This window comes from Oncorhynchus mykiss, chromosome 13, assembly GCF_057628025.1.
Source record: "Oncorhynchus mykiss isolate SJ-2025 chromosome 13, ASM5762802v1, whole genome shotgun sequence".
Lineage (NCBI taxonomy): Eukaryota > Metazoa > Chordata > Actinopteri > Salmoniformes > Salmonidae > Oncorhynchus > Oncorhynchus mykiss.
Window position 1 is genome coordinate 70,149,775 of NC_143034.1, and position 144,179 is coordinate 70,293,953.

The 144,179-nt window shown below is 43.5% G+C and overlaps 4 protein-coding genes across 6 annotated transcripts; all 4 read right to left on the reverse strand.

Moving 5' to 3' along the window:
• Window positions 1-8,635: 8,635 nt before the first annotated feature.
• On the reverse strand, window positions 8,636-54,454 carry LOC110487052 (transcription factor MafG). 2 transcript variants are annotated; one of them, XM_036939161.2, is made up of 3 exons: window positions 53,376-54,164; window positions 16,574-16,646; window positions 8,636-15,958 (listed from the first exon to the last, which is right to left on the reverse strand). In XM_036939161.2, exons 2-3 carry the CDS (start codon window positions 16,607-16,609, stop codon window positions 15,503-15,505), a joined length of 492 nt encoding a protein of 163 aa, XP_036795056.1. In that variant the 5' UTR covers window positions 16,610-16,646; window positions 53,376-54,164; the 3' UTR covers window positions 8,636-15,502. The 2 variants fall into 2 exon arrangements, with proteins under 2 accessions (XP_036795056.1, XP_036795057.1); XM_036939162.2 differs by having other exon boundaries at window positions 13,006-15,958; window positions 54,020-54,454.
• Window positions 54,455-59,529: 5,075 nt separating this feature from the next.
• On the reverse strand, window positions 59,530-68,548 carry pycr1a (pyrroline-5-carboxylate reductase 1a). The gene is made up of 8 exons (XM_036939163.2): window positions 68,292-68,548; window positions 67,981-68,066; window positions 66,835-66,905; window positions 66,242-66,421; window positions 63,047-63,268; window positions 62,363-62,455; window positions 61,566-61,729; window positions 59,530-60,775 (listed from the first exon to the last, which is right to left on the reverse strand). Exons 2-8 carry the CDS (start codon window positions 68,045-68,047, stop codon window positions 60,610-60,612), a joined length of 963 nt encoding a protein of 320 aa, XP_036795058.1. The 5' UTR covers window positions 68,048-68,066; window positions 68,292-68,548; the 3' UTR covers window positions 59,530-60,609.
• A 3,223-nt stretch (window positions 68,549-71,771) lies between these two features.
• Window positions 71,772-76,608, reverse strand: myadml2 (myeloid associated differentiation marker like 2). Its single transcript, XM_036939165.2, has one exon. The coding sequence runs from the start codon at window positions 75,234-75,236 to the stop codon at window positions 74,313-74,315; it is 924 nt and encodes a 307-aa protein (XP_036795060.2). The 5' UTR covers window positions 75,237-76,608; the 3' UTR covers window positions 71,772-74,312.
• Window positions 76,609-77,336: 728 nt separating this feature from the next.
• notum1a (notum, palmitoleoyl-protein carboxylesterase a) lies at window positions 77,337-108,283 on the reverse strand. 2 transcript variants are annotated; one of them, XM_090197369.1, is made up of 11 exons: window positions 108,200-108,283; window positions 102,399-102,803; window positions 88,500-88,648; window positions 83,288-83,348; window positions 83,140-83,198; window positions 82,668-82,770; window positions 82,216-82,407; window positions 81,426-81,523; window positions 81,126-81,273; window positions 80,643-80,690; window positions 77,337-80,279 (listed from the first exon to the last, which is right to left on the reverse strand). In XM_090197369.1, exons 2-11 carry the CDS (start codon window positions 102,722-102,724, stop codon window positions 79,973-79,975), a joined length of 1,491 nt encoding a protein of 496 aa, XP_090053495.1. In that variant the 5' UTR covers window positions 102,725-102,803; window positions 108,200-108,283; the 3' UTR covers window positions 77,337-79,972. The 2 variants fall into 2 exon arrangements, with proteins under 2 accessions (XP_090053495.1, XP_036795061.1); XM_036939166.2 differs by lacking the exon at window positions 108,200-108,283 and having other exon boundaries at window positions 102,399-103,099.
• Window positions 108,284-144,179: the final 35,896 nt, after the last annotated feature.

Here is a 144,179-nt window from a genome sequence, read left to right on the forward strand (position 1 = left end):
AGAATATACACATTTAGAATAAAATATACACATTTAGAATCAAATAAAATATACACATATACCTGTAGAATATAATAAAATATAAATGTATATAATGAAATAGAATATAAACATACAGAAAATAATATACACGTATAGAATATACACATATAGAATAGAATATACATGTATAGAATAGAATATACACATATAGAATAGAATATACACGTATAGAATAGAATATACACATATAGAATAGAATATACACGTATAGAATAGAATATACACGTATAGAACAGAATATACACATATAGAATAGAATATACATGTATAGAATAGAATATACACATATAGAATAGAATATACATGTATAGAATAGAATATACACATATAGAATAGAATATACATGTATAGAATAGAATATACACATATAGAATAGAATATACACGTATAGAATAGAATATACACATATAGAATAGAATATACACGTATAGAATAGAATATACACGTATAGAACAGAATATACACATATAGAATATACACATATAGAATAAAATATACACTTATAGAATAAAAAATATTATACACGTATAGAATAGAATATACACGTATAGAATATACAAATATAGAATAGAATATACACATATAGAATAGACTATACACATATACCTGTAGAATATAATAAAATATACACGTATATAATGAAATAGAATATAAACATACAGAAAATAATATACACGTATAGAATATGCACATATAGAATAGAATATACATGTATAGAATAGAATATACATGTATAGAATAGAATATACACATATAGAATAGAATATACACGTATAGAATAGAATATACACATATAGAATAGAATATACACATATAGAATAGAATATACACGTATAGAACAGAATATACACATATAGAATATACACATATAGAATAAAATATACACATATAGAATATACACATATAGAATATACACATATAGAATAGAATATACACATATAGAATAGAATATACACATATAGAATAGAATATACACATATAGAATAGAATATACACGTATAGAACAGAATATACACATATAGAATATACACTTATAGAATAAAACATAGTATACACGTATAGAATAGAATATACACGTATAGAATATACAAATATAGAATAGAATATACACATATAGAATAGACTATACACATATACCTGTAGAATAGAATATAATATACACCTATAGAATATACATATATAGAATAGAATATACACATATTCAATAGAATATACACATATATCTGTAGAATATAATAGACAAAGAATAGAATACTATATACACATACAGAATGGATACTTAAATGTCCCCCACACAACCTCGAAATACACACATGTTGAGAGGCACGAGGTCAGCCAATGAGCAGAGCCCCTGGCTGGAGAGCAGTTTAGTGGTGAGTGCCTTGCTCAAGGGCATAACGACAGGTCAATAGACGATTCAATAGCCTGTTTCTCTCTATTAGTTTCTAAGCCCGGATGGGGATGCTTTTCATTTTCTCATCCATGGTGTATTCACAACTAAACAAGTGAGGATTTGCAGCAAAACAAGTGATCATTTTGCTACAGTGTGTAGCAAAACGTTTTTGCAAAGTAAAAACTTGTCATATTGGACAAATTAAAGATAGTCCCTCCCTGTTCCGCAAAGAAATAAATAATTTGGTACCTAGTGAATACACCCCAGGGCCCAGCCCACCGTTGTCACGTTCTGACCATAGTTTTGTTATTCTTTGTTTTAGTATGGTCAGGGCGTGTGTTGGGGTGGGCAGTCTATGTTTGTTTTTCTATGTTGGTTTTTGTGTTCGGCCTAGTATGGTTCTCAGTCAGAGGCAGGTGTTGTTAGTTGTCTCTGATTGAGAATCATACTTAGGTAGCCTGGGTTTCACTTTTGGTTTGTGGGTGTTTGTTTTCCGTGTGAGTGTTTGGTCCACACGGTACTGTTGTCGGTTTTGTATATTCACGTCATTGTTTGTTGTTTTGTTCAAGTGTTCTATTGTCTTTATTAAAAAACATCATGGACACTTACCACGCTCCGATCCTTCTCGCTACTCCTCCTCAGAAGAGGAGGACGAGAACCCTTACAACCGTGTTTCTAGTAAATACACCCCAGGGCCCAGCCTACCGTGTTTCTAGTTAATACACCCCAGGGCCCAGCCCACCGTGTTTCTAGTAAATACACCCCAGGGCCCAGCCTACCGTGTTTCTAGTTAATACACCCCAGGGCCCAGCCTACCGTGTTTCTAGTTAATACACCCCAGGGCCCAGCCCACTGTGTTTCTAGTTAATACACCCCAGGGCCCAGCCTACCGTGTTTCTAGTTAATACACCCCAGGGCCCAGCCCACTGTGTTTCTAGTTAATACACCCCAGGGCCCAGCCCACCGTGTTTCTAGTGAATACACCCCAGGGCCCAGCCCACTGTGTTTCTAGTGGATACACCCCAGGGCCCAGCCCACCGTGTTTCTAGTTAAAACACCCCAGGGCCCAGCCCACTGTGTTTCTAGTTAATACACCCCAGGGCCCAGCCCACTGTGTTTCTAGTTAATACACCCCAGGGCCCAGCCCACTGTGTTTCTAGTTAATACACCCCAGGGCCCAGACCACCGTGTTTCTAGTGAATACACCCCAGGGCCCAGCCCACCGTGTTTCTAGTTAATACAACCCAGGGCCCAGCCCACTGTGTTTCTAGTTAATTCACCCCAGAGCCCAGCCCACCGTGTTTCTAGTTAATACACCCCAGGGCCCATCTGCCTTAGTCTTGGTTACGTTGAGGGATAGGTTGTTATTCTGGCACCACCTGGCCAGGTCTCTGACCTCCTCCCTATACGCTGTCTCGTCGTTGTCGGTGATCAGTGTCAAAACGCATATCCAATGAGATTTTGTTTTACTACAATGTAAAAACACTTTAAACTGAGCCATGTTGGTTTAAAAAGCTGACTCTTTCAAATGAAAATTGATCACTGTTATGTCGTCAGCAAACTTAATGATGGTGTTGGAGTCGTGCCTGGCCATGCAGTCGTGGGTGAACAGGGAGTACAGGAGGGGACAGAGCACGCACCCCTGGGGAGCCCCAGTGTTGAGGATCAGCCTGGCAGATGTGTTGCAACCTACCCTCACCACCTGGGGGCGGCCCGTCAGGAAGTCCAGGATCCAGTTGCAGAGGGAGGTGTTTAGTCCCATGATCCTTAGCTTAGTGATGAGCTTTCAGGGTACTATGGTGTTGAACGCTGAGCTGTAGTCAATGAATAACAGTCTCACATAGGTGTTCCTTTTGTCCAGGTGGGAAAGGGCAGTGTGGAGTGCAATAGCGATTGCATCATCTGTGGATCTGTTTGGGCGGTATGCAAATTGGAGTGGATCTAGGGTTTCTGGGATAATGGTGATGACATGAGTGCTACGGGTCTGTAGTCATTTAGGCAGGTTGCCTTTGTGTTCTTGGGCACAGGGACTATGGTGGTCTGCTTGAAACATGTTGGTATTACAGACTCAATCAGGGACATGTTGAAAATGTCAGTGAAGACACCTGCCAGTTGGTCAGCACATGCCCCGAGCACACGACCTGGTAATCCATCTGGCCCCGCAGCCTTGTGTATGTTGACCTGTTTAAAGGTCTTACTCACGTCGGCTATGGAGAGTGTGATCACACAGTTGTCCGGAACAGCTGATGCGCTCGTGCATGTCTCAGTGCTGCATGCCTCGAAGCGAGCATAGAAGTGATTTAGCTCGTCTAGTAGACTCGTATCACTGGGCAGCTCGAGGCTGTGCTTCCCTTTGTAGTCTGTTATAGTTTGCAAGCCCTGCCCCATAAGACGAGCATCGGAGCCGGTGTAGTATGATTCAATCTTAGCCCTGTATTGACGCTTTGCCTGTTTGATGGTTCGTCGCAGGGCATAGCAGGAATTCTTGTAAGTTTCCGGGTTAGAGTCCCGCACCTTTAAAGCGGCAGCTCTACCCTTTAGCTCAGTGCGAATGTTGCCTGTAATCCATGGGGAACACCTTCCTAATGTTGAGTTGCAACCCCCTCCTTTTGCCCTCAGAACAGCCTCAATTCATCTGAGCACTCTCTCTACAAGGTGTTAAAAGCGTTCTACAGGGCCCATGTTGACTCCACTGTCTCCCACAGGTGTGTCAAATTGGCTGAATGTCCTTTGGGTGGTTAACAATTCTTGGTACGCATGGGAAACTGTTGAGCGTGAAAAACAGCAGCAGCATTGCAGTTCTTGACACAAACTGGTGTGCCTGGCACCTACTACCATAGCCAGTTCAAAGGCACTTAAATACTTTGTCTTGCTCATTCACCCTCTGAATGGCACACATACAATCCATGTCTCAATTGTCTCAAGGCTTAAAAATACTCCTTTAACCTGTCTCCTCCCCTTCATCTACACTGGTTGAAGTGGATTTAACAAGTGACATCAATAAGGGATCATAGCTTTAACCTGGTCAGTCTATGTCATGGAAAGAGCGCCTAATATGTTGTCCACTCAGTGGGTACTGCTTCAACATGCAATAATTTCCCTCTCCCTCTCTGCACTACCTATCCATGTCCGGCAGAGGGAGCAAAGCTCCACCATATATTGTACACATGCTATCACACTATGTAGGTACTCAGAGTAGAATGTAGATTACTTGAACATATTGTGTTCAGTAAGCACATTAAATAATACATCGATTTGTCCTTGCCTTTATTAACACAACACATTATGAAAACCTAAATGGTCCATAGTTTTTGACTGCTGGATTAGAATAGACTATATTTTTTTCCATGATATCCATTTGCAATGATAAAGGTATTGCTGACACAATACCCAACACATTACACACCGAACACGACAAGCTAGGGAGTAGCACAGCTCCAGCCACAGCCCTCCCTAAAAAAAAAATCTGGATTGCACTGGCATTCGGTTTGCACCGGCAACCCACTCGAACCTCAAGGCTACCACCACCCCCAAGAGCAGAACCAGACACCATGGGGCTTGAAGTACTATCTACTGCCTGGACTGCTGATGTTTTGTGCAGCTATCCGTCATGCAGCACATTACCAAAATAAGTGAGTGGATACCAGTGAGAGAACATTCAAAGAGCTTGTATTATTCAATGTATACTGACCTAAAATATAAACACAACATGCAACAATTTCAAACATTTTACTGAGTAACAGTTCACATAAGGAAATCAGTCCATTTAAATAAATGCGTTAGGCCCTAATCTATGGATTTCATATGACTGGGCAGAGGTGCAGCCATGGGTGGGCCTGGCAGGGCATAGGCTCACCCATTGGGGAGCCAGGCCCAGCCAATCCGAATGAGTTTTTCCCCACAAAAGGGCTTTATTACCCCCCACCCCCCTCGGACGATGCCACAGGTGAAGCAGCTGGATGTGGAGGTCCTGGGCTAGCGTGGTTACACGTGGTCTGAGGTTGTGAGGCCGGTTGGACATACTGCCAAATTCTCTAAAACGACTTTGGAGGCAGCTTATGGTAAAGAAATAAACTTTGAATTCTCTGACAACAGCTCTGGTGGACCTTCTTGCTGTCAACATGCCAATTGCACGCTCCCTCAAGACTGGAGACATCTGTGGCTTTTTATTGTTCCCAGCACAAGGTGCACCTGTGTAATGATCATGCTTTTTAATCAGTTTCTTGATATGCCACACCTATCAAGTGGATGAATTATCTTGGCAAAGGAGAAATGCTCACTAACAGGGATATAAACAAATGTGTGCACAACTTTTCAGAGAAATAAGCTTTTTGTGTGCATGGAACGTTTCTGGGATTTTTTATTTCAGCTCATGAAACATGGGATCAACACGTTACATGTTGCGTGTATATTTTTGTTCCGTGTAGTTTGCCGTTTATGGACAACCCTAATAATAACTATTTTGAATAGATTTGTCCTCTAAAACGATGACATTTGGAGGAAGCGGCATGCTAAGCTTTGGCAGAGTCGGGCATGGTGGTAAATTAACACCACGGCTCATGGGGATGATGGTAACATTAATTGTGCGGTCGGTGGCAGCGGGCATCAGGCGGGTTTAGGATCTAGGACAGTGCACCTGCTACACAAGTGTCCTAGATTGCCCACCAGATCACTTTAACCCAACCCGTCAAATTAATCAAGTCTTCAGAGGCCACAGAGCCTGTTTGGGGCAGCCATCAGGGGAGGGGGGAAGGGTGGGGGAGTGAAGCATCTGATGAGGACAGAGAGACCGTCTGGGCCGCCATCAGGGGAGGGGGGAAGGGTGGGGGAGTGAAGCATCTGATGAGGACAGAGAGACCGTCTGGGCAGCCATCAGGGGAGGGGGGAAGGGTGGGGGAGTGAAGCATCTGATGAGGACAGAGAGACCGTCTGGGGCAGCCATCAGGGGAGGGGGGAAGGGTGGGAGAGTGAAGCATCTGATGAGGACAGAGAGACCGTCTGGGGCAGCCATCAGGGGAGGGGGAAGGGTGGGGGGAGTGAAGCATCTGATGAAGACAGAGAGACCGTCTGGGCAGCCATCAGGGGAGGGAGAAAGGGTGGGAGAGTGAAGCATCTGATGAGGACAGAGAGACCGTCTGGGGCAGCCATCAGGGGAGGGGGAAGGGTGGGGGGAGTGAAGCATCTGATGAAGACAGAGAGACCGTCTGGGCAGCCATCAGGGGAGGGGGAAAGGGTGGGAGAGTGAAGCATCTGATGAGGACAGAGAGACCGTCTGGGGCAGCCATCAGGGGAGGGGGAAGGGTGGGGGAGTGAAGCATCTGATGAAGACAGAGAGACCGTCTGGGCAGCCATCAGGGGAGGGGGGAAGGGTGGGGGGCTGAAGCATCTGATGAGGACAGAGAGACCGTCTGGGGCAGCCATCAGGGGAGGGGGAAGGGTGGGGGGAGTGAAGCATCTGATGAAGACAGAGAGACCGTCTGGGCAGCCATCAGGGGAGGGGGGAAGGGTGGGGGGCTGAAGCATCTGATGAGGACAGAGAGACCGTCTGGGCAGCCATCAGGGGAGGGGGGAAGGGTGGGGGAGTGAAGCATCTGATGAGGACAGAGAGACCGTCTGGGCAGCCATCAGGGGAGGGGGGAAGGGTGGGAGAGTGAAGCATCTGATGAGGACAGAGAGACCGTCTGGGCAGCCATCAGGGGAGGGGAGCATCTGATGAGGACAGAGAGACCGCCTGGGCAGCCATCAGGGGAGGGGAGCATCTGATGAGGACAGAGAGACCGTCTGGGCAGCCATCAGGGGAGGGGGGAAGGGTGGGAGAGTGAAGCATCTGATGAGGACAGAGAGACCGTCTGGGGCAGCCATCAGGGGAGGGGGAAGGGTGGGGGAGTGAAGCATCTGATGGAGGACAGAGAGACCGTCTGGGGCAGCCATCAGGGGAGGGGAGCATCTGATGAGGACAGAGAGACCGTCTGGGCAGCCATCAGGGGAGGGGGGAAGGGTGGGAGAGTGAAGCATCTGATGAGGACAGAGAGACCGTCTGGGGCAGCCATCAGGGGAGGGGGGAAGGGTGGGGGAGTGAAGCATCTGATGAGGACAGAGAGACCGTCTGGGCAGCCATCAGGGGAGGGGGAAGGGTGGGGGGAGTGAAGCATCTGATGAGGACAGAGAGACCGTCTGGGGCAGCCATCAGGGGAGGGGGGAAGGGTGGGGGAGTGAAGCATCTGATGGAGGACAGAGAGACCGTCTGGGGCAGCCATCAAGGGAGGGGGAAGGGTGGGGGAGTGAAGCATCTGATGGAGGACAGAGAGACTGTCTGGGGCAGCCATCAGGGGAGGGGAGCATCTGATGAGGACAGAGAGACCGTCTGGGCAGCCATCAGGGGAGGGGGGAAGGGTGGGAGAGTGAAGCATCTGATGAGGACAGAGAGACCTGTATGAGCTGTTAGGAGGGAATGGTTGTACAAAGAAGCAATGCTGGGTTACACATGACAGTTACACCCTGTTGGCACCATCTTCCTGACCCCAACCACACTGTGCTGGTGTGGATATGTACCTTTCACTGTGCTTTACATCACAGTTCCCACAACTACAGTGGATGGATGTGTAACCAGGCCAGCGCAATACCAACAGCTCTGCTCAGTTTGGTTCAGCTCAGTAGCCTAGTGGGGAAAAGGTATTAGTCTAGACTCTAGACAGAACCATTAGTTCTTTGCTAACCAGGTTCCCCACATAAAATATGTTTTGAATGTGAGTCAAGGTATAGACATTCATGTGATGGGTGATGTCTGATGTGATGAACCATGTGTTAACACTGAGGGACCCAGGAGGCCCCGAGGGACAGGGGATGACTAACTCACTACTCTTCCTAATCTAGGACAGCTAGGCACACCGCACATCCTTCATGACTCTCATGTTTTAGTCGTGTTGGGCCAAAAATATGTCCGCCGAGGTTAGTCAAACTGGGTCGCCCGCCCGACGGCTTTTTTTGGATCACAAAAAAAAAGAAGTAAATTGTGCCATCTAAATGATCTCCGCCTCCTGAAAAGCCACCCTGGACAGCAAAAAGCCTTCCCCGTCAGTTTATTTTTACTAGCATCAAAGTGGGTCAATGACGCCACAGAAAAATATGACGAAACCTCATTTCAACATTTCAACAGCGTCTGAATGGGCCACCACAGGAAGAGAGGGTCACATCTAATAGTCCTTTTCAAAACCTTTTTATTGGTCATATAGAAAATAAAGTAAGCTGTATCAACAAACATACTATATATACACACACACATCAATAACTTAGACATTTCAGAGAACCACGGTTAAAACCACAGTCATTATATATGAATACATCATATTACTTATCTACAGATTGCAAAAAAGTACAATAATTTACAAATAGTTACAATTAACTATTCTCTGTTTTCCATACAAAGTACTGCAATATCTTATTACAACCCATACAGAAAAATAACAAAAACAGTTGAATAATAACTTGATATACCATTCAGACACTTCCAACAGCTTTATTTTCAGACTTAATACCTTTGAAACATAGACCTATACTCGAGTGAGAAATACCTGCACAGTCAAATGTTCACCAAGCATAATTTGATTGAAAAAAGCCTACATATCTCTACTAGAGCTAGCAAACCGTCACACAAGTGCTGATAAGTTATTCATCCTCTCCAATACAATTGGCTTTTAAACAAAAAGGCATAACTAAGTAAAAACGAGATCCGCTGCAGAACAAATTAATTCCAGTGTTTTTAAAGATCAATATCAGATACACATTCAACGAACAAAGACAAACAAATTGAGTTTCAGGAGACAATGAGCAGTAATGATTGAATTAGCAGCATGGTAGGAACCAAACTAATCAAACCACAAATGACAACAGAAATTGCAAGTGGCCCTTATGTTACTCAGGATTGTGTTCCTGGTCACTTCTTCTACTTCAGGACATAACTTCCGCCCTGTTTTACAGATTGTATAATCACACATCTATAGACTGTATAATATCTGTAGGTTTAGTCTTTAGGACAGGTAATACCAGTCTTCTAATCTATGTAGTGATATTTGTGACAACAGAAATTCAATTTGTAAACACATTCAGTTTCTGCTGGTTCTAATATCACTCCATAGTGTTCGGGTTTAGGGGTTTCTGTCAGGGGAAGTCTACTGTTAGAGAAGGGTTAGTCAGGCATTGGGCTACTTCCCCTAGACTAGAATCCCTTTAGACGGGCATCACAGTGAGTGAACATCTGGGGTGTGTCCAGTGAGGGTGGAACGCTCAACAACGTTGCAGATACAAATATAAACGAATGGATCTGACACAATTCCCAATTCTATCATGACAGGTAATCATATCTGTTCTACACAATGTATTTATATCTGAACAGTTGTACCCTCTAGCAGTTCCCATGGTTTTCATTCTCCTTAACCAACATAAACTAAGGGCCAACTGCAGTTTGGTGTGTGTGTGGGGTAAAAGAACAACGCCACAAGAATTCCAATCCAAAACACAAGAGCTGTTGGTATAAAAATCATTAGACCACAGTCACTATTACAACAATATAGACTACTCTTCTAGCTTTACTCTCACGCCTGTCCACTGAGTTTGCATATGTATAAGGGTCACTTTTTCACGACGGTCAACACTACCTACAGTAGCTACCTACTATACACCTGTGTGTGTGTGTGTGTGTGACTCCCTCTCCAGAAGAGATACATGTACAGTGAGCACCACATTGGACAGTGACCATTTTTTTGTTATTTGGTTCTGTACTCTAGCACTTTGAGTTTGAAAGGATACAATGACAATGAGGGTGAAGTGCAGACTGTCAGCTTTAATTTGAGGGTATTTTCATACATATCGGATAAACCGTTTAGAAATGACAGCACCTTTTGTACATGGTCCCCCCATTTTAAGGTAGTACAAGTGTTTGTTGAATTGGCTTCACAGATGTGTCGTTAGGCAGGTGTATTCATTGGTGTCGTTAGTGAATGCAGGAGAGCTGTTGATGAATAGTATTGATTGTAGACTTTGCTATTGCCTTTGGAGGTTGTTGTTGGGGTGTGACATCATGAGGAAGAGGGCAGTGTCCATGCAAATGAGGCTGGCCGTCATAAGGCTCAGAAATGAAAATCAATCAATCAGGAACATTGCAAAAACCCTGGGCATGCCCAAGTCAACCGTTTGGTTCATCATTAACAAGAAAAAAATTAACCGGTGAACTAAATTATGTCAAAAGACCCGGTTGTCTGAGGATGACCACTGTAGTGGATGACCGGAGAATACTCTCTATTGTGAAGAAAATCCCCCTGACAAAAGCCCAACAGATCAGAAACACTCTCCTGGATGCAGGTGTAGATGTGTCAGTCTACCATACGTAGAAGACTACACCAGCAGGACTACAGAGAGACTACAAGATGCAAACCACTGATGAGCCTGAAGAACAGAAAGGCCAGATTACAGTTTGCTAAAAAAGCACCTAAAAGAGCCCCAAGAGTTCTGGAAAAAAAGTATTGTGGACAGATGAGACAAAGATGAACATGTACCAGAGTGATGGAAAGAGGAAAGTGAAGGAAAAAGACATGCCCATGATCCAAAGCATACCACCTCATCCGTGAAACATGGTGGAGGGGGCGTTTTGGCTTGGGCCTGTATGGCTGCCAGTGGAACAGGCTTCATCGACAATGTGACTGCAGACAGAATTAGAACAATGAGTTCTGAAGTCTACAGAAATATTTTATCTGCTCAGATAAAACCCAATGCCTCCAAACTCATTGGACGGCACTTCATCATGCAACAAGACAATTACCCTAAACATATTGCTAGAACAAAGAAGGGGTATTGATGGCCAAAAAGTGGAAAATCCTTGACTGGCCGAGTCAATCACATTGAACATGCAGAAGAGGAGACTGACGGCAATAAGTCCCCGAAACAAGCAGGAACTGAAGATGGCTGCAGTACAGGCCTGGCAGAGCATCACCAGGGAAGATACCCAGCGTCTGGGGATGTCGATGCATCGCAGACTTCAAGCAGTCATTGCATGCAAAGGATATGTGATGAAATATTAACAATGATTACTTTATTCTACATCATGTTAAACTGCCCAATGTTTTTTGGTGCCCGAAAATGGGGTTGACTATGTACAAAAACTTCTATAATTTCTAAACAGTTCATCTAATATATATGAAAATACCCTCAAATTAAAGCTGACAGTCTGCACTTCACCCTCATTGTCATTGTATCCTTTCAAACTCAAAGTGCTAGAGTACAGAACCAAAATAACAAACAAAAAATGTCACTGTCCAATGAATTATGGTGCTCACTGTACATATGCGAGAAAGGTCATAGGTCAGGATGCCTTTTTAACATTGTGAAGACACAATAAGGTTCACTCCACAAGACTGCCACAGCAACAAGAACGACAACACCCAAACTGGGGAATGTCAAGAGTCATATATATCCATGAATTATCTTCTAGTCAATGGAAATATCTAAGTGTGTTCAGAAGACATAGTGAGGATGTTTTAGCGTACATACACTATATACTAGGGCTGTGTCTGATGGCACCCTTTTCCATATATAGTGCACTGCTTTTGGTAATGCAGGGAAGTGTCCATTTCAGATGCCCCCTGATCTGATGTGAGCTCAGAGGTGTGGGGAATAGCATATTAGACACTGGAGTGTAGACCTATTCTCTCCTGTTCAGGTCTACCTACCATACAACTTCAAGTGCTGTGGGTTCCTTCTGCCTTCCTGGACTATTCTAGCTATAGGCTAACAGTCTGGGTCCTGGATCATTTGGACATATTCAGATCTCTGCTTCCTAACCTTTCCTCTCAGCTGCTCTGTTTTAAAAGGATATGTTCAGTAATTCACAACTTAATGCTGGTGGTATCCTTACCCTGATAGACGTCTATGAGCCAGGAGAAACTGTGATGATTGGTTTTTACGTTACTTAAAGGTGTTCTGGCATCACTTTTTGAACATTTGCCCCCCATCACTCCCATTGATTTTTAGCTGGCAGAGGATCAAGTTAGGTGAAGTTTATATTGGTTTATTGTTTAAAGAAATTCAAACCATGGAATACAGTTTCTCCAGGCTCATATAGATATATTCAGGGCGAGGAACCATCTGACATGAAGTTGTAAAATACGGAACATATCCCATGTCATTACATAGATACTATCACCTTTTAAAGGTAAAACTGCTTACTGATAAATCCCTCTTACAGGGTCAGAAGACAGGGTGACCACTTGGCCTGTAAGCAGCATTACTGGCAGCAGGTTGGTCTTCCAGATCTTCATTTGGTGTCTGAACAAAAAGTCCTTTTAGAAAAATTGTTAATGAGCGACTATCAACAACAAGTGCCATCCCTAACAGCTTCTTCTCAGAGCTGCAATGGTTTATTTTTTTAGGGCAAACTTGTTTTCTCCTGAGCAGAACAAGCTGGAGATTAGTGCATGTTTACCCTCACAAAAACCATGAACACAACCTGACAGTCAGGAGATGACCTGTTATTAGTCACCTGTATAAAGCTGCATGCTGAGCCTCCCTTCTCATAGTTAGAATGAGAAGAAGTTATTTATTCAAGGAGAGCTTTTACAATGCTTGGCTACACGGTAAGAGAGTGTCAAAGATTTTGATTTTGCTTAGTCTTTGAAAAAGTCAATTGTGAGGCTATTATCCCTTCGCAAATTGCAAGTAGTCCTCTTTGGTAAATGGATAAGACAATAACAGTTGAATCTAAATCAGAGGTGATGTTCCCCTGGAATTGAAACCAACGAGAGGGGAGGAGGGCCACTTAACTGGGATTCAAAATGAACCAAGGGCCTTATCTTACCCCTATGCCTGCTCGGTCGACAGTAATAACGTCGACAGTAATAACGTCGCAATGACAAAAACATTTGTGAATCACAGCTAGTGGAAGAGATATCACAGATGCCAATATGGATGAAGACAATAGATGATGTTTACACCAGCTATATTATCTCTATTACAGATTCCTATAGAAAATACCACGGCATGACATCTATACAGTGAACAACACTGCCAACTGTCACTTATACACATCACGTCACGCGCTACCCCACACAGTACGCGCCTAGTCACTAGAAAAAGCTACCAGCCTCCAATAGTAAGCCACTTTTGGTACAATTGCAAAAAAGGATATCACAGGTTTTTTTGTCTGAAGTTTTCTTTTCCAGTGTTTCTATAAACAACGGCAGATGCTCGTCTATGCATCAATGCAAATCAAGAACTCTTAAGTCAACGACTTCTAGAATACACACACGTTGACTAAACTAAACTAAACAGTAAAGCTCGTTGTGTGAATATTATTTTGGAATATGTGACCAGCCAGTTCACATGTTATTACATACGCACAAAAAAAACTACTTATTTACAAAACAGTTCCAACTTATTTACTCGATGGAGCACAGATTGAGTTTTAAATGTTTTGAGGATAAAAAAAAAAATTTCCTCCACAAAACATAATCATCACAAGATCTTGTAAAAACATTCTGCTTCTCAGATACTGGAGAAAGAAACAATCTTGTAATCCTGGAATGGCATTGTCAACTCCAACATCACACCTATTATTATTATTATAATTATCATCCCATACCAAGTAGGCTATCGTATTATTTTTCAGATCAGATCGACTCATTCCCCTTACATTACACTATGTAACTTCCTATTTGTCAGTGCATGTGTGTATTATTGCATCTCCTGTTGGTCAAATTCTGTGACAGGCTGACCTGAACCTAAATAAATGCTCAACTTAACAGAATTTCCTGTTTAGTTTTTTTTTACCAACTAAAATCACATGAACTGGTCTGATGGGTGAGTTACTAGTCCTTACTGAAGGTTGCTCACAAGACATCAATACCATACAGTGCATTTCCCTCTTCTCATAGTCAGTGTATTCTAACAGGCCCAGGCTTGTTGCTAACTGCAATCACTCTTTCTCCACTTGTGATACGGAGAGAGGGCTAAGAACTTGAAGCATAATGCCAACCGGGTGTGGCTAGACTGTTGGTGGCTAGTAGTTATGAAAGAGTGCATTTCCACATCACAACCCTGTGTCGGGACGGAAAAGACTCAAAGAGGGGCCATCTGTAGGAAACAAACAAACACTCAAACACTTAGTACCATGTACAAAAACACACAACTCCATCGAGAGCTCCAATTCCAACACCAGATGGAGTGACATCAATTATGGATTGGGCTACGTCGTACGACCTTCCTGGACTCACGTGACCTTTAACCTTTTGGAATCAGTATGTGAAAATACACTATAGAGGAAGGATGTGTATAGTCCAGCGGAGGCTCATTGTAATGGATGGAATAGAATTCATGGAACAGAGTCAAACATGTGGTTTCCATGTGTTTGATACTGTTCTATTTATTCCATTCCAGCCATTACAATGAGCCCGTCCTCCTATAGCTCCTCCCACCAGCCTCCTCTGGTGTATGTATTTCTGCTTGCCAAGGCAGAATGGAAGTATGGTTTATACTACTAAAGGCTGTCTGATAAGGGTTGGTGCCAAGGCAGAATGGAAGTATGGTTTATACTACTAAAGGCTGTCTGATAAGGGTTGGTGCCAAGGCAGAATGGAAGTATGGTTTATACTACTAAAGGCTGTCTGATAAGGGTTGGTGCCAAGGCAGAATGGAAGTATGGTTTATACTACTAAAGGCTGTCTGATAAGGGTTGGTGCCAAGGCAGAATGGAAGTATGGTTTATACTACTAAAGGCTGTCTGATAAGGGTTGGTGCCAAGGCAGAATGGAAGTATGGTTTATACTACTAAAGGCTGTCTGATAAGGGTTGGTGCCAAGGCAGAATGGAAGTATGGTTTATACTACTAAAGGCTGTCTGATAAGGGTTGGTGTGGCCTCTGCTGCTGGCCAATTGAAAGAGTGTTACTAGCTGGTACAAAGGTCTGGGGGGGGGCCCAAAAGACAGACAAGGGAACTAATCCTGTGCTCCATGATGATACACTGACTATAGTACACGTTGTTTCATTAGTCTGATAACTCTCCACGCAGCCCAGCCCCGATACTACGACCTGGCTCCCGTCTTGGACTTGATGATGGTGATGACGCTGGTGGCCGTGGCCACCTTCCCAGGGACCAGGGGCCCCATGACCCCCCGACCCCCTGGGGTTAAGGCTACGGCCGGGCTGCGCGCCACAGTCCTGGCGAAGCTCTGCAGGGCCTCGTACTTGGAGCGCAGCGAGTCCAGCTCCACCTTCATGGTGGCGTTCTCTGTGGCCAGCTTGTCCACCTCCAGCTGCAGCGCTGTCTTCTGCTTCTCTAGCTCCTCCTTCTGGGTGACCCGCTTGACGCGGCAGCTGGCGGCGTAGCCACGGTTCTTCAGGGTGCGGCGCCGCTGCTTGAGCTGCAGGATTTCGTCCTTGGTGAGGCCGCGGAGGTGAGCGTTGAGCTCCCGGACAGACATGGTCACCAGTTCGTCGTCCGTGAGGCTGGTCCCATTCTCCCCTGGCTCCTTCTTCACCTGAGAGGGAAGTGAAGGGGGGGGGGGGGGGGGGTGATTTGATTCATTTTGGAGGTAAAACATTTTTCAGAAAAAGTACAAAGCCCAGAGGATAACTCATGAAAGCATTATACAGCAGTTATTTTCAATGTGGTCCAAAGAGCAGGGGAAAGGGAGGATATGTGGTCAGGAGGAGGAGGAGGAAGGGGGGGGACAAAGAGCAGGGGAAAGGGGGGGGATGTGGTCAGGAGGAGGAGGAAGGGGGGACAAAGAGCAGGGGAAAGGGAGGAGATGTGGTCAGGAGGAGGAGGAGGAAGGGGGGACAAAGAGCAGGGGAAAGGGAGGGGATGTGGTCAGGAGGAGGAGGAAGGGGGGACAAAGAGCAGGGGAAAGGGAGGGGATGTGGTCAGGAGGAGGAGGAAGGGGGGACAAAGAGCAGGGGAAAGGGAGGGGATGTGGTCAGGAGGAGGAGGAAGGGGGGACAAAGAGGGAGAAGGAGGAAGAGGGGTGATGACAAACAAACAAGTATGACTAGAGTACAGATGGTAAGAAGAACATACCTTTTCTCCCCACACTGACAGTGTAAGAGAGACAAAGGTTAAGGTAGGGGTCTATGTACTTCTTTGGTTAGTTTACCTTCAAGGCTTTGTTTCCCTTGTTTGTAGTAGTCATGCCACGAGAGCCGCTTCCAACAACACCACTTGTTGGTCTGTGGAAGAGAAGAACTTAAATAAGAATCCATATAGCCAGAGGAGAAGAACAGTGAGGTTTCACGTCAAATAGAGAAGAACATGAGAAGAACAGTGAGGTTTCACGTCAAATAGAGAAGAACATGAGAAGAACAGTGAGGTTTCACGTCAAATAGAGAAGAACATGAGAAGAACAGGAAAGGTGTTCAAAAAGATCTGTTCCTCAAACTCAGAATCCAATGGAGGAAAAGGTCATTGAGGAGGGACCTTGGAAATTCTCTAATACGGTTGAGAAGGAATCAAGGAGATTGTGCAGAATAGAGGAAAGGCAAATTGTGACGGAGCCATTCGTTTTCAGAGATGGAGCAGAGACTTCAGCTCTTCCTCTAAAAGTAACAGGCAGGCCAATCAGTAACAGGCAGGCCAATCATTTGTGCAACTGTGAACTAAAGGACAGTTGGCATTTGACGGTTTGGCACAACTACAGCAGTAGCGACTGTCACTTTGATTTATTAGAAAACAAAACCATCAGCGGGGAACTTCCTCAACGAGCAGCCACCAGGCAGGAAACACCTCAACTGAAAAAGTCCCCATCTTACTGTATGTACCTCAGACTAATACCTCAGACAAACAGCTCTAACACACACACACACACACACACAGAACCTACTGTATGTACCAGTCCTGACACCTCAGACTAACAGCTCAAACACACACACACACTTTAGAAAGAACTCAGTCTGGGGAAAATGTTTAAAACACATGTAAAAGACAAGTGTTTATTATTCGACAAGTTCAGGTAGTCCATCCCCGTTTGGTGACTGATGAATAAAAGATGACTGGGGAGGGAAACTGTATTTTAGTCAAGTCCATCCTATTCAACTATTGCTGTACATATACTATTCTAACCTACGTATTCTTCAAATAAAATATATATTCTATCCACAGTGTCTATACATCCCATCACACACACATACAGTGCATTCAGAAAGTATTCAGACTCCTTGACTTTTTCAACATTTTGTTACATTAAAAGCCTTATTCTAAACTGGATAAAAAATATTTAAAAAATCCTCAATCTACACAAAATACCCCATAATGCCAAAGCGAAAACAGGTTTTTAGAATTGTTTGCAACTTTTTTTTATTAAAAAACAGAAATACCTTATTTACGTAAGTATTCAGACCCTTTGCTATGATACTCGAAATTGAGGCCAGGTGCATCCTGTATCCATTTATCATCATTGATGTTTCTACAACTTGATTGGAGTCCATCTGTGGTCAATTTAAATTAATAAATGATCGGACAGGATTTGGAAAGGCACACACCTGTCTATATAAGGTCCCATGTTAACAGTGCATGTCAGATCCAAAACCAAGCAATGAGGTCGAAGAAATTGTCCGTAGAGCTCCGAGACAGGATTGTGTTGAGGCACAGATCTGGAGAAGGGTACCGAAACATTTCTGCAGCATTGAAGGTCCCTAAGAACAACGTGGCCTCCATTCTTAAATGGGCCTTTGTCAGGGACATGACCAAGAACCCAATGGTCACTGACAGAGCTCCAGAGTTCCTCTGTGGAGATGGGAGAGCCTTCCAAAAGGACAACCATCTCTGCAGCACTCCACCAATCAGGCCTTTATGATAGAGTGGCCAGACGGAAGCCACCACTCAGTAAAAGGCATATGGCGGGCCAGCTTGGTTTGCCAAAAGGCACCTAAAGGACTCTCAGACCATGAGAAACAAGATTCTCTGGTCTGAGGAAACTAAGATTACACTCTTTGGCCTGAATGCAAAGCTTCATGTCTGGAAGAAACCTGGCACAATCCCTACGTTGAAGCATGGCGGTGGTAGCATCGTGCCGTGCGGATGTTTTTCAGCGGCAGGGACTGGGAGACTAGTCAGGATCGAGGGAAAGAGAAGAAATGGGAGAAACTCTCCAAATCATATCCAAGAAGACTCAAGGCAGTAATCGCTGCCAAAGGTGAGAGTGCTAGCCTACTGGTGGTGAAGAGATAGAAGACAAAGAGGAAAAGCAGGAATCCATAGGAACAGAATATTACCTGTAGTAGGGTTGCAAAGGGTCGGAAACTTTCCGGGAAATTTTCCATGGGAAGTTAAGCCCTGGAATTTTGCAAAAATTCATTTTTCTTTTTAAGTCAGCTTATAACAGTGAACCTTTGTGGGATACACATAAGGCAATTCCAGATCTTGTGGCATATTTTGGTTAAACTATCCCCGATTCAATGGAATTGCAACCCTCTGCATGCACAGTGCATTCTTCCATCACATGTACAGCTGATTCTCAATATCTTGCACACTAATAAGATGCTATTGTGTCCACACTAATACACTGTCTGAGCCAAGGACTAAATGCTTTCTGGTAAGTTTTGATTACAATACTGTATGGGGTGAATATATTTTATGACATATATAATTTATTTGTTAACTAGTAAAATAGTAGCCTTCAGCAATGTGTGTTCAAATCATTTCTAACTTGTGAACAATTTCTGCTAGCTAGTTTTTGCTACCATGTGGGTTCTAGCTTGCTTGAGCCTGCTGAGGAGTGTTAATTCACCTGTTTCCATACACGTTTTATTTTTAAACAACTCCTTTTGTAAGATTAATGTTTTATCAAACTGCTTAACTATTTATCTACATGGAATTGTAGTTGTTGTTTTTTTTCCTCATTTTTTTCTAATCTTTACAGGAAAATGCCACAGGCACTATCTGATGTGTGGAGACATTTCCCTGCAGCTAATGTAGAAGGAAAAGCTGAGTACATTTGCAAATACTGTGCCAAATCATATGTGAAGAAAGCAACAAATATGCTGTAACGCACATTAGGCGTAGTGGGTGCGGAGTCAGGCGCAGGAAGCACAAGGTAGAGAACAATGTTTTATTCCGGCACAGAGAAAAATGGTCACGCCAATACCGGGCACACATACGAGACCGGCCCAAAACCAGGACCCAACCCGTCCGGAGGAAAAACAAAGGGAAACGCACCACCACAAACATACACAGAGGACGAATAAGCCCGCACAAAGAGCAGGCGGGCCTTACCGGCATAAATAGCCCAACTAAAAACCTAAACAAGAAACAGGTGAAACCAATAAGACAAAACCAACAGAAAAGGGAAAAGGGATCGGTGGCAGCTAGTAGACCGGTGACGATGACCGCCGAGCGCCACCCGAACAGGAAGAGATGCCACCTTCGGTGGGAGTCGTGACAGATGCAGAATGATCTGGCCAAGTGCATTAAGTTCCCTCAGCAATCACAACAAGCAACCTCTGACAAAAGTCCCTCTACTTCTATTCAAGGTGGAAATTATGAATCAGGCACCTTATCGATAGCAATAGCTTATGGTCCTCCTGGAAAAATATGTTTTTTTGACTCAATGGAGGAATGTAGTCAGAGAAATGCTAATGGATGTCTTGCTTGAGCTGTGTATGCAACTGGTTCACCTCTGATGCCTACAGGCAATGTGTATTGGAAGAGATTAATGAATGTTCTTCGCCCAGCATACATCCCTCCAACCAGACATGCTTGATCTACTCATTTGCTGGATGCAGAGTTCAACTGAGTTCAAGTGAAGGTCAAGCAAATTGTAGAGAAAGCAGACTGTATTGCAATCATCTCTGATGGGTGGTCGAATGTTTGTGGGCAAGGAATAATTAACTACATCATCTCCACCCCTCAACCAGTATTCGACAAGAGCACAGACACAAGGGACAACAGACACACCGGTCTCTACATTGCAGATGAGCTGAAGGCCGTCATCAATGACCTTGGACCACAGAAGGTATTTGCACTGGTGACAGACCAAGCAGCCTTCATGTTCGCTGCATTGTCTAAAGTGGAGGAGTCCTACCCTCACATCACACCCATTAGCTGTGCTGCTCATGCATTGAATCTACTCCTCAAGGACATCATGGCACTGAAAACAATGGATACACTCTACAATAGAGCCAAGGAAATGGTTAGGTATGTGAAGGGTCATCAAGTTATATCAGCAATCTACCTCACCAAGCAAAGTGAGAAGAATAAGAGCACCACATTGAAGCTGCCCAGCAACACCTGTTGGGGTGGTGTTGTCATTGTGTTTTACAGTATCCTGGAGGGAAAGGAGTCTCTCCAAGAAATGGTCATATCAGTCTGCCAATATGGACAGCCCCATCAAGAGGAACCTCCTGGATGATGCATTTGGGGAGAGAGTGGTAAGCAGCCCGAAACCTATAGCAGTAGCCATTGCATGGATTGAGGAAGACAATGCCATCCTGTCTGATGTTCAGACTCTGCTTGCAGATGAAAGAGAATAAATCCGTACTGCCCAGCCCACTTCACTGTCGCTCCAAGCAGAGGAAACTGCAGATCTGAAATGCATCAAAAAGAGTGAAGACTTCTTCCTGAAGCCCATACACGCCGCAGCGTACATGTTGGACCCCAAGTATGCTGGCACGAGCATCCTGTCTGGTGCAGAGATCAGAAGGCCTATGGTGTCATCTAGAGGTCGACCGATTATGATTTTTCAACGCCGATACCGATTATTGGAGGACCCAAAAAATGCCGATACCGATTAATCGGACGATTATTTTATATTTTTTATTTGTAATAATGACAATTACAACAATACTGAATGAACACTTATTTTAACTTAATACATCAATAAAAATCGATTTAGCCTCAAATAAATAATGAAACATGTTCAATTTGGTTTAAATAATGAGAAAACTAAGTGTTGGAGAAAAAAAGTAAAAGTGCAATATGTGCCATGTAAAAAAGACAACATTTAAGTTCCTTGCTCAGAACATGAGAACATATGAAAGCTGGTGGCTCCTTTTAAAATGAGACTTCAATATTCCAAGGTAAGAGGTTTTAGGTTGTAGGTAATATAGTATTTACAGTGGGGCAAAAAAGTATTTAGTCAGCCACCAATTATGCATGTTCTCCCACATAAAAAGATGAGAGGCCTGTAATTTTCATCACAGGTACACTTCAACTATGACAGACAAAATGAGAAGAAAAAAATCCAGAAAATCACATTGTAGGACTTTTAATGAATTTATTTGCAAATTATGGTGGAAAATAAGTATTTGGTCAATAACAAAAGTTTCTCAATACTTTGTTATATACCCTTTGTTGGCAATGACAGAGATCAAACGTTTTCTGTAAGTGTTCACAAGGTTTTCACACACTGTTGCTGGTATTTTGGCCCATTCCTCCATGCAGATCTCCTCTAGAGCAGTGATGTTTTGGGGCTGTTGCTGGGCAACACGGACTTTCAACTCCCTCCAAAGATTTTCTATGGGGTTGAGATCTGGAGACTGGCTAGGCCACTCCAGGACCTTGAAATGCTTCTTACGAAGCCACTCCTTCGTTGCCTGGGCGGTGTGTTTGGGATCATTGTCATGCAGAAAGACCCAGCCACGTTTCATCTTCAATGCCCTTGCTGATGGAAGGAGGTTTTCACTCAAAATCTCACGATACATGGCCCCATTCATTCTTTCCTTTACACGGATCAGTCGTCCTGGTCCCTTTGCAGAAAAACAGCCCCAAAGCATGATGTTTCCACCCCCATGCTTCACTGTAGGTATGGTGTTCTTTGGATGCAACTCAGCATTCTTTGTCCTCCAAAAATGACGAGTTGAGTTTTTACCAAAAAGTTACATTTTGGTTTCATCTGACCATATGACATTCTCCCAATCTTCTGGATCATCCAAATGCTCTCTAGCAAACTTCAGACGGGCCTGGACATGTACTGGCTTAAGCAGGGGGAGATGTCTGGAACTGCAGGATTTGAGTCCCTGGCGGCGTAGTGTGTTACTGATGGTAGGCTTTGTTACTTTGGTCCCAGCTCTCTGCAGGTCATTCACTAGGTCCCCCTGTGAGGTTCTGGGATTTTTGCTCACCGTTCTTGTGATCATTTTGACCCCACGGGGTGAGATCTTGCGTGGAGCCCCAGATTGAGGGAGATTATCAGTGGTCTTGTATGTCTTCCATTTCCTAATAATTGCTCCCACAGTTGATGACTTCAAACAAAGCTGCTTACCTATTGCAGATTCAGTCTTCCCAGCCTGGTGCAGGTCTACAATTTTGTTTCTGGTGTCCTTTGACAGCTCTTTGCTCTTGGCCATAGTGGAGTTTGGAGTGTGACTGTTTGAGGTTGTGGACAGGTGTCTTTATACTGACAACAAGTTCAAAAAGGTGCCATTAATACAGGTAACGAGTGGAGGACAGAGGAGCCTCTTAAAGATGAGGTTACAGGTCTGTGAGAGCCAGAAATCTTGCTTGTTTGTAGGTGACCAAATACTTATTTTCCACCATAATTTGCAAATAAATTCATAAAAAATCCTACAATGTGATTTTCTGGAATTGTTTTTCTCATTTTCTGTGTCATAGTTTAAGTGTACCTATGATGAAAATTACAGGCCTCTCTCATATTCTTAAGTGGGAGAACTTGCACAATTGGTGGCTGACTAAATACTTTTTTTGCCCCACTGTATGTTGAAAACGTTTCTGGGAGATGCAATGGATCATTGGGGATCATTCAATATTCCCTTTCATTTGTTTTTCAGTGAAATCATCCCATGTGAAGAGTCAACTCATTTAATTAAAGTTCAATTCGTAACTGAATTGGTTTTTTTTTTCTGTTGAAAGGATTTGAATCATGTCTACTTATGATAAGGTAAAATGTTTATGTTTCTATATGATATGGTAAATATATCCAATGCAAAAAAAACATAATTTAAATGCTATTAATATTAATTTGCATATATTTCTGTTAATTCCCATTTTTCCCGATAATTCCCATGGAAAATTTCCACCTATGAATATTCCCCAAAATGTGCAACCCTAATCTGTAGTATTCCGGAACTCCTTCCAGCTGAGCTGGTCCACAGTTAGTGTGAGCCTTGTCACAGTGTCAGAGGGTAGCAGAACACACGCTTGTGACTGAGTAGAGCAGTGGCCCTTGACGAACTGCTTTACTCAACACAGAGAAAAAGCTGTGTCAGCACCACGGCATGCCGAACACACACACACACACACACACACACACACACACACACACACACACACACACAAACAATAAGCTCATTTACACAGGGTGTGTGAGAGTAGCGCTTGGCTGTGTGTGTGTACGTGTAATCGTGATGGCTAACACCTCAGTTTTGCAAATAGCTGTAAATATGTGAGATGAAGCGTGAGAGGATGTGTAGACTACACACAGCAGAGACGATGGAGAAACAGAAAAGGCCAGAAAGAGAGATGAGTAGTCGTTCTGAAGTGCGGCCAAGACGTTGCCATGGCAACAACGGGGTGGAGGGTGGGTGGGGGGCTACAGGTGGAAACGACAGCTCACCTGAGCCAAACGGGATGAGACGGGCCACTTGTTAAAAATGACCTGGATACGACACCACCACACAGGCAGTGGAGGAATGGAACACAGGGTCACATTGTGGCTCGCATTCTTGATGCTTCCCTTTCAAATACCCGCATGGAATAGCCTAACAGTGTTCTCTCTCCACTAGCTAGTAGGCTAACCTCTGGGTCTCGACCCCGCCCTGTGCAACTGGGTACTGGACTTCCTGACGGGCCGCCCCCAGGTGGTGAGGGTAGGTAACAACATCTCCACCCCGCTGATCCTCAACACTGGGGCCCCACAAGGGTGCGTTCTGAGCCCTCTCCTGTACTCCCTGTTCACCCACAACTGCGTGGCCACGCACGCCTCCAACTCAATCATCAAGTTTGCGGACGACACAACAGTGGTAGGCTTGATTACCAACAACGACGAGACGGCCTACAGGGAGGAGGTGAGGGCCCTCGGAGTGTGGTGTCAGGAAAATAACCTCACACTCAACGTCAACAAAACTAAGGAGATGATTGTGGACTTCAGGAAACAGCAGAGGGAACACCCCCCTATCCACATCGATGGAACAGTAGTGGAGAGGGTAGTAAGTTCCTCGGCGTACACATCACAGACAAACTGAATTGGTTCACCCACACAGACAGCATCGTGAAGAAGGCGCAGCAGCGCCTCTTCAACCTCAGGAGGCTGAAGAAATTCGGCTTGTCACCAAAAGCACTCACAAACTTCTACAGATGCACAATCGAGAGCATCCTGTCGGGCTGTATCACCGCCTGGTACAGCAACTGCTCCGCCCACAACCGTAAGGCTCTCCAGAGGGTAGTGAGGTCTGCACAACGCATCACCGGGGGCAAACTACCTGCCCTCCAGGACACCTACACCACCCGATGTCACAGGAAGGCCATAAAGATCATCAAGGACAACAACCACCCGAGCCACTGCCTGTTCACCCCGCTATCATCCAGAAGGCGAGGTCAGTACAGGTGCATCAAAGCTGGGACCGAGAGACTGAAAAACAGCTTCTATCTCAAGGCCATCAGACTGTTAAACAGCCACCACTAACATTGAGTGGCTGCTGCCAACACACTGACTCAACTCCAGCCACTTTAATAATGGGAATTGATGTAAAATATATCACTAGCCACTTTAAACAATGCTACTTAATATAATGTTTACATACCCTACATTATTTATCTCATATGTATACGTATATACTGTACTCTATATCATCTACTGCATCTTTATGTAATACAACTATGCCACTTTGTTTACATACTCATCTCATATGTATATACTGTACTTGATACCATCTACTGCATCTTGCCTATGCCGCTCTGTACCATCACTCATTCATATATCTTTATGTACATATTCTTTATCCCTTTACACTTGTGTGTATAAGGTAGTAGTTTTGGAATTGTTAGCTAGATTACTCGTTGGTTATTACTGCATTGTCGGAACTAGAAGCACAAGCATTTCGCTACACTCACATTTAACATGTGCTAACCATGTGTATGTGACAAATACAATTTTATTTGATTTGATTTAACCCCTAACAGTGTTCTCTCTCCACTAGCTAGTAGGCTAACCCCTAACAGTGTTCTCTCTCCACTAGCTAGTAGACTAACCCCTAACAGTGTTCTCTCTCCACTAGCTAGTAGGCTAACCCCTAACAGTGTTCTCTCTCTCCGCTAGCTAGTAGGCTAACCCCTAACAGTGTTCTCTCTCCACTAGCTAGTAGACTAACCCCTAACAGTGTTCTCTCTCCACTAGCTAGTAGGCTAACCCCTAACAGTGTTCTCTCTCCACTAGCTAGTAGGCTAACCCCTAACAGTGTTCTCTCTCTCCGCTAGCTAGTAGGCTAACCCCTAACAGTGTTCTCTCTCCACTAGCTAGTAGGCTAACCCCTAACAGTGTTCTCTCTCCACTAGCTAGTAGACTAACCCCTAACAGTGTTCTCTCTCCACTTGCTAGTAGGCTAACCCCTAACATTCCATTCTACAATCAGTAGAAATAGATAAGGCGTATTTCCATCTATAAATAATAGACAGTAACAAAGACACACACCAGTAGTTCCTCTACTGAGTCCCTACCAGGAAGCCTTTCAAAATACTACAGAGATAATGGGATATAGAAATATGATTAGGGTTGCAAAGGGTCGGAAACTTTCCAGAAATTTTCCATGGGAAGATAAGCCCTGGAATTTTGCTTAAATTCATCAACAACAACAAAAGTTAGCTTATAACAGTGAACCTTTTTTGTGGGATACACATAAGGCAATTCTACAGAAAGTTTCCACCCCTGAATATTCCCCAAAATGTGCAACCCTAAATATGATGCACAGATAGACTAATGGATGATGAGAGACAGTCAAGTAGCCTACAGTCCTAGTCTCACTGGCCCAGGGTACCTTCTCTTTACAGCTGGTGTAGCTTGGCTGTACTAGTAGGGTTAGTGATGAGACTAAAAGTGAAAGGCTGCCACATCTACAATCTGTGTCCTTTTGCACAGGTAACATTGTTCAAAAGCAGAGAACAGAGCAGAATTGCCTTGAAGGAAACACAAGTGGACAACTCTGTTGGCCTGGTTTCCAAGTTGAGGAGAATTTCGTGACACAGCTGTGCAGGGTGACAGGCCAGCACCTCATTCAGCCACACAGCTGCAGGGTGACAGGCCAGCACCTTGTTCAGCCACACAGCTGCAGGGTGACAGGCCAGCACCTCATTTAGTCACACAGCTGCAAGTTGGCAGTGAATTTGAAAAAATGTATGGAATAATTCCACTAAAACTGGCCGGCTAGCATACAGTGCAGAAATATTATTCAAATTAATTTGACACAATATCTTATCACAGCACTGGCAAACCATGGTTGACCAACTCCTTGACCAAAATGGTCCTTTAAACCCCGTCATAAGAAGGTTCATGTCCAATCTAGTATTCTAATTCCATTGGTCCAAATGACCTAACATGGTAGCACAACAAAAAGTGTGCGCGCATGTGCATTCACACACACACACACACACACACACACACACACACACACACACACACACACACACACACACACACACACACACACACACACACACACACACACACACACACAAAAGACAGCAAGTGATTGGACTGGGACTAGGCGGCAACCTTGCATCTGACAGGTTCACCCTCTAACATTCACAGCAGAGGACGGAGCAGCGGGCACCGACGTCCTCCTCACACACAAATGTATTACCTCCCATAAACGATTTCACCTCGTGTGTAGGCCAAGAGAGAGAGAGAATGGAGGCAGAGCCACGGCTCAGGAGTAGGGATGGGGGTGGCAGGGGAGGGGGAGGGACGGATGGGGGACACGGAGCGTCTTATGTAGGCGCACGCTGCATTTTTATGAATCGCCCTGGAAGAATGCTGACAAAACCAGAGCTGATTGCTTGTTGCTCGTAGAGGAGAGACATCACACCCACAGGAAATGGAAAGCGCTGAGTGTGGCCGCTCAACCCCAGTGAAAGGAGGAGAAAAAGAGATTGGGGGAGGAGAGACAGAGACACTGAGCAGAGGAGCGAGAGAGAGAGACTGAGGAATAAACAGTCTTGTGAAAAATGCACTCTCAACACATTTGGAGGAACTGAAAAGAAGATAAAAACCCTGATCTCAGCAAGGACCGACCAAGGAGCCAATTAGGACAGTTAAAGAAGTTGAACTAGCACGACCAGAGCCATCGCATATATCCCAAATGGCACCCTATTCCCCATGTAGTGCACTACTTCTGACTAGGTCCCATAGGGCTCAGTTCAAAAGGAGTGCACTATGTAGGGAATAGGGTGCTATTTGGAACACCACCAGTCCAACCTTCAAAACACCCATCAAGACTGTCTGCTCCTCCCTAAATCTCATCATCTCTGCATCGTATGATCACTTCTGTGACAGGATTTCCTCTGCCTGCACACGTTCCAACAGCGCCTACAGGAATCACAACCGCGCTTTGTGGGTTGTTTGGGAATAGCACCTGTACCTGTCCCTTTAGCTGCAATGGGAGCTATTTTGGTAGCTTGGGCCGCTCTCACACCAGAGAGCAGCATGGGCACACACTGCACACCCTTGGGTAGGACTGACTGTGTGTCCGTCATGCTATCCATATGCTAGTCATGTAGAAATTACCTATTTGTTTTTAGCTTGAAGTTCAGATTGCAACTTCTCTATTTTGCGCTCTGATGTCTGGGACTTCACAGTGGTATCAAGCATATTAGTCGCTAGTTTGCTGTGTCGCAATTCGCCCCCCGAGTAAAAACACAACAAGCTCTATAATTTGCTTCTTACATTGTTTGCCAATATATTGTCTAATCGAATCTAATGTAAGACCATTCTTCACTTTTTTGATCAAATTAATAATGAGATGATTGCCATAAGTCAAACATATTAATTCCTTGCATGTTCGTCATCACGTAAGCTACATATTCTGTTACATAAATCTGTGAATCTAATGGCATAAAGTGACATTTTGTCAAAAATGAAAGCATGTTGTGTTCCTTTGCCTCGCTACCGCAGTAAACAACTATCAAGCAGTGGTCCTGCAGTTGCAGTGCATCCTCACATACTTGACATTCGCTAACCTAGCATGGATCTCAAAGTCACGACTCATCACTGGGTCTCGGATTCACTTTAGATGTCCACACTCACCAAGAATGACATTTGGTAGTTCATTACAGCAGGCTTTTCGCATAGTTTTAGCATCACTGTAAAGCAGATTTAAAAAAATGTATAGCCAGAGCAATGTGTTTCCTAAGCTACAGATCCTGCTAACTTTACAGCAGCAAAGGGAGCATGTTGAAGGAGGAAGGAGATGGAGTCACAGATTAAGGTAGAAAAACATTTGTTCATAATAGTCCATTTACACCAGAGATCGACCGATTAATCGGAATGGCCGATTAATTAGGGCCGATTTCAAGTTTTCATAACAATCGGAAATCGGTATTTTTGGACACTGATTTTGCAGATTTTTTTTTTTTACACCTTTATTTAACCTTTATTTAACTAAGCAAGTCAGTTAAGAACACATTCTTATTTACAATGACGACCTAGGAACTGTGGGTTAACTGCCTCGTTCAGGGGCAGAATGACAGATTTTCAGATTGTCAGCTCGGGGGATCCAAACTTGCAACCCTTACAGTTAACTAGTCCAACGCAATAACGACATGCCTCTCTCTCGTTGCACTCCACAAGGAGACTGCCTGTTACGCGAATGCAGTAAGCCAAGGTAAGTTGCTAGCTAGTTAAACTTATCTTAACAATCAATCATAATCACTAGTTAACTACACACGGTTGATGATATTACTAGATATTATCTAGCGTGTCCTGCGTTGCATATAATCTGACTGAGCATACAAGCATCTAAGTATCTGACTGAGTGATGGTAGGCAGAAGCAGGTGCGTAAACATTCATTCAAACAGCACTTTCGGGCGTTTTGCCAGCATCTCTTCGTTGTGCGTCAAGCATTGCACTGTTTATGACTTCAAGCCTATCAACTCCCGAGATGAGGCTGGTGTAACCGAAGTGAAATGGCTGGCTAGTTAGCGCGCGCTAATAGCGTTTCAAACATCACTCACTCTGAGACTTGGAGCGGTTGTTTCCCTTGCTCTGCATGGGTAACGCTGCTTCGAGGGTGGCTGTTGTCGATGTGTTCCTGGTTCGAGCCCAGGGAGGAGTGAGGAGAGGGACGGAAGCTATACTGGTACACTGGCAATACTAAAGTGCCTATAAGAACATCCAATAGTCAAAGGTTAATGAAATACAAATGGTATAGAGGGAAATAGTCCTATAATTCTTATAATAACTACAACCTAAAACTTCTTACCTGGGAATATTGAAGACTCATGTTAAAAGGAACCACCAGCTTTCATATGTTCTCATGTTCTGAGCAAGGAACTTAAACATTAGCTTTCTTACATAGCACATATTGCACTTTTACTTTTCCAACACTTTGTTTTTGCATTATTTAAACCAAATTGAACATGTTTCATTATTTATTTGAGGTTAAATTGATTTTATTGATGTATTATATAAGTTAAAATACGTGTTCATTCAGTATTGTTGTAATTGTTGCTGATGCTGAAACATAATTACAGCCATTGTAAATAAAATAAAATAAAAATCGTCCAATTAATCGGTATCAGCTTTTTTGGTCCTCCAATAATCGGTATCGGTGTTGAAAAATCATAAATCGGTCGACGTCTAATTTACACTACTGCTAATGGGTATATTATATATATTTTATATAAAAAGTAATACAAATATTTTCTAAAATGTATTAGATTAGGGCCATGTTGATAATGTATTAGGGCCATGTTGATAATGTATTAGGGCCATGTTGATAAACCTACAGAGGACAGCGAGTGGTGTAAGGGGGTCGGCCATGTTGATAAACATACAGAGGACAGCGAGTGGTGTAAGGGGGTCGGCCATGTTGATAAACCTACAGAGGACAGCGAGTGGTGTGAGGTGGTCGGCCATGTTGATAAACCTACAGAGGACAGCGAGTGGTGTAAGGGGGTCGGCCATGTTGATAAACATACAGAGGACAGCAAGTGGTGTGAGTGAGGTGGTCGGCCATGTTGATAAACCTACAGAGGACAGCGAGTGGTGTGAGGTGGTCGGCCATGTTGATAAACCTACAGAGGACAGCGAGTGGTGTGAGGTGGTCGGCCATGTTGATAAACCTACAGAGGACAGCGAGTGGCGTGAGGGGGTCGGCCATGTTGATAAACCTACAGAGGACAGAGAGTGGTGTGAGGGGGTCGGCCATGTTGATAAACCTAGGGAGGACAGAGAGTGGTGTGAGGGGGTCGGCCATGTTGATAAACCTAGGGAGGACAGAGAGTGGTGTGAGGGGGTCGGCCATGTTGATAAACCTAGGGAGGACAGAGAGTGGTGTGAGGGGGTCGGCCATGTTGATAAACCTAGGGAGGACAGAGAGTGGTGTGAGGGGGTCGGCCATGTTGATAAACCTAGGGAGGACAGAGAGTGGTGTGAGGGGGTCGGCCATGTTGATAAACCTAGGGAGGACAGAGAGTGGTGTGAGGGGGTCGGCCATATTGATAAACCTGATGAGAAAGAGTCCCAATTCTCTGTCCTTTTTCTAGATGTGTGCACTTGCACACGCCCCGTCATGTATTTAAAAGCATATGATTGGTGTAAGCATTGGCAGGAGTGAGTTTCCATTGTTAGGCTAAAACAAGTGTACACTTTGGGAGAAGGGTGGAGAATCGGGACACAGCCATAAATAAATGTTGATGAGACATGATTGGTCCCCTGTCCATCTGGCATTTAGCCCCATGCCTTTAACGATGTCATCCCTTTGTAGGTGGGGCCTGGTTACAGGGACTCTCCAGGGGTGTGCCGAGGCGGAGCGCCATCAGCTGGGAGAGGGGCTTTGTTCAAGGAGCTATTGGTTACCCTACACAGTATCTAGCCTACACCATGGCGCCCTTGATGAAAATGTATCACTGTCATTCCCTGTGTGTGTGTGTGTGTGTGTGTGTGTGTGTGTGTGTGTATATATACGCACGCGTCGCTCAACACATGTGTGCGCACGTGTGTTATAGTGAGTCAGCTGTATGTACATACAGTATGTTGTGTGTATAACTGTCCATGGAAAAAAAAATATATATATATATATTTTCCATGGACAGTTATACACACAACATACTGTATATATATAATATAATATATATATATATATATATATATATATTGGTCGACCGAGAGTTGTCTGTTCTATTAACCAAATCGATTGGTAGAAATTGTTAAACGTGTTTTGTTCCAAATATAGGCACATTCTGTGTTTTAATCAGATCAACAACAGAATATGCACAGAGCTTGTCTGACGCTTTAAGCGCACTGTTTGATTAAAATCATTAAGACACAAATGACTAGAGGGAGTCCGACTGCAATTGATTTGATTGTGCTCAGACTTGCTGCGCTGTGTTTTAAAACAAAGAAAAAAGGACAGCGTGTGACTAGCACCCATCGTCTCTCTCCTCCACGCTGCAGCACCACTACAGAGCTTCAGTGTTTATCACGATGTTCATGTTGCTGATGCTGAAACATAATTACAGCCATCTGACTGAAAAGTTCTGTTACCAAAATCCCTCATTTGTTTAAGGAAAAACATTCCCTATTCCCTCAACCCTTGCTCTTTTTATGCATCGCATGCACGTGACCAATAGGGCCTGACCTATAGCATACCATAATCACATCAATAAAGTGTTTATAAACAAACTCCGAACACGTGACAGCAAAATGGATGCAGAGGACGTGACAAAAACAGGAAACGGGAATGTTTACTGGTTGCTTAGGAGATAAAAGGGGAAGTCAGATTTGTGGGATAAATGTGGCGAGTTGTGGAAAACACCAAAGATCAAGAACAATAAGGTGAGGAGCCAGCGCCAAACAGGTGCAGTTAGATTACAATATCATTTATCTAACCATTTGGAACAATGTAAACACTAAATAAATAAGCGTACCAGAGAGTCTGTTGTAACGTTGAGTTTTTTTTGTAAAGCCTTTATGACGGCAAAGACTAAAAAAACAGTCGCATTCATTCGTGAATGCAATTTACAAAATGGAACGGTTGATTTATTGTTTAAGCAAATTATTCAAGGGTCGCTTTAACTTTTTTTTGTTACGAAAATGCTTGAATTGCATTTCAAATCATGAATGACTCATATGCTGTGTGATGACATGAACAGATAAATGACTGATACAGTAGCCTATAGAAGGCCTAGAAGTTATGGTATTTTGGCCTACAGCTCGATGGTGGTTATACAAGGCTGCTATATTAAGCCTACTAATGATAGCATGACTTATCAAATCAAATTTTATTGGTCACATACACATGGTTAGCAGATGTTATTGCGACAGCCCGACAGGATGCTCTCAACTGTGCATCTGTAAAAGTTTGAGTTTTTTTTACAAGCCAAATTTCTTCAGCCTCTGGGGCCCTGGGACCCCACAAGGGTGCGTTCTCAAATTAAAACAACTTCTTTGCTCGCTTAGAGGACAATACAGTGCCACTGACATGGTCCGCTACCAAAGTCTGTGAGCTCTCCTTCTCCGTGGCCAACGTGAGTAAAACATTTAAACGTGTTAACCCTCGCAAGGCTTCCGGCCCAGACAGCATCCCTAGCCGCGTCCTCAGAGCAAGCGCAGACCAGCTGGCTGGTATGTTTACGGACATAATCAATCCCTATCCCAGTCTGCTGTGCCCACATGCTTCAAGATGGCCACCATTGTTCCTGTTCCCAAGAAAGCAAAGGTAACTGAGTTAAATGACTATCGCCCTGTAGAACTCACTTCCGTTATCATGAAGTGCTTTGAGAGACTAGTTAAGGGCCATATCACCTCCACCCTAAATGATACCCTAGACCCACTCCAAGAGGTCCACAGATGACACAATCGCCATCACACTGCCCTATCCCATCTGGACAAGAGGAATACCTATGTAAGAATGCTGTTCATTGACTATAGCTCAGCATTCAACACCATAGTACCCTCCAAGCTCATCATTAAGCTCGAGGCCCTGGGTCTCAACCCCGCCTTGTGCAACTGGGTCCTGGACTTCCTGATGGGCCACCCCCAGGTGGTGAAGGTAGGAAACAACATCTCCACCCCGCTCCTCAACCCACAAGGGTGCGTTCCCAGCCCTCTCCTGTACTCCCGGTTCACTCGTGACTGCGTGGCCATGCACGCCTCCAACTCAATCATCAAGTTTGTAGATGACACAATAGTAGTAGGCTTGATTACCAACAACGACGAGACGGCCTACAGGGAGGAGGTGAGGGCCAATGTCAATGTCAACAAAAGAAAGGTGATGATCGTGGACTTCAGGAAACAGCAGAGGGAGCAACCCCCTATCCACATCGACGGGATAGCAGTGGAGAAGGTGGGAAGTTTTAACCTCTAGTGACACCCCATCCCGTGAACGGGACCGTTGTCATCATCTGACACTAATTAGCATAACGCAACGGACATAAATATTCCTAGAAAATATTCCTATTCATGAAAATCACAAATTAAATATATTGAGACACAGCTTAGCCTTTTGTTAATCACCCTGTCATCTCAGATTTTCAAAATATGCTTTACAGCCAAAGCTAGACAAGCATTTGTGTAAGTTTATCGATAGCCTAGCATAGCATTTTGTCCAGCTAGCAGCAGGTAACTTGGTCACGGAAATTAGAAAAGCAATCAAATTAAATCGTTTACCTTTGATGAGCTTCGGATGTTATCACTCACGAGACTCCCAGTTAGATAGCAAATGTTCCTTTTTTCAAAAAAATCTTATTTTTGTAGGTGAAATAGCTCCGTTTGTTCATCACGTTTGGCTGAGAAATCGCCTGGAAATTGCAGTCGCGAAAACGTCAAAAAATATTCCAAATTAGCCCCATAATATCGACAGAAACATGGCAAATAATGGCATAATCAATCCTCAAGGTGTTTTTCAAATATCTATTCGATAATATATCAACCGGGACTGGTGGCTTCTTAGTAGGATAGAGAGAAACAATGGCCACATTTGTCCTTTACGCACCAAACACTGAGAGACTTCAGCTGACCACTGACGCAATGTTGATATTTCAGGCTCATTTTTCAAAATAAAAGCCTGAAACTATGTATTGTGACACTAGACACATTAGGGAAACCATAGCAAAAGTAATCTGGTTGATAGCCCATTCACTGCTCAATAGGGACGCATAGGAACGCAGAGCCTTCTAAATAAGAGTCCCTTCCTGTTTTGATTTTTCTCAGGCTTTCGCCTGCAACATCACTTCTGTTATACACACAGACAATATTTTTACAGTTTTGGAAACTTTAGAGTGTTTTCTATCCTAAGCTGTCAATTATATGCATATTCTAGCATCTTGTCCTGACAAAATATCCTGTTTACTACGGGAACGTTATATTTCAAAAAATGAAAATACTGCCCCTTAGTCACAAAAGGTTCAGTTCCTCGGCGTACACATCACTGACAAACTGAAATGGTCCATCTATACAGATAGTGTGGTGAAGAAGGCGTAACAGCGCCTCTTCAACCTCAGGAGGCTGAAGAAATTTGGCTTGTCACTTAAAAACACAAACTTTTACAGATGCAATCGAGAGCACCCTGTCGGGCTGTACCACTGCCTGGTACGGCAACTGCACCGCCCTGAACCGCAAGGCTCTCCAGAGGGTAGTGCAGTCTGCACAACGTATCACCGGGGGCAAACTACCTGCCCTCCAGGACACCTACAGCACTCGATGTCACAGGAAGGCCAAAAAGATCATCAAGGACAACAACCACCCGAGCCACTGCCTGTTCACCCCGCTATCATCTAGAAGGCGAGGTCAGTACAGGTGCATCAAAGCGGGGATCGAGAGACTGAAAAACAGCTTCTATCTCAAGGCCATCAGACTGTTAAACAGCCATCACTAACAGAGTGGCTGCTGCCAACATACAGACTCAAATCTCTTGCAACTTTAATAAATTGATTTAATAAAGCTATCACTAGTTACTTTAAATAAACACCACTTTAATGTCTACATATCCTACATTACTCATCTCATCTGTATATACTGTATTCTAACCCATCTAATGCATCTGGCCTATGTCGCACGGCCATCGCTCATCCATATATTTACAGTGCCTTGCGAAAGTATTCGGCCCCCTTGAACTTTGCGACCTTTTGCCACATTTCAGGCTTCAAACATAAAGATATAAAACTGTATTTTTTTGTGAAGAATCAACAACAAGTGGGACACAATCATGAAGTGGAACGACATTTATTGGATATTTCAAACTTTTTTAACAAATCAAAAACTTAAAAATTGGGCGTGCAAAATTATTCAGCCCCTTTACTTTCAGTGCAGCAAACTCTCTCCAGAAGTTCAGTGAGGATCTCTGAATGATCCAATGTTGACCTAAATGACTAATGATGATAAATACAATCCACCTGTGTGTAATCAAGTCTCCGTATAAATGCACCTGCACTGTGATAGTCTCAGAGGTCCGTTAAAAGCGCAGAGAGCATCATGAAGAACAAGGAACACACCAGGCAGGTCCGAGATACTGTTGTGAAGAAGTTTAAAGCCGGATTTGGATACAAAAAGATTTCCCAAGCTTTAAACATCCAAAGGAGCACTGTGCAAGCGATAATATTGAAATGGAAGGAGTATCAGACCACTGCAAATCTACCAAGACCTGGCCGTCCCTCTAAACTTTCAGCTCATACAAGGAGAAGACTGATCAGAGATGCAGCCAAGAGGCCCATGATCACTCTGGATGAACTGCAGAGATCTACAGCTGAGGTGGGAGACTCTGTCCATAGGACAACAATCAGTCGTATATTGCACAAATCTGGCCTTTATGGAAGAGTGGCAAGAAGAAAGCCATTTCTTAAAGATATCCATAAAAAGTGTTGGTTAAAGTTTGCCACAAGCCACTTGGGAGACACACCAAACATGTGGAAGAAGGTGCTCTGGTCAGATGAAACCAAAATTTAACTTTTTGGCAACAATGCAAAACGTTATGTTTGGCGTAAAAGCAACACAGCTCATCACCCTGAACACACCATGCCCACTGTCAAACATGGTGGTGGCAGCATCATGGTTTGGGCCTGCTTTTCTTCAGCAGGGACAGGGAAGATGGTTAAAATTGATGGGAAGATGGATGGAGCCAAATACAGGACCATTCTGGAAGAAAACCTGATGGAGTCTGCAAAAGACCTGAGACTGGGACGGAGATTTGTCTTCCAACAAGACAATGATCCAAAACATAAAGCAAAATCTACAATGGAATGGTTCAAAAATAAACATATCCAGGTGTTAGAATGGCCAAGTCAAAGTCCAGACCTGAATCCAATCGAGAATCTGTGGAAAGAACTGAAAACTGCTGTTCACAAATGCTCTCCATCCAACCTCACTGAGCTCGAGCTGTTTTGCAAGGAGGAATGGGAAAAAATTTCAGTCTCTCGATGTGCAAAACTGATAGAGACATACCCCAAGCGACTTGCAGCTGTAATCACAGCAAAAGGTGGCGCTACAAAGTATTAACTTAAGGGGGCTGAATAATTTTGCACGCCCAATTTTTCAGTTTTTGATTTGTTAAAAAAGTTTGAAATATCCAATTAATGTCGTTCCACTTCATGATTGTGTCCCACTTGTTGTTGATTCTTCACAAAAAAAATGCAGTTTTATATCTTTATGTTTGAAACCTGAAATGTGGCAAAAGGTCGCAAAGTTCAAGGGGGCCGAATACTTTCGCAAGGCACTGTATATGTACATATTCTTATTCATCCCTTTACATTTGTGAGTATAAGGTAGTTGTTGTGAATTTGTTAGATATTACTGCGCTGCCTGAACCAGAAGCACAAGCATTTCGCTACACTCGCATTAACATCGGCTAACTATGTGTATGTGACCAAAACAATTTGATTAGAATTTCCTAAGGACTAGAAGCGAGGCAGCCCTCTGTTGGCGTCATCTTAAATCATAATGATAATCATAATAATAACAACAACAAGGAGATGAAGAAAAAGGAGGGTTATTATTGGAAAATGTTTTTCTGAAAATGTGTTAGTGTTTAAATAAGTAATACCAGAGGCTGTTCAAATCACACACAAAAAGTTAGTCTTTATTAGACAATAGCCAAGATTAAAAACAGCCAAATTTGTGAAATAGTTTATCCGACATGTGGTTGTGTGAGGCTTGGTGCTCACAGAATCAGTAGGCTATTAAACACTCAACCAGCCAACAGAAGCAGGATCTGTCTTATTTCTGTAGATATACAATCTATACACAATAATCCCATAATCACAAAGCAAAAACAGGTTTAGAAATGTCTGCACATTTATAAAAAATAAAAACAGAAATACCTTATTTACAGAAGTATTCAGACCCTTTGCTATGAGACTCGAAATTGAGGTCAGGTGCACCCTGTTTCCATTGATCATCCTTGAGATGTTTCTACAACTTGATTGGAGAACACCTGTGATTGGAAATGATTCGGAAAAGGCACATCTGTGTAGATAAGGTACCACAGTTGACAGTGCATGTCAGAGCAAAAACCAAGCCACAAAGTAATTGTCCATAGAGCTCCGAGAAAGGATTGTGTTGAGGCACAGATCTGGGGAAGGGTACCAAAACATTTCTGCAGCATTGAAGGTCCCCAAAAACACAGTGGCCTCCATCATTCTTAAAATGGAGGAAGTTTGGAATCACCAAGACTCTTCATAGAGCTGGCCACCCGGCCAAACTGAGCAAATCGGGGTAGAAGGGCTTTGGTCAACGAGGTGACCAAGAACCTGATGGTCACTCTGACAGAGCTCCTCTGTGGAGATGGGAGAACCTTCCAGAAGGACAATCATTTCTGCAGCACTCCACCAATCAGGCCATTATGGTAGAGTAGCCAGACGGAAGCCACTCCTCAGTAAAAGACACATGAAAGCCCGCTTGGAGTTTGCCAAAAGGCATCTAAAGGACTCTCAGACCATGAGAAACAAGATTCTCTAGTTTCATGAAACCAAGATTGAACTCTTTGGCCTGAATACAAAGCGTCACGTCTGGAGGAAACATGGCACCGCTCATCACCTGGCCAATACCATCCCTACGGTGAAGCATGGTGGTGGCAGCATCATACTGTGGAAATGTTTTTCAGTGGCAGAGACTTGAAACTAGTCAGGATCAAGGGAAAGATGAACAGAGCAAAGTACAGAGAAATCCTTGATGAAAACCTGCTCCAGAGTGCTCAGGACCTCAGACTGGGGCAAAGGTCCACCTTCCAATGCAGGAGTGGCTTTGGGACAAGGCACTGAATGTTCTTGAGTGGCCCAGCCAGAGCCTGGACTTGAACCCGATCGAACATCTCTGGAAAGACCTGAAAACATCTGTGCAGCGACGCTTCCCATTCAACCTGACAGAACTTGAGGATCTGCAGAGAAGAATGAGACTAACTCACCAAATACTGGTGTGCCAAGCTTGTACCCAAGAATAATCAAGGCTGTATTCGCTGCCAAAGGTGCTTCAACAAAGTACTGAGTAAAGGGTCTGAATACTTATGTAAAAATGTGATATTTCAGTTTAAAATGTTTAATACATTTGCAAAAATTTCTAAAAAACTGTTTTTTTCTTTGTCATTTTTAATCAAAGTCATCAATTTTAAAATAACGCTGTTTGTGTTTCCCTGCTACTCACTTCTTAACAGCACATGCCTTAACTGTTTTCCTCAATACCGATATGCTGGTTAACTTTGCTATCATACACATAGCAACATGGTCTAGGAAAAGGCGCCAATTCTACAGCGCACTGATGTTTCAGAACCGCTGACAGTGACCACTATCCAACGAGGGAGAAAGCCGAGTAGTCCACTCTGACGGGCGAGAATCAGACAGGTGTCTTGTACATGATGAAATGATTATTTTTTGCTTCTGCTCGACTAAAGACTTCTGCTTGACCAACAGCATATAGACCAAACATTAGACTAAATGTGATCAGCCCTAGTTGTGTGTCCATTGAGCAGAGACACACCAAGAGACATGCAGGAGGGTCATTCTTCAAGGATACCTCCATCATCTGGACTGCTGGCTCAAAATGGTGGTGCTTGGGATGGGGGGTTAGGGAGGTGGGGTTGAGGGTTAGGGAGGGAGGTGGGGATACGGTTGAGAGGTTGGGGGAAAGCCACGTCTTCCACTTGACAGCAGTGTAACAAGATTATCAGGGCTGTAAGAGCAAACAAAAACCTGCGGCAACCCGCTTTGGAATCCAGATTACAGCAGCACCTCCCTCTCTGAATACTAAGCGACACTGAGGGGGACTATCATAATGGGGGCGCGTGCTTTGTTCAGATGCCTAGAGAAGACGTTATTCGTAATAGGCCTATAGAGACTCAGCCGATGGACTCACCAACACACACACAAAAATATTCACTACAGAAACATGCACACAGACAAATTGTATTAAAACAAACAGATGACTCACTAAAAACACACAATGCCTGCACACAAACATTACATGCACACCCACCCACCCAATGATTTAGCCTGTCACTGCTGATTCCTGAAAGGAAGCGTGGCGGCGCTAGGCATCGGCAGCTCCCTAATGAAGTGGATAAACTAGGCAGTGGAGGTGCATGCTGATGAAAGACCAACAACCAGCGCCACAACAGACCAACAGCCAGCGAACGACACAACTACAGAGGCAGTAAAGGTCTGAGAAATGAACAGCTATCTTAAATGATAGGTTCAATAATGATTCTCCACACCTAGGTAATAAGATCACCTGCTTAAGTTCATGCTTGTAGATACTTTAAAAAGGTAGACTCATATGACGTAGATGCACAAAAAACAGTGGGTCAATGTCAAAAACAAGTAAGAACGTTGAAGCGCAACGCTAAATTTGACCTCTTTTGGTCCAGATGCTTCCACACTGTGTGAGAGCAAAGTCTTGCATCTCACAATATCTATGGTGCTGCTTGTGGCAACGTCATTTCGGTGAGTCTACCTTTAAGATATAATTATCTCACCTGCTTAAATTCATGCTCCACACTGAAGATAAAATGATATTGCACCTGGCAGCTTAAAAATCATGCTTCTCCGCATCAAACTTAAAATAAATCTCACCTGGACAAAATCATGCATTAAGACAAGATGAAATGATCTCACCCGTTTAAAACCACTGCTTCTCCAGCATGTGTACACTAGGCCTAGACCATGTGGTCTGCTCCACCACATTACTGGTTTTGTTCCTCCCGTACGTCCTCTAAAGCACTCACACAGTGCATCTGCAGGTTACCACAAGCAGCAGGAAGAACAGAGACTATTGCAGCGCGATGCAAGAAGATGCACTCACACAATGTAATGGGTAGTTGACACTATGCTACAACAAGGTGATAGCTGCCAGACAACAGCAGCAGAGGAGTTTAGCCTCGCGCTTCACGCTCTTAGTTGCTGCAGGAGTCTGTCCGGTACTACTGTTTAGAGAGTCACTGACTTTTCCTTTAAGTATAGTCAACACTACATGCCTGATAGGAGTGCCACCAGTTCCCCTCCCTCCTTTAAGTATAGTCAACACTACATGCCTGATATGAGTGCTACCAGTTCCCCTCCCTCCTTTGAAGAAAATTAGAAGATATTCTGACCTAATCATCCCTCCCTTCAGCTGAGTGAAGTCAATTATCAACCAAGCTGCATGTGTCGAGAGCCATTTAACTGCAAATGAAAAATCTGACTCTGCTGGTAGCTCAGGAAGAGTTACCAGGAGTCTGGCTCAATTTATGCATATAGGAAAGAAAGAGAAAGAGGGGGAGGGAGAGAGAGAGAGAGAGAGCTGTTATTCAGAGCGTGAAATAAGAGTGACAAAAGAGAGAGGGTAAATCGTTCAGCGGCTTTCAAAGGGAAAATGTGTGAGGCGCTATCAATGGTGGGAAAACATTAAGCCAACACCTTTTCCCATTAAGAGGTTGGAGTGATGAAGAGACATTTCCTAACATAACCAGAAATTGTTTGCCGAAATGAGGATGGCACCTTTTACAAGGACTGTCCCTGTAGTAGAGGGCCCTTGTATAATGATGATATGTCACCTATGCTGCCCTGCTTTCCCATGGAATAAATGAGTGGTTGATTGCAAAGAATTTAAGGGGACATTCTTCCTACTGCCTCTGAAGATCTAAATGAGTTCTAGAACCTGAGCTTGTAGTGGTTTATAAAGCGTCTCAGAGTAAGTTCTGCTGATCTAGGATCAGGTCCATCCCAGTCCTTGACCAATGTAGGCTAATCTTATTCATCATGATGTACAAGGCAAAACTGATCCGAGAACAGCACTCTTACACGGAACCCAAACCGGCTGTGTGCGTGTGCCATCGTGCATAAATTGATTTTGTCCCCCTACACCAAACTCGATAACGACACGCAGGTTAAAATACCAAAACAAACTCTGAACCAATTACATTAATTTGGGGACAGGTCGAAAAGCATTAAACATTTATGGCAATTTAGCTTGCACTTGCTAGCTAATTTGTCCTATTTAGCTAGCTTGCTGTTGCTAGCTAATTTGTCCTGTTTAGCTAGCTTGCGGTTGCTAGTTAATTTTCCCTTTTTAGCTAGCTTGCTGTTGCTAGCTAATTTGTCCTGAGATATAAACATTAGGTTGTTATTTTACCTGAAACGCACAAGGTCCTCTACTCCGACAATTAATCCACACATAAAAACGGTCAACCGAATCATTTCTTGTCATCTCTCCTCCTTCCAGGCTTTTTCATTGTTTAACTTATATGGTGATTGGCATCTAAACTTTCATAGTATTACCAGAACAACCGGCAACGGTTCGTCTTTCAATCAATGAGGAGATGGCGCGTGGGCACCTGCTTCTATAAACCAATGAGGAGATGGGAGAGGCAGGATTTGCGGCGCGATCCGCATCAGAAATAGGAATTACTTATATTTTAGCCCGTGGGAACACAGACGCTCTTTGACGCGCAGTCAGACTATCAGTCTGAGCGACTTTATGAATACAGTCTCTGGAGTCCATCAGGCATGAGGCTCACGTGAGTGGCCGAGGATAGACATTTCAGAATCATAGCCGAGATCTAATCTGATTCCCAAGAAGACTGTTTATTTAATATAAGATTTATTTGGATAGCTCTCAAAAGTCTGTCAGAGTTGGGGCCTGTGGTGTAGACTAATGTGTCCCAAATGGCACTCTATTCCCTATATAGTGCACTATTTTTGACCAGAACCCTATGCAGGGAATAGGGTTCCATTAGGGATGAACCCCATGATTACTAGAAACTGAGAACACGTCATCACACTTCAAATTGAGGAATAAGAAACGTTTCTCCACCTGAAAGAGGAACGACTGAGTCTTGACATACAGAACAAACCTTATCTAGAGTAAAAATACTTCCTGTGTGCTGGTTGTTGCCATAGATGAAGAAATACTCAACATGTTCTTAAGTTGTAAAGCTTTTTTAAAACATAGGATCTGCTGTTTTAGCAGAATCAACATGTAGAAGAGTTGGAAAAGTAACAAAACGTCAGCCGATATTCTTGGCTCTTGGTTGCAATCTGCTGTCCATCATTCAGTGTTGTACTTTAGGCCTACACCCAAGCTACACCACAGATTAGGCCTAGACAACATTTTTGTGTGAGGAAGTTCTGTCAGTTGTTCAGCATATATGTTGAAAGAAAACTGGAAAGCAATTTCAGCACACTCTTAGTACCTGTGATTCGGTGTTTTCTAAAATAAGCCAAACTTGGCTAGGCTTGTTTCCAAGTTGAATACAGTGCCGTTGTGGTCTATTGAATCGATATTGTGTCGAGAGCTGCAGTGGGACTCGGAGGAGAGCGAGGACTTCATTGGCCTTCAACGCTCTATCTGCCCGGAGGACTTGATTAAAAGGGAATCGCTCTTGATACATCAGCAGCCATAGCCTAACGCTGGCAGAGGGAGGCAGTGAGAATTGCAGGCAGCCCACACACACACACACTGGTGAAATGTTTCAATCCATGAACTACCATTACTGGATCCTATATGTATTACTGACCTTAGGACTACAATAGAATACAACTGTATTGTCCATATTGAACAACGGAAATGTGTCCAGTTTCTCTACATGAGAGTAGGCTTCTCTGGAACAGGAACAGGTCAGTCATTTGTAGTTAATTGTCTCTGTATGGTTAACAGCTCATCAGTGTCGTCACAGTAAGCAAACAGAAAGCTAGGCCTACTCTGTCTGTCCAATTCACTGCTGCTTTGGTAGACTCGTTAAACAACAAGACAATGTCGTTCGGCTACCACTGTAATGTTATGCTACAAAAATCAACTCTGCTATTTGTAGGGTTTTCAGTGATTTAGTGGACCATCAGACAACTGACTGAATTGAAAACAATTGTCTCATCATGTAGATAGTAACCTATGTACTACGCGCACACACAGGTGGAAAAAGTACTCAATTGTTATACTTGAGTAAAAGTAAAGATACCTTCATAGAAAATGACTCAAGTAAAAGTAACCCAGAAAAATACTACTTCAGTAAAAAAGTATTTGGTTTTAAATGTACTTAAGTACAGTGGTGGGAAAAGTACACAATTGTCATACTTGAGTAAAAGTAAAGATACCTTCATAGAAAATGACTCAAGTAAAAGTAACCCAGAAAAATACTACTTCAGTAAAAAAGTATCTGGTTTTAAATGTACTTAAGTACAGTGGTGGGAAAAGTACACAATTGTCATACTTGAGTAAAAGTAAAGATACCTTCATAGAAAATGACTCAAGTAAAAGTAACCCAGAAAAATACTACTTCAGTAAAAAAGTATCTGGTTTTAAATGTACTTAAGTACAGTGGTGGGAAAAGTACACAATTGTCATTCTTGAGTAAAAGTTGTTTTTTTAAATGCATTACATCAAAGTCCTTTTATTTTGCAAACAAGACAGCATCATTCTTACATATATATTTCATCTGCAGACAGACTGGGGCACACTCCAGCATCATTCTTACATATATATTTCATCTGCAGACAGACTGGGGCACACTCCAGCATCATTCTTACATATATATTTCATCTGCAGACAGACTGGGGCACACTCCAGCATCATTCTTACATATATATTTCATCTGCAGACAGACTGGGGCACACTCCAGCATCATTCTTACATATATATTTTATCTGCAGACAGACTGGGGCACACTCCAGCATCATTCTTACATATATATTTCATCTGCAGACAGACTGGGGCACACTCCAGCATCATTCTTACATATATATTTTATCTGCAGACAGACTGGGGCACACTCCAGCATCATTCTTACATATATATTTCATCTGCAGACAGACTGGGGCACACTCCAGCATCATTCTTACATATATATTTCATCTGCAGACAGACTGGGGCACACTCCAGCATCATTCTTACATATATATTTTATCTGCAGACAGACTGGGGCACACTCCAGCATCATTCTTACATATATATTTTATCTGCAGACAGACTGGGGCACACTCCAGCATCATTTAGAAACACCGTTTTTGTGTTTATTGAGTGCGACAGATCATAGGCAGTGGGAATGACAATGCATTCTTTTGATTGGTGCATGAATTGAACAATAATTCTGTCCTGTCTGAGCATTCTAAATGTAAGTACTTTTTGGTTCCAGGGAAAATGTACGGAGTAAAAAGTACATTATTTTCTTTAGGAATGTAGTGATGTAAAAGTATATCAAAAATATAAATAGTAAAGTACAGACACCCCAAAAAACTAATTAAGTAGTACTTTAAAGTATTTTTACACCCCTGTACACACACACACACACACACACACACACACACAAGGCTAAACGTCAGCATTCATAATAAGTGTACAAACTCTGGTTCATGGTTGATGTTCATGTAAATTAAGCACACATTTTTCATATGGTACAAGTAACATTGACAAATAAAATATTGGAAAAGTAAAATTGACAAGTAAAATATTGGAGAAGTAACATTGACGAGTAAAATATTGGAGAAGTAACATTGACGAGTAAAATATTGGGAAAGTAACATTGACAAGTAAAATATTGGGAAAGTAACATTGACAAAGCCTCATTTGATGTCACAGATGTTGCCTACTTAAAACAGGTCAACCAAGTAAAGCACATGAAAGTAAAAATGACAACGCTTTGCCTGCTGTGCCTGGAGGATGAAAGAACAAAGTGCTACTTTTTCACAAGTCCAGAGAGGTAGCCTATATCGCAACACTCAGCAATCATAATCCCCTTCCGACGACGCCTTGCAAAGAGTTTCATCACCAACAGCCCCTCCTTCCATTAAACAGAAAACCCTATATTCTCTCCCCATGTAGATACAGCAGCACTTCTGTTTCCCCATGTAGATACAGCAGCACTTCTGTTTCCCCATGTAGATACAGCAGCACCTCTGTTTCCCCATGTAGCTACAGCAGCACTTCTGTTTCCCCATGTAGCTACAGCAGCACTTCTGTTTCCCCATGTAGATACAGCAGCACTTCTGTTTCCCCATGTAGATACAGCAGCACTTCTGTTTCCCCATGTAGATACAGCAGCACTTCTGTTTCCCCATGTAGCTACAGCAGCACTTCTGTTTCCCCATGTAGCTACAGCAGCACTTCTGTTTCCCCATGTAGATACAGCAGCACCTCTGTTTCCCCATGTAGCTACAGCAGCACTTCTGTTTCCCCATGTAGATACAGCAGCACTTCTGTTTCCCCATGTAGATACAGCAGCACTTCTGTTTCCCCATGTAGATACAGCAGCACTTCTGTTTCCCCATGTAGCTACAGCAGCACTTCTGTTTCCCCATGTAGATACAGCAGCACTTCTGTTTCCCCATGTAGCTACAGCAGCACCTCTGTTTCCCCATGTAGATACAGCAGCACTTCTGTTTCCCCATGTAGATACAGCAGCACTTCTGTTTCCCCATGTAGCTACAGCAGCACTTCTGTTTCCCCATGTAGATACAGCAGCACTTCTGTTTCCCCATGTAGCTACAGCAGCACTTCTGTTTCCCCATGTAGCTACAGCAGCACTTCTGTTTCCCCATGTAGATACAGCAGCACTTCTGTTTCCCCATGTAGATACAGCAGCACTTCTGTTTCCCCATGTAGATACAGCAGCACTTCTGTTTCCCCATGTAGATACAGCAGCACTTCTGTTTCCCCATGTAGCTACAGCAGCACTTCTGTTTCCCCATGTAGATACAGCAGCACTTCTGTTTCCCCATGTAGATACAGCAGCACTTCTGTTTCCCCATGCAGATACAGCAGCACTTCTGTTTCCCCATGTAGATACAGCAGCACTTCTGTTTCCCCATGTAGATACAGCAGCACTTCTGTTTCCCCATGTAGATACAGCAGCACTTCTGTTTCCCCATGTAGCTACAGCAGCACTTCTGTTTCCCCATGTAGCTACAGCAGCACTTCTGTTTCCCCATGTAGCTACAGCAGCACTTCTGTTTCCCCATGTAGATACAGCAGCACTTCTGTTTCCCCATGTAGATACAGCAGCACTTCTGTTTCCCCATGTAGATACAGCAGCACTTCTGTTTCCCCATGTAGCTACAGCAGCACTTCCGTTTCCCCATGTAGCTACAGCAGCACTTCTGTTTCCCCATGTAGATACAGCAGCACTTCTGTTTCCCCATGTAGATACAGCAGCACTTCTGTTTCCCCATGTAGCTACAGCAGCACTTCTGTTTCCCCATGTAGCTACAGCAGCACCTCTGTTTCCCCATGTAGATACAGCAGCACTTCTGTTTCCCCATGTAGCTACAGCAGCACTTCTGTTTCCCCATGTAGATACAGCAGCACCTCTGTTTCCCCATGTAGATACAGCAGCACTTCTGTTTCCCCATGTAGATACAGCAGCACCTCTGTTTCCCCATGTAGATACAGCAGCACTTCTGTTTCCCCATGTAGTGAAAGCAGCACTTCTGTTTCCCCATGTAGATACAGCAGCACTTCTGTTTCCCCATGTAGCTACAGCAGCACTTCTGTTTCCCCATGTAGATACAGCAGCACTTCTGTTTCCCCATGTAGCTACAGCAGCACTTCTGTTTCCCCATGTAGATACAGCAGCACTTCTGTTTCCCCATGTAGATACAGCAGCACTTCTGTTTCCCCATGTAGATACAGCAGCACTTCTGTTTCCCCATGTAGCTACAGCAGCACTTCTGTTTCCCCATGTAGCTACAGCAGCACTTCTGTTTCCCCATGTAGATACAGCAGCACTTCTGTTTCCCCATGTAGATACAGCAGCACTTCTGTTTCCCCATGTAGATACAGCAGCACTTCTGTTTCCCCATGTAGCTACAGCAGCACTTCTGTTTCCCCATGTAGATACAGCAGCACCTCTGTTTCCCCATGTAGATACAGCAGCACTTCTGTTTCCCCATGTAGATACAGCAGCACCTCTGTTTCCCCATGTAGATACAGCAGCACTTCTGTTTCCCCATGTAGTGAAAGCAGCACTTCTGTTTCCCCATGTAGATACAGCAGCACTTCTGTTTCCCCATGTAGCTACAGCAGCACTTCTGTTTCCCCATGTAGTGAAAGCAGCACTTCTGTTTCCCCATGTAGATACAGCAGCACTTCTGTTTCCCCATGTAGATACAGCAGCACTTCTGTTTCCCCATGTAGATACAGCAGCACTTCTGTTTCCCCATGTAGTGAAAGCAGCACTTATGCAGACAAGAAACCCCAAAACACATGCTGTGTATTTCCGAAGGGAAATTAATTTATCCTGATTAGGTATAACTAACTAACTACTGTGTTGCGTCAGCCATACAATACATAGGCATTTGCAGAGGTGTTGGTTCATTGTCTGTGACGATGTGCAGCAGTGGATTCTTGCCCAGTGGTTCATCACGTGGGCTGGGCTGGTCAGCCTGTCCCAAACATTGCCAATCGGTGTCAGTAATATCCCTCAGACGATGGTGCCTACCCAAACCGTACCGACTCGGATGGAGTATCAAAGGTGGTCCTTTCCAGCACAGTACCAGCAACTACGATGGATGTAGCCATAACCAGGCCAGCTCCACTCGGCTCAGTAGAGTGAAATGGGCTTTACAGTCCAGTAGCTGTGTGCACCATCCAGCCACGTTCACCTCTAACAGTGGCCAGCCTTGTTTTATCTTGGCCACCTCTAGAAGGGCCATAAATCTCTGAGCTGATCTCACCACACCACCCCAATCTCATCCTGCCTGCCACCTGCTGTGGCGCTATTCAAGGCCCCCTCATCTGTTCTCGTTACCTGCTGTGGCGGGACGGGAGACAGGAATTGAGCTTTATTGCAAATCTGGGTCTCTGACATGGGGCTGTAGCTATCTGCGCAGTATGTCGACCCAAACACGCTTTGCTTGCCTGCACCAACGAGGATGATGAAATAACTTGGAAATCGGAGCAAGAGAGAAACTTCAGAGACTCTACGCAGATCCTATCTGTGTACCCCTCCTCTCCCATTTAGGCTACTCAACAGTTTCCAAGGTGACTGGGAAGTAGAGCTGGACGATATATGGAATGAATGTTTTTGTGAGATATTACAAATGCCTGCATCGCACTAATCATAAAAAATAAAAATAAAATGTATGAGCGTTTATGTCAGCATGTTGTCTTTTTGGTCTCGTCTCCTTCGCGCCTTCTGTGCAGTGCACCTAACCATTTACACCAGAGATCTGTATATAATGATGAGATGCTCATGTCTCCGTCCATAACAATGGGAGTCGTTGTCCCAAAGACACGAAAGCAGGTGACAAGCTCAGGTCCAAAATAAGCCCAAACGTATTGGCCTTATTTGACAGATTTTGGAGAGTGAAACTTCTTGCATCACCTCTTCCTCTCTGTTTATACACACACACACAAAACCGCTCCCCCTACACTCACAACAACAAAGATGAGAGATAATTTATTCCTCTCTGACAAGAGGTTTCAACTTGCCATTTGGTCCAACAAAATGTGTCATAGGGATACCGAAACAAATTGAGACATGATTTTACTGTAATAGAGGAGAAGTTGATAATGATGCCCTTTTTACATCTCAACTGCTGAAATTGCACACAAGGCAGACACCAGTAAAACAGGAATGAATGAACATTGATTCTGGAAAACTAATGGTCAGTTTGTCACGTGGAACCGCTAGCAGCATCTTAGCCAGACCGTTATACTCGCTGTCTAGTCTGTTTATAATACCACGTAGCCCTAGCAGCATCTTAGCCAGACCGTTATACTAGCTGTCTAGTCTGTTTATAATACAACGTACCCCTAGCAGCATCTTAGCCAGACCGTTATACTCGCTGTCTAGTCTGTTTATAATACCACGTAGCCCTAGCAGCATCTTAGCCAGACCGTTATACTAGCTGTCTAGTCTGTTTTATAATACCACGTACCCCTAGCAGCATCTTAGCCAGACCGTTATACTAGCTGTCTAGTCTGTTTTATAATACCACGTACCACTAGCAGCATCTTAGCCAGACCGTTATCCTCGCTGTCTAGTCTGTTTATAATACCACGTACCCCTAGCAGCATCTTAGCCAGACCGTTATCCTCGCTGTCTAGTCTGTTTTATAATACCACGTACCACTAGCAGCATCTTAGCCAGACCGTTATCCTCGCTGTCTAGTCTGTTTTATAATACCACGTACCACTAGCAACATCTTAGCCAGACCGTTATCCTCGCTGTCTAGTCTGTTTTATAATACAACGTACCCCTAGCAGCATCTTAGCCAGACCGTTATACTAGCTGTCTAGTCTGTTTTATAATACCATGTACCGCTAGCAGCATCTTAGCCAGACCGTTATACTAGCTGTCTAGTCTGTTTTATAATACCACGTACCACTAGCAACATCTTAGCCAGACCGTTATACTAGCTGTCTAGTCTGTTTTATAATACCATGTACCGCTAGCAACATCTTAGCCAGACCGTTATACTAGCTGTCTAGTCTGTTTTATAATACCACGTACCACTAGCAGCATCTTAGCCAGACCGTTATACTAGCTGTCTAGTCTGTTTTATAATACCACGTACCACTAGCAGCATCTTAGCCAGACCGTTATCCTCGCTGTCTAGTCTGTTTTATAATACCACGTACCACTAGCAACATCTTAGCCAGACCGTTATACTAGCTGTCTAGTCTGTTTTATAATACCACGTACCCCTAGCAGCATCTTAGCCAGACCGTTATACTAGCTGTCTAGTCTGTTTTATAATACCACGTACCACTAGCAGCATCTTAGCCAGACCGTTATACTAGCTGTCTAGTCTGTTTATAATACCACGTACCCCTAGCAGCATCTTAGCCAGACCGTTATACTCGCTGTCTTGTCTGTTTATAATACCACGTACCACTAGCAGCATCTTAGCCAGACCGTTATACTAGCTGTCTAGTCTGTTTTATAATACAACGTACCCCTAGCAGCATCTTAGCCAGACCGTTATACTCGCTGTCTAGTCTGTTTATAATACCACGTAGCCCTAGCAGCATCTTAGCCAGACCGTTATACTAGCTGTCTAGTCTGTTTATAATACCACGTACCCCTAGCAGCATCTTAGCCAGACCGTTATACTCGCTGTCTTGTCTGTTTATAATACCACGTAGCACTAGCAGCATCTTAGCCAGACCGTTATCCTCGCTGTCTAGTCTGTTTATAATACCACGTACCGCTAGCAGCATCTTAGCCAGACCGTTATCCTAGCTGTCTAGTCTGTTTTATAATACCACGTACCACTAGCAGCATCTTAGCCAGACCGTTATCCTAGCTGTCTAGTCTGTTTTATAATACCACGTACCGCTAGCAGCATCTTAGCCAGACCGTTATACTAGCTGTCTAGTCTGTTTATAATACCACGTACCACTAGCAGCATCTTAGCCAGACCGTTATACTAGCTGTCTAGTCTGTTTTATAATACCACGTACCACTAGCAGCATCTTAGCCAGACCGTTATACTAGCTGTCTTGTCTTGTTTTATAAAATGTGCAATAAGCTTAAAAACACAATTATATAAGGAATTGGCAACTCGTTCTCATTCTGAGAAACAAGGTAGGTCACATGATTCAACATCTAAACAAAGTGGCCAGGCTAGCATGCTGTTCAAACAGTTGGAGACGGACAGAAGGGTGTGTTCATAACTGTTCTGCCTTGTGAGCTAGAAAATAGATCCAAGTTGGCTAAACTTGAAATATAAAGATTAGCTGGCTACTCCACTAGCACTTGGGCTTGTTTATGAGACCTGTGTTAATGTTCTATAATGCCTGCTACTAGTTAGTCATTATTAGTGAATATGCATTATGCATAGTTCTGGTAAAAAAAATATGTAACAAAAATGGCATTTTCATAGACGGACTTGAAATCCAGACAAGTGATTATTGCAAAAAAGCAAGTTAAACTATTTTTATAAAATAATACAATTATTAGTGGGTCTTATATTTTGCTTAAGTATAATTTCACAAGCCCTACATTTATTTGATTATTTCTGACTGTTTTAAAATGCTGTGTATTTGGCCTTTAAATTGTAAAACAAAGCTTAGAGAATTTCATCGATATCGATGTGATTTGTCCACAAGTTTGAAAAAAAAAAAAAAAAAAGAGATGATTTTTAGGCCAAACCGCCCAGCCCTACTGAGAAGTAAGTAGGTAACTCAGCCTCTGAGCAACAAAAAAAGGCAAACGCATATTGTCACTGCCCACCACTAAAATAGTACCATGGCACTTATAGTAAAAGCTATTCAAAGTGCACCATTAAGAGTTGCTGGCAACCAATCAAAAAACAGCTACATGTAACACAAATGAACCATCATTACCTAAAATAAGGACATCAGTATTAGATTAGCCTATATGCCACCAAATCATCCCATGTACATCCCATGTCCAAAGCATATTGGCGAACAATATTCAAGCAACATAAAAACCAATACAGCAGTGATTGACAGTGCTGGATTATATTTTCTGAAACAAAAGCCATTCACTACAGAACGGCGGGTTTAATCGAAATGTGACCCAGTTTAACATTACTTGACATGGCGAATAGCAAAACGGGTTGAAAACAGTGTGGTTTCTTTATGTATGAAATACATTTTGGTCAATATAATAGATACAGGATATAGCACACAAAGAAATCTTATTAAATTACTTTTTAAAATATTATTCTTAAAATACTAGATTTTAGAATTGTATGATAGCACACTTGACTGCTTGCTGATGGATCCTAAAGAGAACCTTGCAATACAGAGAGCTGATCCATTTCTCCTCATCAGAATGCATTGCAGCCAGAGAACAAGGCAAATTGAATGATTTATGCTCATCCCCATCATTCCACGAGCAACAAGAGGACTGCAAATCAACACTTGACCATTTCACTACACATAATCTCTAGGATAACGACAGACGGCTCGCTGATAAATATCATCCATCCTTATCCGCCCAGACCTTTGTCCGCTGGTGGGGCCATGTTTCGGGTGGTTTCCTTCTCAGACGTCCAAATAATACATAATTGTGATGATTCAGCAACGTGATAAAAATTCCTAGATGGCATTTATCTACGAACATCAAACGAAACGTACAATGTGTAAGGTTAGCTATCCTGGTGTGTAAACACTGAACATTGACAGCGGAGGCTTGATAAGACATCGCGGGTGGTGACAACGTAACCACTGGCTAAATGACTTCGGCAGGTGAACCAGTTTGCTAACCTCTACCGCCATCGAACACGATTGGAAATGCCAAGCAATCGACTGTTGAGCAATGCAAACTTGCATCTATCAAATCACCAAGCTGTGCACATATATACATTGTATCACAAAATACTGTCGAGCCCTTGTTTTATCGTGCTGATTTATGTCACAAATGAAGCCACCAACCTGATCGCGCTCCGACAACCGTTGCTTCGGCTCGCGCTTCCCTCAGCTCTGCAAGGCACGCTCGCACAGATATGAAGCAGCAGGTTTGAACAGCTCCAGACCTAGTTACAGTATGTGCATGACTAGGCAAACTACAAGAAGCTAAATAAGCAGTTGGATTGCAGGATATCCATTTAGCAGAAGCCACCTATATCTGGTTACACTTTTTTCTCGACAACCCTCAAGCTGTCACTACTACACTACACCACTGCTTGCGCGTGACTAAATACCAGTATCTGTGTAGTAGCCTACAGACTCCCGCCTGCTGAACAAGCAAGGGAATCCCCATACTCAGCTAGTTAGGAATTACAAGATACGCTTTTTTTTATTTAAAAAAAATATTATAATGTAACATGTTCATCTAATTACAAACCATGTCTTCATTCATACACAGAGCCTAACAAGAGTTGAGACGTATACTATAATAAATTACTTGATAGTGCGCTGAGCTCCGCCTGCTGCTGGAAACCTGAGAAATTACTTTACAGGCTGGCTGGCTGGCTACAGCATAGAAGACACGCATTGAGCAAGCAAAACTCAGCATATCGGAGGTAATGGCATGCACGCACACTCAGCATAACAACACGTTTCGCTTTTCAACTCACCAAACCTGATGTTTTTCTATAGTTCTTAACGTCGTCTATTGTGTAATAAAAAGGTCAACTTGAACGTAGCTACTACAATTGTGACTGGCAGACAAGCATGCGTTTTAAATCCCGCTCGTTTCTCCTTGTTGATTCCTTTCTCTACATTCCCTTGTATCGCGGAGCCAGACGTCAGGTTTGGTCACGTGGGTTCATTCATGAAGTATCAACAGAAGGACACTAAAAATCATATTTTCATGTGTGCAATCTCTTGCATGATGTTGCAACGCTTCTGTAAAAAAAAAAAAAAAAAAAAATTAAAAAGAGCTTGTTCTAACGCAATATGGTTGATTTTGCAAAAATTGACACTTTTGGATGTTAAATGTTATTGAAAATAAAACTTATTGAAACTGCTTTTAATCTATCTGAATTGTTTTCTTTACTATGTCCGCAAACAAGATCTAATAGTGGCTGAGACCATACTATTTAAGAATATAAAGATTTGTATCGGTTTCCCCAAATACCTGAGTTACAACGTCATCAAATGTGCTATTTTAGTTGTAAAGGAAATTACCAAAATTGTGCCATAATACAGTTGAAGTCGGAAGTTTACATACACCTTAGTCAAATACATTTAAACTCAGTTTTTCACAATTCCTGACATTTAATCATAGTAAAAATTCCCTGTCTTAGGTCAGTTAGGATCACCACTTTATTTTAAGAATGTGACATGTCAGAATAATAGTAGAGAGAATGATTTATCTCAGCTTTTATTTCTTTCATCACATTCCCAGTGGGTCAGAAGTTTACATTCACTCAATTAGTATTTGTTGGCATTGCCTTTAAATTGTTTAACTTGGGTCAAATATTTTGGGTAGCCTTCCACAAGCTTCCCATAATAAGTTGGGTGAATTTTGGCCCATTCCTCCTGACAGAGCTGGTGTAACTGAGTCAGGTTTGTAAGGCCTCCTTGCTCGCACACACTTTTTCAGTTCTGCCCACAAATATTCTATAGGATTGAATTCAGGGCTTTGTGATGGCCACTCCAATACCTTGACTTTGCTGTCCTTATTAAGCCATTTTGCCACAACTTTGGAAGTGTGCTTGGGGTAACTGTACATTTGCGACCAAGCTTTAACTTCCTGACTGATGTCTTGCTTCAATATATCCACATAATTTTCCCTCATCATGATGCCATCTATTTTGTGAAGTGCATCAGTCCCTTCTGCAGCAAAGCACCCCCACAACATGATGCTGCCACCCCCGTGCTTCTCAGTTGGGATGGGGTTCTTCGGCTTGCAAGCCTCCCCCTTTATCCTCCAAACATAACGATGGCCATTATGGCCAAACAGTTCTATTTTTGTTTCATCAGACCAGAGGACATTTCTCCAAAAAGTACGATCTTTGTCCCCATGTGCAGTTGCAAACCGTAGTCTGGCTTTTTTATGGCGGTTTTGGAGCAGTGGCTTCTTCCTTGCTGAGCGGCCTTTCAGGTTATGTCGATATAGGACTCATTTTACTGTGGATATAGATACTTTTTTACCTGTTTCCTCCAGCATCTTCACAAGGTCTTTTGCTGTTGTTCTGGGATTTATTTGCACTTTTCGCACCAAAGAACGTTCATCTCTAGGAGACAGAACGTGTCTCCTTCCTGAGCGGTATGACAGCTGCGTGGTCCCATGGTGTTTATACTTGCGTACTATTGTTTGTACAAATTAATGTGGTACCTTCAAGTGTTTGGAAATTGCTCCCAAGGATGAACCAGACTTGTGGAGGTCTCAATTTTTTTCTGAGGTCTTGGCTGACTTTTTTTAAATTTTTCCCATGATGTCAAGTAAAGAGGCACTGAGTTTGAAGGTAGGCCTTGAAATACATCCACAGGTACACCTCTAATTGACTCAAATTATGTCAATTAGCCTGTCAGAAGCTTCTAAAGCTATGACATAATTTTCTGGAATTTTCCAAGCTGTTTAAAGGCACAGTCAACTTAGTGTACGTAAACCTCTGACCCACTGGAATTGTGAAACAGTGAATTATAAGTGAAATAATCTGTCTGTAAACAATTGTTGGAAAAATTACTTGTGTCATGCACAAAGTAGATGTCCTAACCGACTTGCCAAAACTATCGTTTTTTAAGAAATTTGTGGAGTGGTTGAAAAACAAGTTTTAATGAACCTTAGTGTATGTAAACTTCAGACTTCAACTGTATAGATAACCTTTCACATTAATTACATTTTCATTTTTATTTTTTACTATTTGGAAGTTCTTAATTATATGTATGCATCATTTATGTCAATGTCCATGTATGTCTTGATGATATTCAGAAACATGTATCTACCACATCAAAATCTTCACATTGTTCTTAAGATTATTTTAGGAATTATCATAAAAGGTTCACATATGGGAAAGTCAACAATATCAATTGTAATTTAATACACCTTTGCCTCAAAAATATGTACCGTGATGGTAATGACTTAGCGTTGTGGTAATAAATAAAGGCTAAATATATATATATTTTTAAATGACAGTGTGGTGGAAATTACATTTCAAATAAAACTGATTTAAAATACCATTAAACATTTGAATGTCACAGTTGTACATGTTTAATTTTATTGAAGATATAGTACAGACTATTCGTTCCAAATCATCCCAAAGGTGTTCGATGGGGTTGAGGTCATGGTATTGTGCAGACCAGTCAAGTTCTTACACACCAATCTCAACAAACCATTTCTGTGTGGACCTCGCTTTGTGAACGGGGGCATTGTCATGCTGCTACAGGAAAGGGCCTTCACCAAAAATGTTGCCACAAAGTTGGAAGCACAGAATTGTCTAGAATGTCATTGTACGCTGTAGCGTTAAGATTTCCCTTCACTGAAACTAAGGGGCCTAGCCCAAATCATGAAAAACAGCCCCAGACCATTATTCCTCCTCCACTAAACTTCACAGTTGGCACTCTACATTGGGGCAGATTTCTTTCATCGGACTGTCAAATAGTGAAGCATGATTTATCTCTCCAGATAACGCATTTCCACTGCTCCAGAGTCCAATGGCAGTGAGCTTTACACCACTCCAGCCAACACTTGGCATTTCAAATGGTGATCTTATGCTTGCTACATGCTTCAGCACTCGGAGATCCCATTCTGTGAGCGTGTGTGGCCTACCTCTTCGCGGCTGAGCCATTGTTGCTCCTAGACATTTCCACTTAATAATAACAGCACGTACAGTTGACTGGGGCAGCTCTAGCAGGGTAGAAATTTGACAAACTGACTTGTTGGAAAATGTGGTACCCTATGACAGTGCTAAGTTGAAGGTCACTGAGCTCCTCAGTACGGGCCATTCTACTGCCAATGTTTGTCTATGGAGATTGCATGGCTGTGTTCGATTTTATACACCTTTTAGCAACGGGTGTTGCTGAAATTCCCAAATCCCCGCAGCATGATGCTGTCACCACCATGCTTCGCCGTAGGGATGGTGCCAGGTTTCCTCCAGATGTGACACTTGGCCCTCAGGCCAAAGAGTTAAATCTTGGTTTCATCAGACCAGAGAATCTTGTTTCTCATGGTCTGAGAGTCTTTAGGTGCCTTTTGGCAAACTCCAAGCGGGTTGTCATGTGCCTTTTACTGAGGAGTGGCTGCAGAGATGGTTGTCCTTCTGGAAGGTTCTAGCATCTCCACAGAGGAACTCTAGAGCTCTGTCAGAGTGACCAATCGGGTTCTTGGTCACCTCCCTGACCAAGGCCCTTTTCCCAGATTGCTCAGTTTGGCCGGGTGGCCAGCTCTAGAAAGAGTCTTGGTGGTTCCAAACCTTTTCCTTTTAAGGATGATGGAGGCTACTGTGTTCTTGTGGACTGTCAATGATGCAGAATTGTTTTGGTACCCTTCCCCAGATCTGTGCCTCAACACAAATCTGTCTCAGCACTCGACAGACAATTCCTTCAACCTCACGGCTTGGTTTTTGCTCTGACTTGCACTGTCAACTGTGGGATATAGACACACGTGTGTACCTTTCCAAATCATGTCCAATCAATTGAATTGACCACAGGTGGACTCCAATCAAGTTATAGGACCGTCTCAAGGATAATCAATGGAAACAGGATGCACCTGAGCTCAATTTCAGGGTCTGAATACCTACATAAATAAGGTATTTCTGTATTTTATTTATTTGCAAAAATGTCTAAACTGTTTTTCGCTTTGTCATTGTGGGGTATTGTGTGTAGATTGCTGAGATGTTTTTTTTTTTTAAATCCATTATAGAAGGCTGTAACGTAACAAAATGTGGAAAAAGGGGTCAGAATACTTTCCGAAGGCACTGTATATAGTTTCCATTTATTTAACTCTTTTTTTTAAACAGGTGCATTAGATATTTTTGTAGTGTAATGCATAGTAGAATGCCAAAAGCCTGGGGGTGAGACAGTGAATTCCAGACATGAAATGCTTTATAAAATAAAATATTGAAAGCTGAAAGAAAAAGTTTAGGTTATAGTCTCGATGTGAAGAAAAAAAATCTAAATTAACATTTTATCTTAATCTAACCCTGAGACACAAAAAGGCCAGTATTTGCAAAATCACCCATATATGCATACAGGCTACAGAAAAATAGTTTAAATAATTTAATTAATCATTAAAGTTTAGGAAATAACGTTTAATAAAACAGATCTAGCTAGACTTTACATATTTTGTTCACAAAATATATAAACTCTTACACGTTCAGCATATTCATGTATTTCACTTTGTATAGGCCTAATAGTACCACTTCCACCTTGTAAACAGTAATATGCCAGTCAAATATGTAAAAGGACTGAACGTAAAATGTCTTATGTAAAATACTGTAGTCTACCTACTGTGTATGTGTAACAATGATTGCTACCATCTTGAACAAGTCTCTCACACAAAGGAGATGTGTTTGTGTGTAGCAAGTCTATCTTGTAAAGGAGATTCATCTACACTGAACAGACATATAAAAGCAGCATGTAAAGTGTTCCATGAACTGAAAAATAAAATCACAGAAATGCTCCATATGCACCAAAAATGCTTATTTCTCTCAAATGTTGTGCAAATATTTGTTTACATCACTGTTAGTGAGCGTTTCTCCTTTGCCAAGGTAATCCCTCCACCTGACAGGTGTGACATGTAGAGAAGCTGATTAAACAGCATGATCGTTATACAGGTGTACCTTGTGCTGGGGACAAAAGGCCATGTAGTTGTCACATAATACAATGCCACAGAGGTTTTAAGTTTGAGAGAGCTGCAAATTGGTATGCTGACTGCAGGAATCTGCACCAGAGCTGTTGCCAGAGAATTTAATGTTAATTTCTCTACTGTCGTTTTAGAGAATTTGGCAGTACATCCAACCTGCCTCACAACTGCAGACCATGTGTATGGCGTCATGTGGGCGAGTGGCTTGCTGATGTCATCATTGTGAACAGTGCCCCATGGTGGCGACCCTGGTTATGGTATGGGTAGGCATAAACTACAAACAACAAACACAATTGCATTTTATCGATGGCAATGTGAACAAACAAAAATACCATGGAGATCCTGAGGCCCATTGTGAGGCCCATTTTTATTAAGGCATCTTTGTCAAACAGATGCATATCTGTATTCCCAGTCGTTTAAAATCCATAATCCAATGATTTCCTCATATAAACTGTAACTCTAATATCTTTGAAATTGTTGCATGTTCCGTTTATATTTTTGTTCAGTATCTCTCAATCAAGCAAAGAAAATGAAGAGATAAACAACAATAGAAAACAGGGACCTTTGCCGTTTAGCAACAGACCAAAATAGTTCCAGTAAGACTGTACATAATGTATGACCTAACAATCTGTCTAACGGAACATATAGGCACACATTCTATGAAACAGAAGCTATAGATAGCTGAGCACATAAGACATCCAACTCCACATCTGTCTCTGTGTTTCTACTGAAAGGGAGTGGGCGGCAGGTAACCTAGAGGTTAAGAACGTTCCAACAGTAACCGATAAGATACCTGGTTCGAGTCCCGAGCCGACTAGGTGAAAAATCTGTTCACGTGCCCTTGAGCAAGGCACTTGACCATAATTGCTCCTGTAAATCGCTCTGGATTAGAGCATCTGCTAAATGGCTAAAATGTTAAGGAATCTTAACTGTCTATGTTCGTCTTCTTCCCCCGGTCACCTCCTACTGCTTTTCTCCTTCATCTGCACTGATATGACAACACTGGACAGGTGAAAGCCATAATGCCTATTAGGAACTTGCTTTTACCTGTCCAGATGTTTCTAGTCAGTGAACATGGAAGGAGAGCAGGAGAAGTGTCCCTTCACCCTACATCCTCTATTGCTGCTTTAAGTTTATCATCACATTTATGAAGCTGCCATTTATGCCCCTCCTCTCAGCTGGCATGCTATAACCATAACACCTTTTTTAGGGTTTAAATAATATGTTCAGCGGCATTTCATTCTTTTGAGGGTCTCTTCCTGGGGCGTATCACTAGGAAGCAAAAAGACCCAAACAGGGAGGAACTACCTGAACTTGTCCGCTAAGAAACTTGTTTTTGCTGCAAAATGTTTTGATATGGTCTGCAATGCACTAATGAATTCACCACTGTTCTGTGATCAGAGCCACTCAGTTCAATTACTTCTTATGCCTGGGGTTGCTGCTGTTGAACAGGCTGATCCCAGATCCCGTCCGGACGCCCACCCCTGTTCCCACCCCTGGCTGCTGCAGAACCTTGTCCAGCGTAGTCTTCTTGATGGCCGCAGGAGAGATCTTCTCCTGGTCAGCCAAGAACTGGAGCTCCCTGATGGAAAGAAACAAAGAAAGAATATAACATGTACACTACCTTTTACTCTTAACAGAGGCTGTTATCCCGAGTGACCCTCAAGTCAAATTTTCACACACTGACACTCCCGTTTGAGCCACATAATTTTAAAGAGATGGGACTTTGCTCATGGAGTGTGTCTACTATCTGTTAGTTACAAAAAGTTCAGACATATGCATCTAGCACCCTCTGCTGTCTAAACAATAGCATCCAGCCATGCAACAGAGCACTATGATACAGACATTAAACACAAACATTCAAATTATTATTATTTTTACACAAAACATGTCTGGTTCCCTGAACCCAGATTTAGACCAGTCCTGGACTAAAAGCACACTCAATGGAAAATCTCCAATAAAAGTGCTTGTAGGTTGGTTGAATCTGGGTTGGGGAAACCCGACCCATCGCCTAGCTGACAGTGCTACATCAGTCTTATGTGGTTATATCAAAAAGCCACATTTAGTTAAATGCTATGTCCAGAGACCTACTGGCCTCACCATACCACCAGCCAGGGCTTATCCACAAAGATCCAACATATTGAATGTTGCAGATAGAAATGGAACACAGACTTGACATGGTTCTTTATTCTTCACGACAGGGGATCATGTCTACTCTACCACGCAGATTTCTATCGGCACATTCCGGTTTAATTTCCAGGACACAGACTTAGCCTAGTCCTTGACTAAAAAGCATTTTCTATGGAGATTTTCCATTGGAAGTGCTTTTTAGTCCAGGACACTGTCCCTCTGTAAAGTGGTGCCCAGCCTACCTGGTCCTAATGCAGGAGGCCTCCACAGCGTTGATGAGCAGGGCGCGGAAGCCCCCACTCTCCATGACGTGCAGGGCGTGAATGGTGGCACCCCCTGGGGAGCAAACGTTGTCCTTCAGCTGGCCAGGGTGCTGCTCCGAGTCCAACAGCATTTTGGCTGCTCCCTATGGGAAAGACAAAATAGAGACATGAACATACTGTGGTGAATTTGGGCGTAGCCTCGACCGGGGAACTGGAACCCGGGTCCCTGTGAGCGACAGTAACACATCTTAACTGTTACACCAAGAGATCCAAACCCATTGACGAGGTTACTAGGTTGCTTCAATACGGTATACTCTACAGTCAAGCAAACATTTGCAAGGCTCATGGTTATAAGATGTCAAACTCAAGAGAAGAACTCTCCACATTTTTGCTCAGATGCAATAGATTTCTTTCAAGATGTTTCCAGATCAAAATCTGATGTATAATAAAAAAAGAAAACATTCACAAGCAGTCCTCAAAAGAGATTTCTGACAGATTATATTCAGGGCTTGCCTGATTGTTAGTCTCTGTTCAGCATTTACATTCCCCTCATTGTACTGTGTCATTTGCCAAAGATAGCTGTGGGAGTTATCAAATCAGGATCAAATCCTCTGATCTCCTCAAGCTCATTAATGACAGAATGTTCATATTTGAAGAAAGACCAGTTGCTTTGGCAAATGACACTGTGTACAAGGAGTGTAATGTTACAGAGACTGGTACCAAGACTAATTCAGGGCTAGACGTTCATAGAGAATGCATGTAGATGATGTTCTCACCAGCAGGGCCTGTGCTCCAAGCCGTATAGCCAGTCTCCTGGGCAGACCCATTTTCACCCCCCCATCAGCAAGCGCTTCCACGGCTGTAAATGCCTATAGGGAGACAAAGACGAACACACACTTATCATATGCACACTCATCACATGTATAAAAACACAGTTCAAAATGGGCTCTAGAGATTATACAATAGAGAAAAGAGTTAACAGAAATGACTAGCCAGCCAGTAGTTTAAGCAGGCATAGTAGGCGTTCTCCTAGGAGCTAGGCAAGGTCCAGTTCTTATAACCAATTACTTGCATGGTCGATCATGAAAATAATGAGCTAAAATAGCTTTACAACCCAAAGGTATGGTTGTAGCCCACTGGGCTAACCTAGGCATTAGCTTGGGGGAGCTAGTCTTCTGGTGTCAGGAGAGGTCAGTCATCCCACAAGCGGGGTTTACTGAACCACCTGTTACAGTGGCAGACATGCAAAGCACAATTCAAAAAAAGCCCATCAGAGTTATCTTGTTGCAGGTGCGTGGGTATAATGTGGTATCTTAAAAGAAAGGAGAAACCTGCACACTACTCCTGCTCGTACTGTATCCCTTTTAATCACAGTTTATTAAAGCATGTCGGCCTCTTGGCCTTCAGAGCTTTTTTGATAGTAAATGTAAAATAGAAACTACAATAACATAACCACTCACATAGGCAGGTCCACTGCCACTGAGTCCGGTGACGGCATCGATCAGGTCCTCCTCCACCTCCGTGCAGTAGCCCACACTGGCCATCAGCTGCTCCAGCAGCCTCCCGTCCTCTAGCTCGGCGTGGGTACCCGTGGCGTAGACCGTGGCTCCCTCCCGAACCACCACCGGGGTGTTGGTCATGCATCGCATCACCTTGGGGAACGGGCGGTACTGGAGCAGCTTCTGCAAAGGGCAGGGGGAGAATAACACTGAAGTTAAGATTAGTTGATAGAAACATGAGGGAACGCTTCATGAAAACAGTCTCTGCAGTGAAACATCCTTTTTTTTACCCCCTTTTTCTCCCCAATTTTGTGGTATCCACTTGTTAGTAGTTACTGTCTTGTCTCATCGCTACAACTCCCGTACGGGCTCGGGAGAGGCGAAGGTCGAGAGCCATGCGTCCTCCGAAACACAACCCAACCAAGCCGCACTGCTTCTTAACACAGCGCACATCCAACCCGGAAGCCAGCCGCACCAATGTGTCGGAGGAAACACCGTACACCTAGCAACCTGGTCAGCCACAGGAGTCTCTAGTGCAGCCAAACCCTCCCTAACCCGGACAATGCTAGGCCAATTGTGCGTTGCCCCATGGACCACCCGGTCGCGCCTGGCTGCGACAGAGCCTGGGCTCGAACAGAGTCTCTGGTGGCACAGCTAGCACTACGATGCAGTGCCTTAGACCATTGCGCCACACGGGAGTCCGGAAACTTCCTTTTTGAATACGTTTTTTTTTTTTTACTTGCAATGACTTGGATATGTAGTTGTGTGGGGGCCAACCCAGATACAAGTATGTGGACACCCCTTCAAATGAGTGGATTCAGCCATTTCAGCCACACCCGTTGCTGACAGGTGTATAAAGTCGAGCACACAGCCATACAAGCATCACAGAGAAACATTGGCAGTAGAATGGCGCGTACCGAATAGCTCAGTCCTTTCCAACAAGTCAGTTCGTCACATTTCTGCCCTGCTAGTGTTGCCCCGGTCAACTGCAAGTGCTGTTATTGTGAAGTGGAAATTTCTAGGAGCAACAACGGCTCAGCCACAAAGTGGTAGGCCACGCAAGCTCATAGAACGGGACCACCGAATGCTGAAGCGAGTAGCGTGTATAAATCCTCTGTCCTCGTTTGCAACACTCACTAACGAGTTCCAAACTGCCTCTGGAAGAAACGTCAGCACAAGAACTGTTCGACGGGAGCGTCATGAAATGGGTTTCCATGGCCGAGCAGCCGCACGCACACAAGCCGAAGATCACCATGCGCAATGGCAAGGGTCGACTAGTGTGGTTTAAAGCTCGCCGCCATTGGACTCTGGAGCAGTGGAGACGCGTTCTCTGGAGTGATACATCACGCTTCACCATCTGGCAGTCCGATGGACAAATCTGTGGGGGACAATCAACTCCATATTAATACTGGTGATTTTGGAATGAGATGTTCGACGAGCAGGTGCCCACATACATTTGGACATGTAGTGTATATCCTTACTCATCTTTGCTTACAATCATATCAGAAATAACCTGCCTAATGACTCACAACTTCAACATGCTCTAAAAGTAGGCAAGTGTTTTCCATCATTCTCTGTGCCCCAGATTACACAGGACACAGAATTCTCAGAGGCCTCATCTCGTGACAATCCAACCTTGAACAGTCTCAAACTGCTGAATCTCTCTCTACGTACCGAAAGTAGCAGATGTCTCACTGTTACCATGTTCAAATGAAAGTTGTATCAGGTTCATATCAACCAAAGTCTGTAATGATGCATGCACATGTATACAGCATTCAGAATGACTATATAATGCTGACACTCAGAAAAATCATTTGCCTTTGAGCCATGCCTTTTCAGACACCTTGCTATTGGCCTTTTTCACATGACCACTTGTAACCCAAAGCTCTGTATTAAAACATTTACTTCCACCAGATCCTAGAAGTCTAGTCTCCTCTTTTACCTTTTCAATGTCAACTTACTACTGCAGAATTACAGCTTGCGGTTGTTTTTAACGTACCACTCGCACACTGACTGGAAACTGCTCTGGATAAGAGTGTCTGCTAACGGACTAAAATGTAATGTAAAATGTCACTGAGACAGGGTTAAGTTAACGACAAATACCACTGAGCTACGGAACTACAGTATCGAAGGTAGATTTTAGTTTAGAAGTAGTGTATTAGGCACATCCAGTAACTTGCAGGTGCAGCGTACAAAAGTAAAAGACAATATAGAAAGATAAGATACCCACAAACAGATGAAGGCTTCCCCAGTTTTATTGTGCAACGTTTTGAACCAAGACCTTTCCGGCATTACAAAAAGCTTGATTTTGCTGTTTTGTGGTCTGGTTCCCTCAAATATCACAGTATGAATCTATCCTGATTCTCTATTTGTCAGTGTCTTGTGAGAGCGCATGACTGTTCATCAGATTGCAGTGTGTGGCAGCTTTCCCAGTATCAGGACAGAGGGCTGAGGTATTTTCAGTGGGAACAGAATGGAAGGGCGATTCATGTTGTAGCAGCCGGAAGTTGCTATGTCCTAGGGCTATGTGAGACCAGAGCACTGTAGTAACGGAGGGGGCAGGGAGAGAATCTCAATGGCATTTCATTGATTTCTTCCTCTCTCCTCCTTCAATTAAGATTCTCCCAGGGAGAGGAGAGGGACTTCTGACCTCATCCAATGGGTTTTGAGGACGATGAGAGAGAACACGAGGAATCAAGGAAATGCAATTTACTGGAAGCCTCAAGTTAGGCTATAACAGAGGGCTGTAGCTTCATTGATCTGACAGGATGGAACAAGTTATTTCAAAGCAGGATTCCATCAGAATGCTTTCACCTATCCAATCATATCAGGGGCTTGTTCAATAGGCACCAATCGTAAGAAAACCAGTGAGATACTTGTTCAATAACAAATATACATTTCAGTTCCGTTGCAAAACGTTCTGTTCTGTGCGCTAATGAACACGACCCAGATCCGTAGTTCAGTACTGAGAGAGAAAGCGAGAGACAAAGCACTAGCTAAAGTCAACTTTAATTGGATTTCACAGTTTGAACCTATCTTGATTTTGTATTTTTGTTACTCTTCCGTTTTCTGTTGCAAAACATTTCTAAAGATCTGTAAATCAGTAGAGAGAGAAAGCTCTAGCTAAAGTCGACTTCCACTGGACTCCAAACTGACCTTCTCAATGGAGCTGATGGTGACACCAGCTGCACAGGACACAATGAGGTGGCGGTCCTCAATGTCCGGTCCGATCTCATCCAACACGAAGGGGATGATGTGTGGTTTGACAGCCAGAAACAGAACGTCACTCTTGTTCACCACCTCCTTGTTGCTGGTTGTGAGATTGACACCCATTTTCTGTGTAGAAGAGCACAGACAGTGTTGATCGTTACCCCTCAGTATGATAGCATTTCTAAAATATAATTGAAATGAACAAATGTATTATGTGCCTTTTTCTCGCTCTGTCTTTCTTTCTCTCTGTATCTGGCTTGTGTGTGTGGGATTTCATTTAGGTGTAGCCGATGTGAGATGGTAATAGATATGCTGTAACTGAGGAAACTTATTCCCACAAACATCCAGCGCAGCCCAATGACTGATCCATTCTACTCACCCGCAGCCCAATGACTGATCCATTCTACTCACCCGCAGCCCAATGACTGATCCATTCTACTCACCCGCAGCCCAATGACTGATCCATTCTACTCACCCGCAGCCCAATGACTGATCCATTCTACTCACCCGCAGCCCAATGACTGATCCATTCTACTCACCCGCAGTCCAGACACTGTGGGAAGATCTGTGTCTGGGGAGCTGGCAGTGATCCTCTGTGTGGCAATGACACCTGCAGGGATGGGAGAGGGGGGGAAAAAAATATCAACTGGAAAACCCTGGTGGCTGCGTTTCGGACACTGGTGGCCAGCCTTGGCTGCGTTTCGGACACTGGTGGCCATCCTTGGCTGCGTTTCGGACACTGGTGGCCAGCCTTGGCTGCGTTTCGGACACTGGTGGCCAGCCTTGGCTGCGTTTCGGACACTGGTGGCCAGCCTTGGCTGCGAGCCTTGGCTGCGTTTCGGACACTGGTGGCCAGCCTTGGCTGCGTTTCGGACACTGGTGGCCAGCCTTGGCTGCGTTTCAGACACTGGTATAATCTAAAAACTAAATATTTGTATACAAATAAAACAAAAATAAAAACTAGCAAATCAGGCCTGAAAACAAACAAACTAAACTTCAAATTAAAATGTACCTAATAGAAATAAACATTTATATTAAAAAAAACAATAATAAGCTTGGATCGGCGTGGTCAGACCAGCTTGACCAAGACCATGCTGGACCAGCTTGGTCACCAGCATAAGCTGGTATGTGTCTGAAATACAGCGAAGGCTGGTCACCAGTGTCCAAAACAGAGCGAAGGCTGGTCACCAGCAAAACCATCTTCAGACCATGCTGGTAAACCAGCATAACCAGCTAGACTAGCTTAACCAGCATCAGACCAGCTAAACATTTGGAGGTTCAAACTTCATATTTGACAATATGAAATGGTGACCTGCTTGCTTACAGCCGCAATAGGGTCGGACAGCATTCCTGTGTATATTAAGACACGGTGGAACCAGCTTGAGATAGTACCTCAATCCAGGGATGAGAAATGTGCTGTACTCCAAATTGTCCTGTTCTAAAGAGAAGATTGAATGACTGCTAACAACGAGCAGTCATTCAATCTTCTCTGCGTAAAAGTTGGGATAATTGGAACACTCAGAGTAAAAACGTGTTTCTGGATTGAGGTATGTTTTCCGAGCCATATCTCGCTCCAACTCTGCAGTGTCTTAATAATATACACATGAATGCTGTCCGACCCTAGTGCAGCTGTATCCAAGCGGGTCGGATCTGCCAGCTATTAAAAGCAATGCTTAGATGGTTACCTGCAGCGCTGAATCCCTTCACCAAGGCATGGGCCAACTGACCCGCTCCGATGAACCCCACGCTCATTCTGAAGTTTCTGTTGTTGCTGTGAAGAAAAAAGGACACTGGTAATATCAAGAGACATAAAGGTATACGCAATTACACCCGCCCTGTGTAAACAACAAAGAATATGTAGCATTTACAGTAAACAGTAGTTACTTCCTGATAACAAATGGAATCACAATACATGCCGTTATGACACAATTGAAGCAATGGCGACAGCTTCCTGCATCGAAGTAGCCTAAATATTTGACAGACGAATCAAACTCACGGGTGTTGCGACGAATGTATAAATTGTTTCCGTTTCCAATGTTGCCGCCAAACATATAGTTCAACAGAGTTACAGTTGTAACAGCGTTAACATGATTTCCACACCAAGAACCGACTATGATAATAACATGCGAAGTGACCAATAGACTGAGAGAGTCGCTAAACGTCTAACCAATGACGGTGGCAGCATTCATTTATTGTACAGTTATGGGTGGGTTCTGTAAGCTGTGTACAGCCAGTTGCATCAGCCTTGCAAGTACAGTGGGCGTGGAGAAGAAACCTCTACGTTACGTTCCAGATCATGACCTTCTAGTGGCTGAATCCGGAAGAGCATTCATTACCTAAGTATAAAAGCGCCGTCCTTTTATTTACTGCCGTAACACATCGACGTGTTAGTGATAAGATATACTATCAAGGTATTTGCTTCTCTATTTCAGGACACTAATCCTAAAAGGCAGAGAGGCCTATTATAATTCACTCATACATTAGGGAAATATAATGTTGAGATGGTGTTTTCACCATTTAAACGGTAGACTAGTACCAGCATTGTTTTGGGTGTCAGTTGAGGACAGGTGAGGACAGAACAGTTTGAACAGAGCCATCATGGTTTCTTGGCCCCCATTAATCCTAATCCATTCTTAATTTAATAAAGGGCATTTTAGTCCAGTAAAACAATCCATACATCACAGGATATAATGCTATACAAATGTAAGATCACAGATCCTCTGACAGAGCAGCATTTTGTGTCAGAAACAAAACCTAATACATCTGATTGACTAGATGCATCAGTAATGTTTATGCCTATTACTAGCTAGTCTGCAGCCCACTGTTCACGAAGGTGGAGACAAGGGGAGAGAGATGAACAGGTGCACAGACTAAACAATCTGTTCATTTTAATGACATTTTGAATGTTCACACGTTTCAGAACTTTTCTATCGGTTTAAATCATTGAGAACATCGCATGGTTGTCATTACAATACAGTGTTCAGGGATGTTTTGCAGTGCAGACCTCACATATGAAATAGTGGTAGCTGTATCTATGCAGTCAATTCCATAACCTCCCCTTACACACTCACACACACACACACTCACTCATACTATATATTACCAATTTCGTATTGACAGTTGATACACTGAACATTCAGCTCATAATGAATCTACACACTGACTGAACTTGGACTAAAACAAGAGGAGCTGAAGTTGAAACATGCAGTTGGGTGTAAGTATAAACACCAAAAGTACTCAATGATGGAAAGCCAATTCAACACGCTACACATTACATTTTTTAAATATATTATTGTCATTATTTAAAAAAATATCTTAGTTAAGATAAAAGTTTCTTGAAACACAATAAATGAAACAGACTATTTCAAGACATGAAAACAACCCAGTGATGATTTACGACGTCCTCCAATACATAATGGTCGACATGTTCATAGAACAAAAGCAAAGTACAGAAATGACCATGAACCTCGTTATAATCTTCAAAATGTTTTTCAACAATGTGCATTATTAGAAGGCGACTACATTTTATTGATTCCTCGGTTTACTAAACCTTTTAAATAATAGCTTCTTTATAACACAGATTGTAGAGGAACAGTTTCAGTTTAAATCACACTGCCTGATTATGAGGTTTACAGAGTTCTTTCGCATTTAGCACATCACTTTTGCACTACGAAAATGTCACCCAACAAAGCTCTGAATTAAACCAATGTACTGCACCATTAGACAGAGTGCCTACAACAGTGCTGGCCCTTGTCTCAGGTTTCTCTTAGAGATTATAATACTGATACTACTGATAATAGTGTTAAGAAATACACTGATGTTAAGACACAACACTAATGTTAAGATGTAACACTGATGTTAAGAAAGATAACACTGATGTTAAGAAAGACACAGCACTGATGTTCAGAAAGACAACACTGATGTTCAGACACAGCACTGATGTTCAGAAAGACAACACTGATGTTAAGATGTAACACTGATGTTAAGAAAGACAACACTGATGTTAAGAAAGACAACACTGATGTTAAGAAAGACAACACTGATGTTCAGAAAGACAACACTGATGTTAAGATGTAACACTGATGTTAAGAAAGACAACACTGATGTTCAGAAAGACATAACACTGATGTTCAGAAAGACACAACACTGATGTTAAGAAAGACAACACTGATGTTCAGAAAGACAACACTGATGTTCAGAAAGACAACACTGATGTTAAGATGTAACACTGATGTTAAGAAAGACACAACACTGATGTTAAGAAAGACAACACTGATGTTCAGAAAGACAACACTGATGTTAAGATGTAACACTGATGTTAAGAAAGACAACACTGATGTTCAGAAAGACATAACACTGATGTTAAGATGTAACACTGATGTTAAGAAAGACAACACTGATGTTCAGAAAGACATAACACTGATGTTCAGAAAGACACAACACTGATGTTCAGAAAGACACAGCACTGATGTTAAGAAAGGCAACACTGATGTTCAGAAAGACACAGCACTGATGTTAAGAAAGGCAACACTGATGTTCAGAAAGACATAACACTGATGTTCAGAAAGACACAGCACTGATGTTAAGAAAGGCAACACTGATGTTCAGAAAGACATAACACTGATGTTCAGAAAGACACAACACTGATGTTCAGAAAGACACAGCACTGATGTTAAGAAAGGCAACACTGATGTTCAGAAAGACACAGCACTGATGTTAAGAAAGGCAACACTGATGTTCAGAAAGACATAACACTGATGTTCAGAAAGACACAACACTGATGTTCAGAAAGGCAACACTGATGTTCAGAAAGACACAACACTGATGTTAAGAAAGACAACACTGATGTTAAGAAAGACAACACTGATGTTAAGAAAGGCAACACTGATGTTAAGAAAGACACAGCACTGATGTTAAGACAACACTGATGTTCAGAAAGACACAGCACTGATGTTCAGAAAGACATAACACTGATGTTCAGAAAGACACAGCACTGATGTTAAGACAACACTGATGTTCAGAAAGACACAGCACTGATGTTCAGAAAGACATAACACTGATGTTAAGAAAGACACAGCACTGATGTTAAGACAACACTGATGTTCAGAAAGACACAGCACTGATGTTCAGAAAGACAACACTGATGTTAAGAAAGGCAACACTGATGTTCAGAAAGACACAGCACTGATGTTCAGAAAGACAACACTGATGTTAAGAAAGGCAACACTGATGTTCAGAAAGACATAACACTGATGTTCAGACACAGCACTGATGTTAAGAAAGGCAACACTGATGTTCAGAAAGACACAGCACTGATGTTAAGACAACACTGATGTTCAGAAAGACAACACTGATGTTAAGACACAATACTGATGTTCAGAAAGACAACACTGATGTTAAGACACAATACTGATATTAAGAAAGACATAACACTCTGTCACTGCCGTCAAACGAAGTGGACCAAATTGCAGCGTGGTGAGCGTACATTTTCCTTTTATTTTAAAATGTCACTAACAAAACAACAAACTAAAGTCACAACCGTGAAGCTTACGGGGCTAAGTGCCACAAACAAAGTTAACTACCCACACTGAAAGGAGGGGAGAAGGGCTACCTAAGTATGATTCCCAATCAGAGACAACGATAGACAGCTGTCCCTGATTGAGAACCATACCCGGCCAAAACATAGAAATAAAGAAACATAGAAAACAAAAAATAGAATGCCCACCCCACATCACACCCTGACCTAACCAAATAAAATGTCTCTCTAAGGTCAGGGCGTGACACACTGATGTTAAGAATGACAACACTGATGTTAAGAAAGACAACACTGATGTTAAGAATGACACAGCACTGATGTTAAGAAAGACACAGCACTGATGTTAAGAAAGACATAACACTGATGTTAAGAAAGACACAGCACTGATGTTAAGAAAGACATAACACTGATGTTAAGAAAGACACAACACTGATGTTAAGAAAGACATAACACTGATGTTAAGAAAGACACAGCACTGATGTTAAGAAAGACATAACACTGATGTTCAGAAAGACAACACTGATGTTAAGAAAGACAACACTGATGTTAAGAAAGACATAACACTGATGTTAAGAAAGACACAGCACTGATGTTAAGAAAGACATAACACTGATGTTAAGAAAGACACAACACTGATGTTAAGAAAGACATAACACTGATGTTAAGAAAGACACAACACTGATGTTAAGAAAGACAACACTGATGTTCAGAAAGACATAACACTGATGTTAAGAAAGACATAACACTGATGTTAAGAAAGACAACACTGATGTTAAGAAAGACAACACTGATGTTAAGAAAGACACAACACTGATGTTAAGAAAGACATAACACTGATGTTAAGAAAGACATAACAATGATGTTAAGAAAGACAACACTGATGTTAAGAAAGACAACACTGATGTTAAGAAAGACAACACTGATGTTAAGAAAGACAACACTGATGTTAAGAAAGACACAACACTGATGTTAAGAAAGACATAACACTGATGTTAAGAAAGACATAACACTGATGTTCAGAAAGACATAACACTGATGTTCAGAAAGACATAACACTGATGTTAAGAAAGACATAACACTGATGTTAAGAAAGACAACACTGATGTTAAGAAAGACAACACTGATGTTAAGAAAGACACAACACTGATGTTAAGAAAGACATAACACTGATGTTAAGAAAGACATAACACTGATGTTCAGAAAGACATAACACTGATGTTAAGAAAGACAACACTGATGTTAAGAAAGACAACACTGATGTTAAGAAAGACACAACACTGATGTTAAGAAAGACATAACACTGATGTTAAGAAAGACATAACAATGATGTTAAGAAAGACAACACTGATGTTAAGAAAGACAACACTGATGTTAAGAAAGACAACACTGATGTTAAGAAAGACACAACACTGATGTTAAGAAAGACACAACACTGATGTTAAGAAAGACAACACTGATGTTAAGAAAGACAACACTGATGTTAAGAAAGACAACATTGATGTTAAGAAAGACACAACACTGATGTTAAGAAAGACATAACACTGATGTTAAGAAAGACACAACACTGATGTTAAGAAAGACATAACACTGATGTTAAGAAAAACAACACTGATGTTAAGAAAGACAACACTGATGTTAAGAAAGACATAACACTGATGTTAAGAAAGACATAACACTGATGTTAAGAAAGACATAACACTGATGTCAAGAAAGACACATCAAGGCACAAAGCCATAACATCATTGAGGCGATATGTAATCTGTAGTAGGCATGGGGCATTTAGAGGCACTTGAGTGGAGATGCTGTGTGTCATTTCCAGTGTGGTCTCTGTCTGTCTCTGAGGGCCAGGGGTGCAACTCAAAAGTCTATACCCTCTATTCCTCGTATCCCCTCTCCACACCTCCTCACAACGTCAGAGCGAGGCAGAAGTCCATTCAAATATCGTATCGCCTTTTGTCTTCTCCAATGCTCTCCTCCCTTACCTCGTACGCCGTGTCCAATGAGGAATCAAGGAAAAAACTTTTGAGATTCACCCCAGGAGTGAGGAGGGTAGAGGGGTCCCCAGGACTGAGGAGGGTAGAGGGGTCCCCAGGACTGAGGAGGATAGAGGGGTCCCCAGGAGTGAGGAGGGGTCCTCAGGCATCAGCGTGGAGTGAGGAGGGTGGAGGGGTCCTCAGGCAGCAGAGTGGAGGGTGGAGGGGTCCTCAAGCAGTGGAGTGGAGTGAGGAGGGTGGAGGGGTCCTCAGGCAGCAGAGTGGAGGGTGGAGGGGTCCTCAAGCAGTGGAGTGGAGTGAGGAGGGTGGAGGGGTCCTCAGGCATCAGCCATTGAGGGAGGAGGGTGGAGGGGTCATCAGGCAGCAGAGTCAGGGTTGAGGGGTCCTCAGGCAGCAGAGTGCAGGGTGGAGGGGTCCTCAGGCAGCAGAGTGCAGGGTGGAGGGGTCCTCAAGCAGCGGAGTGGAGCGAGGAAGGTGGGAAGGGTCCTCAAGCAGCAGAGTGGGAGACAAAGCGGATCCTCTGGGAGTAGATTAGGTCGCTGAAGTACAGCACCATATTGACATGCGTGAACACCGCCACCACCAGCTTGCTGTCCCAGGGACAGTTCTCCCAGGGACAGCCGTCGGGGCGACCCGGCGTGCCATACTTCCTGTCGAAGCTAAAGATGGGCCACACCAGGGCGGCGCTCAGGTACAGCAGCGTCGCCAGGAACGTGTAGATGATCACGAAGCGGTCGAAGGGGAAACTCAGGGGCAGAGCCGAGGCTTTTCCTGACACGGTCACAGCGATCACGACCACGGTGATGGAGAAGCACAGGCTGTAGACCACCACGCAGTAATGAGTGGGGATGTGGCAGTTGTACTCGCTGCCGTTGGCCAGGGCCCCGAATATAATGCAGGCCACGAAGGCCTGGACCACCTTGAGCAGGCCTGACATGGTGGCCATGTAGCCCACCACATGGCCGGGTTTGGCCCGGGTCAGGAACACCTCAGCCGCGTAGGCGAAGCAGCAGAAACTGGAGCACACGGTGACAGCGATGCGGTAGTTGCGCACCTCGCAGCCCCCGTCCGACTTGGAGCACTGAGAGCGCAGGAAGTAGACGGGGTAGACGACGGAGGCGGCGACATACATGAGTGTGGCGAGCATGGCGAACGCCACAGTGAGGTTGTCCCAGGAAATTGGCATGCAGCAGGGGAGGCGTGTCACATCCATGGTGAACACCAGCAGGGTCATGGCGAAGCAGAAGCACCACACAAACATGCAGTAGATACCATAGGCGTGGTTGTATCCGGCGCTGTGGGCCACCAGGGCTATGATGGTGCAGCCCAGGAGGAGCTGGAGCATACGGGCCCCTCCTAGAGGAGACAGCACCGCCGCCTTGTTCAGGTAGTGTCCGCCTTGGGGGTCCATGGTCACACCTCCTGTCCCCTAATTGCCAAAAGCTGTCTGGGTGTATCTTCTTCCCAATGGTGACTCCAGGCAGCCTCCTTCCTTTCAGGTTAGGTGTCGTTGCCCCCGCCTTGGGCGTCTGGGTGTCACTTACACTCAACAATGCCCCCAGGCAGCCTCTTTCCTATGCCCCCGGGCAGTCTCCTTCCTATGCCCCCAGGCAGCCTCTTTCCTTTGCCCCCAGGCAGCCTCCTTCCTATGCCTCCAGTTGGCCTCCTTCCTATGCCTCCAGTTGGTCTCCTTCCTATGCCCCCAGGCAGTCTCCTTCCTATGCCCCCAGGCAGCCTCTTTCCTTTGCCCCCAGGCAGCCTCCTTCCTATGCCCCCAGGCAGCCTCCTTCCTATGCCTCCATACAGCCCCCCTCCCTCCCTTCACGTTGGGTGTCCTTGGCCTGACTCTCCCCCTTTCTCTCTCTCTGTGTGGGGACCTCGCCCTTTGCCTGGCTCTTTTTATAGACCGGTCTAATTACAAATCTCTCTCTATGTTTCCCTGCATGCACCTTGTAATTACTGCAGTGTGTTGGAGATCAGGTTACAGTCGGCCACAATGGTGTTCAACTTACAACGCAGTCAGAGCCCTGAGCAGTGCTGATTTCATCTTCCCTGTCAACAGTTTAGCAATTTTGGATTCTCAAATAACATCAAATCTTGTAACTTCTTTGCTTCTCTAACGGTAATAATTTAATGTTGACCCAAGTGATCTGTCTAGTTTCTTACAGATGCTTGTATCAATAATCACATATCGAGATAAAGTCACAGATTGAGATTGACGGTGGCCAGATATAACATTACCCTTGTGTTTTAACTGAAAAGTCCAACTCAGTCACAAAGGGTCTTGTCATTCACTTCTCCTTCAGGTTATGGAAGCACAACAAGATCCTCGCTCCCAACACGTCACTCCAGAGATCCAGAGCCCAACAATCCATCAACAGGCTCATTCAAACGCAGTACAGTTACATGAACATGGGGGAGTGCTCCGATAATAACCCATTATAGAACTGGTGGGTTAGGTTGTTGTTCTGGTTGTAGTCCTGTGTCCCATGCGGGCAGCTGTACTATGCTTGTCAATGTCCAATACTGATCAGCTCTGTCCTTGTAATCCTTCCACTGCCAGGACCTAAGCTCCCTGGAAAAGTCCGCCTCACTGTCTGATCTCTGTCTCGTGTCCCTCTTTCTCCCTCTCTTCTTCTCTGTCTCTCTCTCACACGCTATTTCTCTCTCTCCCTCCCTCCCTCTTTCTCTCTCTCCCACTGCCTCTCACCCTCTCTCCTGATGTGTTCTCTCTCTCTCTCAAATACACACACACACCCTCTCTCTCCTACATGACAGTATGTGCCCCATAGGCTGCCAGGGAAAGTTATTTAAATGACTGCTCTGCCCAGCTCAGGGTTATGGGCCAGGCCGGGTCTATAAATAGGGGACTATATTCCACAGAGGAATGGGGTGGGAGCCCACATGTCCAGGTCCGCCCCCATCAGGCACCAGCGTGGGGAGTCGTGTTTCTGGGACAGAGGGAACTTACTTAGAGTCAGACTCTCTCGTTCTCATTCTCTCTCTCTCTCTCTCTCTCTTTTTCTGTCTCTCTCTATCATGCTCAGTCTCTCACTGGGAGACTGCCTGGCATTTATCCCCAACGTAATGACAGGGGAAAGAGCCCAAGACGGCCATTTGGGCCAGCAGTTATATACAGGTCCTAGGGATGATTATACATGAGATACTAGTAGCTACCAGCTTTGAGCTGAGTTTTGAGATTGAGTTTCATGTGACAGTCAAGGTATAGTAACTCATTGAAATTCATTTGTAAATCAAATAAAAGCCTGATAAGATGAGTTTCTACATTTGAACCATTTAGCAGACACTTAGCCAGAGCTATGTAAAGTGCATTTAAAATAAGGTAGGTAGGGAAGGTAAAACCTTCAAAATAGACGCCATCTACACTATCAGTTTCTAACCTAATACGTGCGTGTAATATGTGCGTGTACTGTGTGAGTCAAGGAGTCCACTATTGGTACTGTCGATTGAGGCAGAATGGTGAAGACATCAAAGAGACAACAAGAAAACGTTTCTTTTGAAATAATTGTAATGTGTCCTTTCTTTAAAGTCTGATACAAAGACTTGCAATCAACACAAAGAGAAAGAAAAAACAGCAATATATTTACAATTTACAAAGAATCACTTCTCTGTGAATATAGCACTTATAAATATGATTTACATAACAAAATAAATATGTAAATGACCAATGTAGCTTGAGTTTTCTCTGTTAAAAAATATGTTACAGAACAAAATGACAATGAGTAATACCTTTCCTTCTCTGGTGTCTGCTGAAAGAGGTCTTTTAAAACATAGTTTATACGACTTAACATTGAGCATTACAGTACATACAACATTATCATTATATTAAAAAGTGATTTTCTATTACAAAATATAAAGAAAAGGAGTTACAATAGTGAACACTTAAAAATAAACCTATACACTCAGACAAAAAGAATCCAGTATGTGATGTTCTTCTCCATTTGAATGGAAATTGCATTGATTCTACAGTTTGTTGTTCAACAAAGCCCATCTAATGTGTATTTCACCTTCTGATGCGATGATATACTGTATGCATGGAAACCGTCATGGCTGACTAAAAAGGAGTATAGCTGATGATTCTGTTGAGATGTAAAGAGGACTACATAAATTGGCACTGTGGTATAGATGAACTATTAGTGGGCCTGTGTGAGTGACCTACAGAACCTGGATTCATGCAGTTTTTGTTTCATTTTCAGATACTTTGAGTGTTTGATTGAGCCTGCGTGGAGGAGTGCTAGCTGGGGAGGGTGAGTGGCTTGCACTTTTGGGACTATTCTATTGTTTCCATTGTGCCAGACATGCTAAATCAAGGCCCACCAGCACTGAGACCCATCTGAGCACCACAAATCAGGGAGAGCACCGTAGAACTCTAGACTGGCACGCTGTGGAAATGAGATCCTACTTTATGGTCAATCATAGAATCAGAATTCCTCTAGAATTCCTCTAGAATTCTGTTTCTGTGTTCAATAGCTTTAGGATCTGAACCATATCTACCTGTGTCAAGGTAAGGACTGTAGTTACCGGTATAATGGACTCTTCTCTACCACAACCATCTGAATCATCATTTCTTTAGTTGGAAGCCCCATGAGAAACCTTTGTTTGAACTTTCATGATGTTCCTACAATTGCCAATAGGTGATTACCTTTGGTGGTTGTGTCAAAGTTCTCAGTGGTCCTCATACAATTCCTGCGGTTTTTAAATGAACCTGAACGTGTATTGCTCATTATATAAAGGTTCATTCCGGTCTCGCAATCTGACTGGTCAATTCCGGGTTGCAGCCGTACTGTTATGCCTTTATGATACCGCATCAAGCCATAGAGTAACAAACTGTCAGCCAGCTGGTGATTTGTTTAATGTGTTGCCTAGCATCACATTAAGAACAGTCTGATGCTGTTGTTGTTACAGTGTGCTGTGGTGATGATCAGGGGTGAGAGCTGGGTTGCTGCATTCTTCCTTTCTTATCCTCCCTCTCTCTTTCCACTCTTTTCCCATCCCTCCACTGCTTTGGAGATGAGACGGGGGTAAATACTGACCCTGTTCAGGAGGGTGCAAGGGTTACAGAACGTTCAGATAGATATGTGTTGTGTAGATGTGATATCTGGCAAGTTCCTATTGGGAATCGTGTCTGATCTATTCGTTCCATTTCTATCTGTAACATTCTGAACGTTTCACCTCACTGAATAATCCACAGTTGTTTCCATGTTATTGTTGCATCCCAAATGGCACCCTAGTGCCTGGTGGCACCCTAGTGCCTGGTTAAAAGTAGTGCACTATATAGGGAATAGGGTGGCATTTGGGAAGCAGTCACTGCCTCCTTAGAGAAGGACTACTTGTCCAGTGCTTTCCACACCTTTAATGTGTGTATGCGCCTGTTCTTGACTTGAGGAGAAAATACTATGCTAGAAGAGACCCACAGTTAGACAGACTTAAACATTGTGTTTACTTCATATACTTTACATAGACTCCTTTAAAAAAACTTCCTTAAGTCATTGCTGCCTTTTTTTAACAATGACACAATTAAAAACAACCGACACAGGATAAAAGTTAAGGTAAAATAAAACAAAAAAAACCAGAGCAAATAGCAACTAAACAATGAGCATCCTTAAAACTGGATTACATTCGTGATTATTCTTTTTCTTTTCCAACCAAAAGATCATTTAAGGAGAGTAGCAGAGAGGTGTGCCTTGTCTATGTGGAGTGTTTGCCCAAGTACTCCTAACAGTACTGGGTTGTGAGAGGCTCTGTCGGGTGGGTTGGGGTCAGACTGTAGCCCTTAGGTGTGACTGAGGTTAGGGCTGAGGTGAATGGGATGGGGACAGGGAACATGAGGAGCAGAGCTGGAGGTATCAGATGTGGGGACCAGACTTGGTGTCGAATCCTACCTTGAGATCCACACAAAACTCAAGTATTTTGCTTAAAAGGATACTTCAAGTTAAAAATAAGCTAAACCCCCCCCCCCCCCCAAAAAAAAAAGTGAACTATCCCTTTAAATCAAACATTGATGTCAACGGGAGATTAAAACAAGTATTTAAAAAAAATGTAAAAAAATCTGGGATCTCGAAGTTAGGATTTGGCCCCATAGCCCCCTGGTTTAGTCTACTGTACTAAGACTTTACTCCTGTCTCTTTAGCTCCCACTGCTCAGCATCCCCAGTAGCTTGCTGGGGTCCATGCCCTGCTGCTGGGCCATCTTCTGCACGTCAAAGCCCATGTGCATGAGGAACTGGATCACGTTCATCTCCTGGCCCGTGAACTGGTCCCGGATGGTGGGGCAGGTGGGGTTGCAGTGTGGCCAGGGGCAGCTGTCAATCAAATGGACGGGGCAGCCCTTGGGCGGGGCCTTGTTGTTCCGGCTGTTGTCTTGGAGACTGCGGTCCCAGCAGTGCAGGGCTCGGGGAAGGGAGGTGCCTTTGACCTGAACGTCGATCCAGTAACTGTAACAGACCAGCCACAAGAGGGCACTGTTAGATCACGGCGAGTCACAATAAACAGCTAGCTGACACAGAATTATCTCTCTCCAGTTAGAATGGTGTTCAGTAGGGAAAAAGCAGTGAAAGGTGGAGGTACTATTTAGATTTGTCCAATAACAACACAGATTTCCATTTTTTGTTCCAAAATGTTTTTTGTATATGGTGTGCCCTACTGAACGCAACCCAGGTTTGAAGAAAGTTTAAAAACCAAGTGATGAATGTGTCCAATAACAATTTTCAGTTTTCTGTTGTAAAACCTTTATATACGATGTGCCCAACTGAACATGACCCAGGTGGAAGATGAAAGACAGAGAGATTGATACTTACTTCCTTGTGATGACTTCATGTGAGAGGCAAGCTGGAGCAAACATGGCCCTGAAAATGTATGCAAATACATGAGACTTGTTGAACACAGTTGGCAGCATAACCTTGACACACTGTCTGTCTGTCAATCTTTTGCTGTAAGAGTTACTGTACGTTTGTTGTAAGAGTAACTGTAAGTTTGTTGTAAGAGTTGCTGTAAGTTTGCTGTATGAGTTACTGTAAGTTTGCTGTATGAGTTACTGTAAGTTTGTTGTAAGAGTTACTGTAAGTTTGCTGTATGAGTTACTGTAAGTTTGCTGTATGAGTTACTGTAAGTTTGCTGTATGAGTTACTGTAGGTTTGTTGTAAGAGTTACTGTAAGTTTGCTGTATGAGTTACTGTAAGTTTGCTGTAAGAGTTACAGTAAGTTTGCTGTAAGAGTTACTGTAAGTTTGCGAGTAACTGTAAGTTTGCTGTAAGAGTTACTGTAAGTTTGCAGGTGCTTACGGGACATCTTTGAGCGTGTTCCTCAGCTCGATGCCTAGGTTCTGGATGTACCGCCACTGCCCCTCCTGGACGGGCTGACCGGTCAGATGGATGTTGTCCACGGTCAGCTGGGCCTCGTCGAACAACCACTGGACCACAAACACTGGGCCTGTGTGGAGGGAGGTTGTAATGTATGCACAAGTGAACACACACACAAATGCATGCACAGGCTGTCCATAATGAACACACTGACACACAGAGATATACACAGATATCTGTGCAAATTCACAAATGAATTCATTAACCTTTGCTAGCACTCACTCTTTATGGAGGGGAACACTCTGTAGCCAAAGAAACAGTTCCACTCCTCCCCCAGGTGAACCTGTCTACACCTCTCTGGCACAACGCTGCCCCAGTACCTGGGGAGAAGAGGTCAGAGGTCAACATCGTACAGTGTCAGTTCATATAGGACCTGAAGAATAGGCTACTAAGCCTGCTTCTACACAAGAAGCCCGATCAGATCAGATCTCTAAGGCTGTGTTTACACAAGCATCCCAATCAGATCAGATCTCTAAGGCTGCGTTTACACAAGCATCCCAATCAGATCAGATCTCTAAGGCTGTGTTTACACAAACATCCTGATCAGATCAGATCTCTAAGGCTGCGTTTACACAAGCATCCCAATCAGATCTCTAAGGCTGCGTTTACACAAGCATCCCAATCAGATCAGATCTCTAAGGCTGTGTTTACACAAACATCCCAATCAGATCAGATCTTTTACCAATTATTGAGCTGTCTGTAAATGCAGCCTTAGGCGAGGGGGTTCAATATGTTCAATCCATTTAACAATGAAGCGACACAGTACAGTAGAACTAGGGCCTATAGCTTATCCTGGTCAGGCCACTGGGCCATGAGAAACACTCTGGTCCTAACCACTCAGAAAGCAGTTCAGAATAGCTGATCTAGGATCAGTCCTCCCTATCCATATGATCTTATTGAATATGATCTAAAAGTCGGAAAACTGATCATATATCAGCACCCCTAATCTGAGATTTGAGATTGTGAATATGGTCCCAGAGACTGCAGCTATAGTGGTGGAGTGCTCTCTTACTTGATGCCTCTCTTGATGGCCTCCGTGGGGGCACAGCTGATGGTGTCGTGACAGTCAGTAGATCGGTACTGCTTGTTGTCCAGGAACCAGCCCGAGTCAGCCAGACCTCTCACCTGGATCCCAGGGTGCCCCAGCCCCTCCAGCAGCTCAGCTACAGGGTCCACGTTCAGCAGGACCCCCGTCCCCCCCGCACTGTGGGGTAGAGAAGAGACACACAGATAACACACACACAGGCATGGATACACACACCCACACAGGCATAGATACACACACACACAGGCATGGACACACAGACACACACACACACACAGGAATTGATACAAACACACACAGGTACAAACAGACACACTCACTTACTCTAATCTCTAGTGACACATAGTTCCAGTTCATTAAACATATTTACATTACGTTAACACACAGACACACCCACACCAACATGTGGCCCCACCCACCTGCTGCCAGCCAGTAGTAGAACCTTGGCGTTGTCAAGCCCCTTGTTCAGCAGATCCTTCACCACCTCCTGAATGATCAGAGACCCCATGAAGGCGTAGCCACCTGCACACAGACGGCACGCAGACAGACAGTCAGTCACCAACACAATACATTGAGTGCAGAGTGACCAACACAATGCACACAACATACCTACCTGTCATATGTCTATCATGGATGACTCAATGAAATAACCAATTTCCCTCTAGGAAAATATGTTTTAAGTTAATTGATTGATTGAATGATTTATTCATTTCTTGGTTGGTTGGCTGATCGGTTGCTTGTTTTATTGGTTGCTTTGGTTGATTGATTTGTTGGTTGATTGTTTGATTGATGTATTGGCTGATTGGTTGATTTATTGATTGGGTGTTTGGTTGATTGACCTCCATTAGAAAATGCAAACACACATTAGTATGGCCAATAGTGATGTCTTACTGTGGTCCGTCTTGGCTGAGGCACCACTCCACACATCACTAGAGCAGTAGGGGATGAACCTGGAGAGGAAACACAACATCAGTGTCAGGTCTTCTTACACCTTTATAAAGATCAACTGGACACAGACACACCAAATCCTGGAACTTACACCATGTTGGCATTCCACCAGTGAGGGTTTTCCTCTGGGAGTGGAGACAGGATCCCTGTGCCTACAGAGAGGAACGACACGGCAATAGAGAACAGATTACATTAACCATCAGAAACATCACCATCTTCCTCATAATCACTGCATGAATGATGGTCCTGACAGCACATTGAGAGAGAGAGGCACTTCCCCTCTCACTGTATCAGGCAGACCGTCTCAAAAACACTGATCATTACTACATAGATGTCTGCCTCAATAACACTGGTCATTACTACATAGATGACTGTCTCAATAACACTGGTCATTACTACATAGATGACTGTCTCAATAACACTGATCATTACTACATAGATGACTGTCTCAATAACACTGGTCAATACTACATAGATGACTGCCTCAATAACACTGGTCATTACAACAGAGATGACTGACTCAGTAACACTGGTTATTACCACATAGAGGACTGCCTCAATAACACTGGTCATTACTACATAGATGACTGACTCAATAACACTGGTCGTTACTACATAGAGGACTGTCTCAATAACACTGGTCATTACAATATAGAGGACTGTCTCAATAACACTGGTCATTACTACATAGATGACTGACTCAATAACACTGGTCATTACAACATAGATGACTGCCTCAATAACACTGGTCATTACAACAGAGATGACTGACTCAGTAACACTGGTCATTACTACCATAGAGGACCGTCTCAATAACACTGATCATTACTACCATAGATGTCTGTCTCAATAACACTGGTCATTACTACATAGAGGACTGTCTCAATAACACTGGTCATTACAATATAGAGGACTGTCTCAATAACACTGGTCATTACTACATAGATGACTGTCTCAATAACACTGGTCATTACAACATAGAGGACTGTCTCAATAACACTGATCATTACTACATAGATGACTGTCTCAATAACACTGGTCATTACTACATAGATGTCTGTCTCAATAACACTGGTCATTACTACCATAGAGGACTGTCTCAATAACACTGGTCATTACAACAGAGATGACTGTCTCAATAACACTGGTCATTACTACATAGATGTCTGTCTCAATAACACTGGTCATTACTACATAGATGTCTGTCTCAATAACACTGGTCATTACTACCATAGAGGACTGTCTCAATAACACTGGTCATTACTACCATAGAGGACCGTCTCAATAACACTGATCATTACTACCATAGATGTCTGTCTCAATAACACTGGTCATTACTACATAGAGGACTGTCTCAATAACACTGGTCATTACAATATAGAGGACTGTCTCAATAACACTGGTCATTACTACATAGATGACTGTCTCAATAACACTGGTCATTACAACATAGAGGACTGTCTCAATAACACTGATCATTACTACATAGATGACTGTCTCAATAACACTGGTCATTACTACATAGATGTCTGTCTCAATAACACTGGTCATTACTACATAGAGGACTGTCTCAATAACACTGGTCATTACAACATAGATGACGGTCTCAATAACACTGGTCATTACTACATAGATGTCTGTCTCAATAACACTGGTCATTACTACATAGAGGACTGTCTCAATAACACTGGTCATTACTACATAGAGGACTGTCTCAATAACACTGGTCATTACTACATAGATGACTGTCTCAATAACACTGGTCATTACTACATAGATGTCTGTCTCAATAACACTGGTCATTACTACATAGATGTCTGTCTCAATAACACTGGTCATTACTACATAGATGTCTGTCTCAATAACACTGGTCATTACTACATAGATGACTGTCTCAATAACACTGGTCATTACAATATAGAGGACTGTCTCAATAACACTGGTCATTACTATATAGATGACTGTCTCAATAACACTGGTCAATACTATATAGATGACTGTCTCAATAACACTGATCATTACTACATAGATGACAGTCTCAATAACACTGGTTATTACTACCATAGATGTCTGTCTCAATAACACTGATCATTACTACATAGATGTCTGTCTCAATAACACTGGTTATTACTACATAGAGGACTGTCTCAATAACACTGGTCATTACTACATAGAGGACTGTCTCAATAACACTGGTCATTACTACCATAGATGTCTGTCTCAACAACACTGGTCATTACTACCATAGATGACTGTCTCAATAACACTGGTCATTACTACATAGATGTCTGTCTCAATAACACTGGTCATTACTACCATAGATGTCTGTCTCAACAACACTGGTCATTACTACATAGAGGACTGTCTCAATAACACTGGTCATTACTACATAGATGTCTGTCTCAACAACACTGGTCATTACTACATAGAGGACTGTCTCAATAACACTGGTCATTACTACATAGATGTCTGTCTCAATAACACTGGTCATTACTACATAGAGGACTGTCTCAATAACACTGGTCATTACTACCATAGAGGACTGTCTCAATAACACTGGTCATTACTACATAGATGACTGCCTCAATAACACTGGTCATTACTACCATAGATGCCTGCCTGAATAACACTGGTCATTACTATATAGATGTCTGTCTCAATAACACTGGTTATTACCACAGATAAATATATTCCTGTGAATTTTATAACTGACATCCAACAGTTTGTCCGTTTGTTCATCGTGTGGATAAGGCCCTGGTCTGTACGTTGTTCATTGTGTGGATAAGGCCCTGGTCTGTACGTTGTTCATTGTGTGGTTACGGCCCTGGTCTGTACGTTGTTCATTGTGTGGTTACGGCCCTGGTCTGTACGTTGTTCATTGTGTGGTTACGGCCCTGGTCTGTACGTTGTTCATTGTGTGGTTACGGCCCTGGTCTGTACGTTGTTCATTGTGTGGTTACGGCCCTGGTCTGTACGTTGTTCATTGTGTGGTTACGGCCCTGGTCTGTACGTTGTTCATTGTGTGGTTACGGCCCTGGTCTGTACGTTGTTCATTGTGTGGTTACGGCCCTGGTCTGTACGTTGTTCATTGTGTGGTTACGGCCCTGGTCTGTACGTTGTTCATTGTGTGGTTACGGCCCTGGTCTGTACGTTGTTCATTGTGTGGTTACGGCCCTGGTCTGTACGTTGTTCATTGTGTGGTTACGGCCCTGGTCTGTACGTTGTTCATTGTGTGGTTACGGCCCTGGTCTGTACGTTGTTCATTGTGTGGTTACGGCCCTGGTCTGTACGTTGTTCATTGTGTGGTTACGGCCCTGGTCTGTACGTTGTTCATTGTGTGGTTACGGCCCTGGTCTGTACGTTGTTCATTGTGTGGTTACGGCCCTGGTCTGTACGTTGTTCATTGTGTGGGTGCAGAGCCAGAACAGACAGCACTACAGCCCATAGCCATTTTCGGTCTATAACATGTGGTGGGGCTCAGTTGGTCGGAGCATGGCCCTAGCAACAAAAGAGTGTGTGCACTTACCATACAGTAGGTTGCTTTAGATAAGTGTCTGATATTTTCTGTAACAGACTAAAAATCATTTTCAAAGGAGAATCTCTATAGATAATGCCTCTTAGTCCAGATGGGTATACTACGAAGCAAGTTTGAGGAGTTAGAGAAGGTACCTTTGGTCAACTCTGAGTTAAACTTGGTTTAACTGGTCGTACAAATGTGGCTCACCTTTTAGCCAGGTACATTTTTATGGCACCCAATCCTTCAGAAATAACCTGCACCATGGCAGGCTAACTCACAGCTAACTTAACTCCACTGACTGAAATGTTTATAAAGCTAACTTAACTCCACTGACATATCAGTTAAGAACAAATTGTTATTTTCAACAACGGCCTAGAAACAGTAGGTTAACTATCTTGTTCAGGGACAGAATGGCAGATTTTTACCTTGTCAGCTCGGGGATTCAATCTTGCAACCTTTCGGTTACTAGTCCAACGCTCTAACCACTAGGCTACCCTGCCGCCCTGCCAAATGACTGAGCCAACAGTTGAGGACTGATTAAATCGTAATAACATAAAGACGACATTAACGATACGTAATAACACAAAGATGACATTAACGATACGTAATAACATAAAGACGACATTAACGATACGTAATAACATAAAGACGACATTAACGATACGCAATAACATAAATACGACATTAACGATACGCAATAACATAAAGACGACATTAACGATACGCAATAACATAAAGACGACATTAACGATACGTAATAACATAAAGACGACATTAACGATACGTAATAACATAAATACGACATTAACGATACGTAATAACACAAAGACGACATTAACGATACGCAATAACATAAATACGACATTAACGATACGCAATAACATAAAGACGACATTAACGATACGCAATAACATAAAGACGACATTAACGATACGTAATAACATAAAGACGACATTAACGATACGTAATAACATAAAGACGACATTAACGATACGTAATAACATAAAGACGACATTAACGATACGTAATAACACAAAGACGACATTAACGATACGTAATAACATAAAGATGACATTAACGATACGTAATAACACAAAGACGACATTAACGATACGTAATAACATAAAGACGACATTAACGATACGTAATAACATAAAGATGACATTAACGATACGTAATAACATAAAGACGACATTAACGATACGTAATAACATAAACATGACATTAACGATACGTAATAACACAAAGACGACATTAACGATACGTAATAACATAAAGACGACATTAACGATACGTAATAACATAAACATGACATTAACGATACGTAATAACATAAACATGACATTAACGATACGTAATAACACAAAGACGACATTAACGATACGTAATAACATAAAGACGACATTAACGATACGTAATAACATAAACATGACATTAACGATACGTAATAACATAAACATGACATTAACGATACGTAATAACATAAAGACGACATTAACGATACGTAATAACATAAACATGACATTAACGATACGTAATAACATAAAGACGACATTAACGATACGTAATAACATAAAGATAACATTAACGATACGTAATAACATAAAGATAACATTAACGATACGTAATAACATAGACGACATTAACAATACGTAATAACATAAAGTTCAGTTCAGGACAGTTCAGGACAAGGCTTAATTTGTGCCTTAGAGTAGTAGTGGTGGGGGGTTGGTGAACGGTAACAGCCAGACAGACACAGGCGGGTAATGTAGGCAGAGATTCTGACCTGTTTTGGTTTGAGGCCACTTGGACGAGCTCATCAGTCTCCTCATGGTGTCGTATCGGCTGTCACAGTTCTCTTTGTTGAAGCAGTACCAGCCGCCCTCCAAGAATATCAACCACCGTCTGCTCCCTCTGGACTCTTTCATGTAGTACCTAGAACGGAAAGAAAAACATAATATTTTATAAACACAAACAAACAAACCATGGACAAGAGTCATGTATCCTCACACGAAACACTCAAGTTGCCCTCACCGTCTCCTGGCATCAGTGACTGTGCCAAACGGAATAAAACCTGACCTCATGTACATATTATGTAAACAAAGAATACAAAACATTTTGTTATTTTGAAGACCTTTATCTCTGTTAACAAAAATAAGCTAAAACTACTTCCCCCAGAGTTGAACTCACCTAAACAATGTTTGAGTGCTGGTTACACAGAGCCATGATGTGGACACACACACACACACACACACACACACACACACACACACACACACACACACACACACACACACACACATACACACACACACACAATCCTACCATGTGATAGGAGCTCATCCAGGTTCCTCCACCCTCAGTATTGAGAAAGAGAAGACTAGTGTGCTTCCCAAATGGAACCCTATTCCCTTATTAATGCACTACTTTAGGCCTGTCAGAGCCCTGTGGTCCACTATATAGGAAATTAGATGACATTTTGGAAGCACTCTAGGTGTTACCAGTGCCCTAGCGGCCCGTGGCTGGCAACAGTGATAAGGAAGTGCAGTACCATCATATTCCCTGTTACTACTCTGCTGAAGTCACCGTTCTTTAACAGTGGTCTCATACATAGGCCCTCCATCTCAGGCTGGATAAAATCTCCACTACCCTCAGTGCCGGCCATGCAGAAATGAAAAACAGAGAGGAGATGACGTGCTGCCTGCAGCCTGCAGCAGCCAGGGATGAAAACCATGGTGAGGTCTGTGCAAACACACACACACACACAGACAGACACATCTCTGTTGCCCAGGACCCATATTCACTACATCCACCCAGAGGAATGCTTCCTTTGATGCGTCACAGGAAGTCAGAGCCTACAACACTATTCTACAGTGGATTATACAGCACGACCTGAACCACCATCTGAACAGAGATCAAACACAGAGATCAATGTCTGAACCAAAACAATTGAAACAACTAACACCCTTGTCTTTCTTGGTACTGACACTCACACTGTCTCTTCTCACCAGCACCGATTCTGCTGATAGCTGCTTTATTGAGGAGAGGTTGTCCTTATTATTACTGTGATAGGAGGTTGTCTCACCATCTTAAGATGAATGAACTTACTGTAAGTCGCTCTGCATAAGAGCGTCTGCTAAATGACTGAAGTGTGAATGTAGCTGAAATGTAAATGTGGCTGAAATGTAAATGCGTCTGAAATGTAAATATGGCTGTTAAATGTAAATGTTGCTGAAATGTAAATATGGCTGTTAAATTTAAGTGATGCTGAAACGTAAATATGGCTGTTAAATGTAAATGTGGCTGAAATGTAAATATGGCTGTTAAATTTAAGTGATGCTGAAACGTAAATATGGCTGTTAAATGTAAATGTGGCTGAAATGTAAATATGGCTGTTAAATTTAAGTGATGCTGAAACGTAAATATGGCTGTTAAATTTAAGTGATGCTGAAACGTAAATATGGCTGTTAAATGTAAATGTGTCTGAAATGTAAATATGGCTGTTAAATGTAAATGTGGCTGAAATGTAAATGTAAATGTAAATGTTTTCCTATTCAATTCTATGGATCTGAACCTGATCGAAACTGGGTCCGATGTTTTCGTTTCAGGTTGTCCTTTTCAGCACAGGTCCAGCAACTACGGTGGGCAGTTAGTTACTGCTTGGTTTGGCTGAACTTAGCTCAGTAGTGTAGGAAATATTCACTCTGAAGAGTTTTTCAATCTGGATGCATGAGTCATTCACTTCAGGAGATCTGTTCATCCTCGGACCACAAGAGGGCAATGCTATAATTAATCCCCATAGTCTCACAACCGTGAAGTGCAGAATCATCAATTCACTGCAATTGTCTACAGTCTACAGTTCTGTCAAGGCATTTTAATACATTGCAACAGCATGCTAACAGATACCCATGGACTTCCAGTCATAGTGCTAACTTTAGTTAGCCTTGGTGTGCAAATCTACCTCTTTAACTTCCTTCATGCTGGAAACAGACATAAACAATTAATCATCTCACTCTGGGGAAGTAGATAAAGGGCCTCATTGCCAAAATCCCAAAGTATCCCTTTAACTTTCTGTCACCCAACAACATTTCTACCATTTCACAAGATCAGACTAGCAGACACTACAAAAGACCATTAGAAGGAGGCATGATTCTCACAATGTTTCTGTGATGGCGAGGCTTTAGCTCAGAGGGCTAACACAGACGTGTAGCACCCAGGAGGCATGGATTCAAACCCAGTCGGCCATACAAGCAGGCATGATGCTATTCTATTCCCTATTTGCTCCTGCAATGTTCAGAGATTGTTATTTCAGCAACAGACATGTTAGCCTGCTGAGCTAAAGTCTAGCTTCTAAGGGAGCTTTGTCAGGCAGCTAGAGGGAACAGAGGTATCTGAACGCTCCTCTTTACCGACGACGATGCGGCTGCAGCTGAGACAGACGGCTTCTCGGACCGGAAACTCTGGCGGCTGCAAAGCATATCTCATCATTGGGGCTCCCGAGTGGCACGGCGGTCTAAGGCACTGCATCTCAGGGCTGGAGGCGTCACTACAGACCCTGGTTTGATTCCAGGCTGTATCACAACCGGCCGTGATTGGGAGTCCCATAGGGCGGCACACAATTGGCCCAGCATCGTCCGGGTTAGGGTTTGGCTGGGGCAGGCCGTCATTGTAAATAATAATTTCTTCTTAACTGTTTTGCCTAGTTAAATCACATAAAAATAACAAATAAAATCACAGGGAGGACTGCCAGAGCAGTCTGAGTGGTGTGGTGTTGAGCAGTCTGAGTGGTGTGGTGTTGAGCAGTCTGAGTGGTGTGGTGTTGAGCAGTCTGAGTGGTGTGGTGTTGAGCAGGCTGAGTGGTGTGGTGTTGAGCAGTCTGAGTGGTGTGGTGTTGAGCAGAATGAGTGGTGTGGTGTTGAGCAGGCTGAGTGGTGTGGTGTTGAGCAGTCTGAGTGGTGTGGTGTTGAGCAGTCTGAGTGGTGTGGTGTTGAGCAGGCTGAGTGGTGTGGTGTTGAGCAGGCTGAGTGGTGTGGTGTTGAGCAGGCTGAGTGGTGTGGTGTTGAGCAGGCTGAGTGGTGTGGTGTTGAGCAGGCTGAGTGGTGTGGTGTTGAGCAGGCTGAGTGGTGTGGTGTTGAGCAGGCTGAGTGGTGTGGTGTTGAGCAGGCTGAGTGGTGTGGTGTTGAGCAGGCTAAGTGGTGTGGTGTTTGCCAAGACACTGACTCACACTCTCGTCCTCAGGAATAATCTTTCATGACATGTTCAACTCATGACATAATAAACTAAGATTAAGCTTAGAATACCCAATTTTACGCTACATTTGGAGGTTACCAGTAGCATGGAGCAGACCACACTAGCACTGCAACATCTATGGAGGTGACCAGTAGTACAGGGCAGACCACACTATCACTGCAACATCTATGGAGGTGACCAGTAGCACGGGGCAGAACACACTATCACTGCAACATCTATGGAGGTTACCAGTAGCATGGAGCAGACCACACTATCACTGCAATATCTATGGAGGTTACCAGTAGCACGAGGCAGACCACACTATCACTGCAACATCTATGGAGGTTACCAGTAGCACGAGGCAGACCACACTATCACTGCAACATCTATGGAGGTTACCAGTAGCACGAGGCAGACCACACTATCACTGCAATATCTATGGAGGTTACCAGTAGCACGAGGCAGACCACACTATCACTGCAACATCTATGGAGGTTACCAGTAGCACGAGGCAGACCACACTATCACTGCAACATCTATGGAGGTTACCAGTAGCACGAGGCAGACCACACTATCACTGCAACATCTATGGATGGTACCAGTAGCATGGAGCAGACCACACTATCACTGCAATATCTATGGAGGTTACCAGTAGCACGAGGCAGACCACACTATCACTGCAACATCTATGGAGGTTACCAGTAGCACGAGGCAGACCACACTATCACTGCAACATCTATGGAGGTGACCAGTAGTACGGGGCAGACCACACTATCACTGCAACATCTATGGAGGTGACCAGTAGCACGAGGCAGACCACACTATCACTGCAACATCTATGGAGGTTACCAGTAGCACGAGGCAGAACACACTATCACTGCAACATCTATGGAGGTGACCAGTAGTACGGGGCAGACCACACTATCACTGCAACATCTATGGAGGTTACCAGTAGCACGAGGCAGACCACACTATCACTGCAACATCTATGGAGGTTACCAGTAGCACGGGGCAGAACACACTATCACTGCAACATCTATGGATGGTACCAGTAGCATGGAGCAGACCACACTATCACTGCAACATCTATGGAGGTTACCAGTAGTACGGGGCAGAACACACTATCACTGCAACATCTATGGATGGTACCAGTAGCATGGAGCAGACCACACTATCACTGCAACATCTATGGAGTTTACCAGTAGTACGGGGCAGAACACACTATCACTGCAACATCTATGGAGGTTACCAGTAGCATGGAGCAGACCACACTATCACTGCAACATCTATGGATGGTACCAGTAGCACGGGGCAGACCACACTATCACTGCAACATCTATGGAGTTTACCAGTAGCACGGGGCAGACCACACTATCACTGCAACATCTATGGAGTTTACCAGTAGCACGGGGCAGAACACACTATCACTGCAACATCTATGGAGGTTACCAGTAGCACGAGGCAGACCACACTATCACTGCAACATCTATGGAGGTTACCAGTAGCACGAGGCAGACCACACTATCACTGCAACATCTATGGAGGTGACCAGTAGCACGGGGCAGAACACACTATCACTGCAACATCTATGGAGTTTACCAGTAGCACGGGGCAGAACACACTATCACTGCAACATCTATGGAGGTTACCAGTAGCACGAGGCAGACCACACTATCACTGCAACATCTATGGAGGTGACCAGTAGTACGGGGCAGAACACACTATCACTGCAACATCTATGGAGGTTACCAGTAGCACGGGGCAGACCACACTATCACTGCAACATCTATGGATGGTACCAGTAGCACGAGGCAGACCACACTATCACTGCAACATCTATGGAGTTTACCAGTAGTACGGGGCAGAACACACTATCACTGCAACATCTATGGAGGTTACCAGTAGTACGGGGCAGACCACACTATCACTGCAACATCTATGGATGGTACCAGTAGCATGGAGCAGAACACACTATCACTGCAGCATCTATGGATGGTACCAGTAGCATGGAGCAGACCACACTATCACTGCAACATCTATGGAGGTGACCAGTAGTACGGGGCAGACCACACTATCACTGCAGCATCTATGGAGGTGACCAGTAGCACGAGGCAGACCACACTATCACTGCAGCATCTATGGATGGTACCAGTAGCATGGAGCAGACCACACTATCACTGCAACATCTATGGAGGTGACCAGTAGTACGGGGCAGACCACACTATCACTGCAACATCTATGGAGGTGACCAGTAGCACGGGGCAGAACACACTATCACTGCAACATCTATGGAGGTGACCAGTAGTACGGGGCAGACCACACTATCACTGCAACATCTATGGAGGTGACCAGTAGCACGGGGCAGAACACACTATCACTGCAACATCTATAGAGGTGACCAGTAGTACGTTGCACTGTAACATCTACCAGGGCAGACACACCACCAACTAACATCTACCAGGACAGAAACACAACTAACTAACATCTACCAGGGCAGACACACCACTAACTAACATCTACCAGGACAGAAACACCACTAACTAACATCTACCAGGACAGACACACCACTAACTAACATCTACCAGGACAGACACAACACTAACTAACATCTACCAGGACAGACACACCACTAACTAACATCTACCAGGACAGTCACACCACTAACTAACTAACATCTACCAGGGCAGAACCACCACTAACTAACATCTACCAGGACAGTCACACCACTAACTAACTAACATCTACCAGGGCAGAACCACCACTAACTAACATCTACCAGGGCAGACACACCACTAACTAACATCTACCAGGACAGAAACACCACTAACTAACATCTACCAGGGCAGACACACCACTACCTAACATCTACCAGGACAGACACACCACTAACTAACATCTACCAGGACAGTCACACCACTAACTAACTAACATCTACCAGGGCAGAACCAGTGAGGGGAAGAGTGAACAAACGAGGGGCAGAGTGAACCAGGGAAGGGCAGGGTGAACCAGGGAAGGGCAGGGTGAACCAGGGAGGGGCAGGGTGAGCCATGGAGGGACAGGTTGAACCAGGAAGGGGCAGGGTGAGCCATGGAGGGACAGGTAGAACCAGGAAGGGGCAGGGTGAGCCATGGATAGGAAAGGTGAACCAGGGTGGGACAGGGTGAGCCAGGGATGGGAAAGTTGAACCAGGGAGGAGCAGGGGGAACCAGGGAGGAGCAGGGTGAACCAGGGGAGACAGGGTGAACCAGGAAGGGACAGAGGGAACCAGGGAGGGACAGGATGAACCAGGGAGGGTCAGAGTGAACCAGGGAGGGACAGAGGGAACCAGGGAGGGACAGGGTGAACCAGGGAGGGACAGAGTGAACCAGGGAGGGACAGAGGGAACCAGGGAGGGACAGATGGAACCAGGGAGGGACAGGGTGAACCAGGGAGGGACAGGGTGAACCAGGGAGGGACAGAGGGAACCAGGGAGGGACAGAGTGAACAAGGGAGGGACAGAGTGAACCAGAGAGGGACAGGGTGAACCAGGGAGGGACAGGGTGAACCAGGGAGGGACAGGGTGAACCAGGGAGGGACAGAGGGAACCAGGGAGGGACAGAGGGAACCAGGGAGGGACAGAGTGAACCAGAGAGGGACAGGGTGAACCAGGGAGGGACAGGGTGAACCAGAGAGGGACAGGGTGAACCAGGGAGGGACAGAGTGAACTAGGGAGGGACAGGGTGAACCAGGGAGGGACAGAGTGAACCAGGGAGGGACAGGGTGAACTAGGGAGGGACAGGGTGAACCAGGGAGGGACAGAGTGAACCAGGGAGGGACAGGGTGAACCAGAGAGGGACAGAGTGAACCAGGGGGGGACAGGGTGAACCAGAGAGGGACAGGGTGAACCAGGGAGGGACAGGGTGAACTAGGGAGAGACAGGGTGAACCAGGGAGGGACAGAGTGAACCAGGGAGGGACAGGGTGAACCAGGGAGGGACAGAGGGAACCAGGGAGGGACAGAGGGAACCAGGGAGGGACAGAGGGAACCAGGGAGGGACAAAGGGAACCAGGGAGGGACAGAGGGAACCAGGGAGGGACAGGGGGAACCAGGGAGGGACAGGGTGAACCAGGGAGGGACAGGGTGAACCAAGGATGGACAGGAACTGGCTGGGAGGAATTAGTGTTAGAATCCGGTTATTTATAGACACAAAGGTGACTATTACAGAGACGACATCTGCCAACCTCTGGCCTGCTGGCCAGATCTAAAAGCCTCTGTGTCCTCACTCACACTGCGATCCTAAAGAGCTAAGAGCTTTACGGGCTGGATGGGCCCCTCTCTATGTGCCTGTCCCAAATGGAACCCTATTCCCTATGTGGTGCACTACTGTTGACGAGGGGCCATTGGGAATAGGGGACATATATGGAATAGGATGCCATTTGGGATGGAGGATATGAGACACTCAGGTTGAATTATTTCGATGGATTTATACAGGATGCTAAATCCAGTGAGAGACATCTACATCCTCCATCCAGTCACACACTGACATTAAAGACCCGTGTAAAACACTGTACTGTAGCCTACTGCCCAGCGATATGTCCAAGTCATAACACATTTCATGTGTTTTGTCTGTTGGGTATAAGCACAACAATCTGATATTACGAGACATACTGTACTAGACATGCAGACTTGCATCATGCTAGTGCTCCATAGCAGTGTATTACACTCTGACCTTATTACATGGATCCCTCATCATTGCAGTGGGTTAGAATAGCATTCACCTCCCAATAGAGCATCTACAGGCATGCTCGCTATAAAACAAATATAGGTGATAGGGATTAGAAAGTAGGGTATGGAACATCGAGTGTATGGGGAATAGAATGTAGGGTATGGAACATCAAACATACGGGGATTAGAATGTAGGGTATGGAACATTGAGAGTACGGGGATTAGAATGTAGGGTATGGAACATCGAGAGTACAGGGATTAGAATGTAGGGTATGGAACATCGAGAGTACAGGGATTAGAATGTAGGGTATGGAACATTGAGAGTACAGGGATTAGAATGAAGGGTATGGAACATCGAGAGTACAGGGATTAGAATGTAGGGTATGGAACATCGCGAGTACGGGGATTACAAAGTAGGGTATGGAACATCGAGAGCACGGGGATTAGAATGTAGGGTAGGAAACATCGAGAGTACGGGGATTAGAATGTAGGGTATGGAACATCGAGAGTACAGAGATTAGAATGTAGGGTATGGAACATCGAGAGTACAGGGATTAGAATGTAGGGTATGGGGCATCGAGAGCACAGGGATTAGAATGTAGGGTATGGCACATTGAGAGTACGGGGATTAGAATGTAGGGTATGAAACATCGAGAGTACAGGGATTAGAATGTAGGGTATGGAACATCGAGAGTACAGGGATTAGAATGAAGGGTATGGAACATCGAGAGCACAGGGATTAGAATGTAGGGTATGGAACATCGAGAGTTCAGGGATTAGAATGTAGGGTATGGAACATTGAGAGTACGGGGATTAGAATGTAGGGTATGGAACATCGAGAGTACAGGGATTAGAATGTAGGGTATGGAACATTGAGAGTACGGGGATTAGAATGTAGGGTATGGAACATCGAGAGTACAGGGATTAGAACGTAGGGTATGGAACATCGAGAGTACGGGGATTAGAATGTAGGGTATGGAACATTGAGAGTTCGGGGATTAGAATGTAGGGTATGGAACATCGAGAGTACAGGGATTAGAATGTAGGGTATGGAACATTGAGAGTCGGGGATTAGAATGTAGGGTATGAAACATCGAGAGTACAGAGATTAGAATGTAGGGTATGGAACATTGAGAGTACGGGGATTAGAATGTAGGGTATGGAACATCGAGAGTACAGGGATTAGAATGTAGGGTATGGAACATCGAGAGTACAGGGATTAGAATGTAGGGTATGACACATTGAGAGTACGGGGATTATAATGTAGGGTATGGAACATTGAGAGTACAGGGATTAGAATGTAGGGTATGGAACATCGAGAGTACGGGGATTAGAATGTAGGGTATGGAACATTGAGAGTACAGGGATTAGAATGTAGGATATGGAACATCGAGAGTACAGGGATTAGAATGTAGGGTATGGAACATTGAGAGTACGGGGATTAGAATGTAGGGTATGGAACATCGAGGGTATGGGGAATAGAATGTAGGGTATGGAACATCAAACATACGGGGATTAGAATGTAGGGTATGGAACATTGAGAGCACGGGGATTAGAATGTAGGGTATGGAACATCGAGAGTACAGGGATTAGAATTTAGGGTATGGAACATCGAGAGTACAGGGATTAGAATGTAGGGTATGGAACATCGAGAGTACAGGGATTAGAATTTAGGGTATGGAACATCGAGAGTACAGGGATTAGAATGTAGGGTATGGAACATCAAGAATACGGGGATTAGAAATTAGGGTATGGCACATTGACAGTAAAAACAAACAGAAATATAGTATTCAATAGATACTGTATGTATTAGCCTTTCAATGACTTGATGTATACTACACTATACCATATTAACCAATGACTAGATGTATACTATACCATATTAATCTATGACTAGATGTATACTATACCATATTAACCAATTACACTGGATCTGTCTGGCAAAAAAATATATTTTCCTTCGTACATGTGTATAGTATATTAAACTACACAAGCCACACAATCCAACATAAAAGCAGTTACCTTTGCTACGATTTGGAGGCTCTAACCCACATATGTCAGAGTCAAGGCCCGCGGGCCACATCCGGCCCGCAAGAAGGTTTTTTACGGCCCCTGGGATGATCTTGATTTATTATTAGAACCGGCCCGCAGCAAGCCGGCAGCCCGCAGATCTTTTACACGCACCAATACTACATTTCCCACAATGCAAAGGTGACGCACCGAGCAGTAGGCTGCTTCATTTCAATATTTATTGGCACAGCAGTCGTCAGCATCACAGTAAAATTAACTTTCAGATACCCATCAAAAATTGCAAAACGGAAGGTGGATACTGAGAACCGGGGGTTTCAAACAAGGTGGGAGTCGGAGTATATGTTCACGAAGGTAGCTGGAAAACCTGTGTGTCTTCTGTGTGGAGAAAGTGTGGCGGTACTGAAAGAGTATAATCTGAGACGACATTATGAAACGAAACACGCGGACAAAAACAAGAATATGGACATGGAACAAAGGCTACAAAAGGCAGAGGAATTAAAACGAGGCCTCAAATCTCGACAGGCTCTGTTCAAAAAAGCCAAATCACAAGGCCAGGCTGCTGTCAAGGCCAGTTTTATTTTGGCAGAAGAGATCGCTAAATCAGCCCGGCCATTTACGGAGGGGGATTTCATCAAAAACTGCATGATTAAAGTTTGTGACGAAGTTTGCCCAGAAAAAAGGCAACTCTTTTTAAATGTGAGTCTGAGCAGAAACACCATTGCCGAGAGAGTAGACCAGTTGTCCATCAATCTAAAAGAGCAGCTTGTGAAAAAGGGAAAAGATTTTATTGCATATTCCTTGGCTGTGGATGAGAGCACCGACATTTCTGACATTGCCCAGTTGTCAATTTTCATCCGCGGAGTGGACTCCAACCTAAGCGTGACAGAGGAGTTTTTGGCTTTACGTCCTATGCATGGCACAACTACGGGGCATGATTTGTATGAAGAGGTGTCAAGATGTGTAAATGAGATGGAGCTGCCTTGGGAAAAACTCGTGGGTTTGACAACCGACGGAGCACCTGCGATGTGTGGACACAGGAGCGGACTGGTGGCGAAGATACGGGAAAAGATGCAAGAGGAAAACGCGACAGGTGAGCTGACAGCTTATCATTGTATCATACACCAGGAAGCGTTGTGCGGTAAAGCCTTGAAAATGGAGCATGTAATGAGCATCATCACGCGCACAGTTAACTTTATCAGAGCCAAAGGTTTGAATCACCGCCAGTTCAAGGCATTTCTGACGGAGTTAGAAACGGAGCATGGTGATTTGCCTTATCACACAGAGGTGCGATGGCTAAGCCAGGGAAAGGTGCTTCAAAGATGTTTCGAGCTTCGTGAGGAGATTTGTCTGTTCTTGGACAGCAAAGGGAAAGACACAACACAACTCCGAGACGAAATGTTTCTGTGTGAAATGGCTTTTCTGTGTGACATTACGAGTCATCTGAATGCAATAAACTTGCAGCTGCAGGGTCGGGATCGTGTCATCTCTGATATGTACAGTACAGTGAAGGCATTTAAAACCAAACTGACTCTGTGGGAGACGCAGATGCGGAAAGAAAATTTGAGCCACTTTCCCAGCTGCCAGACCATGAAAGAGAAGCTCTCTACCAGTGCGTTCCCGAGCACACAGTTGGCTGATAAAATAGGTATGCTTGCCGCTGACTTTCGACGCCGATTTGCTGACTTTGAAGCACAAAAAAGCAGGTTGGAACTGCTCGGTAACCCATTTGCTGTTGACGTGGAAAGCTCACCACCAAACCTCCAAATGGAGTTGATTGACCTCCAATGCAATGATGCACTGAGGGCAAAATATGCGGCAGTGGGTGCTGCGGAGTTCGCCCGTTTCCTCCCCGGCACAATGCCCCAGCTGCGCATCCAGGCTGCTCAAACGTTGTCTATGTTTGGCAGCACATACCTGTGTGAACAACTGTTTTCTTTGATGAACCTGAACAAAACATCACACAGAAGTCGACTTACTGCTGAACACCTCCACTCAATTCTGAGGATTTCTTCAGCTCAGAGCCTTACCCCGAACATTGATGAACTTGTGGAAAAGATGGGACACCACCAAGTATCACCCTCAACCTCAAACAAGTGAACATTACTGTGCAATCACATATTTAGAGTTTTTACTCAGTTCAAGTTTAAAAGTTAAAATTTAATATTTGTTTTCACTGCATGTTACTTCTCCTTAAACAAAGTGTTGTTTTTGATTAATAGATTTTTGCACTTTATTTTTTTGTATTTCAATCCAATTATATTTTAAAAATATTTCAGTTGAGTGGATGATAGAAAATTGCTATTATTGTTTTTTCTTTGAAGTAAATTTAGCCCACTTTTGCTAAAATAGAAAATATAGTCTACTGATGGTGCCTTGAATACCGGTTTCTTTCATTTAATGTTCATGTTATGGGGATATTTATATAAAGGAAATTTGTCTTTTGTGTCTGTTGAAAATTAAAGATTACTGACAGAGCCATAAGAAAATATTGCTTTATTTATCTGATCATATTGTAATATATTTGTTAGGTTTTCAGTAGGTTCAATTAGGTTCACTAGACTATATGCGTCATTTAAAAATTTTTCAATGAACATTCGAACAGTCCGGCCCTCGTCTTGTAGCTGATTTTTTTATTTGGCCCTCCGTCCATTTGACTTTGACACCCCTGCTCTAACCCAATGCAACCTGTTGAGCAGTGTCTCTGCATGCACTGTGCCATTGAGTTCAGCATTTGGTTTAACCATGTCTATGCCCTCTGGTTGTCTTTGTTGTAATAACAGACACAGTTAAATATCCAAATGCTTTTAGTTCCCCTGCTTACCCCTCATTAATGGAAAACAAACATGAGAGAGAGAGAGAGAGAGAGAGAGAGACAGACAGACAGAGAGAGAGAGAAACAGAGAGAGACAGAGAGATAGACAGAGAGAGAGAGAGAGAGAGAGAGAGAGAGAGAGAGAATATATATTTTAGAATTCTATTTTAGAAATGCTACCATACTGAGGCTAATGAGCAACACAATGGCTGTGTTTATCTATGCAGAAAATAGGTGTCAATCTCACAACCATATTATTGGTGAATAACAGTTTATAAATATTAGCCTATATTCCTTCATGGAAAAATGTATATGTAATTTTGACATTGGTTTGGATGAACATAAAAACAATATAAAGATCAATATAATATTTTCCATTAAAATTGGGATTGAATTTATATGAATATGTATGTTTTCCAATATTATCTTCATTTAAAAAATACAATGTACATAAAAAAAACCTCTATACACATTTTGGTGCGTCGCGCACACGTAAAAATAATGGACCAATTCGATTTGCATTGCTTGTAGAGGGATCCCAAATGTGGAAAATATATCAATCTTGATCACTTCTGCATCATGAGATTAAGATGCCCGCAGGAATCAAGCACTATGCGCATTATGCACGTGCCAGGCCAGGCCGCAAATATTCGCTGAAAAGCTGCCATTACGCACAGCAGCTGTATTGGACATCTGTATAACACACGTTTCCATGTTCCTTTTTCTGATCCTATAATCTAAAGTAGATATCTCAATCACAAAAAAATATATATTTAAACTTAAAGATAAGCAAAATCCAATGGGCAATCATGTTCGGACTGTGCGTTCAACATGCTAGATTTCTGGAAACCTCGACAGTACGAAAGAAAAAAAGTCACGCATCAGATGAGAAGAGAATACAATAAATACCCTGCTGGAGTTCCATCGTTGCACGTGACTGAAGTATTTTCCAAAAAGTGCAGCTTCATATCATAGTCGAGCTTCTGCGCCGAACACGGGTAGAGGGACTGCGCCAGGTTCTTCACCTGCGTCATGAAGTTGTCCATGTTCTCTTCGACGGCGGTGAAATCCAAAGGGAAACTCTCCGTGGTGTCACCCCGGTCCCGGTATGTGGGAGAAGGCGGTGTCCGTCGTGGTTGCGGGTTGCGACCACCTCGGAATCTTCTTGCGGCAAAAACTCCGGACTGCATAAACACCAGCAGCAAAAGCCAGGAAATCAATCTCATTGCCGTCATCTTTTCCGCGAGCCACCTGCAGTTTAGGTCTTCCTTTGATGGTTTCCGAGTTTAAGGTTTTCCTTCGGAAGAATTATTGCTGTTTGGAGATTGGATTGGAAAAAGAAGCAGAGAATTACGCACGGTTCGAACTGTTGCACTGCTATTCTCCGACCTAGGCTAACTGTTTTGTATCAGATGATCAAGGAAAATACTTTTTAAATGCATTTATTAAAAACAATTAAGTTGCTTCTATGGGTCGATGTGAACAATGTCTAAAATAGAAGCAATAGTTTCCTAGATGATCTTAATCGAAGCCGTAAAACTGTTCTGTTCTCAAACCACTACCGCACTGTCACTGCTATTGAACCAAGTTTAGGGTTTGAGTTAAATGACAATACTCATCACATGCTCTGGAATTTTATTCAAACTTTCCCCCCTTCTCTCACCCGTCATCCAATCAGAGAGGAGGGCAGGACTCTGGGCTGGGCATGATCAAGCGTAGCAGACTTCCCCCCTTTTAATTTATTGAGGGGGAAAACATGTCCGTGCTTTGGCTCTTTTGATCCGCGATGTTTCATTTGATGTGGTGTTTTTTTATTTACTTTGAAATGCCTGTTTCCCATTCCACACACATTTATAGAGTAAGAATAAGCCCCTTGTTACACACTAGCCTAAAACTCAAGAGGGGAAAAATACACAACACAAAATCTAACTCTGGCCGGAGATGAACAACCCAGTAGCAAACTGTACATGTTAGACATAGATGTAACATGTTTTACACTTTGATTAAAATGAAATCGAAATGATTCGTCTATTATTAGTAGTATTATTATTAATTATTATTAATAATCGTTTTTACCATGTCTCTTATTGAATTGTTGAATAGCTCTGTACATTTATTATGAATTAATGCACGGATACGGTCTTTGATCTCACATACTTTTTCTCTGAAAGCAATACTAACTTCACGCATTCTTTAATTTCCTCAAAGGTTATTACTGTGGTGGATATCTTTTACAGATTTCTATATACCGACTTCCTCTTAATTCATTTTTAATATACTGAAATGGTGCCCACAGGTGTTTCATGTTGCGAGTTGAAAGCCTTCCTGTGATGTATTGTGGCGCGCGCGGACACCCCTAGAGCGCAGGCAGTGCGTAAAGTAGACTAGCGCAGAAGCTATATGAGTTGCCATTGATGTGAATGATGAAGTGACACAAAATCTCACGCTAGTCGCAGTTTACTCCTAAACGACTTCTTATGCCATAGCCTTCTTCGCTATCAATTGAACGCAGAAGACGTTTTCATTACTTCAATTGCTCCTATTTAGCTATAATAACTGTCATGTCATGATATCATTTTAGAAAAGGCTATTATTATATTATTCTAAGAATATGTGGCATGATTTCATTTTAACGACTAAATATCCTTGCTCAAGCTATCTATCGTTTAAAATCTTCAGCTTTTACATGTGTTGTTTATAAATGCTCATTTCGATTAGATTTCCAAATAATTCAACATTACCTAGGTGTGCGGGAGCCTTTATTCCTAATGAACGACACTTTCAATATGTTGGCTTTAGGGCAACTCTAAGCATGTTGTGTTTATCTGCGAGAGTGGACGCGGACCCTTTTTTTTAATCTACAAAAGCCCCCTAAAGATCAAAGCAGCCATCACTCTCTTTCTCTCCCCTCTATCCCTCCTTCTTTCCCTCCCTTCGCAGCCCTGTCAGAACCCTTGCTCGACTGTATATTTGAAGTCAAGTTGAGCATCCTGAAGGGAAGCCCTCACCTTAACGCTGGAATGCACGTTTGCGGTTGAAATCATTTTTTAAAAGGTTGGTCCCTCTCTGTGTCTGTGGAACAAACCCTTAATCTGATCCAGTCCGCAGACGGTTTGCCTTGGATAAATACAATGCGTGCCATGCCATGTCGTCAACACGAGGCAATAGGGGATGCTTATTTATTTGCCTTGACGTATGTACTCGTCTTTAACTTCGTCTATAAGGTTAGGCACGGCAATCACATTATAACATAACAGGAAGAATTTGGCAAAACGCCCTGTCCTTTTTAACCCAATCGCCAAATTGAAATGCGTCACATTTGTTACTTTTCAAACTCCTTTTAAAATTGCTATTAGACTGTATAAAAGTCATTATACAAAATCTTGGCAGTAGGCTTGTAGACTATGCACTAAAATAGCCTACTTTAATGTAAGTGTAAAATAGATGTGTATCCCTGTCTGCCTGCTGTAGGTTATCTGTCCCTTTGATTCTGTCAACGGATGTCCCAACAAATGATAGAATAAACAATGTAATATAATATCAGAAATGTAACTTCGCGTAATTAAGCTATATACATCAGTAGGGCTCGACATTAGCCTAAATAAAACGATCAATAAACACCTAATTTGCATTCAAAGTTGTGTAAAAAGACAGTCCTATTTAGGGAACCCGACACTTTCTCAGGATAATTGATATGGTAATTGGTTTATTCCCGCTATGCTTGGAGGGGAGGGAGGGGAGGGGGGGGGGGGGTAGCTATGATGTCTTAATTAACCGTCACGCGCAATAAACACATAAAGGTATTAGTGTTTTATGGACTGTGGGATCCTCGGCTGGAGAGCTTTATCATCTTTAGGGGCGGCGAGACTAGAGAGAGCCGATGGGCTGGGACACTTAACTCTGCAGAACCCTCCCTGTTGCGCCTAACTACCGCCCCATCCGCGTTTATATAGCAACGCGGTAACTAGGGAACTCGCTCGCTCGCTTGTGACAGTGATTAAATGATTGACACACCAAGAGATGCCATTTACTTATTATTATAAAAACATTTTTTAAGAGATTCTCCTTATATTGGAACGCAAACAGGGCTACTAGTGGAACATGCTCATGGATCGTCCGCTTTTTCAGACAGAGATAGGCTACAGATTCACAGGAGATCCTTCACGGACCTCCGTGTCAATCCATAGCATCCTTTGAGCTCCATGAGCATCATATGTGCCTGTTGATGCCTTGGAGGTGCCAAGAAAAGGCGTTAGGGAAACTACCATTCTCACGGTGCTCTTTGCGGTAGCCTACTTCTGTTGTGCTATTGCTTTTGTACTACAGGTTAATATATTTTCTGTAAACAGATCAATGTATGACAGGACCTGAGGTGACAGTGAAGCAGCAATTGAGACAACACCATACAACAGTATTCAAGCTGGTAATGTTTACTCAATGTTTACTCAATGTCATTTCTAAACTCAATCACAGGTCCATCAGAACAATGACGTTCTGTATTGCTATTGGGGAAACAGGTGAGTCATTAACGTTGATAAATCCTTAATATCCGTTTCCCATTTTCAAAAATGTCTCCCAACCTGAAATGTCCTTTGGAATACAAAAGTGAGTTAAGGCTTCTGCATGCTTCGGTTGAAGCATTCTGGCGCCTAGCTTTAATTCAGCTAGGAGAACCGAACGAGTGTGCTCGCATACCTTCGACCTTCGCTTGAAAATACCTTTTTTTGAAAAAGGAGAAAAAAGTGGGAGTAGTACAGTTTGTCCATATTGAGACGCCATAGCATGAATACACTTCCTCAAAATAGTCATAATTCATCTAAGATTTCTCAATAAATCTGCCATTAATTTTGACGTTTTTGTCGAGGAGATCTTAGTCGCGCAATTTTACATCAAATTAGGATGTTTGGTGCAAAATTTCTCAAGTGAGACTTCGACTTCGAATTTAGGCTTGCCTCGAGAAAAATTGTTGTGTGCGTGAATAGCCATAAAACCAGTGAATGTTTGTAAATGGTTGTGGAGATAAATATATATATATATATATATATATATATATATATATATATATATATATATATATATATATGTACATTGCTAACATAATATATGTACAAAGTGTTCTGGTTGGGAGGCATGTGGACATCTTTATTAACCTCCAAAGTGTGTACAAAGGTGAACAGCAAAGCATAGACCAGGAAATGTGGAGGTATCTGAAATTCTAGACAGATAAATAATACCAGCAGAGAATGGAAACTGTCCCATAGGGGAGAAAGGACATCATCACAAAGCAGACAAGAAAACAAATGTACGGGTCCATGCAACAAGGACTGACAGACCCATATCGATGTGCTACTGCTAAAGTGATCGGCAGTCCCAAATGACAACCTATTCCATATGCAGTGCACTACTTTTGACCACAGCCCTATGGGCTCTGTTTGGGACGTAACCTTGGAGTAGGCGGCCAAGTAACCTGAATATGAAATCACACTCACCAGCAGGACTGATATTCATTGGGAAACTTAGATTAGAACATGTGCTGCTAGGGCCTATAGAAAGGAGAGGGTCTGACACAGATTGAGTCTAGTCACTTTGACCCATACCTCCCAAAATGTTATTCAATGTCATCCCTGGAAATGTTACCCTTAAGTCAGTCACAGATGGACCATGGCCCCTCTGACACACTCCAGAGAAGAGAGGTGCCTTGTTGGAGCTTCAAATGTCCTCATGACAAGCTGGTTGAAGTAACACGTCTGTGGGCTTACTGTTATATGTTGTTTTTACTGTTGTGTCGTACTGCAAAAACTGGGCACGAAACTGAAAACGTTGCGAAAATGAGTGTTTCGTATTAGACAAGCCCAGGTAGTCCCTCATTCTTTGTGTAACGGATGTGAAACGGCTAGCTTAGTTAGCGTGGGCGCTAAATAGCGTTTCAATCAGTGACGTCACTTGCTCTGAGACCTTGAAGTAGTAGTTCCCCTTGCTCTGCAAGGGCCGCGGCTTTTGTGGAGCGATGGGTAACGACGCTTCGTAGGCGTCAGTTGTTGATGTGTGCAGAAGGTCCCTGGTTCGCGCCCGGGTATGGGCGAGGGGACGGTTTAAAAATTATACTGTTACATTGATGCTGTTGACCCGGATTACTGGTTGCTGCGGAAAAAGGAGGAAGGTCAAAAGGGGGGTGAGTGTAACGGATGTGAAACGGCTAGCTTAGTTAGCGTGGGCGCTAAATAGCGTTTCAATCAGTGACGTCACTTGCTCTGAGACCTTGAAGTAGTAGTTCCCCTTGCTCTGCAAGGGCCGCGGCTTTTGTGGAGCGATGGGTAACGATGCTTCGAGGGTGACTGTTGATGTGTGCAGAAGGTCCCTAGTTCGCGCCCGGGTATGGGCGAGGGGACGGTTTAAATTTATACTGTTACATTTGTTCTTCCACAAGAAATTCCATCATTTGGTGTGTTGTTTTGAAAACGCTGTCTCAGGCACCAGAATCTCCCCCCCCCCCCCCCCCCCCACACACACGCACACACACACACACACACACACCTTTTAAACCCCCTGTGCTCCTTTGAGACCCCTATTTCAAAGTCACTGAGATCTCTTCTTCTAGCCATGGTAGCCAAAATAATGGGCAATGTGTCATTTTTATACATGACCCTAAGCCTAACGGGATGTTAATTGCTTCATTAACTCAGGAATCCCACATGTGTAGAATCACCTACCTGCACATTGTGTAGTATAGGTCTGTACACAGTCTGAAACCCTAAAGGACCAAGAACTGACAACTGAGTCTTCCACATGCAGTCACAGGTTTGGAGCCTGGTTATTTTTTTGTCTGTTGTTCACAGTAGTCTCCACTGCCTTTCATGCTCTAATTTTCCAATCTTCATCTGGATTTAAAAGCCAGGAGGGCCAGGAACAGGTTACTCTTCAAGCATATTACAGCTGTCCTCTCTCTCTCTCTCTCTCTCTCTCTCTCTCTCTCTCTCTCTCTCTCTCTCTCTCTCTCTCTCTCTCTCTCTCTCTCTCTCTCTCTCTCTCTCTCTCTCTCTCTCTCTCTCTCTCTCTCTCCCCCCCTCTCTCCCTTTCCCTCTGTCTCTCATCCTAAGCAGAAATACAAAAGCAATTACACACAAGTGGGTTTGGAGGCTTTGCTCAATTTAGTTCTTTATTGTGCAGTTCAGGCAGATGCCCTTGCAGAATGCACATCTTACCTGTTGTTTTGCTGGAAATTCATGAAATTTGAATGCATTTTGTGCAAAAGCAAATAAAAAATGATTCACAGTTACAGTTTTTCTCAATTGCTAAAACACAATTTCTGAAACCATGCTCCATTTCCTGAAAACATTAAACACAAAACCTCATCTTCAAGCACTATTTACATGACCTCTGACTCCTCTCGCAAAATGAAACATTCGCCTCAAAACAGTTTTACCTGTGTTCAAAATCAAACACTGCTCTCAAATCATAAACAAAGTGATCAAAATGATATACACTCTCAAGCAGTCAGTAAACAATAGACCGAAAAATAGAAAACACATTGTTCAAAACATACAATTCTCAGGGAGAAGTACATTTTTAATCTAAAATAATATTCATATTTTTCCGACATTGTCTTTTGATGAATGAAAACATGTTCTATCATAGTAGCTCAAAATTGATCAGAAATTACTACTCTGCTTTGCTCTTTGCAATTTTGTTTTTTTGTTCTTCCTCCTCCTTGTACCCCTATTTTTACAGTACTGTACCCTGCATCTCACAAACTTGTCCTTTGTCTCTGTGATACTGTAATTCTTGGTCTTTGTTGATATGAACCTGCAACCAGTCAAAATCTATTGAGCAGTCAGTACTGTTATTAAATGGAAAGCACAATGTTCAGGGCACTGTAGGCTGTATACTACATGGCTACCACAGTATACCATACTAAAAGGGACACAAATCAAAGGAGTAAACATGTGATCAATGTGCTTCTTCTTGTCTTTGGGCTGGGTCAGGCCAGAGCACTTCGTCGACATCACAAGCAATATTGTCCCTCCTGAGGCAACGGGGAAGAAGCCTCTTGTGTGCCGTATCCAGCCCTGACATGATTCCTCACCTATATCACCACAGGCTAAATCCATGGCTTGCAGCAGATTTACTCTGGGGTAGGGTTGTCTATCATACACTTTCCATCTCCAAGAGGAGAAATACTCCTCAATCGGATTCAGGAAAGGCGAGTATGGAGGGAGGTACAAGTTCATAAACTGCCCATTGATGTTAAACCATTCCCTTACCTGAGCAGCTCGGTGGAAACTGATATTGTCCCACACTATCACATACTGTAGGTGGGAATGGGATTCTCATTTAGCTCTTGACCCTGCTGCTCTTGAACCTGCTGCTCAAATAAAATATCTCTTAGATTGGCAATAAATCTTAGAAAGTGCTGGGTGTTATATGGCCCGAGTGTAACATGGTGATGTAGAACACCATGGTTGATGATAGCAGCACAGATTGTGACATTGCCACCTCGTTGACCAGGGACTTCAACAATGGCCCGCTGTCCAATCATGTTTCAGCCTGTCCTTCTCCTCTTTGTTAGATTGAAGCCTGCTTCATCGACAAAGATGAACTCATGGGGTCTGTCCAAGGATTCCAAGTCAAATATTGTCTGTAGAAATACAATATACTGTATGTAGGATTTTGTAAGTCGTACAGAGACAGTGCTATACCGTAGAATACAATTAGGCTTCTGATTCACATACATTGTATGTACTGAAGAGTAATGTCATTCACATAGTATGTGTTAGTACTGTAGACAATCTGGATTACAGTAAATGTTTCTGAATGTACACTTACTTGCACATACTGAGCTCGCAGTTCTTTTACCCTTGGTGAGTTGCGCTCAAAAGGTACTCTGTATACTTGTTTCATTCGCATCCTGTTACGATGGAGGACACGGTCAATTGTGGAAATGCTCACACTGTCGATTCCCTGGAAGTGTGTGTTGTCTTGTATCACTCGTCCCTGGATTTCTCTGAGTCGTATTGTATTATCTTGAAGGACCATGCCAACTATAACGGCCTCTTGCTCCCAAGTGAATATAGCTGACCTTCCACCTGCATGTGGCAGCCTTGCAATTCTACAAAAAGTAGTTGTGCAGTTACAAAACATATTCATGCAGTACAATACATACAGTGATTCACTTTACAAATGTCTATTGAAACAGCTGCATATAGTGTAGTACAGTAAATTTGCAATGACAAAAATACAGTAGTATCCTGTACCTGTTCTCTTCTCTGAATGTCCTTACTATGGTGGACACAGAACATCGGCGCAAATTGGGTTGCACTCTAAGTCCTGCTTCCCTCATTGTCAGTCCATGGACAAGAACATGGTCTATAACTGTTGCTCGAATTTCATCAGATATTTCCACTCTTTGTCTTCCTCTTCCTCTTCATCCTCCTCTTCCTCCTCGTCGCCCACCTCGCATACTCACTCGTCCTCTCACATGGTTTCTTCTATCCATTCTCAGACTTTCTCCTTCCCACCTTCAACAACCTGTTTGCTCTCTGAACTGGCTTATATTGGTTGTGTTGCATCATTTGAAACAGGTTAAATCAATTTTGAGTGGTTGTGTTCAATCAATGACATGTCTTCTCTATTTGTATTTGATTGTTGCCACTTGTGTTTACCAGTATGGATGACATGTGCATTAGAGTGCAGAATGTGTTTTGAGAATGAGAATGTGTTTAGAGTTTTGCTGAAAAGTCTAAGTGAGATCTGCAATTGTTGTTTTACCATGTGAAATGGTTTAAGGTATTGACAACAGACTGCATAATTAGCTAAATGAGTCCAGGCAACTGAGAACTTTGTTCAGCCAATGGGGTTTTAGTGTTTAAGCAATTGAGAAAAACTGTAAGTCCACATAGACTGCTGTTGTGCTCACTGTGTGAAGAGTTTTGAAAAAGTGACCTACGTATTGAGAAATGGGTCCTAGCGATTGTAAAAAAAAAAAACTGTAATCCCAGAATTAGGACATTCAACTGACCCAGCTGTTCCGATGGCAGCCAGTCCCTCAGAAGTGCCCCCGTAGCCCCATTAGCCCCAGCCTCAACCCCCCTTCCGGCTCCAGCCCTCCTATGAAAGTCAAAGCCCTGTCTTTTATCTGCGATCAGTTGCACGTGCCCTCCACAGATCCACAGGTTTTACTGTTTAATTCTAGGCTGGCAGGGCCCATCATGTGATCTGAACGCCTGCCTGTTTGCCTGTGTGCCTGTCTGTCTATCTATCTGTCTTTCTGTCTGTCTGTCTGTCTGTCTGTCCGTTTGGTTCAGAGTTAAGACACATCTCAACAATATGAGCGCACTTAGTCTGCGCTAACACTCCTCCTCCTCCTCCTCCTCCTCACACATCAACCCCCTCCCCTCCTCCTCCTCCTCCTCCTCTTCCTCCACCTGATCCTCCTCCTCCTCTTTACACATCAACCCCCTCCCCTCCTCCTCTCCTCTCCCCCCTCCCTCCTCCCCCCCCTCCCCTCCTCCCCCCCCCCCCTCCCCTCCTCCTCTCCTCTCCCCCCTCCCCCCTCCTCCCCTCCCCATCCACAACTGTTAGTCTTGATTTTCACATGCTGTTGTCCAGCGTCATATCCGTGATCATCAAATCCTGCTAGTTGGAGCTGTTAGGTCAGGTTACATCAAAGAGATCAGGAGGGATCAGGCTCTTGAAAGGGACAGGCTGGGGCTCACATCATCAGAAACAGGTGGAGTTCCTCCTTCCAAGAACAAAGGAGAGATCACCATCTATAAAACCTTTGTATTTCACACAATAGTTGCTTGAAATTCCTTTAATGTGGCACCCCTCGCTTTTTTCTCTCCACATAGTTCACGAGCTGTTACAGTAGGTACAAGCTTAAGGCCGTTTCTCTGATATCAGGTTTGGACGTTTCGAGTTTGGCCTCCCTACTAAAACCCTCTGGAGGTCACAGTCACACTTCTAACCTGTGATTCAGTGTTATTACACCACAGAGTGTTAAAGTGTGGAAATCTGATAAAACTCTTGGAACTAAAAGAAAAACGGAAATCTGATTAATACAATTCAGGTGTTACGAATTAGTTGTAAAGTTGTTGAAACATTCATAGACTTTCTGGGTAATATGATAATTGACACTTCATTTCCCGGCTGGCTCACATTTCAGAGCTCTTCTTTTGAAAGCCATTGCACTTCAGAAAGAGGTGCACCTTCTTGTTGTCATACTGTCATAAACTGTAACTCATGATCTTGTTAGGATGGTTTGCTCAAAATGCATTTAAAAAAAAATCTTTAGAATCTATTGCGGTCGTGTAAGGGAAACATTTAGAATTAATGTTTGCAAAATCTTTATCTTTGAAATTACCATATGTTTTATAATTTCTATGTCTGTGACACTGAATGAAATTGACACGCTGTAGTGTTAGTGAGAAAGAAGCATGTGCAATTAGGGTTGCAAATTCCATGGTTTTCCAGAAATCCTGGTTGCGGTATTCCAGATTCCTGCTTATTCCCTCCTGATTCCGGGAATCTTCCAACCGGGATTTCAGGAATACCAGGGAATTTATTGAAAGTTCCCGGAATTTTGCACCCCTAAGTGTGATGCACCTACGTACCCACTACATTTTAGGTTCCTTTAAAACATTGTAGCTCCTTCCAACACATTCTCTCAATTTCTGGAATCCGGTTCCTTTAAAGTCAATTTTACATTTTAACCACTGTTAAAAAATTAAATATAAAAAAGAAAGAAAGAAAGAAAACATGTAGAGAGTTTTGGGTGTTAACACTGGGCCTTTCATGTACCCATTCACCACATGTTCTCTATATTACCCCGAGAATTAGTCAACAACCTTGATCCTGACTTGAGTCAAGAGGTGCCATCTAAGATGTGGACTTCAATGGAGAGTTAGAGGAGAGGCTGGAGACATCTGTCCAACAGGCTCCTATTTCGTAAGAGGAGACCTTATATTGGTTTCAGATGATCTCAGGCCTGTTAGATAAAAACAAAGTATTTCAAGATAGGACAGCATCCATCAGAGGTCTGCTGGGTCTCCTTGGTTACCAAGGGGTGACCCAATAGTCACATTGACAGGTTTTGCAAGTGGGGTTGGAGGGTTCTTTGTGCCTATGTTTCTTCTTGTCCCTTTCTCAGCATCAATATGATGTAATGGCCATGTTTTAGCAGGAGTACTTTTTATGAAGTCTCACTCCTAGATTCTCTGGTTATTCTGAATGGATCAGTGTCTCTGTAGATTTGGTTACCTTCTTTTCCAGTTTGTTTCCTGTAATAATTTTGTTTTCAGATTTCATGTGTGTGTTTGCAAGCTGCAAGTATGCAAGCCATGTGTGTGTGCTTGTGTGTTAAAGATAGCTCAGAGACACCAATTGCGTGAGTCGTGGAGCCCCCCCCCCCCCCCCCCCCCCCTTCTCCTCCTCCTTCAGGAGTTTCCACTACACTACATGCCTGGTGCCTGAATCACCGGAAGCCCCTGGGATGCCCTCTCTTACAGTAGGTGGGGATAGGGGAGGGAGTGGAAACCAATTATCATCCACGACATGCTGTTATTATCTGACAGGAGGCTGCCCTCCTTCCCCTCTACCTTCCCCTCCATGTCCCAAATGGCACCCTATTACCTGCATAGTGCACTACTTTTGACTAGGGCACTATAGAGGGAACAGGGTGCCACTTGGGATGCAGCCATCTCCATAGAGATGGAGGGATAATCAGGTCTCTTTGTCTTTGAAAGGCAGGTTTGTACCGTGATGTTAGAGCTTCAGCGGACATGAAAAGACCTCTATTACACATTATAATTACAGGTCAGGATGACAGTAGCCACATAAGAGATTATTAATAATATCCCTGTGTTTCAACTCGTACAGTTCACCCCCCCCCCCCCCCCCCATGAAAAGACCAAATCATTTAAAGTTGTAGCATTGCAGAAGGTTAAGATGATTTCATATCAGACTACAGTTTAGTCCTACAGATGTAGGATCTTAATTTGATCACTATTTTGTTGCTGAGAATTTTCCTGCACCATAGGAAATGCAGATAAGCTTCAGGATTGACATAAATTCCCTGAAAACCCACGCTAACACACATATTAACAGTATTGCACTTTCATATAGGCTACTTTTGGCCAGCTAATATCCTAACCACCAATCAAGCAACAGCATGATTCTTTTGCTTTGACAACATAGGTCAAATATAGGTCAAAATAAGATCCCACATCTGTATGCATTCAACAGGTACAAAATGGAGTCAATACGAGCATAGTGTAGTGGATGTGAATCTTGCCTGTAGCATGTTGGCTATAGTACATGAGTGACGTCAACCCAAAGTGCTGTCGCCGAACCCAGGAAATGCTTTGGAATGGACAGTGTTTCTTGAGTGGCAGGTGTTGTGCAGAAGGTTATAAGTTCGAGCCCCGCTCGGGTCAGAACAGAACTCTGTTACAGTACATTGAACAGTTGGTTGGCACAATCAGCCCCCCATTCCAACCTCTTCACACCGACCAAGTATTTTTTCATCCTCCAGTCCGAGGATGAAGAAGGATCCAATAATGAAAGGAGACGATAAGCACTGACAGCCTCTTCTCCATACCCTGGCATGTTACTGTGGTGCAGCGGAGGACTCCGCAGCGTCCTGTGCCAGGGCAAACCCATCCCAGCCAACTGTCTGACAGCAAGCCTTTTATCTGGATGACATCACTGGGCTACTTGATTACTTTCCACAGATGCATCCAGGTCTGGGAGTTTTCTCCCAGGAATCTGGAACGATCATCCCTGGCTATCGCTCCCTTTTCCCTTTCAGTGTGTCTAGAAATCAAAAAGGGACCATCGAGCTCTCAGATAAATAAAATGGTGTGATGGGTCTGACACTCAAAAAGATGTTGCATAAAGCTTACTTCATCTTTCAATGGCTTTTCTTCTTTCCACTGCATCAGAGATAGCGTTTTGGCTTTGCAGCCTTAAGTATGTAGCTACAAATCGTTGGATTTCAAAACAGCATTTGTTTGGAACACAGGTCAGCAAACCATGAGCAGCAGGTGCTTCTATTCAGGGATGTGGCTTCTCAGGTCTACCTGTATACAAGTTACAGTCACAAAGAAAATACAGAATTATTGGGTATGGGAGCGGGCACAAAGGGAACATTAAAACTTCAATCAGATTTAAATCAGTCAAATTTCTGCTAAATTTCCTCTTGTGCGCCACGGAGTCGGCTGTGATAAATTACAAGGTAAGAACCTGAAATGTTTTCTTTCAGAGGAAATTGCGGCATGAGGTGGATATTTATATCCTCAGTTGGTGTTCTTGGTCAGGCCAGGTCAGGTCAGGTAAGGTCAGATCAAGTCAGGCCAGGTCAGGTCAAGTCAGGTCAGGCCAGGCCAGGCCAGGTCAGGTCAAGTCAGGCCAGGTCAGGTCAGATCAAGTCAGGCCAGGTCAGGTCAAGTCAGGCCAGGCCAGGTCAGGTCAAGTCAGGCCAGGTCAGGTCAGGTCAGGCCAGGCCAGGTCAGCTCAGGTCAAGTCAGGCCAGGTCAGGTCAGGTCAGGCCAAGCCAGGCCAGGCCAGGCCAGGCCAGGACAGGTCAGGTCAGGCCAGGCATGCCATGTTCCCCCAGTGTCCAGCCTCCTCACAGGCCTGACTGGCCTGTCTGTCTTCACCTATGTGAAGTAGTAGTATTGTAGTGTGGACCATACTGGCGTACATAAGCCATGGCAAAAATGTTAAGAATTACAGGAAATTTGGTCTAAATCTGCAACATTTTATCTCAGCCTCATTGCAAAATGAGTAGAAGAGCATGAGATTACCTATAAAACTGCCAATGTTTATCTCAGCCTCATGGCAAAATGAGTAGAAGAGCATGAGATTAGCTATAAAACTGCCAATGTTTATCTCAGCCTCATGGCAAAATGAGTAGAAGAGCATGAGATTAGCTATAAAATTGCCAATGTTTTTCTCTGCCCCATGGCAAAATGTGTAGAATTGCTGGAAATTATGTAAAAAAAAATACAAAATTCTCTCAGACTCATTGCAAAATGTGTAGAAGAGCATGAGATTAGCTATACAACTACTAATTGTTATCTCTGCCCCATGATGATAGGTGTAGAATTGTAGGACATGTGTATTAAAACAGCAACATTTTCTCTCAGCCTCGTGGCAAAATGTGTAAAATAGCATGAGATTAGGAGGGGTAAGGATACTGGTCAGGAAAATGGTTACTGAACCACCTCTGGAACACACAGACTCTAGTTTACAATACAATAGAACAGAATAGAATAACTCTGTCATGCTACAGGAGGCACAAGACATCTTACACTGTCACAAAAAGGCAGAACGACTGCAGTCTGCACTGCTTTCTGCATGAGTAAAGTCTCCTAAATTCTTGTGGGTTTTGTGCCTTCCTGAAAATATCTTACCTTTGCTCTTATGGCCACCTGTGGTTACCTAAAGGAAACATTTATTCAAAACAAGATTATATATATTTTTGTATATACAACAGCACCCACTTCCCTTTTCTCCTGTGGCAGGAAGAGGAGGGTTATTTGCGGGAAGAAGAGTGTTACTCAGGCTTTACTCATAAGAGTAGCCAACGTCAGACCACATCCATTTGCTTTGAGGTGACTAATAGACAGATTGCGGAAGGAATCATATCTTCAATATCTGGCTTTAATCTGATCGGAGATCAGTGAGAGCACCTGGAAAAGGAAATAGGGGTTCTCTTTGGAACTTATCCAGACAAACAGGTCCCTCTTACAGTAAGGTTAAAGTGAGGATGATATTTACTGTAAAATATAGAAATTAACACCATGATCACAGTGGGGCAAAAAAGTATTTACTCAGCCACCAATTGTGCAAGTTCTCCCACTTAAAAAGATGAGAGAGGCCTGTAATTTTCATCATAGGTACACTTCAACTATGACAGACAAAATGAGAGTAAAAAATCCAGAAAATCACATTGTAGGATTTTTAATGAATTTATTTGCAAATTATGGTGGAAAAGAGAGAGACAGAGAGACAGAGACAGAGAGACAGAGAGAGAGAGACAGAGACAGAGAGCGACAGAGAGACAGAGACAGAGAGACAGAGAGAGACAGTGAGACAGAGAGACAGAGAGACAGAGAGACAGAGACAGAGAGACAGAGACACAGAGAGAGAGAGAGAGAGAGCGAGACAGAGACAGAGACAGAGACAGAGACAGAGACAGAGAGACAGAGATACAGAGACAGAGAGATAGAGAGACAAAGAGAGACAGAGAGAGAAAGGCGACAACTGTAACATGTCTGAAGCGTAACCTGTTCCTGGCCCTCCTGGCTTTGAAACCCAGATGAAGATTGTCTGGCTGTGGCCCTGAAGTCATTATACCTTCAGAGGTAATTAACACCTGGCTTCTGTTGGGGCCGCAGTCGATGAGGCCCAGATTGTGCAGGTACAGATGGTCAGAGAGGGGGGGGCAGACGAGGGGTGAATGAGGGGCGGACGAGGGGTGGACGACAGATACAAAGAGCAAGGTGTGCTTGGATGTGCTTTTGATGTCAGCAGGAAGGGCTTGACCTTTCCTCCACCCCCCTCCCCGACCTTGTCAACGCCACTTCCTGGAGTGCCCTGTAAAGATGAACATGTGGACAGACGGAGACAGGGGGCTGCCGGACCCCCTTAGGATGAGCGAGGAAACCCAGCTGGCATGGCTGCTTTTGAAAACATCTCTTATCACCTCCACTACTGTCTGTGTACCTCACATAAGTAGCCTGTGTCAAAATAACAGTTTTGATATTTTGTCATGACTGCACAGTATATTTGTAATGCATGTAGAATTTGGTCAGTAGACGTTGACTTAACTGAGTGAAGTGGACATTACAGAAGGACACTGGCTGATGTTTTACTCCTTACTAAAAACCTCCACCTGATGCATTTCTGGAGGTGGGGAAAAGCTGCAATCAAAGGGAGAGGGGTTGAAGTCTGGCCTTGACCTTGGAGCCACAGAGAGAGAGAGAGAGAGAGAGAGAGAGAGAGAGAGAGAGAGAGAGAGAGAGAGAGAGAGATCAATATTGCAGATGGGTGTGTATGTGCCTCCATTTAGGAAAACAGTCCATCTGGCACCGTCAAGCCCCCTTCGTCCCCCTCTGGTCTGTCTGATGGGAGATGGAGATGATGCGTAAGGTAATATAGAGCCCTGCATATACACATCAATAACACTATACATATATATATATACATGAATTACACAATACATGAAAAGCAAAACACAATGGTATGAAACAAACACATGTTCAGTAAAAAGGCCCTCTAACATCCACCTGAATTGCCCTTGAGGCCCCAACCCCACTAACTTTTATAAGGACTTCAGCAGTCGGCATTGACAGTAACACTTGTATTTATTATGTGGGAATCGAACCCATAAACCTGGTGTTGACAATAGCACCATGGTCTATCCCACTGAACCATTATAACCAAAGGTGAAGTAAATCTCAAAACTTCCCTTATCTACATCACCCCCTGTGATCCATTAGATCAACACAGTTAACACCACAGTTACCACCACAGACACCCAACCTCCAAATACCCCCCCCCCCCCACAAAAAAAACCCAGTTCTGAGGCTTAATCCTTTCTCCCTTTAATAATTGTTCATTTTTGTATGATTGTATGATTACTATATTAGAATATATTATTGTAATATACTGTAAATCAGGAGATTTACTCCAGTATTTTGTGTGTGGCTGTGTGTTTTTGCCTGTGTGTGTGTGTGTGGCTGTGTGTTTTTGCCTGTGTGTGTGTGTGTGACTGTGTGTTTTTGCCTGTGTGTGTGTGTGTGGCTGTGTGTTTTTGCCTGTGTGTGTGTGTGTGGCTGTGTGTTTTTGCCTGTGTGTGTGTGTGTGTTCCATCTTGATGCCATTGGTCTAGCGACCCAGGATAACTGTATGGATATGACTGTGTGACCCTGTGTGTGTGTGTGTGTGTGGCTGTGTGTTTTTGCCTGTGTGTGTGTGTGTTCCATCTTGAGGCCATTGGTCTAGCGACCCAGGATAACTGTATGGATATGTCTGTGTGACCCTGTGTTCTGGAATGTTGCTGTCAGCTCTGAATTTGTGTGATGAAGAATGAAAACATTTATGGGTTGAATCAGAGATGAGTAGTGTGTTCGATTCAGGGTTGAGGAATGTTGAAATAATGCCAGCCAGTGGCAGCATCCTGAACTGGTACTCCACAATGTCAAATTCTTCACATTGAAAGTCTGTGTTGGCCAAACATGTTCAGCATTGTAAAACATTCAGCCTCTGTAGGTTGGTGTTGTGGATCTGTGTTCTTGGTTTGATTGGATCCAGATTAATCTACAGAGTAGATTCCACACTCCCCTTTCCATTCAGAGGAGTCTAACATACAAACACAGAGAGAGAGAGAGAAACACACTTGGCTTCCCTACAGTTTAATAGGAATCATCTCCAGCGGACACTCTGATCTGCAGGTCAGAGCCCGTCTCAGGGGAACGTTTGATGATGGCGTTTTATTGTTCCAGAAGGTCAAGTTCTTCAAAGCTCTCCTTCTGTTCTCCGCGGGGTGCCTGGGCCCCAGCTGTTGGAATACACTCGGCTTTGTGTTGTTCTACAAGAGAAGAGCTAGGTCAAACCCACTCGCTCTCAAATGAGTGTTTTCACTGGGGATAGGCACAAAGTGGACAGGTTTCATTGCTGTTCAAATATACTCTTTTGTATAACTCTGTAGCATTGTGTGAGAGAGAGAGGGGGGGGGAGAGAGAGAGAGAGAGGGGGGGGGGAGAGAGAGAGAGAGGGGGGGGGGGGGGGGAGAGAGAGAGAGAGAGGGGGGGGGGAGAGAGAGAGAGATAGAGAGAGAGAGAGAGAGAGCAGACCACTACTAAAGGTACCACAACAATGTATTCTCCCTTGGTGTCCTGTAATTCTGAGAGACAGAGAGAGAGAGAGGGGGGGGAGAGAGAGAGGGGGGGGGAGAGAGAGAGAGAGAGAGGGGGGGGGGGAGAGAGAGGGGGGGAGAGAGAGAGAGAGAGAGAGAGAGAGAGAGAGAGGGGAGAGAGAGAGAGAGAGAGAGAGAAGGAGAGAGAGAGAGAGAGAGAAGGGGAGAGAGAGAGAGAGAGAAAGAGAGAGAGAGAGAGAGAGAGAGAGAGAGAGAGAGAGAGAGAGCAGACCACTACTAAAGGTACCACAACAATGTATTCTCCAGACCACAGACCACAGACTTTAAGGTCCTTTTCCGGGGCAGACCACAGACTTTAAGGTCCTTTTCCGGGGCAGACCACAGACTTTAAGGTCCTGTCCTTTTCCGGGGCAGACCACAGACTTTAAGGTCCTTTTCCGGGGCAGACCACAGACTTTAAGGTCCTGTCCTTTTCCGTGGCAGACCACAGACATTAAGGTCCTTTTCCGGGGCAGACCACAGACTTTAAGGTCCTTTTCCGTGGCAGACCACAGACTTTAAGGTCCTTTTCCGGGGCAGACCACAGACTTTAAGGTCCTTTTCCGTGGCAGAACACAGACTTTAAGGTCCTTTTCCGGGGCAGATTACAGACTTTATTGTCCTTTTCCGGGGCAGACCACAGACTTTAAGGTCCTGTCCTTTTTCGTGGCAGACCACAGACTTTAAGGTCCTTTTCCGTGGCAGACCACAGACTTTAAGGTCCTTTTCCTGTGTAGAACACAGACTTTAAGGTCCTTTTCCGTGGCAGATCACAGACTTTAAGGTCCTTTTCCGGGGCAGACCACAGACTTTAATGTCCTTTTCCGGGGCAGACCACAGACTTTAAGGTCCTTTTCCGGGGCAGATCACAGACTTTAAGTTCCTTTTCCGGGGCAGACCACAGACTTTAAGGTCCTTTTCCGTGGCAGATCACAGACTTTAACCTGTCTACGATACTGGTTCCCAATTGGGAATCAACCCTCCCACGTGCAGCTGAAACGGTGGCGCATGGAACGCAAAAATATTCTTAAAAATATTTAACCTCCACACATTAACAAGTCCAATAGCTCAAATGAAAGATAAACATCTTGTTCATTTAGCCAGCAAGTCAGATTTCTAAAATGTTTTACGGCGAAAACATAGCACATATATATGTAAAACCACCACCAGACACAGCTCATTTCAATAGCCAAAACATGCAATCAACAAACGCAGGATTAAAAAATAAATCGCTCACTAACCTTTTGAAAATCTTCATCAGATGACAGTAATATGACATATTACACAGTACATATTTTTTTTTTTCAATAATATGCCATTTATATCCATAAATGTCCATTTACAGTGAGTTCACCTTCAGAAATTACTCAAAAATGCCCGCAGGAAATCTATGTAGCGCGGCAAGATAACGTAAATAGACATCATAAACTTTGACTAAATATACATGTTCTACATATAGTTAGAAAGATACACTGCTTCTTTATGCAACCGCTGTGTTAGATTTATTTTTAACGTTACAGAAATCGCACACTATTCCATATTGTGAGACAGCGCTCAGTTCCAAGCTACATTTCCACGTAATGTTGGAGTCAACAGAAACACAGATTTAAGCATAAATATTCCCTTACCTTCGATGGTCTTCGTTCAGAATGTTCTGGAAGGCTTCATACTTACCCAATACATCGTTTGGTTTCAAGTCTTGCGTCTTTGTATTAGCTACTGCTAATAACATCAGCTGAAATGCACCCAAAACGTCCTCTGGTCCGGATAAGTTGCGCATCAAAACTTCAAAATTACACATTATATGTCGACTAAACAGGTCAAACTAAGTGCAGAAGCAAGCTTTATGATGTTTTAGACGTGCAAAACAAACTTCAATTCAATCGGCCATCGTCTGCCCTTCTCTTCAGTGCTGGAAACAAAGGAATGGCTGTGACCAATTCGCGCCCATACGCACAGCCTATTCTCTCGTGGCACGCACTAATTTCACTCCCATAGGGTCAATTCTCGCGCGATTTGAACGGTTTGAAGCTCTAATGAAAGAGGACATCTAGCGGAAGAGATAGAAAGTGTCCCCAGAATCATAGCTGGTTGGGAAGGGTGGGGGCCATGACGTCAAAGTTGCTCCAACTTTCATGGCCACAGAAACTAGTTTGGAAGAATGCCTGCCCTGTGAGTTCTGCTATACTTACAGACATAATTCCAACGGTTTTAGAATCTTTAGAGTGTTTTCTATCCAATAATAATTTTTATTTGCATATATTAACAATTTTTGAAAGATTTTTTTTCCAGTTTACTAGGGGTACCCAATCTCTCCAAAGGGGGCGTATGTCTGCCATATCCTCAACAGGTTTAAGGTCCTTTTCCGGGGCAGATCACAGACTTTAAGGTCCTTTTCCGGGGCAGACCACAGACTTTAAGGTCCTTTTCCGGGGCAGACCACAGACTTTAAGGTCCTTTTCCGGGGCAGACCACAGACTTTAAGGTCCTTTTCCGGGGCAGACCCCAGACTTTAAGGTCATTTTCCGGGGCAGACCACAGACTTTAAGGTCCTGTCCTTTTCCGTGGCAGACCACAGACTTTAAGGTCCTGTCCTTTTCCGTGGCAGACCACAGACTTTAAGGTCCTGTCCTTTTCCGTGGCAGACCACAGACTTTAAGGTCCTTTTCCGGGGCAGACCACAGACTTTAAGGTCCTTTTCCGGGGCAGACCACAGACTTTAAGGTCCTTTTCCGAGGCAGACCACAGACTTTAAGGTCCTTTTCCGGGGCAGACCACAGACTTTAAGGTCCTTTTCCGGGGCAGACCACAGACTTTAAGGTCCTTTTCCGTGGCAGACCACAGACTTTAAGGTCCTTTTCCAGGGCAGACCACAGACTTTAAGGTCCTTTTCCGGGGCAGACCACAGACTTTAAGGTCCTTTTCCGGGGCAGACCACAGACTTTAAGGTCCTTTTCCGGGGCAGACCACAGACTTTAAGGTCCTGTCCTTTTCCGGGGCAGACCACAGACTTTAAGGTCCTTTTCCGGGGCAGACCACAGACTTTAAGGTCCTTTTCTGGGGCAGACCACAGACTTTAAGGTCCTTTTCCGGGGCAGACCACAGACTTTAAGGTCCTTTTCCGGGGCAGACCACAGACTTTAAGGTCCTGTCCTTTTCCGGGGCAGACCACAGACTTTAAGGTCCTTTTCCGGGGCAGACCACAGACTTTAAGGTCCTGTCCTTTTCCGTGGCAGACCACAGACTTTAAGGTCCTTTTCCGGGGCAGACCACAGACTTTAAGGTCCTTTTCCGAGGCAGACCACAGACTTTAAGGTCCTTTTCCGTGGCAGACCACAGACTTTAAGGTCCTTTTCCGGGGCAGATCACAGACTTTAAGGTCCTTTTCCGGGGCAGATCACAGACTTTAAGGTCCTTTTCCGGGGCAGACCACAGACTTTAAGGTCCTTTTCCGTGGCAGACCACAGACTTTAAGGTCCTTTTCCGGGGCAGATCACAGACTTTAAGGTCCTTTTCCGGGGCAGATCACAGACTTTAAGGTCCTTTTCCGGGGCAGACCACAGACTTTAAGGTCCTTTTCCGTGGCAGACCACAGACTTTAAGGTCCTTTTCCGGGGCAGATCACAGACTTTAAGGTCCTTTTCCGGGGCAGACCCCAGACTTTAAGGTCATTTTCCGGGGCAGACCACAGACTTTAAGGTCCTTTTCCGTGGCAGACCACAGACTTTAAGGTCCTTTTCCGGGGCAGACCACAGACTTTAAGGTCCTGTATTGGATGGTTTTGGGACCACAAGTGACTGGAATAGGTCAAGTCTCCAGTCGTGGTGGTCCACCAGAAGCCAAGCGTGCCAGAGGCAGTACAGAAAGACACCAAGATAGAATGTTCTGGAAGGTGTGCTTGTACTGGCATTGGATCAAATAAGTGGACCTGGCTGGGGGTACTTTAGGACAGGAGAGGGTTGGGAAACACTGCCATAGACGGGCACAGGGGTGGGGTGACTCATAACGAGGCTTTCTGGCTCCCCGTCCTGCTCAGCTGACCACCTTGAAACGCTACACAGGCTTGATGTGAGGCTCCACCCACCTCTTCACCCTTTCCTCACACAGCACAGGCTTGATGTGAGGCTCCACCCACCTCTTCACCCTATCCTCACACAGCACAGGCTTGATGTGAGGCTCCACCCACCTCATCACCCTATCCTCACACAGCACAGGCTTGATGTGAGGCTCCACCCACCTCTTCACCCTTTCCTCACACAGCACAGGCTTGATGTAGGCTCCACCCACCTCTTCAGCCTATCCTCACACAGCACAGGATGTCAACTCCACACAGATTGTTTCTCAGAACCCACAAAGCTGAAGAGGTTCCTTTTCATGCTGCTGCTAAGCATTTGAAGTGTCCAATTGCAAAGCACATATGCTTGAAAAGGTCCGTGGCCTGGGCCGTTGATAGCTGGAATGTTCCATGGGACTTTATTGTACATAAACGGCAGGTTGAAATGCACCGGATCCTTGCTGATATATTTTCCAGTTTCACGTCCACCCGCGGAATAAGAGTGACTTTGTTTCCTCTGCTGCCGTTGTGTGTATCTCCTGCCTTTAAATGCTGCTCACCATTAATGTGTCAGAAATAACACGCCTTTTCCACCAAAGCGCTGCAGGCCTAATTAAATCACACGTTCTGTTTAGTTTTGATGTAACTCACAGGCGGCATCCCAAAAGGCACCCTATTCCCTACATAGTGTACTACTTTTGACCAGGCAATAGGGTGCCAATTGGGACGCACACACAGTAACACAACAAGAACTAGAACTGCCTGACTGGCGTGCAAATCCACACCACGATACATCAGTGGCTGGTCGCAGGTCGAAGATAAAGATGACTTTTAAGCTGCACTACTGGTTAAATGAGACTGAAGCCGTGTGGAGATTTCATGGTGTACAATAACAAAGCCGTTTTACGTCGCTCTGGGGAGCCCTCGACATTCGAAGACAGTCGTCTGAAGGACTTGCCAGATTTCTCGGGATTTGCCTTGCTACATCATCGTCTCCCCCATCAGGGTTTTCTACATTTTACACAGCAAATGCAAAGTCATCATTCTGTAAAGTCTACACAATATCCACAACCATGGCCATAGATGTACACTCTCTCACGCACAAATGAACATCCAACTGGGATTTCTGTATACACTAACACACAGTACATGTCCAAATAGTGATTCTTTATGTCCTTGGTTGGGAGCTCTGAAAGACAGAACATAAAGACTATAGCAGTAAGAGACAGAGGGACCATAGCAGAAAGAGACAGAGAGACTATAGCAGAAAGAGACAGAGATACTATAGAAGTAAGAGACAGAGATACTATAGAAGTAAGAGACAGAGATACTATAGCAGTAGAGACTGAACAGAGGGACTATAGCAGTAAGAGACAGAGGGACTATAGCAGTAAGAGACACAGGGACTATAGCAGTAAGAGACAGAGATACTATAGCAGTAAGAGACACAGGGACTATAGCAGTAAGAGACACAGGGACTATAGCAGTAAGAGACAGAGATACTATAGCAGTAAGAGACAGAGGGACTATAGCAGTAAGAGACAGAGATACTATAGCAGTAAGAGACAGAGAGACTATAGCAGTAAGAGACAGAGGGACTATAGCAGTAAGAGACAGAGAGACTATAGCAGTAAGAGACAGAGATACTATAGCAGTAAGAGACAGAGATACTATAGCAGAAAGAGACAGAGGGACTATAGCAGTAAGAGACAGAGAGACTATAGCAGTAAGAGACACAGGGACTATAGCAGTAAGAGACACAGGGACTATAGCAGTAAGAGACAGAGAGACTATAGCAGTAAGAGACAGAGATACTATAGCAGTAAGAGACAGAGATACTATAGCAGAAAGAGACAGAGGGACTATAGCAGTAAGAGACAGAGATACTATAGCAGTAAGAGACAGAGATACTATAGCAGTAAGAGACACAGGGACTATAGCAGTAAGAGACAGAGATACTATAGCAGAAAGAGACAGAGGGACTATAGCAGTAAGAGACAGAGGGACTATAGCAGTAAGAGACAGAGATACTATAGCAGTAAGAGACAGAGAGACTATAGCAGTAAGAGACACAGGGACTATAGCAGTAAGAGACAGAGATACTATAGCAGTAAGAGACAGAGGGACTATAGCAGTAAGAGACACAGGGACTATAGCAGTAAGAGACAGAGATACTATAGCAGTAAGAGACAGAGAGACTATAGCAGTAAGAGACAGAGATACTATAGCAGTAAGAGACAGAGGGACTATAGCAGTAAGAGACAGAGATACTATAGCAGAAAGAGACAGAGGGACTATAGCAGTAAGAGACAGAGGGACTATAGCAGTAAGAGACACAGGGACTATAGCAGAAAGAGACAGAGGGACTATAGCAGTAAGAGACAGAGGGACTATAGCAGTAAGAGACAGAGGGACTATAGCAGTAAGAGACACAGGGACTATAGCAGTAAGAGACACAGGGACTATAGCAGTAAGAGACACAGGGACTATAGCAGTAAGAGACAGAGATACTATAGCAGTAAGAGACAGAGAGACTATAGCAGTAAGAGACACAGGGACTATAGCAGTAAGAGACACAGGGACTATAGCAGTAAGAGACAGAGATACTATAGCAGTAAGAGACAGAGAGACTATAGCAGTAAGAGACACAGGGACTATAGCAGTAAGAGACACAGGGACTATAGCAGTAAGAGACAGAGATACTATAGCAGTAAGAGACAGAGAGACTATAGCAGTAAGAGACACAGGGACTATAGCAGTAAGAGACACAGGGACTATAGCAGAAAGAGACAGAGATACTATAGCAGTAAGAGACAGAGATACTATAGCAGTAAGAGACAGAGATACTATAGCAGTAAGAGACAGAGATACTATAGCAGTAAGAGACAGAGAGACTATAGCAGTAAGAGACAGAGAGACTATAGCAGTAAGAGACACAGGGACTATAGCAGTAAGAGACAGAGGGACTATAGCAGTAAGAGACACAGGGACTATAGCAGTAAGAGACACAGGGACTATAGCAGTAAGAGACAGAGGGACTGTAGCAGTAAGAGACACAGGGACTATAGCAGTAAGAGACACAGGGACTATAGCAGTAAGAGACAGAGATACTATAGAAGTAAGAGACAGAGGGACTGTAGCAGTAAGAGACAGAGATACTATAGCAGTAAGAGACAGAGATACTATAGCAGTAAGAGACACAGGGACTATAGCAGTAAGAGACAGAGGGACTGTAGCAGTAAGAGACAGAGATACTATAGCAGTAAGAGACAGAGGGACTATAGCAGTAAGAGACACAGGGACTATAGCAGTAAGAGACACAGGGACTATAGCAGTAAGAGACAGAGGGACTGTAGCAGTAAGAGACAGAGATACTATAGCAGTAAGAGACAGAGGGACTATAGCAGTAAGAGACACAGGGACTATAGCAGTAAGAGACAGAGATACTATAGCAGTAAGAGACAGAGGGACTGTAGCAGTAAGAGACAGAGATACTATAGCAGTAAGAGACAGAGATACTATAGCAGTAAGAGACACAGGGACTATAGCAGTAAGGGACAGAGGGACTATAGCAGTAAGGGACAGAGGGACTATAGCAGTAAGGGACAGAGGGACTATAGCAGTAAGGGACAGAGGGACTATAGCAGTAAGAGACAGAGATAATATAGCAGTAAGGGACAGAGGGACTATAGCAGTAAGGGACAGAGGGACTATAGCAGTAAGAGACAGAGGGACTGTAGCAGTAAGAGACAGAGATACTATAGCAGTAAGAGACAGAGATACTATAGCAGTAAGAGACACAGGGACTATAGCAGTAAGGGACAGAGGGACTATAGCAGTAAGGGACAGAGGGACTATAGCAGTAAGAGACAGAGATACTATAGCAGTAAGGGACAGAGGGACTATAGCAGTAAGGGACAGAGGGACTATAGCAGTAAGAGACAGAGGGACTGTAGCAGTAAGAGACAGAGATACTATAGCAGTAAGAGACACAGGGACTATAGCAGTAAGGGACACAGGGACTATAGAATTAAAGGTTTTGTTCTCAAACAAACTGCTATCACTTTGATGATTCCGTTTGATGTCAGCCCGTTTCAAAACGTCTGTTAATTATGTTTAATTGATCATGTAGAAGCTCTGGTTTGATTTTGGTGTTATTCATTTTTTGTCTTGTTGTTGTCTCTGCTGCTTTGTGAGAAAAGACGATCTCTCACATGCTATACTGCCCCTTCTGTCTTTCTTCTTCTAAAACAAATAAAGACGTCAAACATCAAAGCTGTTCGTGGTTAATAAAAGACCTCAAATATTTTCCATTATGTTTGACATGGTTTTGGGTTTCGCCATTCACAGGAACAACAACAGGACAGAATAAATTGACGTTTTTTTGTGTATTGTTGCTGCACAGTTTGTGTGTTAAAGAGGTTAACCAGACCAAACCAGAGCCTGCTCTTTGATGTCATGAGCTGTCATTATTCAAAGGTAGTCTCTCTCTCACTCTCTCTCTCTCAGTGCTGTTCTCAGACAAGAGAGAACATACAATAGACACACATTGAGATGTGTGCACACAAGAACTCACACACAAGAACCCTCCCCACTCTCCCCCTCTACACACACTGCTCTCTCTCGACTGTCCCCTTCCACATTCTTGATTATGATTTAGAGGGTTCCCTGGCTAAAACAACAGCCAGTCAGAGGATCACTTCTTCCCCTTTGAAGTCAGAGCGTCAGTCAGTTGTGTTCCTGTCCAGGCCAGAGCGCTGACCCCTGACCTTGGCTGATTACTTCCGTGACGCAGCCGAGCAGAGATAACTGTAAATACAGGCCTTTGATATCCGTCCGGCCCGAGAGTGGGAGGGTCAGCCTTTGGGGAAAGAAACACACAGGCACGCACGCACGCACACACACACACACACACACACACGCACACACACAGGCACACACAGGCACGCACACGCGCACGCACGCACACACACACACACACACACATGCACGCACACACACACAGACACACACGCACACATACAGACAGAGCCACCATGTGGCATGGTCTCAGAGACATGGGTACGAGTCCTTGATCAAAGTGTTACACAACGATATTTTGACCCTTCCTTTCCCCAAATCAAAGGACATTTAAAAGGGGAAATCTTGGATTTGAAAAACAACAAAACGTTCACACCCAGTCAGTTTTTTTGGTAAACAGCTGAATGATGGAGCTGGAACAATATAACCACTCTCAAATTCATGAGGCATTTTGTTATATATTTATATTCTTCTAGAATCAATGGATATATATCATTCATTTCAATATATATATCAATAAAGTCCCAAAATGAATGTACCAATCACAGATTCCCACTTTAAAAGAGAGCTTAATGAAATGTCCACACAATCTACGTTTATCAGTACATGTTTTTGTCTTTGTAAGGGAAGTGTGTGAACCAATCTGTTTTCACTTTCACTAAAGTCATGTCGTTGAGTGATGGCTAGTGAAACAATCCAAGTTCAATAGTGTGTTCCAGCATGTCTGTGTAGTGAGAAATATCATTCGCCCCAAATGGTACCCTGTATAGTGTACTACTTTTGACCAGTACCCTATAGGTCCTGGTCAAAAGTAGTGCACTACATATGTAGAGAATAGGGTGCTATTTGGGACACAGCCTTAGAGATAGAGACAGAGAAATGGAGACAGTCAGGCTGTTGGGATCTCCTGGTTGGTGTCTCAGTCTGCTTGTTGAAGGCTATTAGAAACCGTATGGGATAAATCACTCACTAAAATCAACACTGTCAATGCTCAGCCCCCTATGGGCGATGAGAAGGGAGGTCACATGGACAGTCTGTCGAATACCAATCTAGTTGCCATGATCAATGTTCCCTCTAATTTGTTTTGTAACTGAGCAAATATCGGGACTGCTGAGCGACAAATTTGTTGTGAAAATTCTGTGCAACTTCCGGCGCCCGTTTACAGTGAACACTGATGCTGTAGACTACTGTGGCTATTTAATCATAATGTAGGCCTACCAGAGTGGCCTACCATCACAAATAATGTAGAAAATGCATCCCATAACATTTTAACATGAAAATAGCTGTTCTATCATTCAGCCTACAGCAGCAGCCAATGTGTTGTGTTCAATGTAGACCTACATTCCATGAGACTGAAAAACAACATGCAGGGCTTGACATTCACCTGTTTATCCACTTGTCCTTCAGACAAGGAGTTGACTGGGAATGTTGTTGTGTGATTTGATGCAAGAAACCACTTAAAATAAAATGCATCATTATTTCCATACCATTATTACAGAGAATCAGACAAATTGTCACATGTGCTCCCTCTCCGGCCTCTAGGTCACTAGGCTGCTCATTATTTCGCACACCTTTTCACCATCATTACGCGCACCTGCGTGTCGTCAGACTCACCTGGAATCCATCACTTCCCTGAATACCTTCAATATATATCTCACTCCCCTTGGTTCCTTCCCCAGGTGTCATTGTTTCTGTTTCATGTCTGTGCGTTGTTCATGTTTCTTGTTTTGTATTATGTTGTGTTTATTTATTAAAACCCTCACTTCCTGAACTTGCTTCCCGACTCTCAGCGCACGTTGTTACACAAATCATGCTAACCTCTGCCTAATGGCTACTTAGCTTAATCCAGCCTGTCTCAAAATACAACACTACTCCTTTAAGACAGAAGCAATCTCTTTACCTGACTCACGTTTTGTGTTCTTGTAGGAAGCAACCACTCCCCCGTTGCTGACTACACATGATCTAGAACTGGGCTAATAACTCACTAAGGATTTCAACAAATGTGCACATGTGGTTACGTACATGCAGCTCTCGCTTTTTAATCTCAAAACAAGCTACTCACGACTGCTTATGCTGTAAACACAGTCCAGTTCAAAGTGAATGGCACAGATCCATATATGGCAATGGTCTATTTGCGTACAGGCCTACTGCAGCTCTGATTGGTTATGGAGCACTGGTCTGGGGCCGGATTCACAAAACATTACTTCTGAAAAAACTTAAGAAGCTGAAAAAAAAAAACAAGTTTATAAGATAGTTCGTAAATGCAATTCCTCAAAATCTTCTTAGGAATTTCGTAAATATCCTTAAGAACTTTGTAAATATCTTCTTATGTGGCATTGACATTAGTGACATGCTTGAAAGCAGTAAATACGCCTATGAGACAGGGATGATAGGATTTGGCCCACTATAATATAATGTTTTTATTACATTTATTTCTTTGCAAAATGTCTCGAGAATAATTTGTTTAGTTTTAGTTGGCTCACGAACCCTTTACACACACACACTATTTTTTTCCCACACATTGTCATGTTCGTTGTAATGATGAGACCAAGGTGCAGAGTGATAAGGATACATTCTTCTTTAATAAACAAAGAACACTAAAACAAACTAACAAAAACGAACGTGCCGCTATGATAAACCGAGTGCTGACATGCAACGACACATAGACAATAACCCACAAAACCAAAATGGAAAATGCCAATTTATATAGGATCCCCAATCAGAGACAACAATAAACAGCTGTCTCTGATTGGGAACCAATTCAGGCCACCATAGACCTACATATACCTAGACATACCAAGACCCCATGGAATTACAAAAAACCCTAGACAAGACACAACACACATACCACCCTCGTAACACCCTGACCTAACCAAAATAAGAAAGACAACAAAGATAACTAAGGTCATGGCGTGACACACATTATAGCCATGAGACTAACGTTAGCTAAAAAAACAAAAATGTATAACCAAGGAAAGTGCAATAAAAACTTCAGTAAATAAGAGCTTGAAGTGATGATGGAGGAAATAGCAGCCAGGAAAAGGTTGCTGTTGGGGAGACTTGATAACTGCAGGTTCACTGCTGAGACCAAAAAGAGAGGATGGGCGAGAGAGGCCGAGTCTGGCTACTCTGTCCTCTACCACGAGGGATTCTACTCGGGCTACTCTGTCCTCTACCACGAGGGATTCTACTCTGGCTACTCTGTCCTCTACCACGAGGGATTCTACTCTCACTACTATGTCCTCTACCACAGGGGAGAGTGGCCGAGTCTGTCTCTGCCGTCGGGGGAATGGCAAGGGACAGTGACGGCGTAAAAAACAAGTGGTCTGACATCAAGGTGGCTGCTAAGAAGAAGGGAGCTGAGAGAACATTCAAGTGGACCAGCTGGAGGAGAAGGTGTCGTCCATCATAGAGATGGTGGTAGAGGGACTGCACGACAGGTAAATTAGGTAGCTACGTTAGCTCGCTAACACGTAACAATGTTATAGACAACAACATAGCTAACGACGTTACATTAGCTAAGTTAGCCAAGTTCTTCTTTGCAAATTGACAAAATAGCGCTAGCTATTTAACACATTCTAGAATATTGTAATATATTGTTAATTACTAGCTAGCTAGATAATGCGTGTTTAATCTGTATTCTTGCTCTATTTAAATATCCGGTAGCCAACTGTTTCTGTGGCGCAATAAAATATTCATGGTTACAAAAGTACCTATTCGATTCAAGACAAGGTTTTAGCTGTCCTAAATTTAAGTACATTTCCAAGAAAAAATCCTAAAGCATTATTTTCAAGAATCCCATTTCTTCTTAAATTTCTTCTTAGGAAGAAACTTAGGAAAAACCTTAAGAACATTTCCAATAACTTTATTGAGGAATAGCAACTTTGCTTAAAACTTCATAGGGCTTCAATCCCGTTAATGGGATGATATGACAACAGCCAGTGAAAGTGCAGGGCGCCAAATTCAAAACAACAGAAATCTCATAATTAAAATTCCTCCAACATACATGTATCTTATAACGTTTTAAAGGTAATTGTTGTTAATCCCACCACAATGTCCGATTTCAAATAGGCTTTACAGCGAAAACACAAATGACTTTGTTAGGTCACCACCAAGCCAAAGAAAAACTCAGCCATTTTTCCAGCCAAAGAGAGGAGTCACAAAAAGCACAAATAGAGATAAAATTAATCACTAACCTTTGATGATCTTCATCAGACGACACTCATAGAATTTCATGTTACACAATACATGTATGTTTTGTTTGATAAAGTTCATATTTATATCAAAAAATCTGAGTTTACATTGGTGCGCCACGTTCACTAGTTCCAAAAACATCCAGTGATTTCGCATAGCCACAATGATTCAACAGAAATACTCATCATAAATGTAGATGATATTACAAGTTATACACATGGAATTATAGATACACCTCTCCTTAATGCAACCGCTGTGTCAGATTTCAAAAAAACTTAACTGAAAAAGCAAACCATGCAATAATCTCAGAAAAATAATCAAATTAACCGCCATGCTGGAGTCAACAGAAACCAGAAATCACATTATAAATATTCCCTTACCTTTGATGATCTTCATCGGAATGCACTCCCAGGAATCGCAGTTCCACAATAAATGCTTGATTTGTTCTATAATATCCATTATTTATGTCCAAGTAGCTACTTTTGTTAGCGAGTTAGGTAAACATATCCAAAAGCTTGTGCATTACTTCGGACAAAAACTTTAAAAAGTTACAGGTCGAAGAAACATTTCAAACAAAGTTTAGAATTAATCAGAAGGATGTTTTTATCATAAATCTTCAATAAAGTTCCAACCGGAGAAATCCTTTGTGTCTAGAGGAGCATTGGAACGCAGGGCGATATCATGTGGAATGCGCATGACCAGGAAATGGATCTCTGCCAGTAACCTGACTCATTCAGCTCTTATTCAGTCCCACAACACAGTAGAAGCCTCATTCGAGTTTCTAAAGACGGATGACATCTAGTGGAAGCCCTAGGAAGTGCAACTTCATTCATATCCCACTGTGAATTCAATAGGGCCTGAGATGAAAATCGACCAACCTCAGATTTCTCACTTCCTGTTTTTGCCTGCCATATGATTTCTGTTATACTCACAGGCATCATTCAAACAGTTTTAGAAACTTCAGAGTGTTTTCTATCCAATAATAATATGCATATATTAGCAACCGAGACTGAGGAGCAGGCTGTTTACTCTGGGCACCTCTGGGCACCTTTCATCCAAGCTACCCAATACTGCCCTGAGGCCATAAGAAGTTTTAACTTTCTTCTTAAATCTAAAGTTCAGGAAAAAATGGCAGTTAAGAAGAAATGTATTCTTAAGAATGTTTTGTGAATCCGGCCCCTGGTCTGTGTAGAGTACTGGCTGAGTCAATTATTTAAAATCCTACTCTGATGCGTTCTGCCTACAACAAAATCTCTTTCATAGTTAGTTTTGCGAACCAAGTCTTGCATAGTTTGTTTTGTTTCGGTATGTTGCATTGAAAGCGGCTAATATTGAGTTGTTTCGATCACAATTCTCACACGAAATGTTGATGGTGTTAAATAATGGGGCAAACGCTAGAATGTTGAGTGAAGTTCAAACTTCTGCTTCACTGCCTGGGCTGATATTTCATCTGAGCAGCAGTCCTGGGGCCACTGATCACTAGTGTCTTTGAAATACTACACACACACACGCACACACACACACACACACACACACACACACACACACACACACACACACACACACACACACACACACACACACACACACACACACACACACACACACACACACAAACACACACACACACACACACACACTCCCCGTGTTAGAGAAATCAGGTCTGCAGTGAATAGGACAGTTGCATCCCAAATGGCACCCTATGCCCTACATAGTGCATTACTGCTGACTAGATCCCTATGGGCCCTGCACAAAAAATAGTGCAGAATGTAGGGAATGTGGTGCCATTTGAGAAGTAGAACATCAAGGGACAAGCACCATGCCACTGGCATATTGAATAATTATCCAAATAACTGTTGACATGTTCCGCTAAACAAGACCAGAGCAGAGTCTACGAGGTTCACATGTGAGTGACAAATGAAGACGATGGGGGTTCCTCTACCACGAGGGATTCTACTCTGGCCACTCTGTACTCTACCCCGGGGGACTCTATTCTCACTACTCTGTCCTCTACCACGAGGGACTCTACTCTGGCTACTCTGTCCTCTACAACAGGGGACTCTACTCTGGCTACTCTGTCCTCTACCACGAGGGACTCTACTCTCACTACTCTGTCCTCTACCACAGGGGACTCTACTCTCACTACTCTGTCCTCTACCCCAGGGGACTCTACTCTCACTACTCTGTCCTCTACCACGAGGGACTCTACTCTGACTACTCTGTCCTCTACCCCAGGGGACTCTACTCTCACTACTCTGTCCTCTACCACGAGGGACTCTACTCTGGCTACTCTGTCCTCTACCACGAGGGATTCTACTCTGACTACTCTGTCCTCTACCCCAGGGGACTCTACTCTCACTACTCTGTCCTCTACCACGAGGGACTCTACTCTGGCTACTCTGTCCTCTACCACGAGGGGTTCTACTCTGGCTACTCTGTTCTCTACCCCGGGGGACTCTACTCTCACTACTCTGTCCTCTACCACAGGGGACTCTACTCTCATTACTCTGTCCTCTACCACAGGGGACTCTACTCTCACTACTCTGTCCTCTACCCCAGGGGACTCTACTCTCACTACTCTGTCCTCTACCACGAGGGATTCTTCTCTGGCTACTCTGTCCTTTACCACGAGGGACTCTACTCTGGCTACTCTGTCCTCTACCACGAGGGACTCTACTCTGACTACTCTGTCCTCTACCCCAGGGGACTCTACTCTCACTACTCTGTCCTCTACCACGAGGGACTCTACTCTGGCTACTCTGTCCTCTACCACGAGGGATTCTACTCTGGCTACTCTGTCCTCTACCCCGGGGGACTCTACTCTCACTACTCTGTCCTCTATCACGAGGGATTCTTCTCTGGCTACTCTGTCCTCTACCACAGGGGACTCTACTCTCACTACTCTGTCCTCTACCCCGGGGGACTCTACTCTCACTACTCTGTCCTCTACCCCGGGGGACTCTACTCTCACTACTATGTCCTCTACCACAGGGGACTCTACTCTCACTACTCTGTCCTCTACCCCGGGGGACTCTACACTCACTACTCTGTCCTCTACCACAGGGGACCCTACTCTGACTACTCTGTCCTCTACCGCGGGGGACTACTCTCACTACTCTGTCCTCTACCGCGGGGGACTCTACTCTCACTACTCTGTCCTCTACCACAGGGGACTCTACTCTGACTACTCTGTCCTCTACCACGAGGGATTCTACTCTGGCTACTCTGTCCTCTACCCCGGGGGACTCTACTCTCACTACTCTGTCCTCTACCGCGGGGGACTCTACTCTCACTACTCTGTCCTCTACCCCGGGGGACTCTACTCTCACTACTCTGTCCAACCCCGGGGGACTCTACTCTCACTACTCTGTCCTCTACCACAGGGGACTCTATTCTCACTACTCTGTCCTCTACCACAGGGGACTCTACTCTCACTACTCTGTCCTCTACCCCGGGGGACTCTACTCTCACTACTCTGTCCTCTACCACAGGGGACTCTACTCTCACTACTCTGTCCTCTACCACAGGGGACTCTACTCTCACTACTCTGTCCTCTACCCCGGGGGACTCTACTCTCACTACTCTGTCCTCTACCCCGGGGGACTCTACTCTCACTACTCTGTCCTCTACCACAGGGGACTCTACTCTCACTACTCTGTCCTCTACCACAGGGGACTCTACTCTCACTACTCTGTCCTCTACCACAGGGGACTCTATTCTCACTTCTATGTCCTCTACCACAGGGGACTCTATTCTCACTTCTCTGTCCTCTACCACAGGGGACTCTACTCTCACTTCTATGTCCTCATCCACTGTAACTATGCTCCTTCTTTTTAACTCGCTACTTTCAATAATATGTTTTTTTTACCCCCCAAAATAACTGTTGAAAAGTTGACACGCTGGCATGTCAGAGTGGAATGGATGTCACTAGTTTTATAATGCCCAGAATTGGCAACATGAGGGCCTTGTAATTTGCAGAAAGATTTTGTCATATTTTAGCTCTAATTTTTCTTTCAGCATCGAACAAGTGACCAACATTTAGAGTGGCGGGACACGGAGAAGTATGTGCAATTCCCCGGTGTATAAATTAAAACAAATATATTTTACATTTTGTCTCTGAAGTCAGATTGACTGACCACTGGGCATGTAGTCACAGCCAGTTGTGTTGCATGGATAACACTGGATATATAGTATTTGATTAGAGTGTTAATGTCATTAACACTATAGACAGATAGATGTCAGAAGCTGTAGTCAGACTACTGCCCTGTCCAGAAACAACCCCTAGCCAGCTCCCCTGGACCCTAACCAGGAGGGGTGGGTCACTTCAGTGGGTTGAGTCTCTGACGTGATCTGCCTGTCCGGGTTGGCGCTCCCCTCGGGTTCGTGCCTTGGGGGAAATCTTCGTAGGCTATACTCTGCCTTTTCTCAGGGTAGTAAGTTGGTGAAGATATTCCTCTAGTGGTGTGGGGGCTGTGCTTTGGCAAAGTGGGTGGGGTCATATCCTGCCTGGTTGGCCCTGTCCAGGCTGCTCCAGTTTCAACTGTTCTGCTTGCGGCTATAGAAGCCTGACCTGTTCACCGGACATGTTACCTTGTCCCGGACCTGCTGTTTTTGACTATCACTCTCTAACTCACCTGCTGTCTCTAACTCTGATCGATCGGCTACAAAAAGCCAACTGACATTTGCCTCTGAGGTGCAGACCTGTTGCACCCTCTACAAGCAATGTGATTATTATTATTTGACCCTGCTGAACATTTGAACTTCTTGGCCATGTACTGTTATAATCTCCACCCGGCACAGTCAGAAGAGGACTGGCCACCCCCCAGAGCCTGGTTCCTCTCTAGGTTTCTTCATTTGGTTCCTGCCTTTCTAGGGAGTTTTTCCTAGCCACCGTGCTTCTACATCTACATTGCTTGCTGTTTGGGGTTTTAGTCTGGGTTTCTGTATAGCACTTTGTGACATCGGCTGTGACATCGGCTGTGACATCGGCTGTGACATCGGCTGATGTAAAAAGGGCTTTATAAATACATGTGATTGATTGATAACCCGTCACTGTTTGCAACTGAATGGAATGTTGTTGTTAAAGGAATATGGAGATATTGTTCATTCTGATTTACAGGCCTGGCTAAATCTAACTTGGTCTTCTCTCTACTCCAGGCTAAAGCAAGCTAACTTGGTCTTCTCTCTACTCCAGGCTAAAGCAAGCTAACTTGATATTTCTCTCTACTCCAGGCTAAAGCAAGCTAACTTGATCTTTCTCTCTACTCCAGTGTTTTGATTTCCACATGTATTTCGAGCTCAAGGGAATAATCATTTCAACAACAAAGCAATTAAACAGTCATTACTTAAAAATGTGTGTGCAGCCTCATCATGTGGAAAGTGATGCCTTGTAGTCTATGTTGTTCTTGGAGCTACCTCAGGAGGGAGATGCAACTAATAGGGAACTTAACATCATTTGTGTCATTGTGGTAGAATACAGGAAATACCTTTCTCTAATACTGTGTCTGTTTGTCAACTGACAGGTATGCCTGCCTGCCAGCCTGCCTGCCTGCCTGCCAGCCTGCCTGCCTGCCTGCCTGCCTGCCTGCCTGCCTGCCTGCCTGCCTGCCTGCCTGCCTGCCTGCCTGCCAGCCTGCCTGCCTGTCTGTCTGTCTGACAGGTTGGTCTGTATCTGTCTGTCTCTCTGTGAGACCTGCCAGACGACTTATATCAGGTGACAACTGATGATGCCAAAACGCAATAAGCACAGAATGACCACTAAGTGTTCATTGGTTTTCAAATATCCTATCCTATCCTTCACTATCATATCCTATCCTATCCTACACTAAACTAAGCTACACTACACTATACTATCCTATCCTACACTACACTAGACCATCTTATACTATACTACACTATCCTATCCTACACTACACTACACTCCACTAAACTACACCACACTATCCTATCCTACCCTAAACTCTCCAATCCTCTCCTACGCTCTCCTATCCTATCCTATTCTACATTATCCTATTCTACACTTTCCTATCCTATCCTATCCTATGCACTTCTATCCAATCCTATTCTACACTGCCCTATCATATTCTACACTATCCTATCCTATCCTACACTATCATATCCTATCATATCCTACACTACACTATACTCAACTACACTACACTACCCTATCATATTCTACACTATCCTATCCAATCGTACACTATCATATCCTACACTACACTAGACTACACTATACTATCCTATCCTATCCTACACTATCCTACCCTAAACTCTCCAATCCTATCCTACGCTCTCCTATCCTATCCTATTCTACATTATCCTATCCTACACTCTCCTACCCTATCCTATTATCCTATCCATTCCTGTTCTACACTGTCCTATCCTATTCTACATATCATATCCTATCCTATCCTACAATACACTATACTAAACTACACTACACTACCCTAAACACTCCTATCCTATCCTATCCTATCCTATCCTATTCTATCCTACACAATCCTATACTATACTACACTATCCTATTATATCCTATCCTACACTATACTAACCTACACTACACTAAACTACACTACCCTATTCTATTCTACACTACCCTATCCAACACTACACGAGACTACCCTAAACTACACTACACTATACTAAACTACACTACACTATCCTATCATATTCTACACTATCCTATCCAATCCTACACTATTCTATCCTACACTACACTATCCTATCCTATCCTAAACTAAATTTAACTAAACAACACTATACTACAGTACACTACCCTATCCTACACTACACTATACCATCCTATACCACACTATCCTATCCTACACTATCCTATCCTATCCTATCCTACACTACACTATCCTATCCTATCTTACCCTAAACTCTCCTATCCTATTCTACACTATCCTATCCTATCATATTCTACACTATCCTATCCTATGCTCTCCTATCCTCTCATGTTCTACACTATCCTATCCTACTCTCTCCTGTCCTGTCCTGTCCTATCCTATTCTACACTATCCTATCCTACGCTCTCCTATCCTATCCTATTCCACACTATCCTATCCGACACTATCCTATCCTATACTACACAATTTTAAACTACACTACATTACAATAAACTACACTACACTATCCTATCCTATTCTACACTATCCTATCCAATCCTACACTATCCTATCCTACCCTAAACTCTCTTATCTATCCTATTCTACACTGTCCTATCCTATCATATCCAACACTACACTATACTAAACTACTCTACACTATCCTATCATATTCTACACTGTACTATCCAATCCTACACTATTCTATCCTACACTACACTAGACTACACCACGCTACACCACACTATCTTATCCTATCCTATTCTACACTAAACTACACTACACTATCCTATCCTATCCTACACTACACTACACCAGACCATCCTATACTACACTATCCTATCCTACACTATCCTACACCATCCTATCATATCCTACACTACACCGCACTAATCTACACTACACTATCCTATCCTATCCAATCCTATCCTACACTAAACTACACTACACTACACTATACTACACTACACTATCCAATCCTACACTATACCATCCTATACTACACTATCCCATCCTACACTATCCTATGCTATCCTATCCTACACTAAACTACACTACACTACACTATCCTATTTTACCCTAAACTCTCCTATCCAAGCATATTCTACACTATCCTATCCTATCATATTCTACACTATCCTATCCTATGCTCTTCTATCCTTTCCTATTCTACACTATCCTATCCTACACTATCCTATCCTATCCGACACTACTTTACACTACACTACACTAAACTACACTATCCTATCGTATTCTACACTATCCTATCCAATCCTACACACCATATCCTACACTACACTAGACTACACTACACTACACTATCCTACCCTAATCTTTCCTATCCTATCCTACCCTATCCTTTCCTACCCTAAACTCTCCTATTTATCCTATCCTATCCTACTCTCTCCTATCCAATCCTACTCTACACGATCCTATCATATTCTACACTATCCTATCCTACCCTAAACTCTCCTATCTATCCTATCCTATTCTACACTATCCAATCCTGTCCTATCCTATCATATCCTACACTACACTATACTAAACTACACGTCACTACACTACACTATCCTATCATATTCTACACTATTCTATCCTACACTACACTACACTACACTATCCTGTCCTACACTAAACTAAACTACACTGCACTACACTACACTGCACTATCCTACACTACACTAGACCATCCTATACTACACTATCCTATCCTACACTACACTACACTATCCTACCCTAAACTATCCTATCATATTCTACACTATCCTGTCCTATCCTACGCTCTCCTATCCTATCCTCTTCTACACTATCCTATCCTACGCTCTCCTATCCTATCCTACACTATACTAAACTACACTACACTATCCTATCCTATTCTACACTATCATATCCAATCCTACACTATCCTATCCTACACTACACTGGACTACACTACCCTAAACTCTCCTATCCTATCCTATTCCACACTATCCTATCCTATCCTACACTCTCCTATCCAATCATATACTACACTATCATATCCTATCCTATCTTACACTACACCATACTAAACTACACTACACTATCCTATCAAATCCTACACTTTCATGTCCTTCACTACACTAGACTACACTATCCTATCCTACACTACACTACACTATCCTATACTATCCTATCCTATCCTACTATCCTATCCTATTCTACATCATATCCTATCATATCCTACACTACACTTCACTATACTAAACTAAACTACACTACACCATCCTATCATATTCTACACTATCCTGTCCAATCCGACACTATTCTATCACACACTACACTAGACTACACTAGAATACACTCTCCTATCCTACACTAAACTAAACTACACTACACTATGCTTTCCTATCATACACTACACTACACTAGACCATCCTATACTACATTATCCTATCCTACACTATCCTACACTACCATTATCCTACACTACACTACACTAAACTACACTACACTACACTATCCGATCCTACCTTAAACTCTCCTATCCTATCCTATCATATTCTACACTATCCTATCCTATCCTACGCTCTCCTATCCCATCCTATTCTACACTCTCCTATCCTACGCTCTCCTATCCTATCCTATTCTACACTATCCTGTCCTTTCCTACACTATCCTATCCTATCCTAAACTATACTAAACTACACCACACAAAACCACACTACACTATCCTATCCTACACTATCCTATCCTACACTACACTAGACTACATTAAACTCTCCTATCATATCCTGTAGTGTAGCATATTCTACACTATCCCATCCTACGCTCTCCTCTCCAATCCTTTTTATTTATTTTTCTTTGTGGAATTTCACCCCTTTTTCTCCCCAGTTTCGTGGTATCCAATTGTTTTTAGTAGCTACTATCTTGTCTCATCGCTACAACTCCCGTACGAGCTCGGGAGAGACGAAGGTTAAAAGTCATGCGTCCTCCGATACACAACCTAACCAAGCCGCACTGCTTCTTAACACAGCGCCATCCAACCCGGAAGCCAGCCGCACCAATGTGTCGGAGGAAACACCGTGCACCTGGCAACCTTGGTTGGCGCGCACTTTGCCCGGCCTGCCACAGGAGTCGCTTGTGTGCGATGAGACAAGGATTTCCCTACCAGCCAAACCCTCCCTAACCCGAACGACGCTGGGCCAATTTTGCGTCGCCCCACGGACTTCCCGGTCGCGGCCGGTTACGACAGAGCCTGGGCCCGAACCCAGAGTCTCTGGTGGCACAGCTGGCGCTGCAGTACAGCTCCCTTTACCACTGCGCCACCCGGGAGGCCCTCCAATCCCATTCTACACTTTCCTATCCTATTCTACACTATCCTATCCAATCCTAAACTATCCTATCCTATCCTACACGACACTAGACTACACTACACTATCTTATCTTACAGACAATACAGTAGTCTCATTCCTTCTGAACCATTTGGAGTCTTATCTCTTTATGTGCTGGCTATGGAAACTCTTGATGCACAGTTTATGGGGTAATGTGCTCAGGCTGTGGACAGGGCAGGCCACCCCTTTCATGTCCGTTCTGTAATTACTTCAATTAGTCATGCGAAGGAGGAGGATTTCGGCTTCTATCTCCGGGATGTAATTTACTTTCATGCCAAGGAAAACACTACCGGCAACGACGACAGTCCCTGGTAGCCTACTTACGTACATCTGAATAGCTGTGACATTCATATAAATCTAATTTAAGAAACTTTCCAGATCAGGGGCACCATTAGGTACCAGCAAATTTCTGTCATAATAACCTAATACAACTCCTAATACAACTTCATCATTTCAGTAGTGTTTATTTGGGTGCAGATTTTGATGGTCAATAACCATTTGTTATTGATAAATTGATAAATTCCAGAATCTGTAAGGAGCATCTGTGATCACCTTTGAGATGAAAGCCCCCATGATCAAAGATGTTCCCCATTCCAATGTAGCTAGCAGTCTAGCTAGGCTAGCTGTCTCTTGTAGCGCTCCTCATGTAAACAGCATCAGAGCCATAGTTCTTCCACGGTGATATGGGCTTTGTTGAGGGCTACACTTGGGGCAGAGGGGACTACTCAAAGAGACTTGACTTTGAAAGTCCCCTTTCATGTTGTG

Excerpts from the sequence above, each read along its gene's own strand:
- LOC110487052 (XM_036939161.2), bottom strand. The coding sequence starts at position 16,609 with ATGACTACTACAAACAAGGGAAACAAAGCCTTGAAG. Across the intron at positions 15,959-16,573 it reads AGGGAAACAAAGCCTTGAAG|GTGAAGAAGGAGCCAGGGGA; the intron begins GTAAACTAACCA and ends CTTCCCTCTCAG.
- pycr1a (XM_036939163.2), bottom strand. The coding sequence starts at position 68,047 with ATGAGCGTGGGGTTCATCGGAGCGGGTCAGTTGGCCCATGCCTTGGTG. Across the intron at positions 66,906-67,980 it reads GAAGGGATTCAGCGCTGCAG|GTGTCATTGCCACACAGAGG; the intron begins GTAACCATCTAA and ends CCATCCCTGCAG. Across the intron at positions 62,456-63,046 it reads GTGGCAGTGGACCTGCCTAT|GCATTTACAGCCGTGGAAGC; the intron begins GTGAGTGGTTAT and ends GTCTCCCTATAG.
- myadml2 (XM_036939165.2), bottom strand. The coding sequence starts at position 75,236 with ATGGACCCCCAAGGCGGACACTACCTGAACAAGGCGGCGGTGCTGTCT.
- notum1a (XM_090197369.1), bottom strand. The coding sequence starts at position 102,724 with ATGACGGCAATGAGATTGATTTCCTGGCTTTTGCTGCTGGTGTTTATG. Across the intron at positions 82,771-83,139 it reads CTCAGCCAAGACGGACCACA|GTGGCTACGCCTTCATGGGG; the intron begins GTAAGACATCAC and ends GTCTGTGTGCAG. Across the intron at positions 81,524-82,215 it reads GCCATCAAGAGAGGCATCAA|GTACTGGGGCAGCGTTGTGC; the intron begins GTAAGAGAGCAC and ends TCTTCTCCCCAG.